The sequence below is a fragment of the Lytechinus variegatus genome, chromosome 12, assembly GCF_018143015.1.
Source record: "Lytechinus variegatus isolate NC3 chromosome 12, Lvar_3.0, whole genome shotgun sequence".
In the NCBI taxonomy this organism is placed as follows: domain Eukaryota; kingdom Metazoa; phylum Echinodermata; class Echinoidea; order Temnopleuroida; family Toxopneustidae; genus Lytechinus; species Lytechinus variegatus.
This window is the reverse complement of record NC_054751.1, coordinates 9,818,063-9,962,241: the sequence shown is the minus strand read 5'-3', so window position 1 is coordinate 9,962,241 and position 144,179 is coordinate 9,818,063. Positions and strand designations below refer to the sequence as shown.

At 36.6% G+C, this 144,179-nt stretch overlaps 2 protein-coding genes across 4 annotated transcripts; one reads left to right on the top strand and one right to left on the bottom strand.

Annotated features, from left to right (window-relative positions):
* The first annotated feature begins 4,848 nt into the window (after positions 1-4,848).
* On the top strand, positions 4,849-22,615 carry LOC121425416 (fibroblast growth factor receptor-like 1). The gene is made up of 5 exons (XM_041621462.1): positions 4,849-5,144; positions 15,004-15,087; positions 18,600-18,884; positions 20,529-20,879; positions 21,412-22,615. The coding sequence occupies exons 1-5, from the start codon at positions 4,976-4,978 to the stop codon at positions 21,933-21,935; spliced, it is 1,413 nt and encodes a 470-aa protein (XP_041477396.1). The 5' UTR covers positions 4,849-4,975; the 3' UTR covers positions 21,936-22,615.
* A 5,747-nt stretch (positions 22,616-28,362) lies between these two features.
* LOC121425598 (fibroblast growth factor receptor-like) lies at positions 28,363-90,756 on the bottom strand. 3 transcript variants are annotated; one of them, XM_041621711.1, is made up of 20 exons: positions 90,698-90,756; positions 86,286-86,789; positions 72,191-72,322; positions 70,697-70,858; positions 51,254-51,535; positions 49,209-49,474; positions 48,459-48,582; positions 47,742-47,929; positions 45,512-45,613; positions 43,170-43,311; positions 42,411-42,637; positions 41,596-41,726; positions 40,436-40,551; positions 39,624-39,734; positions 35,883-36,070; positions 35,309-35,431; positions 34,914-35,122; positions 34,028-34,133; positions 33,561-33,620; positions 28,363-33,045 (listed from the first exon to the last, which is right to left on the bottom strand). In XM_041621711.1, the coding sequence occupies exons 2-20, from the start codon at positions 86,449-86,451 to the stop codon at positions 32,953-32,955; spliced, it is 2,928 nt and encodes a 975-aa protein (XP_041477645.1). In that variant the 5' UTR covers positions 86,452-86,789; positions 90,698-90,756; the 3' UTR covers positions 28,363-32,952. The 3 variants fall into 3 exon arrangements, with proteins under 3 accessions (XP_041477645.1, XP_041477643.1, XP_041477646.1); XM_041621709.1 differs by lacking the exon at positions 90,698-90,756 and adding an exon at positions 87,426-87,807; XM_041621712.1 differs by lacking the exons at positions 45,512-45,613; positions 90,698-90,756 and adding an exon at positions 87,426-87,808.
* Positions 90,757-144,179: the final 53,423 nt, after the last annotated feature.

Here is a 144,179-nt window from a genome sequence, read left to right as displayed (position 1 = left end):
ATAGATAAAAAAAAAATCGGTTTTGAATTTTAGTCAAGGTCAGAGGTCATTTGATGACAAACAAACCTATTATATTACAATCAAGTGTTTTTTCCCTCTCTGAAAAATTATTAATCTAAATTGTTTTCAAAATTAGCTTTGCTGATATATTGCATAACACAGATATGACTGACAGAAGTGTTCCACTTGGTTAGTTATTAATTATTAACAATTCATTACGACTCGGAATGTTTCTGTCCAAGGCTCATCTTGACATAGTTGTCTTCTTTAGTACTGACGTAATGATAGGGCCATGATGTTCGGCATGGTTCACATCTCACTTTCTCATTGGACAGGTGAAGCTGCTTATTGTTAGCCGGGCGAAGGCAGCCTGCTCTGCCATCGATTTTCACGCACCTAACCCAATTGACAGGAAATAATTGCTGCGCAACACATCATCCAATTAGACCCCCTGCGGCTCAATTTACAGACATCCCATTTCCCCCTCCCTGTCTAAATTCATTTACCCACAATGCTGGTACATGCGTGCCCCTTGGAAAAACACACCCTCTGCAGGAGCACGACACGAAGTCGTCGTTGTAGGCAAGCTCGATGTTGCTTTGCACGGCAGCGGCAGGGCACGCTCGCGACCCCAGAGAAACATGCTCCGGCGATCGATACCTGCTATGTGCTCAGGGGGTCTAGAGACTCTCCAAATATGTAAGTCCCTGATAACTTCCATGAGTTTATCTTCCAGAGTCCTGAATAATATTTTATTGATTCGGCTTTTGGATGTTAGGAGCTTGGGGTTCTGATAATGAGGAGAGAACCGCACACCGAAAATAAGGGAAGTGCTTTAAAGACACTACAATTTTCAGCTAGCGTGTGGGCTTTACATGCTTAATTTGTTCCATTTAGCCCGTGGGTGTAATAAGCGAGAGAGGAAAATGTGTGAGGAAAATGCACATGGTTAACAATCTCATGCACCCGTATCGATTATGAAGCGCTTCTCAACTCTAGGCCATGCATAGAAGATGTGTACATCCACGAATACTAATGAAAAGGTTTTGCACAACACCAAGCACAGGGTATCTTACGTTCCCGCTTTGCGATCCTTCGAGATTTGAAATGCTTTTGCTATTATGTTTTCCTTTAGATATGAAGACTCTATTGTTGTTGGTTGCAAAGTGAGAGAATTTCATTACTACTGCTGTTTCTTTATAGTACAAGTAATATTACAACCATGAAAACTTCATAGTTCTGCTAATGTTGCTGTTGCACTGGGTTACTATAGCGGCCTACTAGTTTTACTTTCATGAGTTCACTATACCGTTATTGGGACTAGTATTACCAGCAAGTACTGGTACAACTAATGTAGCCTTCTGCTTCTACCACAACCAACACCACCCTTGCTACCACCATTACCACTACTACACTTATGATGACTACCACTTAATAGACTATCTCCCGTTATAATTTGGATGTAGTACATGGCATCTGCTGATATGTATCATGCATTTTGAAGTGTTTATGTTTTACAGTTTGATTTCTTTAAAAAAATGTCTGATAATCATTTGAATGATTGTTTGGTGGCTTCACCGCAACCTATAGGCCTATGTTACGACAGAGAATATCATCCGTTGTGTCACAGGCATCTTGCCCCTTGCATATCTGGTGTGTTTTGAGGATTAACCTACCAGAGAGATGAGCCGGGATAGCTTGGCTACTTCCAAGACCAAGTTCACGCTGTCACGGAGAGACAGAGCTGGATCTATCATTGGAATACAGCATAATCCAGCTGACAAATCTCTCAAGATTCGCTGGGATTTAGAATGGGAGCTTCTTTCGCTATTCTTGTCCTATTTCGTTCCTATTTCGTTCCTATTCATTTCATTTCATATTCTTTCTTTCAGATTGGGGTAAAGGCTGGTAGAGTGGGGAGTAAGTTTTGTCTAGATGTTCCTACATCTGTCACTGCACTTTGTTCATCTTGTGTAGTGATTAATAATACTTTTACAAGTTTTTGATTATTAACAAAATTACACAAAGTCTTGAGGCAAGCCTAACCCCTCCAGCTCTTTGTTGAATCAAAAGTACAAGACTAGTGTTTCAACATATGCAAAAATCTCTATCCTGAGTGAGAGTCAGAAGGATTTATGCCTCTAGAAGTAAAACCCAAAACATCTCGCCTTCATTTGGTGACTCAAGATCTGAGTAAACTCGCCGGCTTGTTTACATCCCGAGCACATTTTCCGAGCTGTTGTTTTCGGGTATGTCGGAGGATTCCGCCATCTTGCGGCGTGAATAGGAGCCCTTGTTCTCTGAAGTAATCTAGCCCAGGAATACTGTCAATCCAAGGCCCAACAGTCCTTGGTCCTGTTTCAAGTACTCTCCAATGTCACCCCGATGTCTGGAGTACTTGGTTTGTAAGCCCTTGTAAACCCATGTAAACCATGTAGGTTATTCCGCTGGTTCGTTCGTATGGATGAGGGAATCTGGTGGAAGACATGATATGACTCATCTTGACAGAGCTAAGTCTGCTACCAGGATGGTTGTGACAGTCAGGAATGTCGACCAGCTACACCCCAACACTTGTACTTTCCCCCCTCAGTTGTCGTACTACATGAGCAAACCTTATACCAGTCATTAGTATCTGTAGCTCTTCAATTGAGTTCTTTGTATCATTCATTTTTCAAACCTTGCAAGAGAATTAATGTTTATCTCACCTTGTATTTCAGAAAAGCTCTACAGAAGTCCCCCATTAATCCGATAGGGTTTTTTATGTTGAGGTACATTTTTTAAAAGGGTTATTTTACCCCCAAACCCTGCCCATTCTGTTTGCTGTTTACCTATATATACATGTAGGCCTATATCAAATCGGTATTTTCATACATATATTGATTTACATATGTAGGCTTAATTTTAGTTTACATTGAAGTGTTCATTTTCTTACAAGCTCCTAAGACTCTAAAGGTACATGGTTTTATCGGGTTAAGCCACTCTTCAGACTACAGCACTAATTCCAAAACTAAGCTATATTCTATGAAATCCATATATTCATTCTTTTTCTCTCACCTTCCTTGGATCAGAGCCCTGAAGGTCATGTTCACCCTAAAGTACCTTTATCAAATGTTTGTTGGAAAGTTTTGTGGAAGGTCTTCTTACCAAACATGGTGGCATATTTGGAGGGAGAGTCAAACTTGGCTTGACTGGCGTCAGATATTACTTCTCAAATGGGGATTGACAAGTTTAAAACCCTGCAGTTGACGTAGCACCTCTAGTGTCCCTTTTCATTTGTCATCTTGTCGTCTGAGGCTCTCAAATCACAAACTTTTCTTGGGAGCTGTGCCTGGGCGGCTGTATGCAATGGAAGGAAACTGTGGAGAAAATATGTTAGATGTATTATCAGATTTTTTTTATTGTCAAAATAAGCATAAAAATGAAAGTTGAAAATGAAGATCATAGTTGTCATTTGTGAAGTTAACAATGAAAATCTATTCTACACATCATTTTGGTATTAATTATGACTATGTGGCAACTAATTCTGCCTGAAAATATGGATCTTTTTCCAAGCAACAATGATACGCTTGCCCATGTGTGCTTACCTGCATTGGTGATTTTCAGTCTCAGATTCATTAATGTCATGATAAGGAAATAATTCATCTTGATTTTCAAGACTTTCATTTGAAATTATTGCTCATCAAATCTATTCTATTTTAGCTATATAAACAACTCTCTCTATGGATAGACAAATGTTTATCCTATATTTTTTTAATCATCGCTTCTGTTTTTCATCCTAATAAATGAATATTATTTGGGCATGTTTTTTTATGGGGTGGGGTGGGGGGGGGGGTTAGTAGGCATTCTTCTTCGTTATAATGAACATTCACTCGGTAGATTGACAGGCTGATTTTTACTTCACAGGTATGTTGAACGGTCACATTCAGCCCACTCAAAATTCAGGTGGGCTCTTCGCCTGCCATTCATCATTTCACGGTTGAACACAATTCAGATGAAAAAAAACCTGTTGCCGTCAGTCCTCCCCGTCAATTTTCCGGCAGATTTCCTTGTATTTGCATACATGTATGCTCAAGCCTGAGAAGATCCGTTCTTCCTAATTCATTGGCATGGTGAAAGCTTCCCCTCTGCTGCAAAGAACAAATATAGTCTTTCTTTTTCTCTCTCTTTGGATGTTTTTCTATCACTTGTTCATGTCCAGAGGTGGGAAGAACCCCAAGTTGAATTGACAAGAGGCAAACAATAATTGCAGGAAGGTAACATGTACTTCTGGCACCCAGGGGCGATACCGTTGATACTAAACTTTTGTCTAAAATCGCCATTATTGAAGGGAATATGGCCATGAATTCTTTTAGTAGTGACCATTAGGTAATTCCTTGTAATGCCTAGAAGGTTATAGGTGATGGACGCATGACCATTAGTCTGACAGTGCCCAGGGCACGCCACGTTAGCCACGTTTGAAGATTAGGTCGAAGAATGTCCCCTCTGTCTAGTTCAATGTTCTTTCCCCTTCAAATTAATCGGTGTAAAGCTTGACACAAATGATGTGAGTCAAGAAGTCCCTCAATGCAAAATTACAAATCGTTATTGCCCTGTTTCAAAGAACATTTTGCATATGGCAAGTTGCAAGCACTTCTTTATTGATACCAAGTTTATTGAAACTTGATACCAAGTTTAATGAAACATTCAAGGCCCAATCATGATCATAGAGGGCTCCCCTCCCCATAATATATGGAAAATATGTGGCAAGGTACCAAACTCTTGGGTCAATCAATCTACGTGTTAGACCATCTTGGAAAGCAGATCAACCTTTTGTTTCCATCTCACCAAATATCCCTTTTTATGAGTCCAATCATTTTTGGTTGTCATTGCAGGTCCACCCAAGATCTCGGAGCAGGTGAACGGTTTCCGGAAGGCAGTTCAGGGTCGATCCATCAAGCTTCCATGTCCCGTCACGGGGAACCCCCCACCCCTCATCATGTGGACCAAGGATGGCGTCACCATTCACAGCGGCTGGGAGCGCTTCCGGGTCAGATCGGAGGGTCTCAAAGTCAATGACGTGGTGATCGAAGACAGTGGATCCTACATCTGCAGGGCCACAAATGGTTTCGGAAGCGTCAGCGTAAACTTTACATTAACAATTACAGGTACGTTAAGGTCCACCCATAGGTGGTTTTTGTATGCATGCAAAAAATCATGAAGAAAGTGAAAAAACAAACAAGTTTAATCCCAAATCTCACTTTTTCTGCTCTTACATTTTTTCTTTTTTATTTTGTGTTGTGGAAAATCTAAATAAGATATGAAATTGATTCTTCTTTCTGGAACGATATAATGGCAAAGTTGTAGAAACATTTGGGGATGGTTGTTCTTCAATCATCTATTTTTTCACTGATTTCAACTTAAGTTACAAAGAAGATTTTTTTCTGAATATCGGTTTGCAGAGCACAAGGGATTAAAGAGAGCTTAAGTGATACATTCATATGATAGGATGTGAAAAAAAATGCTGTCGAGTTTTGGTGTAAAAGTGAAATAATTCAACTGACATGTTAATTTAATTTCTATTTTCTGTTTGGGGAGAAAACCAACATGATAACGTAATATCCTGGTAGACATATATCCTTTACATAGTTGAACTTCCAGTTTTAATCTCGGAATATCATTCTTTGAATATATCTTGCATCTTGATTATTGACAAGGTGGTTGACCTCAGCCCTGGCCCATTCGGTCACAGCAGCATGTGGTTTGAAATATCCCTGATGATATAAGAAAGATTGTTGTTGGATATGACGATTCTGATTGCGAAAACATGTGTCGGGTGTGCGCCTGCGATGTTGATCACGCATATGCAACGTCACTTGAGATTTGATGATTGGTTAAAACCTGTTGATGAACTGCTGGTGATGTCATTTCCAAGTCCGCAGCCGATGATGATTGGAAAAACGTCTTTTCGCCAATTGTTTGTTCCAAGCTATTATTTTCCATGAATTCAGATATTTTTTTAGTATCTTTTGGCTAGGACATCTGTCGTTTCAAGTATCCAGTGCAGACAATCGGGATTAGATTGATGTGTTAAAAGAAATGCGGAATATACCACAATGATAACCAGTGGGTAGGATTGTATTGTAAATCAATTTTGAAATTTTATCAAATCGACAAGGGGACCAATAATACATTTGTGGCAAATGAGAGTATCATGCTCTAAAAAAGTTGCATTTTTTTTGTGAATTGAAAAAATAAAGAAATTGGTAAAAATCATCAAGGAATATTTTTCTTTGTTTACATGTAGTAAACATGATCAACAATGAATAATTTATTTTCCGAAACGTGTTCTGGACTGGTGAGAGATTGATTGGTTTAGTTTTAACATACATTCTGTGAACATTATATGGATATTACTAATATTGTCTGTTTGTGTTCAATTACAAAACACTCACAAAAAAATGAAATAGCAATGAGATTTATTCTTACCTTATTTCAAGAAACACTTCAAATCATGTTTGCATTCCAATAAAAACTATCGTAATTCTGCCCAAATTAAAGTTTTACTGCTCAAATATTTGTCTGTGTATCTTGCTTGGTTAGACCAGTGTGCATTCTATTCCTGACCTAAATTCCATATCTCTGAATGATTTAGGATTTATTATCACTTCAAATGATAGGTTTATGACTTTGTCCCTATTCACCAACCACTTGTCTCCTCAGCCTACAAAAGAAAGAAAAATCTTGTCCTCTGACAAATAAAAGTTCAGCCATCATGTGGCCATGTTCACATATTGGGGTAAATATGTCATCAAAATTTTAAAATATATTAAAGTAATTCCATCCTTTTCTAATGGACATTGACTTTACTTATTATGCTATGAATTGTTAAAATCCTATTCTAGGAAATCATTCAGGGTTTTGACATTTAGAGAGATGTCTGTACGAAAAAAAATCATTTTCCTCAATAATTAAATACATCCACCTGATTTAAGGTAAGTTCAATAAAATTAATATTTTTTTTTCTTTTCAATATTTATTTTTCTTAAAGCTTTTGTATAGTAAAGATCTGTACAATAGGAAAATAATCACCTCTTTCTCACTTTCAGTGTCGTATAAAACTTAAACTAAGTTTTAAACTTCTTCTTGAAGCTTCCTTGAAATTATGCAGAGCTCTCACAGACTGATGGATTTATCTTTCTGATGTAGATTTGGGGAATCATTTTCTCTGAAAATATCAAAAAAGGTCTTATTTTTCTGGATGATTAGAGATGTGGGGAGTACGCCTAGCGGGGCAACAATTTATAACCCTCTTGAAAATTGTGAAGAGTCCTATAACCTGCTATGAAATGCTGGAACATAAATCACAAACTCTCCCAACAACACTCTCTTTGAACTTTCCTCAAACTTGAAGTAAAATGGCCCTGTGTTCAGACCTTCAAAGATTTACACAGGTTATATAAAGTAACCATATTTTCTTGAAATTAAGGATAAAGATCTACACATAGACTTCTTATTTTTCTTTCAATTCCAATCAGTGACATCACATAATTCTATGTGATGATTGTTAGTATTTGTTGCCTTTAATTGCATCACTTATTTGCTCTTTGATCTCCAAAGTAATATCATAATGATTATTATTGATTATTATTATCATCATCATCATCTTCATTACATGAAATATCGAATCTTCTCCTAGAAAAATATATTATTTTGGTTTGGAATCACATCCCCCAAGATATTTTGGTTATCAGTATTAAATGAAAGATTGCCTTTAAAGGGGAATCCAACCCAAATAAGGAGTGGTTTTCAGAGGTTAAAGAAAAATCAAATAAGTTGATATGTAACTTTCTTATTGCTTGTCCGATTCCTTTCAAACTTTCACTATTCTGTTTTTCTTCCAACACAACATTTTATGTCCAAGGGATGATTCCCCTTTAAATGGGTATCTTCTTTGTACCACTCAGTGAGGATGAGCTGACGATCCAAGCACTGCATCAAGCTCTCCCCTCTTGTAATATTTGATATCATCTTGTAATCCCCTGCACAAACTATTGGGTTACATGATCAAAGGGGCCCACTTTCTCTTCTTTGGACACTGCAGGGACCTTCATACCTCTCTCTGACCAGATAATATTTTGTATTTTTAAATCTGATATCCTACTGCCTTGATGACATATTAAAAAATAGGTGTTTCTGTCAATTTGCAATTTAAGTAAATTACTCTGCCACCATGACAAAAAAAAACTAATGATTTGAATTGAAAGTTTCTGAACAGTTATTTGAATTTGCTGGCATTTGTGCAGTGTGAATGCAAGTGAGGAGGACTTTGATCAAGTAAGCGAATGAAGAATGCACAGTATTCTCTGAAGAAAGATGAATGCCATGTGAGATGTTCGTAATCTAGAAGAACATTCCTGTACAGATCTGATAATGAAAGTATGAATGCATGATATCACTCGGTCTGAAGTAAGTGACAAGTATTCTCATGGATTGGCGGTGTGAAAGTGCTTTTTGCAAGATAATAGAGCTTGGCAATGAGAAAAATTAACCCACCTCATTCCCCCTCTTCAAGAATTATGATTCAATAAAATAATATCCAACAAAAATAATTTGAAAAGCAGAACCAGTGTTATGTAGCTTGTAAAAATCCAATGTTCTTGATATATATTTAGATACTTTGAATTTAAGATACTTGTTCCTCAAGAAGCTATGTACACTTGTACAGTATAAAATAATATCACAAAATACAAATTTTTGTGTTGAAAATGGCACTTTAAGATGAATATATTCTGAGGAGAGCAGAAAACTTATTGAGGAACACCATCCTACAAGTCTGCCCTGATGTCAAGCAAATTCAGAAAATATAGAAAAGTGCATTTATTAAATTGAAAAGAAAGTGTATCAAAGAATATAAACAGAGTTGTAGATTTTTCAAATTACTTTAGACAAATTTGTTATAAATGTCAAATTGTTGACCCATATTTTATTGGATGTAAATTTTATTATTTTAATGTTTTTTTACCTGACTTAACATTTCCCCCATAATTCATAAAAATGTATGAAGTAATTAGGCCGATCTCTTATGATTATGAATGGATGCACAGGTCAAGTCATTGTCAAATTTTTGAGAGTATGACTAGAAAGTAAAACACCAAAATCCTGTGACAATCTTTTTTTTAATATATATATTTTTAACCTTGATATCATGAAGATTCTTTTGGGGAGACTAATCTTAAAATCATGTCAAAGTTCTTTTTCTGATGAAAGAACGACACACTCTAAATGCTATATATTATTATTATTATCAATGAGGCAAATACAAATATGAATATCTGTCATCTTTTAGCCTCTCCCTCTTAAAGAGAAATTCCAGTAGTTGCAGTAAACACTGATTTCATGAGAAAGTTTGTAAAACCAGGCTTAATTGTCAGTATATAATCGAGGATGGAGATCTGGTACAGTTACATAAACTGAACTTTGTGAAATCTTGAAATCTACGCTGAAAAACGTTCACACTGAAGATCACCAACACAGATAGGCACACGTGGGACAGTGTATTATTATTGCTGGAATAAAGACGCGACGGAAGTGACCGAATCCGCGCTTATTTTGCTTATTTCTCAGCAATTACACAGTTTCTCCCAGAATCCTTTGGCACATATTTTTTATTCATACAAACAGACACTTGGGTGGTCATTATATTAGATTCTGTAAAAAGTCATTTTGAGATCGTTACCAAAACTGGAATTTATCTTTAATTTAAGCTTATCTCTTTTATTCCAATATCCTTTAAGTTTCCTTTTTATCTGTTTTGATCATCATCTGACCCCTATCTGTACCATTTTTTTAATCCCCCTTTCCCCCTCCCCCCCCTCTACGAATTTCTCTGTACCCCATACCTCTCTACTTGCCACTTCACTCCCCTCGCCCCAGGGCCATCGGTTCTTTGATGATGCCGACACCCCCTCTCGGCATCTAGTAGATTGCAAACATTTCCCACACAATGTCTTGGGTTTTTTGCTCTATTTCATGAAGATGAAGTGTAAATGATGGCAAAATCGACCAATTCTGCCCTTGTTTAAAGGCGGATTTATCACCTGAGCCAATCACATCGCTTGGGGTTACTTACAGGGATGGGGAGGGGGGGGGGTCAAGAGGCTAAATTTGAAATTTGAGAGATAATCTCTTGTTTGATATTTGAGTCATCATATGAGTTGTAAAAGTATAAATGTTGCAAGGTCCTAACCCACACACGTTTTTCTCATTTCTTCTGCATTTGCCCGGAGCGCGCGCAAATCTTTAACGATCAGCAAACATCAGTGAGAGAATATTTTGAAAGATGGCCCATGCAGATAGTCCACGAATATGTGTGATGCTGCATTCATACTTGCTTTTAAGGTGACACAACTTTTGCTCCGGTCTCGATATCTCTGAGGGTTTCGGGTTTGAGTTATGACTGTAATAGAGTGTAGAGTGTAACATCTTGATGGTTTTATGCAAAAAAGATATACCTCAAGGCTATAAATTTCAGGTTATGTGGTGAATCATTGACCTCACTGTCATCATCACCATCATCATCTTCACCACCACCACTACCACCATAATTATCACCACCATAACCATGACACCATCATTGATGTCGCGTCACTACCACTATCATCATCTCTATAAGAGTCGATATATGTTAGGGAATTATTGACAATTCATGTGTTCAATTATTTTCAAAAAGATGATTTTAATGACAACCGCATTCAAAGATCCAGTCAAAACGGAACGAGCTGAATGTTTGTAATTACCAGTAGCTAGGGAAAACTTCACACACTTGTCTAAAGTTATTTCTGTATTAAGATTTTTGTGAATGATTAAGATATTTTTTCTGTAAATAGTATAAATATGTTCATTAAAAATGACTGCAATTTTCTATATCAGTAATAAGTAGAATGAATACTGAATTATGTTGTGATGTAGTTAAAATTATTGTTTTAACCATGATAATGACATTATTTGGGGATAATCTTGATTTGCAACTTGTCATTATGTTAGCTTCAATTACCAATTGTCTTTGTTCATATTGTACTTGACCATGAGATATGGTAATAAATTTAATTCATTTTACTTCCATTCAAAATAGTAACAAACCCTAACTTGCAAATTACATATTCAATTTTATGCAGAGATATTCAAACCTTGATACTTTTCTCTTTCATCTGTAGCTTTGCAAAGTTAGGAAGTACTTCTCCAGGACTTCACTCTTGCATTTCTTTGATAATTTGAGACATATCATTGAATGTATTGTGACGTGTGAATACAAATTAGGTAGATTTACTGGTCACATACCCCTATTCTAATGCTAAACCCAAAAGTAAATATTCCATCAAAGGGAGTTCTTTCTGCTGAAAGTGCGGTCAGTTTGATTCTCATTGATGTTCGTACTGGAGTAGGGAGAAATCGGCCGGTCTTGCTGTTTTCACACTATCCCTTGCTGAGCGAAAAAGGCAAGGTGCACATGCGTATACTACTCACCACCAGTGTACCTACAGGGGCGGGGCAGTTAACGGTGCAGCCTGCCCCCCCCCCTTCAGTGAGTGTATAATGACTCAGAAGAGGAGAAAAGGTTGCTCCCCCACCCCCCCATGATCCTCTAATGCCTTCTCTCTGGTAGTTGGTGCTACTCTTCTCTCAGTGAAGTTTTTACCATATGAGCAAGTCGTACTGGAAGTTTTTCAGTAGTGTAGATCACGATTCCCCCCCCCCCAAAAAAAAAAGAGAGATCATTCAAAGGTTATATTTTGTATTTTTGCTGTGTAAATGGGCCCTATAGTAAGTGATTGGCCCCAGTGGGGCAGCCTGTCACCAGCCTGAAAGCACCCCTATCGCCTGGGGCGTAACCTCTCAAGTAGCCCCCTCAGAGCTGGCCTGTCAACCCAACCAATTATCCATTCACAATAATGGAGGCTTGCTTTATTACCAATAACACATGGCTCCTTGGAGAGAAAACGGGAGAAAGAAGCGGGTAGGAATTGGGGCTCAGGACCAGTCCTCGGCTCGAACCAGTGTTTGTTCTGCGTGTTAAAGTCCTGCCAAGAATCAAGTGTTCGGTCTATGGGGATAACTCAATGAATGTGCTTGTAGGATAGTCAAAGACTTAAGACTCACCTGAAATATTTTTAAAAAGTAAATGCAAAGTTCATATCTCACTTTTGTCTGTGTATTTTATATATAGAGGAACATGAAAGGGTAAGGGGGGAGGGAGGGAGGAGAGGAGAGGGGGAGGAGGAGAGTGGAAGAGAAGTGACAATGCATGCATACCTTCTGCATAGACCCATAGGTCCGTATTCTGAAGTCGGGTTTAACTTAAACTCAGGTTTAAACTTTTGGTTTAAGTATGGATTGCCAATAGTTACATAAATCACTAACTATAGAGAGATCATATTTCAGCTCATTTGGCTCTCAAAACATTCATAATTGTCTAGGAAGTATAAATAGATGATTGTCTTCACCATCAATGAATCGGGAACGAGCGCAGTAAACATAAGAAACATACAGCTTAATACAAATTTTGACACTTTTGGCTTCCCATAATTTTAGCACAGAGTTAGTCCACGGTCTAAGTTAAACCTGACTTCAGAATACGGGCCTTTTGGTCTATTTATGCCTGCCTTCAAAGGGGGAGTTTGGAGGAAAACAGTGTTTGATGGGGGGGGGGAGAAGACGAGAGGGGAATTACGCATAGAGCAAGATATATTTTAATATTTTATGTAGGCCAATTATTTTTCATAGAATGCATGAGCCTATACTAGATAGGACAACCCCAACCCCGACCTCACCCTCAATCTCATCCCCCAGCAACTCAGTGAACCCACCCTTTGCCATCATTGAGGTGTTAGTTCAGGGACCTGCACATATATCCTCTAGGCATGACCTTTCATGACCCCTTTCTGACTAGATTGACCCCCACCCTCCCTCCCTCACAAGGCATATTGCTCCATGTCTGAAGTTCATGCATATTTATCACCATTGTTTTTCATGAATCCGAAAATATTCTGATTTGTATGTGGTTTACCATGATTTTGAATAATCAATTTTCAAAAGAATGTGCAGGTAATTTTTTTTTATTGTTACAAAATCTTCATAAAATAATTTTTTGTTTGTTTTTCTGTCTGTATGATATTTTTTCAAAGTTTTACGAGGCTAGTTTTCAGGAATCTTGATTTCTATAAGGTTACTTTTGTATACCGTAGTTAAATTGCTAAGGTTGGATTCACCTTCAAGTCCAAATATGAATGACGATTGAAATTACACAAGAAAATGGCAATGCAAGGTAGATAGTGATATCTCTTTTCCTTTACCTTTTTCATATTTCTTTACCAATGAAACATAGTTTTTGTGCTTTTTTAGATTTAAGATGCAGTCTGAATGCAAAAAAAGTATGTGTTTGACTTGCCATGTTAGAGGTTTGTGTCCTAGAGAGTGTATTGTTGTGAAATCTGCAGATGAGTCTACACCTATGTGTTACTTTATTTCTAGTTTTCTAATTGCTTTTTATGTGTGCATGTGAGGTGTCAAGATGTAATTACTAAATTTGATTGGTATGTATGCTCTGAACGCATCATTTAAAGTTTTGGAACTTGCCCACATCTTAGATTGTCTTGACGTGGATGTGTTTCATCATAGTGCAATTTAAATAGGCCTACCTTATTTTGCGCAATGATTGTTAAATCAGTGGAAACTTTGCAATTGTGGACTTACAAAAGTACCTCAACATGAAAATCTAAGGAAGCAGCCATTAGAATCAGAATGATTAAGGCACAAAAATACACCGTGTTTCTCATTTAGACATTGATAAAATGTAGCAAATCTGGAGTTGTGCTTTTATCTTTATATTCATGTGGACATTCAAACACACTTCAAACTCCATACACTGTCTCCAGAATTCAGACAAAAATCAAATAGATCAATGTAGTAGAAGCATAGCAAGCATACGAAGTTGGGAAAAGAAAGGGAGAACTGTGCCCAAATCACTCAAGACTGGTATGCTGGAAAGTTTGTGTAGTGTAAACACTCGCAAGAAAAAACACACACTGATCTTCCAGTGCAAAAAAAAGAAGGGAGAAATTCAAACAAGTTTGATTCAGCCTTTTTTTCAGGCGCCAGTGTAGTGCTAATGCAAGAACCGCAGGACAAAGAAAAGAGGACCCATTTACATGTGAATCAATGGCAAATCTTTGCTTTCATTCGCTCCATGTTAGCTGTGTAATAGCCCTGAATTGTTGATGAAGTGAAATAGAATAGAGTGATAAATAAAAAGAAGTGGTTGGGAGAATCTTCCATTGTAGTGTTTTCTTTCTTTCTTTCTCTTTCCCTATATCTCTTTTTCTTTCTCTTTCTCTCTATCTATCTCCCTTTCTTCCTCACCCCCCCTCCTTTGACTTGTGATTAATTTGTTTACTTGTGGACATTGTGTGAAGAGGGGTGGGATGAATGGGTGCTGGTTAACAATAGGAATTAATGATTTGAGAGGTTTACTTCAAACTGTGAAAAGGAGCCAAAGAAAAGTTAAGAAAAGGCCTGCAATTAGAGCACACATGATGGGAAGATGCTCTTTACAAGTATGGTGGTCTCAACAGGTATAGGGCACCAGCTTATTTTGGAAAGAGAGAAAAGGGAGGGGTTGGTCCGGGATGCACTTGAGTCCTATGTTCGAAAAATTGATTTTCGTCACCCATTTTGAAGTACTTGCTAGTGTAGACTGTTGAGTCTTGTCTAAAATGAAAGAAGAAGTAGCAATTGTGATAACAGGAAAAGCCTGTTTCATGAAAATTGTTGTAATATTTGAATAACAGTCTAGAGCTACAGAAATCATTTTATTTGATTGGTTGATGTTAAACTTCCTAGAGAAGATGTGCATTTGTTATTATTTCACAAAGTTTTTATGAAACGGTCCAGGTGAGGTCATTTACCAATTGACTATGCATGATGCTAATTGTTTTTTCTTTCATCCCCCCCCCCCTTTTTTTACCATAGATGGGTCAAGTAGTCCTGAACGAGATCCTAGCAAGGTAGACACACCTACAGTGGATGAAAGGCCCGATAGACCGACGTCTGGAAGTGAGTATTAATCCCATGCCAGTCGGAAAGTCACCCAGAAATGAAGTTTGTTTTCATAAAAATATTTGGAGCAATGTCTTAGTGAAATTTTTAGTAAATTTCATTCAAAAATAAGAAAGTTTGGAAGGTACGATCATGCAGGAATTTGCATTCTGTAACTCCTTGTGATATATCTTTTAAACACCCGTATTTTTAATCTGTCCATGTAAAATGGAAAAAAAAAGACATATTACATAGATCCATTATGATGAATGTATGACTTTTACCTATGTTTTGTATCTCACTTTGGACTCTTTCTTGAAAATTCATTTCCTGTTATTAGCTTCTGTTACATAACTGGAAAATGAGACTTACCCAGTAGATAATTGTTAGGATATTGAGTGAATTGGATGGTGGAATTTGCAAGGTATACCACAGAATAGCTAATCATTTGTTTTTATGATAAGTTAATTCATAACTTCTAGAAAAAAAACACAGAATTAGTTTGAAACTTCACAGACCTGCTCCTCTTATTTATCTCCAAAATAATGAAATCAAACTTAATTGATGGCTGATTTTTCTTTAATATGGAAGTATATTATCAGTGTTAATCTTGGACTTTCCACATGTGCATAGTAGAAGGGCTTCCTTCAAACTATCCAGTGATCACACAGTTATGTAGCCCAATCTCTCATGAAAACGGCCCCTTTATCTACATGAGCATGATCTCACCGATGGGATGATGCCCCATACCCCCCCCCCCCCGATCTTAGGCAGATAATGTGGGATTTTTTTAAATGAAAATTCAGGTTACATGGTGACAGCCTGATATGATTACTGCGATGGTTTGATGTAAGCCACGTAGAAGATGCCATCTTTACTCTTTCATGGTGAATGGTTTTGCTGTGTCTGTACTTTGTAGAATTAAATGTTTTTAAAAAATCAATGTCTTGAATTGAATCCGCATCAATCCATCTATCTAAGATCAGTGGAAGATCTTCACATCTAGTCACTAATGTTCACCGACAGATTTAGCCCTTAGCCAATGAGATGCAAGGTTTATGTATCTTCAGTTGTCAATAAAAAAAAAAACACTGACAAATCACTTTGTAAAACTTCCCCATGTTTTTGTTCTCTGAATTGTCTCAGTCTGCAATGATTTCATTAGAGAATACTCTCAAGAAACACAAAGTACATTTTTAATTCACTTAACCTAACTTTCATTTTACTTGATACATTAATGTTGATATAATGTTCAGTCCAGGTCATTCATAACTTGTTTTTCATTATCATGGTAGAATTCATTTCACATCACCATTTGGTTAATACTATTTAACTGCAGCATACATATATCAACAAAGTTTGATTGCTTTTTAAAGTGTATCATACGAGGTATCCGTATTTCTGTACTCCTCATGGACAGAAAATAAGAATCAACGCTCATTTAGGTTAACAAAGTCTATTCCAAGAAATTCAAATTGCCAGTGTACATGTAGCTTCCTATTCTTCTTCTCTTGCAACTTGTACCAGCTAGCCTGCCTTGATTCTCTGGAACACTTCAAAATCTTGAACAGTATAGATTTAGACTGTTAAAAATACATATAAATATAGTTTCAGTGAACTAGCGCTATTACTGTGAATATTTTGTTCTGGGCCGTAACATGAAAGCTTAGCGATTGATTATGAGGTTGATTCCTATGATTGATTCAATTGATATTAAGTGATACATCAAGTAAGAATCAGCCCCTATTCAATCGCCATGCTCTATGTTTCAGGGAAGTGGTGGGTCAAAGAATCCTTTCTGCTACTGTACACATCTTTTTAGACTTAAAGGGGAAGTTCACCCTGACAAAAACTTTGTTGTAAAAAAAGCAGAAAAAATAATAAAAAATATTGCCGAAGGTTTGAGAAAAATTCATTAAATAATTAAAAAGTTATTAGAATTTCAATTATTTGATTTGTGACGTCATATGCGAGCAGCACTCCTACATAGCGAATGGTAAAAAATCAATGAAATGTTGTTTTCTCAGAGAATTGAAAATGGTTTTCACTCTACCTTTTATATATCAATAGACAAATCATTTCACACCCGATCATGAATAGAAAACAAAATTAAGTCATCAGGAACCATGCAAAATTTGAAATTAATGCATTTTATATTACATAACACATGGGGAAGCTGCTCGTTTATGACGTCACAAATCCAAAACTTTGAACTCTAATAACTTTCTTACTCTTTAACGGATTTTCCTCAAACCTTCACCAATATTGTTTATTATTTTTTCTGCTATTTTTGCAACAAAGTTTTCTTCAGGGTGAACTTCCCCTTTAAGTGTCCATGCGTCTGGGTAGTCTTACAAATAGTTTTAAAAGTTGTGTATGCTTTTACTGAAAGAAAATGCATTTGGTTTATAGTAGTTTTGTAAATCATAGTAATCTGTTGGATTTTTGTGAGCAGTGTACATTGTTCACCAGTAGAGGGCGACATTTGTTATTCTGTCAAAGCTAGATTTGCTTCCTCAAAAACTATGTAGTTAAAGAAAACATAGGCACAGACTTGTAGAAAGTAAAGCAGTAGCAACTTATGACTTATGAGGAGTCAATTATTCTATTTATTTAGCAATATATCTCTTTAAATTTAACTTGCTTCATGGAAGCTTGAAAAGAGTGTGGTCAAATTTCCTCTTATCTGCACTTTGGTAAATAAATGACACCCTCTCAGCAGAGCTGCCAAGTAGTACTGATTTTCCGTATTTAGTACTGAAAAATTAGAAGAATACTGATGGTTTCAGGCAAATACTGATTTCCTCACCAAAATACTGATTATCAGCTTTTATAATACTGAAATGATCATATTCAGGTTGGCAGCTCTGCCTTTGCCGTTGAACTTCACCCTCTTAATGAGGGATATTCATATGTAGGGGAGGGGTCAAAAGAGACTACATTTACAATGAAATAAATTCAGTGTTACAGTCAGAAAATTAATGCTTGTCCTGGTATGAATAAATGGCACTTGCTCCTTAGACATGATTCAGTGGGGAAAAAATACTTCAACTGGTTCAGATACATAAGTTTGAATGCGTGATATACTGAAATAAATAGGCACTCAGAGGCCTGAACAAGTTCTTACATGGTTATTTTCTCCATGGGGATAGGTGTAAACATGGCTATTGTGTGGAGAATAAGTTTATGTTGATTGTTTGCCTCTCGAGGTTTGACCATTCGTTTGTCTTCTCGTTAGTGGCCATATATAGGCAGTCCAGAGTGTCGTGTTTCCAATTTCGTTTGTGTTCTCTGAATGTTTTATACAGATCCAATCCAAATTCATGAATGACCCCCTCCCCCACCCCCTTCATCCAGACCCCCTCCCCGTTAGTTAACAAAACCAATACCACTTTCATCAAATCATTCAATTCTGTTTTCATCGGATCCTGGGAGTTGTTCCATCTTTTCATTTCTCCCTTTTTTCTGTTTTTCTCTTTTTGTGTGTCTCTCGTGCATGTCTTTATGTTGTTTATTCGTTTTTTATATAGCCATGCCTCAATTTTCCGAGCTGAACAAAATGATGAAGACCCAAAAGATAATGAAGCCCCTGAACAGCTCTGTGAGGTTAAAGTGCAAGGCTTCCGGCCACCCTCGCCCAGAGATAGTTTGGGAAAAGGACGGCACACGAATGGTCATAGCTGCGGAGGGCAAGCAATCTAGGCAGTTTACACTCAAGTTGAGCCACTTAAAATCGGAAGATAGCGGCACCTACACGTGCATTGTGTTTAACAAGCACGGGCGTATTAACGCCACCTATGAAGTAGATGTAGTAGGTGAGTGCGTGGCCTACGTGAACTCAACCTATTTGGGACAAAGTGATTAGATTTTATACTTTGGACAGAAAAAAATGCAGTCTCTGAAATCATACCAAATTCATGGATATCATATGAAATATTTTTAAAAATAGATTAAAAGTACTGTTTTCATTGAAAATCATATTTCGTTTCATTAAAAAAAAGTTTGAATGAAAATGAATCATGATAATCCTAAAATTAGCTATGTGATAGGATTATCAACAAATGATTTTCCCATGCATATTGGCACATTTCTAACTTCTGAAATAATATTTATCTCTTTTGTTTCGGTGAATAATCAGAAAACTTAAATGCAGAAATATAGAAAAAAATCCTTATATTGCCAATTTGAAGCATAAAAGCCAGATCAAGTAAGGATTCAAGTAATTGATTGTCCCAAATCGGTTGAAATAAGACCTAATTCCCCTGCTTTGTATTTGTAACCTACATTTACAAACTCAGAAAAATTACTCATGAAAGGGATCGGGAACAAAGGTAGATCCACATTTCTCTTGAAATCGAAACAAAAAAGGTGCTTTTCTGTAATAAATCAAAATATTCACATTTCCTTGCACTTTTCTGTCTGCTATAAAAGTTTAAGTATCTTTAGCCTAAACAGCTTATTGAAATGAGTATTGCATGTGATGATTTTGCATGCTTGTTTTTTGTCATTTGCCAAAGGTGTTCTATATTGACTAGAAAAAAGAAGGATTTTCCCCCGTTATGCTCAATATAACATCTTTTTAATGAAAGATACATCTTGGGTAATACTTTGTTTTATGTGGCATGCTTGCTTTATGTTCATTGCATGGTATTGTATGATATATGATTCATGGTGGTGGTGTTGACTCACTTTTCCTTTTAATTTATACTATGCACTAAATAACACAAATATAATTCAATTCATTTTTGTATATGTACTCCAAATTATTTGTAATTGTTATCTACAGAAACACAGTTATGAATATAGAAACAAAGCATCTACCTTGCTAAAATGTTTCTGAGTGTATGACCCATATTTATAGATTTTAAGAACAAAGTAAGATGCAGCTATTTAATTACCATTCTGTTCGCCATTAGAATTATGATGCACTTTAGGGTTCTCTTGTAAGGTCAATATCTCGGAATTAAAATAAGCAATCGTTTTTCATATTCATTTTTCTCTACATGTATTAAAGTCATTTGATATTTTGTCACAGTTGACTGTACCTATAGGCAAAAGAGAAAACAATAGTTTTTTCTCGGAATAGATTATTTGTTTTCTTGATCTTAAACAAAGTAGCTTTCATTGAAGTCATCCATTGATCAAGGAAATGTATCTTTTCATAGCAAAACATCAACATATATATGTGATTCTATGAAATTCAAATTTATTCTGGGCAAACTTTAGAAAGTACAAAGGCCACTGATGTCCAAACCCTCTTTATTTATATATCATATCACAAATCTGAGAAATTAAAAAAAGGGGGACCATGAAACCTCCAAGCCAAATGACAGGGACTTAGGTTTTAAAGGACATTCTATCATGGCCTTGGATTTAGCTGCGTTAGAGCCAGGTACATGTATATGCTTATGCCACAAAAGTAACCTTTTTTTTAATTCCATGCCATATCTCCTTTTCAGATCAAGTAAAGAAGAAGCCTGAGCTGTTGGGAGAACACCCCGTCAACACGACGGTGGAGTTTGGAGGTACCACATCATTCCAATGCCGAGTGCGTAGCGACATCAAGCCCCACATCCAATGGCTGAAAAGGGTCGAAACGCACAGCGTCCCATCCAACGCCACCATAGAGATGGACGGACAGTACTTTGTGGTTCTTCCTGCGGGGGATGTGCTCCCGAGACCCGACGGGTCATACCTCAATAAACTCATCATTTCCTATGCCACGGCGGAGGATGCAGGGATGTACATCTGTTTAGGGGCGAACACCATGGGGTACAGCTTCAAAAGTGCATTCCTTGAAGTTTTTCCAGGTAAGATCCCCCCCTCCCGAGGGGTGCTCACTCAGTTAATATTGATTGAATAAGATATGTAGGTATGTTTTTCATAGGTCGCTTAGAAAGTGTAAACAAAATATTGATAAAAATAATGCAGTTTCAATAAATGATCATACTTTAAATTGTTGACCTTAATTTCTTTCTTTTAAAGCAGAACAGTTTGCTTAAATATATTGTTGACCTTAGTTTCTTGCAGAAACATCTAACACTAGAAGAGGTGATGTTATCCAAATAATGCAGAGAAGGTTTATGTATTATGATATTGATTTTGGCAAATCAAAAAGTGGTGTAAAACATCAAGGTTTCTCCTAAAAAAGATCTCAGATTCATTGATGAATAAGAAAAAGAGAGTAGTCCTGCATATTTTTCAAATAAATGATATTGATGTAACTTAATTTGATTGGAGGAAACAATCATGTAGAAAATGAAATATAATAGTAATGATATGTCCATTTATACAATATAGTGCTTATAACCTAGTTCTTTTTTCTCCCTCCATTTTTTTCAGATCCAAACCTGAATGTGATCGACCCTGCCCTTCAGCAGACTCCTAGAGTAAATCCAGTCGTTCCAGAAGCATGGAGCCCAGTTCAACAAGGATTGCTCATCGGTGTCCCCGTCGGCTTCGCTTTCTTATTTATCGCCGTCATCGTCATCTGCACCATCAGTCGCAACAAGGCAAGGTCGCAACGTCGCCATCGGACGACCCCGCCCGCACCCCAACTCCCGAACTCTTCGATCAAAAAGGATTACAACCACAGTGATTACTTAAATCGAACCAATCTGGCGAACCCCCATATGATGGACATGGAGCAGTGTGCGCCCCTCACTGCCGCGCAGTGCGCCCCCCTCACCTCACAACAGACTCTTCACATATACCCGGTACCGAGCCGGGAAAACGTCCTCAACCGTTACGACGTGCATTCACCGAGCAGTTTCACAGACACTTTAAACAGTAACGGGAGCTTAACGAGCAGCAATAGACCAAACATGCACCATCACTTACATCAGCATACGATTCTCCACTGCTAGCATTCGCTCAACAATTCCAAAGTCTAAAGGTGTCACTTTCCTTTTTTTTATATGAAAAAAAAAGCAGAAACCAAAAAAAATTTGCCTTTATGTTGACGTCTCTAGCTAGATAAAGATAACCCTTCTAGATTATGTTCACATGGCATCTGCAGTGTGCCCATAGATATATGTATAGAGAGAGATTTATTAGAACACTGTATTTGTCCTGTTTATATATTTCATATCTGTACATAAGTATATATATCTATATATATGTACGCCCAACTCTGTATTATGTGTTCTGTTTGTACAGAAAGTGTGTGTCTTAGTGCCTATGGCCTGCGATGTGTATAAAGTATAAATAAGTACAGATATTTATATATCATTATTGAAAGAGATTGAGATGTTATAGTCTTAGCTCTTCTTGAAATAGAACTGATGACTGTAGTGTTTTTTTTTAATATTATTTTGAATTTGGTGATGAGCTGCAAATGTTGATTTAAAAAAGTAAGGGGTTATGACTAATGTGAATTCGTATGATGGCTGAAAGAAAATTGATAGTTCAGCGACCTCTATTCACAGAATGCATGAAACAAAGGTTGAAAATTCATTTTTTTTAAATTTCTGCTTTAATCTAACTCACTTCTCTGATGATGAATTGTATGATGTGAATGGACCATAATTATGTTATTTGGCAAACTTTATGAACCTAAAATATGAGTCACATAATGCATTATATTATTTACCTGATAAAATGATGTTATAGTCCAGATCTGGGCCCCGTTTCATAAAGAGGTACAACTGTTGTAACTTTGCCATTATAGCAAATACCATGGCAACAGGGCTCAGCAGCCAATCAAAATCGAGGTTACCATGGTAGTTGTAACTCTTCATGACACAGGCCCCCGTAATGAATCCTCATAGATGATATTTTTGTGATTTATCCCGAAAATATGGAAAGCCATCCGTGTCACAATTCTTGAGGTAGACGCTGTATGAAAAGTACCGTTGTCTACAAAAATGCGCATGCTTATTTTCCTCAGCATGATACATGCTTGAGTATCCATCACAGAGAAAACATTTTGAATGGGCATGCATTGAAGACAATCATGTCTCTGACTTTCCATAAATGAGATTAATTGGATCAGTCACAATGCTTGGTGTGATTGGGTCCCATTAGAACTTCAGAAGCACCTTGTCCAAAAGCTATTTTTAATATTTCAAAGGTAATGTATTAACAGAAATACTAGTTATTAATAATAAGATGAGGGGCCCGTAACACAAAGCTTAGCAATGATCGTAGAACATTTCTCTACAATTGATTGCATCGACTTAAATGTACAATCAATCGTAAAAATCAAGCGTACGATTAATTGCTAACCTTTGTGTTTGGGATCCAGATGTCAACTCTAAATGAAATATATTCCAATGGCTCCTTCTCACATAAATCAAAGTCATGATTTAGGAGATCAATTCCAATTTTAATTCTATTTTAATCAACCACAACTCTTGTATAAAGCCATAGCCACTGGTCCTGTACCATAATGACTTGTCATAATATCCAAATAACAATTTCTATGACAAGTTTACTATCAGCCTTTCAAATTGAATAATTTCAAAAGCTTTAAAATTTTATTGCAAACTTGTTATTTTTAACACGAAATGGGTGCCAGGGAAATGGGAAACTCATACCTTGGTGTACTAACAATGAAATATTGGTATGTGGATTCACTTTTTGTTTTATCTACAGTGTTTATGGTGATGAGGGTCAAGTTCATTGAATATACAAACCAGAGAGAAAAAATATTTTTTTTCTTAACATGGTCTTCACCTATTCCTCTACTTTAAATTACTTTCTGCACTATGCTGAATCCAATAAACCATTTTGTAATAAGCTAGAGAGCAACTCTTCTCAAATGACATTTCCTTTTTTTTTTTAATTGGATAGATACTCAATTTTAATTTTTAAGTGAAGATGTTAAGTAAGGTTGCCTGGGGATGTTTCACAAAGATTTAAGTATGACTTTGAGTCGGACTTAGTAAACGCCTAGTTGCGTGCAGTATAAAAGGCATGACAGCATTGGTAAGATCATGCTAAGAGGATGCGCACTACTGCGTATTAATCAATAAGATTGCACATTACATATTATTTTATCTGTTGACATTTAAGTGCGACTCTAAGTCATACTTAAACCTTTGTGAAACACCCCGCTGGGGCCCGTTGCATAAAACTTTTTACCTGAGTAAACTCAGGTTGTGTTTACTGGAGTTTTTACCCTGTGTTAAAGTCAATGGCAGAAATCAGACTAACACCTTTGTTTTCAGTTTTTACCAGAGTTTTCTCAGGTAAAAAGTTTTATGCAACAGGCCCCAGGTATCCTAATCTGCAATCGGGGGGGGGGGGTCATAAAACTGTTTGTGAGTTAAAAGTGACTTAAAGAAAAGAACAACTGCTGATTCTTTCTTGTGGTAAATGATATTCACCATCATTAAATTTTCATTGGTGCTTATTTAGAGCCTGAGACAAGTTCACCAGTCATTCTTAAAGTCGCTCTTCACTCACAAACAGCTGTATGTAACACCCACCAGGTGACACAAATTAATTAATTAATAAATTTTCAAGAGGGAAAGCTTGTATTACATTGTCTGCTCTTAACTAATTGGTTATCATTCTAACCGTTTCTGTAATCCTTTAAGTGTGATAAGCACTATTCAGGTTTACTGCCCATGACTTTCATCTGTTCATGCGTTAATTATGAAATGGTTGTTTACAGGGTCTATTTTGACATTCTTGGGATAAATTACCCTTTTTTGCTGGATTGAATTTGTATCAGGTTGTTAAGACCACTATTTAGAATTTTTAGCATGTTTATACCCTAAATCTTGTATTTCTGTTCAAGATATGTATTAAAAAAGAAGCAGGTTTTCTGGTTTGTTATTGATGGAAGAACAGAAAATGCTTAAATTTATGCATTCTTTTTTGACATTCATTATTTACCTCCATTTTAAGGATAAACTGTAGGCTTGAAAAAAACTTGCAATAGGCCAAAATTTCAGAAGCTTTTAAAGGAGAAATATATTGATTATGAATGTGGTCTTATTATATATCAATGGAAAGGTAATGGTGTGGGGATCATCAGTGGGTCATTCAAAAATACCGAAAATAATACAAGGTGAAAATCGCCGACTGAAAAACGCTAAAATGCCCCTCCGAAATATGCCTCGCATCGGTCTCTGAATTGACTGGAATTTGATGACGTCACTGTCTGTACGAGAGGCGTGATTGGCTCTCCCACGTGAAGCTCCACTTGCATGCAAAACCTGTTGCGTGGGTACGTTTTCTTTACACTGTCACTGAATACCTCTATCACGAAATGAAAGAAAACCCAGAATTTTATCTAAATTTGGATTTTCAAATTTTGATGATTTTAAAGATGAAGAGAATGATGATGAAGTGAACAACACAGTGACGTAGTTGGAGGTAAATTGGGGGAACTATGCCGATGATGATGATGATGAAAATTTAACTTGCCTGACGATCACAACTCATGTAAGCGTTGAGGTAAACTATACGGCATGTGTTGTGATGGTTTGTTTACGATCACATAATGCTACGCATGATGGTGATGATCTTTTACATCTAATTTTAATTTACCTCAACGTTTTCCTTCAAAACAGGTTTTATCGTAATTCAAAAAATGATAAGAGATGTTACTATATTTTTATATAGATAAATAATTCCCCGAGTTTCGTAATTTTGTCAAATTAATGAGATAAAAGTTACATCTAACAGAACGAGTGACAATCTATCCCAGCCACATGAAGTTTATCGTCAGTGCATATGCCATATCGTCTGCTACTATTCGTTGAGTTGATTTGCCTTCAGGTTCGGATTATTCACTTGTTTGTAAGTACAGTTATATCATTTTTTTCCTTCTTATGATAGACTCTGTCTGGATGTGCATTTTCATGGATTTAATTTGGCCCACGCGGTGTAGCTAGCACTTGTAGCAGCAGCTGCATGAGTTGGTAGCGAATCGGCATGTACATGACTTGTGATCGTCAGGCAAGTTGTCATCATCATCATCATCGGCATAGTTCCCCCAATTTACCTCCAAATACGTCACTGTGTTGTTCACTTCATCATCATTCTCTTCATCTCAAAATCATCAATTTGAAAATCCAAATCTAGATAAAATTCTGGGTTTTCTTTCATTTCGGGATCGAAGTATTCAGTGACAATGTGGAGAAAATGTACCCTTGCAACAGGTTTTGCATGCAAGTGGAGCTTCACGTGGGAGAGCCAATCACGCCTCTCGTACAGACAGTGACGTCATAAAAAAATCCCCAATTTCGCGGACGTAATTCTGCGTGTTTGAAGCATTCAGAGAGAGAACCTTAAACTATCAATTAACTGAGTTTCATCGGTCTACATGATAAATGATGTACACCATCGTGTTCTCCTTATTTTCTCCTTTATTGTGATATATGATTCTCCATTTTTACGATTTTCAATATATTTCTACTTTAAGAATTATTTTTTTTGTTATGACTTGTTTTCTGAACTGGGACCAAAGTCTTAACATATTTTTTTACAGAGCACATGGAAAGGAGGGCACTGTTGAAATGTACGTCTTTTGTAACATTTTGTCTTATGCAAAATTTTTTACTACTGCCTGAATGTGGATTTTCATGATTTTAAGCCTTTTATATGCATTAATCTGCATACATTATTTGGTGTGATGCATGGTTGGTTTCTATGAAATCGTGTATCCTTCCCAGTTTTTCATCATGTTTTTCATCATCATGTTGAATTGAAACATTCGTCAAACATGATTTCATATGATTATGAGAGGGATCCTGTTTTCTGGAAAAAGGGGCATGTTGATTCATGTCTTTGTCCTCAATCTTTTTTTTTTCTTGTATTTGTTAGATTCCCTGATCTTAAATTCATTGGTAATGAGTGCAAATGTGTTAATTTGTTAATGAGAAAAATCAATCATTTATGAAGAAAAAGTCTTCCATTATTAATTTGTCCATCTTGATCATTAAATTGGTTCCATGACATTTGCTCCGGCGACAACTGCTCCGCTCTAAATTCCACACACTAATCGAATGACCAATTTCAACCCTGGGTTAACACAGTACCCTACCTTAAACATAAAACCATTTTGCAACACCTGCTCTACATGCATCTTAGATGAAATTAAGCCTGGAGCATTTGTCGCAAGAGCAAATGTTGTGTCACCCATTAAATTACCAAGGCCCTACACCACGAATGTGTTGCAATCAATTTCAATATTAAGTGATCACTCATTGCAAGCTTTGCAACTGATTTCTAGTTTTGCGTTACTGTTATAGTTGGGAAAATGCAATTTTTTTTCGTTCGAGTTTATGACTTGTTGCAAATGATAAGTTCTAGTGTGAAATTCCAAGAGTTACAGGATAATGTTGCAAGTGAATTCCAAAAATTGCCCTAACATTGTTTGAAATGACATACAGATTAATCTTCCTTTTTTGGACCACAGAATAGATTTTACATAGATGATGTGTATAACCCATGTTTCAGATAATCTAGTCTAAAAAAAATAATTTGACTTACGCAGTTACCTAGGTGTATGTAACTTAGGCTATTTGATGCGGGGACGGTTTGATAAGTGATATTAGTTTTTCAACAAAATTTCTCCCTCTTTTTTTTGAAGGGGGGGGGGTGGGATAGGTTATAATTATATTAGATGACTTATTTCATGGAATACCAGAAATACTCCGCTCGTTAGGGCCAATATTCCACTCATCTTTGATTCGTGGAATATTTGCCCATACTCTGAATATTTCTGGTAATCCATTCTGAGCCGTCCAAAATAATATACATATCTTATGGTAAATGATTAGATTTTCCAATGTTTAAATTTGCAATTACAAGATGACAAAGAGGAGAGCATCATTATTCACTCGCCCATACAAATATGATCAAGCATGTATTTTTCGTTTGATACTGGTACATGTAAATTCACGATTCTGAGGCTATGGTTTTCAGATGAAGATGGTTTATCGAATGACAAGGATCCACATTATAAAAAAATTTTTTTTTGAGGAGCAAGTGCTAAAGATGTTGCTAAGTGCAGGTTCCAAAGGTGCTTCATGCATTTAATTCTTCTTTCTTTTTTTTATTTCCATGCGTGAAGGTGCAACTGCATTTCTGATGTAATATTAATGCTGCAGTTCCAGTGAACAATATAAAATGCAAGAATGAAGCAAAATGTCAGGAATGTCTTAGCAAATTGTGTAATGTATGTAATAATTGTCATACTGATGATAGGGAAGGTATTCACAAATGGAAATGTTCACATTAATTTTACACTTGAGTTTTACAATAATTCTACAGGCTTCTTTTAATGGAATTTCTTAAAAGTTACTGTACGTGTTCTACTTTGTAATTTTAGTTGTATTTTACTAGTATTTACCTTTAAAGGAAAAAAAGTCATCAGTATAACAATAATTGCATAAGGTCAATCATAATTGTCTGCTGGTGTCGTTTCAGAAAGACTTGGTTCAAACCTTTCATAACCAGAGTATAATCTCAAAAAAATTGTGGAATCCTTGATTTTAATTAGTTCCCAGGTATATTTACATTGTGCAAGACCCAGATGTCGAGAATATTCATCCATTTTGAAATAGGATTCTGTGATTTTAAAATCATGATTTCACACCCTTTTTTTTGTTGCATTTTTTAGGATTTGTACAGATTTACTGATCACAGAACAAGTATGGTTGAAAGTGATGTTATGGAAGTTTGTAAGAAAATAATAAAAAAAAAAGCTAGAGGAAAATGGTTTCCAGTCAGCTTTCAAAATAAACATGTTGGTGTCTATTAGACTATTTTTTTCTGAGCATTTGATGTTGAGAGCACTTCCATAAGATTTAATCAAACACATCAACTCATAATCTTGCCATAAAGAAATGGTTCTGTCAATTTTCAATTATTAGAGCTTTCTATTATAAATCCAGCAATGAATACAACAAAAACAGATATAAATGATTCATGTTCCAAACATTCATTTATTAATATACAAGAGGAACATAACACATGACAACAATTTTTATTAAATCTCATAACATATATGTAAACTTCCCCAAATCAGCATATTCAAGATAATTAGAGGATACCTTTCAAAACAAATGATTTCACCATGATGAACTCTTTTTTTTGGGGGGGGGGGCAACAATATAAATCCAGAGCTTGATGGCATGAATGATTAAATGGAGAGGGAGGTGGGAGTTCTTAATTCAATTTGGTAGAAGTTGGATAGACCAAAAGTTCTGTAGCTACACTTGCCTATTCTAATTAAACCACAATGGATTTGACTGGCAAGTGTGGATCCCCCCCCCAAAAAAAACCCAACTAACTCGCACCTCCTTCAGGCCCATTCGCCCTTTTAGGCGATAGCATTTTTGCATCAAAAAAGGAGTAGTTGGACCGATATTCTAAGCAAACTTTGAGGTTGCAGTCATTCTGAAAGTTCCATAACTTTCTTGACATTAATATTAAATCTCACAGAGATATGTCCTTGTTGATGCAGAAGGTTGACATGGTTCAAAAGGGTATTTGGTCTAATAACGCTCCAAAAGAAATGGAGTGTGTGGGTATACCTTCTTTTAATTATGGGCTCAGAATGAAATACAAAGCGATAAAATTGTCTGCCGGTACATCTTCAAAAATTAACAAATAGATTATAAAGATGGAATTTTAGTGCTAATGAACAGATATTGTTGCTTTTGAATTCCCTTTCAAATAAGCACCTTGCACATAATTGAGACATTTTTTTTTTCAAATACAATGATATTCACAAGAATAATGATGCACTTATTCTTCAAAATGCATCTGCAAAAAAAATAACATCTTGAATACAAAACGCTTCATGGTGATAAATGCTCACATTTTAAGTACTTTCTTATACAGATCGTTTTACAATGAGAACAGCAGGGGAAAAAAATGATACTGTCTAGAGACAACTAAACAGATATAGCCTACTACTTAATGATGTTTGCTGGTATACCAATATAAAGCAGGTAGGAAAAAGAAAAATCTTTTCTACAAACCCTTAAGTACATGCAACACATTTCTAGACAGCTGTGTTCTTTGTTTACAATCAGATTTCATCAACATGAATACTTTTGAATTAGCTTTTATCAGAGAGGGGAGCTGGGGCTGAAGATATCTAGTAAAGACAGGACAGTCATGCCCCTGTTAATGGCCTGATTTGAACATCTTTTGGGGGGAGGGAGGGCATCAGAGTTTTAATATTAAGTCAATCCTGGCTCTCCACGATCTTGAAAAAATAAAGTGTCTTTCCGTGGATATAGTGTTATAGTAACAACCTGAATCTAAACAATAATAGTGGCAGTTTTTTTTTTGGGGGGGGGGGTGAAGAAGCCCACTTTTAATAGAATACTTCAAAAGGGTGTTCAAACATTGAACATCATGTCAACTCCAAAATAACACAAGTTTGAAACTACAATTCTTAAAATGTCAATTTCAACTTCATAATTCATTTGAACTGTAATACGAAAATATAAATGTATGAATTAAAATTTGGATCATTCTTGATTCTTTTTTTTTTTCAGCAAAGCACTGGTTGTAACTATGATCAATCTCTGAAAGAATTTCTTTTTGCAACAAACTACAACAAACTGGTTAATGTAATTTCTACTTTGTTTTCTGGCTTTCAAAAATGTAATACTTCTATGGACACTGGACAATACAAAGATGAAAAACAAAGATATTTAAAAAGCAAAAGTGAATACAACATGCTGGATAACAAACCCTGCAAGTCTATACATGGAGTAGGAGTAAAACATTATTAAGAAGTACAGGAGTAGAAACAAAAATGAACAGAATAAAACAAAATGTCATTCCCACTAGAACATATGAAAAAAAGTGGGAATGATTTGGTGGTGGTACTAGCAACTGCTATGGTTTCCAATTGCCATGCTCTCCAAATTAAATACGAAAAAAGACAAGTATTATCAAAGCTAAAAAAGCAGTGTAAAAGCGTTCTATGAAAATAAAATGCAGCTTTTGATTTTTTTGTTTTCATTTTTTTTTTTAGTAAAACTAGTAGTAAAATGATAACAGTCCGGATTCAGCATTTGCTTGCAGCAACCCACTTTGAATTTGAAACCCATTGACATGTATGAAGGCATGTGTGATACATGATGTAATGCTGCGAGATTACAGGTATGTAGGATTCAAGGTAACACATTCAAATCAAATCTGAAATTGAAATCGTAGATCGTATCAATTCATTACAATAGAAATATTTTATAAGACCGCATGACTTTTGTAACAAAAAGATTTCAAACAAAATTATTGTCTCTCTTCATAAATAATTTCAATTGAATACTCCATAATACTGAGAACTAAAATGAATCGCTTTCTCGGGCAACAAGAAATTAATCAAAAAGGTATCGAGCATATAAATTCCAGCCATTTCCAAAAAAGTAATCTTACCAAGTGAAAGACCAAACTTTTCTTCTGAAAAAAAATGTAAATCAGTTGGCAATATATTTCTTAATTACATAATGTACAAAAATAAATCACAATGTCAAATTTTCATCAAAACACATTTGTCTGGCGTGAACTTTGCATAGAGCAGAAACTTCAACAAATCTAGGTCCTGTTATTTTTTATCATTAAGAACAGTTTTCAAGTGGTAAAAAAGTGAAAGATAAAACTTGAAAGCTGAGAAAATTTTGTATTTAAGAGCATACATGCAGGAATTTGAAAGGCATAATTTTTCTCTCAAGTCTCTACTGATAATAATACTTAGTTTCATTGAGTGCAGAAGATCAAAAAAATCACATAAAAGTTCATAAATCCCTTTCTGGGGATCAATTTCTTTTTTGGTCAAAAATTCATCATGAAATGGCAATAGTAAGAATTCATTACAATTACAATCAAATTTGTACTAAAATTGCTCTTTAACAATAAAGAGATAAAACTTGGTTTTCAAGCAAATACTGTGCATCTACAGCATAAGAAAAAGAATAAATTCACATCATGCCAGTCCTGGTTTGGAGTAATTCATCAGGAGCGAAAGAGAATATTCAAAGACTTTTATTTGACCCACAAGGAAAGTATTAAATACGTCTACTTTAAGTACTTTATTATCTTTTTACAGGAGTATACTAGTCTAACTAATGTGGCTATATCAGAATGGAAAAAAGGGACTAAATATCACTCTGTTTAGGAGCTGGCAGTGAACACATGGCAAGTTTTAATAGTACAGGCCCTCCTTATCTTACACCAAATGAACATATATATATTCACCAAATACACAATATAGCTTATATATTCTATAGATATGTTCCAACTATTTTCTTTCATTCAAAGTAATGAGGTCACAGTTAAACATCAAGAAATAATTACTTTCCAAGCAGCATACATAATTATGCAGCTTGCGTTAATAGTCACTGAATCCCAGTGCTATGTTCTCTTTCTGTGCCGTTTGACGTCAGGTCCTTTCAATGTCCACCACACAGCCAAGATTTACTGTTTCCCAATTCTGTATCTTGGCATACACCAACGCCAAAAAGGGCAACACCTTTTGTTAACACAAAACTGTCCAATAAAGCACAAAGAAATCGAAGGCAATTGAATTAGAAGCTTCACGATGCAACAATGCATAATGGAATTCAGTTCGTTTGTAGCCGTTCGGTTACAATGCTTTCCATATAAGATATTCTCTTTGATTTAATCATCTTCTATGTACACGCATAAATGAGAGTCTATTGCGGTATATGATGGCGCTCTCTGAAGTGATGCAACGCTATACTATCCAAGGGCAGTTCTCAATCCTTCTTGTATTGGACTCCATGTAATAAAGAGTTCCGTTAATAAGACATCCATGTCTTAATCAGTAGCACCAAGAAAAATATTCCACATCGGAACGGAACAAACTGAAGTCTGAAGCGGCAAAATGAAATCACAATGTTAATTGCATACCAGATGCTAAGTCCTGCTTCCCTTCCGCCACTGTCAGTTTGCATACGGATAACAGTCCCGACTTTGTGGTACTTTGTAATAAACCTGCGGCGAGAGCGGCGCCCTGTATCCCATAAAAGCCATTCGCTAGAGAGAACACAAGATAGAGTTCACTTTAGTTAGGAGTCTTTAAGTCCGGCCGGGTCCGTATAATATAACATACATTTGGAGAGGCTATCTTCCATCAATATATCATCATTCTCTCACATTATACTGCATCGTTTGGTCCATCACAATATTAAAACATATTAATAATAATTATATCTCCTAGTATAATCAAAGTGGATATCATTTCCCTTTTTTTCTTCGTTTTTCTTACACCAAGGCTATCATGTTGTTATTTTACATGTAAGTCAATTCTAGGGATACATGTAGTCTTTATCCACAGTCTTCACAAGACACAGTCATAGTTTATAGTGAGGTAGGGAGGGGTAAGTGCGTAGTGCTATGGGGTTGGGTGGGGTGGGGGTAGAGGATGGCATCGGGGGTGGTGCTGGATATGATGAGGCGAGGGTGGGGTGGGATAGGGAGGGAAGGGGGTTCCTCTATACAGTTGATTCACTACTGTGTCTACTATGTTGGCTGGCGTAGCCGGAGTCTACCTCGCTCTCTTGGAAGGTTTTCACCGGTGCGTCGCCCACCGCTTCCAGATCAAGATAATCCTGGGATGAAAAGAACAAGAGAACAAAAAATATATAACCATCGGTTGGTAATAATCATACTTACTTAGATTTATGGTTGAAATCGTACATCATTGGGTATTCATGCTAAAATGAGTGTTATCCATCATGCAGAATGGAATCTGATTTCATGACCAACAAATGTTATGTAGCTATCTATGTTTAACCCATCGCCCCAAATGGTTAGGTAAGCCATTTTTTTTCATGCCATTACATGATTCTGAGTTCCCACAATACAAATTTACTGAAATCAATTGCAATTGTTGTTAGATTGCAGCCGCATTATTTCTAAAAATTATCTAAAATCAGTAGCAATTGTTGTTAATATGGGGACCTGTTATTTTTCACCAACAAAGTTAAATCAATTGTAATTGTAACAGATTGGATACCTGATTTGATGAGACGGAGATGATGCGATCGAGGTCTTCTACGAGCTCACTGAATGTTGGTCTCTGTCCCGGTGATGTCCTCCAACACTCACATAAGATATGATAGCTGAAATATAAAAGACAAAAGATATGTTACCTAGAACAGTGCTGCTGTCACATACCTGTGACAAAGAACCCATACTTGCCCAAGAAAGATACATGGTGTACCGTGAAACCTACTACACTAACCCATTATGTATCAACCATGCTTCTGGCTATCAACATTTGTAACTTCTGACTAAATTTGAGATTGTTGACTGGGGAGAGGCACCGACCTCTGACCATTAATTTGGCAACTGATATAATATCCATTCAATTGACAAAATATCATTTTAACCCTGTCTACATGTACCCTGAGATATTTTGTCCCAGTTATATAGGGATATGCTACCAAAGAATCTTACAAGGTAACATCTCTCGATTAATTTCCTGACATCATCATAACACAACACAAGACTACACAACATGCCTAACCTCTAACCTTTTCACTCTTAACTGGTCTTGTTATTATCTATTCATGCTGAACTTTTTCGCCAGCATCAATTGGTAATGCTCATGGGGCTGCGCTTTCGACTAAAAAACAAAATCTCTTTGAGAATCCCTCCCCTTTCCTAAAACCTTGACATAAATTGACAGATTTTTTTTTTCTCTCTTCTGAGGCAGTGTAAAACTGAAGTATCAATAATCATATTCGCGGATGTGGATATGTCTGCTATATGCACTTGCAAGAGCTTGCTGATATGTCCTTGTACATACACACACAAAAAAAATGTTCGGATTTATGCAAGACCTATCAGGATACTATATAAAGCACATATATCCACCAGCCTAGGCACTTTAAACTTACATTTCTAACGAGGTATTCTGAGGTTTCTCCAATCTCTTGCCTGAGCGTAGGTAGTCGAACATCTGTTCAACAGGAACGCTAGGGTAAGGTGTACCTCCCAACGTCATGATCTCCCAAAGAAGAATACCAAATGACCAAACGTCACTTTGGGTGGTGAACATACGATCGAACAGTGCTTCCGGTGCCATCCATTTTACTGGTAACCGACCCTGAAAAGCAAAATAAACATCGGTTTGGTTATGAGTATTCAGTCATACCAGTTTGTAACGACTTTGTTATCTATAACTATACAAGTCATAGGAATATATCATATACATATTCTTTTCAAAGATGATTGTGTAGAGATGAGAGGTCTGGAGGAACAGGAAAATGTGAAGTATATAAAAAAATCTTACATCTGTAGTCTTTCTGTAGAAGTCAATGTAGTGGATATCACGAGCGAGTCCAAAGTCACAAATCTTCATCTCAAAGTCTTCCGTCACTAGAACATTCCTGGCTGCCAAGTCTCGATGAATGCACTATTGATAAAAAATGAGTAATTAAATAAAGAGTTAAACTGCTTCCAGATTGGCTCTGGTACAATGAAGTTAGGAAAGGAGAACCAATGCACAATTATAGACAGTTTTTCAAATCGCTCTTCTTTGGATTACTGAATCTCATTTCCTCGGGTTGTAAGTTGAAAAAGAAGGGGGGGGGGGAGCTGGGATACTGGCAATTTGGATTAGAGGAATAGGTTAAATATCTAGGTTTTATAGCATTTCATGGTAGAAGTATTGTCTGCATGAATTAAAACCTCAATTTTAATAATATTGACAGGCAGTATATCATGGACTGAGTACTGCTGATTAATTGAAGATTTAAGATATTGTGATATTATTATCATTTCATGCAGCCCATTATTATACAATAATACAACAAATGGATTTATAGAGTGTTTTGGGGCGCTCGCGGCTAAGTAGGGATTCTCACCTTCTTCGAAGCCAGGAACTCCATGCCTCTGGCCACCTGGTAAGCCATGGACATCAAATCTTTATTGGTCAATGTTTGGGAGGTGGTCAGGAGGATGGACTTCTCGTACTCCTCAGGTGGACGTCTTGATCGGAGGAAGTCACGCAGGTTACCGTGGTGAGCAAACTCAACAATGACATAGGGTGGTCCTGTGATACAGGAAGGGGTGATAATCATGTCATGAAAATATTGGTCTATTCATTGAGACAACCTAATTCATATATTTAAAAAATAAATCAATCTGTTTGATAATAATCTTTAACAAAGTATTTTGTTATACTAATACCCTTTTTAGACAGGCTAAAATTTCCTTAACCCCGTACTATTGGTGGGGCTAAATGGCAATTTAGCCCCACCTATAGTACGGGGTTAAGCTTAGCCCACTTTCGTTTTACACAGAGTTTTTGCAAAGTGGGCTACCCCACCTATAGTACGGGATTATTTGGCCCTGCAAAAAAGCAGGGTTATCCCACCAATTGCGGTGCTAAGAGCAATAGTACGGGGTTAAGATCGCATGTGTAAAACGAAAGTGGGCTAAGCTTAACCCCGTACTATAGGTGGGGCTAAATGGCAATTTGGCCCTACCTATAGTACGGGGTTAAGGAAATTGTAGCGTGTGTAAAAAGTGTACAAGTGAAGCACTTGTACTACGAATGATCGACAAAAACCACTAGTCCGGGGTTAGCGAGTTTCGTGTGTAAAAAGCAAGCATTCCTTATCCAGGGTTAGCAATAACAATTTGGCATGTGTGAAAAGGAAAAAAAATAGTACGGGGTTAGGGATAGTACGGGGTTAGCGATAGTCCGGGGTTAAGAAAATCCTGTGTAAAAAGGGCAAAAATTTCAGGATTTTCTTTTTAGAATTTGCATTTGATTCTCCATAATATTCATTCGAAGACAACTGGGCCCCATCTTACAAAGAATTACAATTGATCCAATCAGCTACATCTATGGAAAGCCAGCAACGTCAACATCTAAAATGCATGCTTGTTCCACATATTTTCTAGATGTGATGTCCATTCATTAATTCATAGTTTTTTCTTGAAAATTCAGTGTACTTATCTTTGTTTACAAAGGACATTGTGCAAATTTCCTGAAGAAAAAATTACGACATTGATGGATTTCCATACAGTTAAAATGGATTGAATCAATCATAACTCTTTGTAAGACGGGGTCCAGATGTATACAAGGGTAGTATTTCATTAAGTGGTAGGTGATTTCAAAGAGTACTGTTAAAAGCTACTGAAATCCTTGAACCTGAATAAACCTGGGGTGGCACTCTGAAAACGTTCTTATCTTTGTTCTTATCTTTTATCTTATCTCACTGAGATAAGAAGACACTAAAATCATTGCAAATCGGTATTCTGAAAATCTTCTTAACGCGTTCTTATCTTTGTAAGGACTGCCCCCTTCTTATCTCCAACACGCCCATTTTTAAGATTTTACCAATCAAAATGCGCTTTATATTGGCAGTTTAACCAATAGAAGCGTTCCTTATGTGAAGAGAATATCATGGGCGCTGCGCGTTCACCGTTTCTGGCGCATTGCGCGAAATAGGCATTTTATACGCACTGACTGATTTTATTATTTCGAGACGTCCACGTGCAAAAAAAAGTAAAAAAAAGTAAATAAAGCAGGTACGAATAAAGAACAAAATATGAAGAAAGTAAGTAGGTATGAAAGAAAGAAGACAGAAAAGAGTCAGAATGAAGCAGAAAAAAAAGATGAAAGGGACAAAGCAGAAAATAAATGAAAAAATAAGGAGTAAACGAAAGAAAGAAAGAAAGAGAAAACGAAAGGGAAAATAAAAAGTTGGGAAAAAAAACCCGAAAAAAAAATCAATGGAAAGAATAAAGAAAAAGTTAATAGAAGAAAGACAGAGAGAAGAAAGAAAGTAAAGAAAAAGAGTAAATAAAGAACGAACGAAAAAAGAATGAGCAAAATAAAGAAAAAAAAGAAAGAAAGTAAAAAAAGACACAAAAGTGTCAGAAAGCAGAAATAAAAAAATAAGAAAATTTAAGAATTATTAAAGGGAAGGAAGAAAAAGGGGGAAAATGAAATGAATGATTAAAAAAGGAAAAGCATGTATAAAAACGAAAGAATGGAAGAAAAATAAAGATTACAAACAAGTGAAGGAAGAAAGAAAGAAAAAAGAAAAAGAAAGAAAAGGAAGAGAAACGGGGGGAAAGCAGAAAAAAGACTCAGTAAAGAAAAAAGGGATAAAACGAAAAGGGAAAATAAAAAGGAAGAAAGATGAAGTATAAATGAAACAAAGCAAAAGAAAAAAAAGAAATTAAAAGATTCAAACAGAACAAAAGTAAAGACATAAATGAAGAATGAAACAGATAGGAAGAAAGACAGACAGATAGAAAGGAAGAAAGAGACAGATAGAAAGGAAGAAAGACAGACAGATAGAAAGGAATAAAAAATGGAAAAGAAAGAAGGGATAGAAAAAAGAGACGGGCAAAATAAAGGGTGAATGAAACAAATGGTGGGAGGAATACTTGTGGGTACTTGTTACTACTAGAGGCCATCGATTTTGAGCAAGAAAAAACGCGGACATCGTGAGATGTGATAACCCTCTAGCTATCTTAAATATTATCTTAAATATCGTGAAAGATAAGAAAGAAAAAAGATAAGAACGTTTTCAGAATACCACTTATCTACATTCTGTTCTTATCTTTTAGCGCGCTTTGGTATTATATGCGCGAGTTGTAAATTTACGCGCTCAGCATTGGGGGTGGAGAGCAAGATAAGAACAAAGATAAGAACAAAAGATAAGAAAAAGATAAGAACGTTTTCAGAATACCAATTTAAGAAAGTGACGTAGATAAGAACAAAATTAAGATAAGAACGTTTTCAGAATACCGCCTGAATAAACCTGGCTCCTCTAGAATTTACAGGAGATGGGGACTATCACTTAAAGGGGAAGTTCACCCTGAAGAAAACTTTGTTGTAAAAATAGCAGAAAAAATAGAAAAAAATATTGGTGAAGGTTTGAGGAAAATCCGTTAAAGAGTAAGAAAGTTATTAGAGTTCAAAGTTTTGGATTTGTGACATCATAAACGAGCAGCTGCCCCATGTGTTATGTAATATAAAATGCAAGAATTTCCAATTTTGTATGGTTCCTGATGACTTAATTTTGTTTTCCATTCATGATCGGGTGTGAAATGATTGGTCTATTGATATAAAAAAGGTACAGTGAAAACAATTTAATATTTTGAGAAAATGACATTTAATTGATTTTTTACCATTCGCTATGTAGGAATGCTGCTCGCATATGACGTCACAAATCAAATAATTGAAATTCTAATAACTTTTTAATTATTTGATGAATTTTTCTCAAACCTTCAGCAATATTTTTTATTATTTTTTCTGCTATTTTCACAATAAACTTTTTGTCAGGGTGAACTTCCCCTTTAAATGATCTTAAAATTGTCAATGAGAAGGAAGTGACTTTCTATAGTGTGCTGAAGTTTATTACCCATCACATAATTCTATATTCATTACAACCAATACCACATGCCAAGCTTAAATTTTCAGCAATGTGAGTTGAAACGACTGAAGAATACCGTTTGGCTTTCCATATGCCAGCTGGTCAGGAGGTCAATGGTAACCTTCTGGACAGGTTATGAAAGCTCCTTGGGTCCTTTCAGACTTATTCATAATAACGCTTATTAACCATATATTGTACAAAACTTACCATCTTGAGTACAGCATCCGAGAAGATTGATAATGTTGGGATGTTTTCCGATCATCTTCATCATTGACAGCTCAGAGATGAGATCCGAGAACTCTCGATCCATAGCATTGGCTGAAAGAAAATTGCATTATATTGTTGCTAAAATCTGCTTGAACAGTCTCTCATTCTACTTCAAAACTTTTTTTTCAAATTGATTAATTCCTTTTTGATATTTTTTTCGAAATTATTTAAAAATCTTTTCCATTTTTTTTATGGGGGGAGTTCATTTACTAATTAAAATCAATTGACTGTGAAAAAGTTTTCAAAGACATTGCTTACTTGGTTAACATACTAATAATGCTATCATTTATAATTGATTTTTTTTTATTGCATAAAAAAGGAAATAAGGATATGTGCACTCATTTTATAGGACTTGTAGTTCTGCACAATTCTTAAAATAATATTTTTGACCAAAATCGATTAACACGACAGTTTGGATGAATGCTCACAATATTTTTACCTCTTCAGATTAGTTATTACTTTTATAAAAGATTTTAGAACAAGTCTACCAAAGAAGAGTTTTACAAAGATCTCATCTTGAATTTGTCACCCTAATACCGTATTGTGGAAGTATTAGTAAAACAATACGAAGAAATAGAAATGGTATAGTACAAAGTACTGGTATAACATGTGACAAAAATGGGGGGGGAATATAAACCATATCCATACAAATCAACTATTACGATCCTATCCACCATGGATTCCACCCACTGGTGTGGAACTTGGAAATTTGAAATTATCTAGAAGAATGTTAAAAACTTTCAAACTCTCACCTTTCAGCATCTTGACGGCTACCGTGCTCGTCTTCTCCTGGCATACTATGCCAACAGCTTCTCCTATCACGACCTTGCCAAATGCACCTTCTCCAATCGTCTTGCCCAAGGTGAGTCTACCATAGCAACAAAAATTCAATTTATGCATTACTGCTAGCGTATTGTATAACTTTCATTATTTAGAATAAAAGTAGAACTTTTAAAATATCCAATAATAATTTCTACATCTAGAAATTGATATTTTATCACCTATATCTCATGGAAACGGTCGGGAGGAATATACAAATCATAATGTAATACCACTAATTTCACTGAAGCACTGTTGTTGAATAACATTCAAATGCCAACATGGCTCTGTAGTACCAGAAATGCCGGAATATCATTTCACAAAAATAGCGATTTGAAGATCGAAATCATTTTCCCCTAACATTATGTCACACCCACTTCAAGGTAAATGCCAGTTTTGATAATGATATATCAAAATGAGTTCGTACAGAATCCAATGAAATGACCACCAAAGTGTCTGTTTGTATAAATAAAGAATATGTGCCAAAGGATTCTGGAAGAAATTGTGTAATTGCTGAGAAATTAGCAAATAAGCACAGGATTCGGGTCAAGCGTCAGGCACGACATTCAAAGCAACAATAATACACTGTCCCACGTGCACTTATCTGTGTTGGTGATCTTCAGTGTGAATAGTTTTCAGCGTAGATTTCAAGATTTCACCAAGTTCAGTTTATGTAACTGTACCAGATCTAGATCCTTGTTGATATACTGACAATTAAGCCTGGTTTTACATACTTTCTCACGAAATCAGTGTTTACTGCAACTACTGGCATTTCTCTTTAAACATCATCAGAACTCATACCTTCCGAACTTCTACAAAATGTGACTGTCCCAGGAAAATAAGACACAATGTCAGTAATAATATAGAAAACCTTTTTCCTTATTCAGGGACTGTCCCCTTAAAACTCTTGACAGTTTCGGGCATGTGGTTCATGAAATTCCACAATGTACAATGAATAATGCAAACGTCAAACTTTCCAAGAGAAACTCAAATCGATACACAAGATTTGGAGTGAAACATTATTCAAGAATAAGGAGAAGAGCACTTGATGGTTGCATGACCTGCATGACTGGATTAAGACTGGAGTACATACCTGTCCCTTGGGAACTCCCACTCAGGATCAAGAGGGATGTCGTATTCTGAGATGACTGTTAATGATGACGTCAGTCGATTCCTTCCAAACTGACATAAGGGAGCATTGGATTTGGTGGAGTCGATTGACATCTGGAGAAGATATAGAACAGATTCGGTTCGATGTAATTTACATACTTATAGTGTCAAGTTCTTGCACTCTTCAAGTTCCTGTCATTTGCTACTAAGTTCAAGCATATGATGTAGGTCAAGTAACAGATGACTATAGAGTGATGCACAATGATGCACAATCGCATCCAAAAATAACCGCTGACATAAAATCAGTTATTTCGAAACATTACCAGTTATTTTATTATAACTTACTATCATACGATGATCTCTCACATGGATCTTTCAAGGCAATTAAAACAGTCAGAGACTATGAGTATCCCTTCCAAACTGACGCATGGGACTTTTAATTCAGTGTTCTAAACATTTTATTCCTTGTGTTTTAGGTGACATGTACAACACATACAAAAAAAGCAATTGTTAAAAAAGAAAATCGAAGTTTCCATGCAGATAAAGCTTGGAAAACACAAGCTAAACAGTGCAAACTAGTCTGATGTACAGACCCTTTTACTTGAACACAGCTTTGTTTTATTAGATTTTGCATCTATTTTCATCATTTCACTGTATATTCTTGTGATTCTCTTTCTTTTGTTCTGAAAGTTGTGTTTCTATAAAAAATGTTCTTCATGAATTCCGTGAAATTTTTGTTTCCTGTAGAAAACTGGAAGCTCTAATCATAGAGTAGAGGATTTGCATTTGGTAGCTTACCTGTCTGTAGATGTGAGGGCGAGTACCGTTAATGCCCGCTTTGTCTGGTGGCCTCCGGTGCCTAGCCTGGGTCTGCTTGCATAAGATGGCTATGCATGTCACAAGGACGACAACGACAACAAAGCCTACCACAATGAAGACGATGAGATGAGTCTTGTTCGTTGTCTGGGTGTTTGGTGGAATATACACAGCAGGGGGCTGTGTTCTTTCTGGAGGTTGCGTCGGCGCTGTAAAATTATCATAAAAATACATGCTCATATTTCATCTTATGCTTAAAATTTTTATCCTCTCTGTACTGAGGTGGTGATGGTGGGTGGGGACTACTTTTTCATGTGATATATTTCTTCCGTTTGTTTGTGGTAACACCCGTAGGAACTCGGCAGGACAGCATTTTTTTGCCGGTAAACGCCAAGCTGGCATATAACCAATTACCTATGAAACGTTTTACGTCTAGGTTAATCAGTCATAGTGGCTGACGTTATAGACGACAGATATCACTCTCGGGCCTTTTTATCAAAGTGGAGACAATGGCAGAGTTGGGATTCGAACTCACAACCTTGCGATTATGAGTCCAATGCTCTAGCCACTGGACCACACGACACGATATATTTCTTGTTCATGTTTCCTGTATCTTTTGTCTTGTGACACAATTTATTTTTGTTATGTACTTTTTGCTCTTTTCTGGGAAATGCCACTTCTTTCATTCCCTCTCCCCTGATGCTGGGGATATCAAGCAAAGAGAAGTCAATGTTTACTCACGTTCTATGACGTCCAGATAAGCACCTTCCCAACTCATGCCATAGAAGTTTCCTGCAACACATAGGTACGGTCCTTCGTCTTCGTACTGGACATTGTAGAGTTTCAATTGATTGGCTTCTTCCATCCCACCTTGAGTTTCAAGCTAATCAACAAAAATAATTCAAACTAAATCAGTCAAAATACTCTTTCCTAATGTATATCAAACGTAGTCACTACTGTTTTATTCTTTCTTTTCAATTAGTCTGTTTTTTACTCTGAGATCATGTTATTTTATTCATTTCCTTTATTCTATTAATTTATTCTCCACTTCATATTTATTACACATGTAATCCTTTTGAGGGACAAAATAATGCCATTTTCTTTTAATTTTGTTCTTATATAGTTCAATACTCGAAGAAGGTGAGAATTTTGATGCATTTTGATTTTTTCAATCAAAAAGCTAATTGTCATATCTCCACCTTTTTAGTGTGAAACAATAAAGCAGATTGAAAAATTGAAATGAATAATTTCTTTTTCTTTTGTCTGATTCAGTACAAATGATACTTAATTTTCACTAAAAAAATGAAAAATAACTCATTTATCATTCCTTTATTAAAGCTGTACAAAGGATAGATACAAGTGCATGTGAAATTCGCTTCATATTGCACACAAACTGTCATTCTTATTCAGAAATCTAATACAATGCAGGTTTATGAAAACAAATCTAATCATTTTTTCCACAACAATAGGCTTTTTAATACATTTGTCAATGAAAAAGAAGTGATATTTGTGAAGAGAGATGAGAAGCAGATAAACATAGAATAATGTGAGCAAGAAGAGCAGTGAAAAGTTTGAACTTAGAAGAAAAAGAAGAGAAATTTGAACCGAGATAAGAAGCAGGAAGAGAAGTGCACATAATAAAATGAAGAATCAGCAGAGAAATATGTATATATCAACAGAAGGAGGTTTGCCAATAATGAAGAACAAGACAATTCCTAATACAATGTTTGAAAAAAAAAGAATCCCATAACTTAAGTTTTCTGAATTAAATTGGTTTTAGAAAGTAATTTCATGCAAAAATAGAATATTTCCACCCAGTGCTTTAGTATTGTGTTTTAGAAAGTCAAGATACATGCAGCATGCTAATTATAAGAAGTTAGTTTATTAATTGAGAAATATGTTTGTCATGCAAATCAGGAACATGCAAAGAAATAATCAAAAACTTGCTTTTCCTAGAGAGAAAAATATAAAGCTTAGTTGATTCACTTGATTCCTGGAAAGAATAGAAATCCACAGAACAACTTTTAGAATGAATGACAAGAAAATAAAAGACTAAAATATGACAAATATGGAGATAGAAAATACATAATACAGGAGCACGATACAGAAATAAAGATTATATCAAAGGGAAAAAGATAAAGTAAATGAGATACAGAAGCGGAGTAAAGACATTGAAAGGGAAATTTCACCACAGAAAAAAAAATGGTTAAGAAAATGAAAATAAGGATACCAAACTTGACCCCTTAATAATGCCACTCCTCTTTCAATTAAAAAAAAAAATTAAGATACACAAATAAATTTCTTTTTTTTTCTGTGTAATTTTTCAAGTCATGAAGACGAAGTTATCCCTTTGTTAAATGCCCTTCAGTATATGCAAAATTTTCTTTCCCATTTAAGCAAAAACTAGGGTATATAAGGGCAGCATCATATTAATATCTATGAAGTTATAAGAAATGACTAAGACCCCATGATGAAAGTGTTTCAGAAATGTAATCAGACATAAATATATCACAGAAAATAAATTCAAAGGTGAGCAAAAGAATATTACAAGAACATCAAGTAATAGAAAGAAAATATGATAGCTTGAAGCATATAAAATGAACACTGAAGTAACATCTCTTTAAAAGAGATCAAAAGGCAATATTGATCAGCTAATTACTGGTAGGGTGAAAATATCATGTACATTTTTTGTTCTATTTATATTTTCTAATAAAATTAGATCTTCTGATTGAAATGCTTCTTTTTTGATAAATTATTTGTAGAAGGGGCCCAATTTTACTGAAGCAAGAACTTGTAGTTCAAAAGTGAACGTCACTACTGGCATGTTAAAATAAGGCATCGCCACACAGATTGATATGGTAGAGTTGTATAAACTCTACTGAAAAATTGAAAAGTATAATAAGCCAGGTATTGTCACCCTACCAATGTTTCAACAAATAATACTTCAGGATAGAATTACTTCCACCACGAAAGCATCTAGTTTGTGAAGAGAAAAGAATACCAAATATCCAGCCTGGGCTTAGAACTGGAAACAGCTGTAAGAGGAAGAAGAAATGGTGGTGATGATGATGGTGACAAAATACCTGAATAAGATGGAGACATTCCAACATCCTCTTTGATTGATTCTGGTAGAAGACGTCCAAGAACTCATCGCAGGTGAGCATCGGCTCCTCGACCCATCGTTGCTGCTCGTCCAACATCATTACCAAACATTAACATGCCGGGAAGAAGCGTGATCGCCATAGCAACCAACAATAAGATGGTTGCCCATGACCGTGATCGCAGAATGAATGATTGGTGGTATAATGGTAGTGGGAGGGGGAGGTAGGCAGGCATGCACGAGGGACAATGGGAAAAAATGGAAAATCAAATTATGTTAGTGGTTAAATTCAGTTATAGTACTTCTCCATGCTACAACATCACTGAAAGTCTCGTTGACATAAAAATGGCAAAGTTGGCAAGTTTCAAAACATTTTTCTTCACATGAACATCATACCATAATCACGCATCCATCAGTTAACACAGTATAATTTCAATTCAGCATCACTAAAAATCAGTCTATCATTCCATTTTCATACTTATATTATGTTTTCAATACATAATACAGAGCTATTCATATAGCACCTCCCCGCAACCCCCACCGTCCCGACCAAAAAATGTCAAAAATATAGAATATCTTTTTTTTTTACATATCGGTATAATCAATTTCCATATAAACAACCTTCAGATGCTAGATTTTACAGGTAACATACATACATTTTGTGCATGCGGTCTACATGACTACATATCTCTTACCTTATAATACAGCTGATTTAGTTTGAACACATCCATAATGAGGTGGTTTGGAAGAATAATCAAAGTTTTTGTTTAATTTCTTGTTTACATTTGAAGCAATGGTAAACATTTCTACATGTATGTCAATACCATGCCTATACTGACAAGGAACATTAACGTCACATTAATAGTGGATAGGTATGTGCATTGGGAATATGACATTATATCAACAGTATGTCATAATTGCATGCATGCAAGAGTAAAGTATTTTACAGTGACAGTCACACTGTACTACTGATAATTTCTAACACCATTGTTTTCTGAAAAAATATGACAACTCCCCCCCCCCCTTTTGATTGTTTTCCAAAACAATATGACTCCCTCCCATTTCTCGTTTCATTAAAAGATTCCTCCGCTCACACGTCTATATATTTTTTGTAGGTCTGTATAGAATATACTTTAATTCAGGCATGAGACAACAAATTCAGATACAGACATGAAAGAATAGATGAAAAGAATTAAACATACAACCATCCCCTCCCCCCCACAAAAAAGGGAGGAAATAAAAAAATAACAACAAATGAGCAAAACTTGACACTATTACTGGCTACAAAAAATAATAAATGAAAGATAGTTCACAACCACATAATCACAACATCCAAGCATCAGCAACAATCACATACACTACATAATCATAATATATCAACATTGCCATAAAAACACACAGTGAAATGCTCATGTTGATACAATAATACAAAACAAAATTGAATTCATATGAATATAATACATCATCTGAAAAACATATGTGGGTATCATGCAACGGACTTCATGCACATGCAATATCATTTCATCAAAAGTCATATAAACAAAATATAACAGTACTTTCTCATTCTCATGCACAACTTATATCAATCTAACTTAATACTATACTTTTTTTTCTTAATACAAATTTATATTTCTGAATGATTATTCTCTTTCAGCATTTCAGAGTTTAGAAGCTCTTCACTACATATTCCAATAAGCATTAGTCTTGTTTGGATTAGAAAAATCAGTTAATCATATAATTAATGCAGATCAATCATTGCATGCTTTACAAGCATTTGATCATATTGTATCACATCACTAATAGTACACATTTATTATTTGTCAAATCAATCAAATGTGCTGAAAATGATTACAAACTAAAAAAAACATGAAAACCCTCCTCGACATCTGTAGCCAAAAATTCACAAAGTTGGATTAACTAAACCCATGGGTTATAACCAATGTTTACATTGAACACCTGGCTCCTAAAACAATCCTAGGTGGTATATTTACCCAACTTGATCAAAAATTATGTCAAATGACATGTTTTAAACCATGAGTTAAGACAGTAAACCAACTTGTATGAAAATTTGGGCACAAGAAGTAAGTTATATTTGGCATTCACTGTAATTAATTCATATTCTTTATATCTATTTGAAACTGGGAAGGCCGATCCACCCAATTCTCTGTTCCTCTTTTTCATTCTTTTTCAGTCACTTAGTTTCATTTTCTTACCTGAAGGATACTAATATGGTCATCAATGTCCGACAGACTCTGTCTGGTGCTATTGGTCCCATTGTAACGCATCCAGGCAAAGTGCGGCGTCAGGTCGCTGACGACCCGACACACGAACGACGTGTTGGAACCCACTACGGCGGTCACGTTCTTCATGGGCGACATGATGGGCTTCACAGGGAGTCGTTCTGCAACAGGACGAGAAACGATTCAAAATCCTTTTAAAAAGACCACTAACATACACCTAAAGGTACATCATGATTCTGCATGAAATAGTTTGGATTCTTTAACCCATACAACACAGGGGGAATATCTTGCAGCAGGCAAAAAAATATATATTTTTCTGCTTTCAAGGGCTACTTTTCACAAATTACAGGCTTAATCTGCAACATTGGACATAACATTCTGATGACTGGGGATTTGTAGAGCTCCTTTTTTAGTTTTCAGGGATCTTTTGACCCCCAGCCCCTGTGTAATTTTTTCTGTCTTGCAGGATTTGCTTTCTTTCCATTGTTTGTCTATCATGGATTAGTTAGGCCTTCCTACAAGTAAACTTATGAGACAAACTGAAAAAGGGACAGCAACTTTATAACTAGATGCAACAGAAATTAAATACAATTTCAATAGAGTTAGGGGCAAGTCTCATTTACGATATTTTGTGCCTCAATCACTGTCTGGTCTTAAAAGAGTTTTATGAGGGAGAGAAGAATAACAAACCTCTGATTTTGACATCATATGTGTGGTCAATGGTGCCATACTGGTTGCTCACGACGCAAGTATATTTCCCAGAGTCTGTAATGATCGCCCGACGGATGATCAGTAGGAAACCTTTCTCTTCAACCTGGCAGAAAATATAAGAGGGTAGAGTAGGTGTTAAGTTTACCAAATGATACATTTGAACATAGAAATGAATGAAATGACATTAAGTTGATCATAATACTGTTCCACGTTTGGTTGGCTGTGCAGACACCTTGCATGCTTCACCCGCCCTCTTGTTAAATCTTCTTACAGTGTATGAGGTTAGAAGTCAATGTGTTTTATCAAGCTTTTCTCTGAATCTGATACCAACCACAGTTACCAGTACTTGTATGACTCAAGGGATAATGGATACAACTTGGGAATTCTTGTACATCTGAAATGTCTTTTCTTGTAATGACACTCATAATGGCTTCTGCGTAGCTGCCAATAAGGCGCTTCAGTGTATCAAGGAACAGATTCCTTCCAGGAACCCATTTACCTCACTTGGGTCAGGTGTGGTATAGGTGCATCAATGTCTTCTCAAAGGACATTGTTGCAGCCCAAATTGATTCCTGCATCTGCCTGAGAAGATCCCATCGCTAGGGAGTGTTCCATGAAACAAATGGTCACTGCCAAATTGGCTCTGAACCAATCAGATGCAAGCATTTTGGTAGCTTACAACAGCAGTCTCACTGACCATCTGTTTCATGCAATGCTCCCTACACTCACCCTTGTAGGTCTAATGACATTCTGCTTCCAGTTGTTCTCTCCATCCTTGATCCATGTAATGTTAGGGGTAGGTGTTCCTCTGGCTGCGCACTCCAGCCTGACCTTTGTGTGGCTTGGTAGGGGCCTCTCCGGCTCCATGCGCTCCGGGTAGGTGAACCTCGGGAAGTGCATCTCTTCTTCCGTTTCATTGTACGGGCCGTCGTAGTCCAGCGAAGAGAAGGATTCCAGGACGCTGGATTCGTCGTACGCAGAATCTGCATGCGTGTCTGGGAGTTACAAAAATGCAGAATAATTTAATTTAAGCAATGTAGGTATCATCACCCTGGGATAAATTATGCAATAAGTTCATCTAGACTGACTATGAGACTACCATTTTTCTCAGATGTTGTTTGAAGGTTTGCATGGTGGCATGTACAATTGCTGATGTGGTTTACGGTACACCATGTGGAGTGTTGTAGAAACAGTGGACAGAAGAAGAGAAGTGGATAGGCGAGAAAGTGGAGATTTGAGAGTAGAGTATTCTTTCTTGAAAATAATCATGAAAAGGACTGTAAACCAGAAGGAATGTTGAGTGAGAACAGCTTGAGTAGTAGAGCTGATGAGGAGATGCTGGCTGGCTCCTGAAGACGGACAGTCAACCTGTCCGAAACGTTGAGTCTCTCTACTACTCATCATCTCTACTCGCCGACTCAAGCCAGCATCTCCTCATCAGCTCTACTACTCAAGCTGTTCTCACTCAACATTCTTTCTGGTTTACAGTCCTTTTCAGGACTATTTTCAAGAAAGAATACTCTACTCTCAAATCTCCACTTTCTCGCCTATCCACTTCTTCTCTTCTTCTATCCACTGTTTCTACAACACTCCACATGGTGTACCGTAAACCACATCAGCAATACCCTTTTTCTATTTTCATTGTCTTCCATTTTATATCTATCTTCAGAAATAATATCATAAAAGAACTGAAATGTGATTCCTAGGATTTTATATAATTTCTCAAGAAATAACATTGATAAGGGCTGATTGGTTGAGGTTTAGCAACACTACCAAAATTTGTGTCACATAAGTGCCTGAATACCAATCTGTTAAGTTAAATGGCAGGGTTTGTTTTAACCAAGTTGACTGTGAAAAGATAAAAAATTGTTTTATTTGGGTTTGCTTTATTAATATTATTCATATAATCTTTGGATTGAACAGGAAGGATTTCTATGAATATGCATTTAATTTCTCCACAATCTGGAAAGGGTTCAAAGTGTAGGTCTACACAATAAATTCAATGCCCATTCTACACCACAGTAAAATTTAGACAATGCTGCCCTCTACTGATATTTTGCGGCCAATGTCTGGGTTATCAAGGGCAATGAAGTTTGATCAGGAATGGCAGCCAGGTCACGAACATTTAATGACAGCGCTAAACTTGCAACCATGTCAGCGACCGAAATGTAAAATATGATACCGAGAAAGCATATTGTTGTTGAAATTAATGACGTCGGCCGAGGGAGGTGAAAAACACTGGCAATAAATCAAGAGGGTTTTACAAGGCAGTGACAGAGAAAGGCCATCATGTCATGAAACATTGCCTTATTTATTTGTTATTCTAGCTAAAAAGCAATCTCTAGTGATATGGTTTATACCGAACTGAACTGGTAAATTACATACGAAAATCATTCATATTGATCTCTCTGAGAATTTCCTATATTTGATGTAGTGTGCATTATCATTTACTTATTTTGTTCATACATCAAGACAATTTTGCTTAAAGTGACTTTATGCCTACATCCACCCACAATTGCTGAATGTTTGCTTCTTATTAAGTAAAAAGTTACTAAATCAATCAATCAATTCATTTTATGAAGGTATTAAAAAGGAGAAGCAGAAAATTAATCAATCATTACTGTGGGAGTATATCATAAGACTACACGACCAAAACTTTGAATTAAAGATACAGGAACTGTTTTGAGTAGTTCAGGTCTTGATCTGATGCTATATAAAATTAATGTACTGAATTTGCTTTGCAAAAAATACTGAAAAAAAAAACTTTCACTGACCAACTACTATCAAGGTAAAGTTGACATGGATGGGGTTGCCGAAGGAATTGGATGCCACGCAGGTATATAGGCCAGCGTCGGACAACTTCAAGGGCTTGAAGAGTATGGCCGTCTTGGTGAAGATCACATGATCATCGTGGCTGCTGGATCTTATATCGGTCCCGTTCTTCAGCCATCTGGTATAAGGTCTAGGGTCCGCTCTCACTGGACAGGGTATCTTGTGGTCAAACCCGAGACTCTTTTCCACCACCCCTTTGAAGTTCCGCCTCAATGTCGGTGGCTCTGTTCAAAGAAAGGAAAAATTGAAAATATTGTAAAGTTTAACACCAGTGTTATTGATATGCAGTTAAGTTCAATACAGGGCAGGGAAAAATTGACGCAGGGGCTAGGGGCAAATAAGCCCCCGAAGTGCCCTACGGAGCGATGGAAAACTAACAAAGAGCTCCTTAAAATCCAAAAGGATCTAACATAAACTGTAATATGTAGCAAAATTGGGCTGGTAAGCTAAAAAAAAAAAAAAGCCCTGCAAACGAAAATTCTGATTTATTACCTGGTGATGTTAGGACTACATAGGCCTATTTGATTATTTCATTGCTTTTTGGTGTTGTGTTCAAACTATATGGTGTAATACTAATTTCTAGGGACAAGAAATTGTCTGGTGTTAGTTTTGACACCTAAGATTTTGAGGTGTTTGTCTGTCAAAGAAGGCATTGACCCATATTTGAATGATTCAAAGCCTACTTGAAACTTGCTTCTGAATGCATTAGATGATGAATTTAGCACACAAACCAAACAGAACGACATCAAGGCACCAACACGTCTGCTTAATATTTGCCTCCGATAAAACAATTCCTCAAAACTTGGCACCACTTTTTCTGACTTAACTCAAACATTACAATCATACAACCACTACATGAGTGGAAAGAAAATTTGAACATAAAACCACCCATTAACCTTATCTTTAAAAAATACTACATTTATGATATTGAAAGTACAAACTGCACAAACTATTCTTCAATCTTTTACTGCCTATTCAGTTTTGGCGGGAAATCGAATGGGTCCAACGTCCACCCAATATACAATAGAAGATAACGAAGATTGTACTCTTTTGCCTCTTAAAGATGCCCTTGATAAAACAAAGTCAACATAGTACAGGGCATGTTTCTTACACCTTTACTGTAGCCTAAATACCTTTTGTAAAAACTGTGTTTTCAGATAAACACAAGAAACAAAAGCTGCTGTTTTCGCAAACTTCTAAACTAAATACCAGACTTAACACATCCAGAAAGCCCATGGGGAAGAACATGTAAACTGCATTCAATGTTTGTAATTCAATGGGAACGGAGATCAATATCAGATTCCCCTCTTACAAAGAGTTACGATTAATCTTATCAACAACTATGGAAAGCCAGAAACGTCATTATCTAGCATGCATTTTTTTGCTCAAAATATTTTCTTGATATGATTTATACATCCATCATTTTCTTGACAATTCAGTGTGCTTCTCTTTGTTTACAGTGACATTGATGGATTTCCATATAGTTGAGATTGATCAGATCAATGGTAACTAAGACGGGGCCAAGGTGATTCTAAGTAAGAATGCAACCAAAATGTTTATCAAAGAAACCAGAAGCCAACATCTGAAAAGCATGGACTATTTGCAAGATATTTCTTTCTGTACTTCCAAAATGATATGAAAATTGCGGAACAGAAAGAAAGAGCCTGTCTCAAAGCAACAACAAAAGTTGGAGAGAAAAAATACCATCCACATCCGCAAGTATCCTATGTAAATTTAAAGGTATTTGGATTTTGATTCTAGGTCTATGGTCAAACTGAAATACAATATTTCAACTTAGTTTACAGGAATCATTCAGATATGATTTTTAGTCATACTAGTCAAAGTTTGTCAAGTTAGTAATTCTATCAGTTGCTACTACTTAACAAGTTACTTGGCGTGTTGTAGGCCTATCATTTGTTTTTCATTCTGCTGAACTTCTTGTCACAGCTGATATCCTTCCCTGTGCACTGGGGGCAGCTGTCTTCGCCTTCATCACCTCCTCGTAAATTATCTCTCATCCAGGCCAGGGGCTTAAACAACAACGAACCAATCACGTCACAGAACATTCATGTTACCCTGACAAGATCATTGCAATATCATCTATTTGTTGTCGCACGCCTAGCTCGTTTTATTTGTCTTATCATCTCACCATGAATAGAGCGTTGACAGGTCTATGCCTGGAGCATCAATAGTACAATACTTTGTATATTGATCTCTAGCTCATAAAAGAGATATCAAGACTTTACACATCTCCATCGGTGGTGAACTTCGACTTGTGATAGAAAAAGAAAATGCTTGTATCAACAGTAAATGTTACGCCAGGTCCCTTGATTGAGACAAACGGGTGCAGGGATCAAGGATTGGTAGTAGCAGTAAGTCTCTGGATTTAATCTTTGATAGATATGATAGGTCACGTACATTGGCAAGACAATCTAGGCCCCATTACATTGTAAGCTTTGTGATTTATCATATGATTTATCAATTTCATTGATTATTGCGTGCAACCAAATATGAAAATCAACTATACCATCAGTCTCTTCAATAGCTTTGTGTACATGGTCCTGATATAACTTGTCTGGTCTGCTATGTCGGGCAGGGACAAGAGGGGGATGGTTTGGTGGCACGGATTTCTTACGAATACATTGTATGCAAGAAGGCCCTGAAACAAAACAAAATCCCTCAACATTTATAAAGAGGAATTGACAAAGAAGAAATTGGGAGGGAGCTCTCTTGCAAGTCGCCTCACAGAAGGCGGTTGATGAATATTTACAAGACCTCAAATTCACCAAGAAATCTGATATTAGGCATGCGCGAAAGCATGCATCTCTGTCTCAAGACAGTACATTGCTAAAGGCTGAAAAGGAGCTGAATCCTAGCATAAGCCCCCAAAAAAAGCTACACCTCTTTTATTGCACACTTTAAGAAAAAATACGTAAAATTCAAGAGACAGTGTTAATCTGTCAAAAGGCAATGCAGCATCCGAAACGGCTCTTTGCTGATCAGTTAATACATGCAGGCAGCTATCCGACGCCAAATACAGAAATTCTGAGACATACAGTAAGAAGTCCTGCAGTTGTTCATGTCAGATGCCTAATACCCAACCAATTACAAAAAAATACCTGATATTACCAGTATCTCTTACTCAGATTAAGAATCAGTATTATACAGAGTGTGAACACAAATTTTTCATGATATCCCCAACAAAAATGCAAAGTTTGTGAAGTACTATTTGACATAATGAAAACGTCCAATTCACAGAAAGATGAGTGAACATCCTCAGGCTCAGAATATTGAATACAAGTGTCCTGTTGCTGACTCATGAGTTGTAACTACAAGAACTTTGTCTGATTCGGGTGAGTGTGAATGCATCATATAAGAAATCAGCTATTTCAACAGGTATTTTGAGGCCTGAACAATTTCTCGTGACTTTAATGAAGGTATTTCTTGAATGGAGTGGGTATGAAAGTGCTGATTGCCTGGAAGAGGCGGAGATGAAATGCCCATCTGACGATCATATTTCATCTGTCATCATCTCCAATGTGACTAGTTGTTCATCTCATGAGAGAATAAAACATCAATGTATCTAAAGATTGCTTTGAAAAGACAGTCAAATGCAGAAAGCGTGGATGCAGACAGTATCATGTGCAATTGAAGACTTCTAAAAAAAAAAAAACTTCCCATAACTAAACATAGGTTCAGTTTCTTCAAAAATAAACAAATATAACATGTAAAATATCATTTACCAGAAAAAAATGAGTCATAGAAGTTTGGCTGTTACATAGACCTACATAGCCAAGCATAACATGTTAGAATGATAAACAAGAAGAAAATAACAGACCGAAAAGAATGTGGCAACAAAAGCTTTTGTGAAGAAACAAAATCCAACAAATGAAATGCAAAGAAAAGAAGAGAGAGTAGTATAAAAGAGTAACTGGAAAGAAGAGCTGTTTTAGAAAATGCATACAACACCTGTTTATTTTCATTTCATTCTTCTGGCAAGGAGCCACCATGAACCCAACAAAAAAATTGTCAAAACTAAATATTGGTTGTTCTGGAGATGGAATAATTGACATAGAAATAGTTTTTTAAAGCATTCAAAGGGGGGAAAAGAGAGAGAAAAAGGAGACACTGCTTCTCCTTTAGTTCAGGGTCATATACATTGCCCCGCTGAAGAATGTGTGAAATCTCATGGCAGGCTAAGCCGTCGCCATAGCTGGGCTAATATTTGTGTAATCAAGTTCAATTTTTTGTTCTTCACAATGAGAGTTTGGGGGGGGGGGCGATGTGGATTCCCTCGATAGCATATCTCCTCAGTGGCCCCTCACTCACTCACTCCCACATACTTCTACAGGCTACAATACACTTGAAGCTTTGTCAACCACCCACACGCTAACTAACAAGACTTTTTGTTAACAAAATATCCAACAAAATGTTTCATAACAAAGGAAGATTTGCCACTGATACATGCACATCCAATGTCAAAGCCTTGGAACATGTTACTCGATGTTTTGATTTCATTTTGTGACAGTTCGGCCTGGAATTTTATGATCTTATTTGACAGCTTTGTAACAAAAGGCCCAATGGAAGAAATAATTGGCATATTGATTTTATGACAAAAGGAAAGCTTGTTTTGTATTTAAGGATGAAATCTTAATAACAAGGATTACATTATCTACAACTTCTGTATATTTGTAATTCGTAAATTCGATTAATCAATTTAACAGGTGAGTGGCCAATAGCATTTAGTTTTTGAGAGGTCAAGTTTCAAGCAGCAATTGTAGAAAGGATGACATCAGCCAACTTTCATGTTTGGTAAATATCTACCTAAGTGTGCACAAAAAGCATGATTACAAAGAACTTGTCACATGAAAAGGCAAGTGAATATCCTATAGAACTTGTCAATAAGGGTGTTAATATTCAAAATGACAGTTAACAATAACTATAAAGGCGAAAAATTTCCCAGCAAACAAACATCATTAATCACTTCTTTTCCCCATCTAAATACTGGAATACAGTCCAAATTACAGATATTTTGCAATATCAGATATTTTGCAATCTGTCTGAATAAAGAGGAATCTTTTAAAATAATATCAGAAATAGAATTATCCTATAGTGCCCTACTGTAAAAATAAGTTGTACATATAATATTCAGAAAATATTTAATTATTCATACACCACATTACCATTACAAATTACTTGGATGATGTGAAACTAATGGGATACATGTAATCAACTAATCACAGGCAGAATTCGATCCACCCACCTACAGGAAGGGTTGCCATGACGATGGACATGCATCAATGATGATGAACATACATTGGTCCTGAAGGTATATCATGGCTGTCAAGCAGGCATGCATCTCATGGGTAAGTGATACCGGAGGAATTGAGGGAGAGGAGGTAGGAGATAGTGATGCAGAAACTATCCTCAGATGGAATATAAATGACTGCTTTCCCCTTCTCTCTCTCTTTCTCTGTTACCATCCCCTCACCCTGTGTATCTGTCTACATGTTACCTCTTTTCAATCTTTTACCTCTTGCTTTCCTTCCCCCCCCCCCCCCCCCCCTTTATCACTCTTAATGACATCTCTCTCTCTTTCGCATTTCTTTTACTGTTTGTTGTCCAAAGATGAGCAAAGATAAATACCAATTACCCAAATGGACTAGTAGACCCAGAGGTCGATTTTCAATGGTGTGTCTCAGACATTCTACAAGTGTTTAACTACTTTCTTGCTTCATGCCACAGCACAAACATTCATCAAAAACTTCAACTTGCATGGAATAAACGCATTTCCCTCCATGAACCTGTATAGTTCAAGGCCTTTGCATTAAAAACAGTTTTCAGCAAAAACAAGAACCCGCAAGTAAATTTAGAAAAGAGAGAGAGAGAAAAAAAAGGCATGGACTGTTCCAGTCCAAAGCCTTCCTAAAGCAAAATGACTTCCCATCCGAATCTGACAACTCTGTTGTTACGACAGACACTTTTGTATTCAATAAAGGAATTTAGATTTTCGCCATTGTTTTGATCGCCCAATGGAATATCTGCAAACTTCTATTCATGTACTCAATGTTTGAAATAAAACAAAAAAGAGCTTCCCCCCATAAAGATTGCAGACTAACCAGAGACTTGAACTTAGCTCTTCGCAATTCTTCTCATTTTAATGTTAGTGCAATACAAAAAAAAATCCCAGTTATTTACGCCGAATTGTAGAAGTCATCAATTTGACTGATGCTTCTTCTCTTCCAATAATGCTTTGAAAAGCATTTCTTATTAATATAAGATGTAGGCCTATTCCTCTATTCCTTTAGTTCTGAATAACTTAAAACTTGTTCCAAGTCAAGAAACAAAGTTATAAAAATGTTTATTGCTTGTACTTGCTTGTGCATGCCATAAACTTCATAAAGGCTCACAGCAAAGTCTTGTCAACCAAAATCAGGAAAGATGTATTCGAAAAAAAGTTTGTTGGGTTAACTCCAATCTATTTATTTCTAAATAGACCAAAGTAATTGAAAAGAGGCAGTATGACATCAACCCTACATGTATCAGTCACACGTTAGTGCGAAATTCCAGAGAAAAAACTACATGGGTCACAAGTGTTCTTGGACCCCCTAGCAGCAAGCCCAGTTTCTGTTGACAAACCAGCCATTTTGAGAAAAAAAACCTTGATGCAAACAGTAAACAACAAACACAAAAAGAAAAGCCTATTATCTTGTGTTTTTATAACAATAAATCCTAGAGAAAGAGAAAGAAAAAAGCTTGTGGTATCTCACTATTTTCTTTGTTTCTGTGGAAAATAATCCATTGATATAATGAAAGATTTGGGCTCCTTGGTATTCATAGGATTCTTTTGATTCCTTGTGGGCTTAGAGATAGGCAAATGGGTGGAGTGATGGGAGGTTATCTCTTGTGCAACCGGACTTCTCACAATCAAAAGGCAACTTTAGGAGGCGAGGGGGCCGTGCAATCAGTGATGGGCAAACTGAGTGGGGGACAAAGGTTATTTGAATTGAGGATAAAAACAGAGTGTTTGTGTGTTGACTTAGGACTGTTTGGGTCGAATGTGTGCTCAGAGATTTAACAGATTAATTCCCTTTCCAATGAAAGATATGGAGGCAAGAACCAAATGAAACTCAGAACTGCACTGAAGAGATTGAAAAATTAAATATTGGTGTTATAAAGGGGGGGGGGAGGGAGGGGGCAAAGGAACAAACACTGAAGTGGGGGAGGGGGAGAAAAGAAGAGAGAGAAATTGATTGAAAGGAAGGGGTTGGCATGAGCTGGAAGATTACTGTAAGACAGTATTTTTACCTACGATGTTTTCTCACTGGCATGGAAAAAAGAGATTCTGAAATAAAGGCCATTGTTTGTATTACTTGCACAGGTGCAATGTTTTCCTGGAGACACCATTGCCTGAATGGTATTCAGCATCAGGTGAACACACTGAATTCGAAATTTTATTTTCGGTTTTAAAGTAACTGTCGGATAATGATGGAGTTTTACAAGACTCATTAGTGATAATACAGATATCAACTTCTCTAGACCACGTACCTACTGAAACTACCCCTCAATAAATCATGTAGAAATAAAGAATTCAGAAGTCGACTGGGTTTTAAAGTATGGACCTAATACTACAAGCAGTAGATCTTATATTCTTACAAATTAGAAAAATTCTACATGTGGCTCATTTTTATAAAAGTCATTTAAATGGGAAGGAGACATGTGTGCCTACCTCAATAAACAGTGAATAATGAAAAAAAGGAAAGAATTGGGGAGAGGGGTAGGGGTAGGAGGGGAGGGGTAAAATTTCAATCAACTTCTCTTTCTCTGATTGATCAGAATGCAAACCCGACCATCAATCAAAGTTTCCCCAAAAGCAACCATACTCGAAGACTAACATGTACATTGAACCAATTAATACTTGCAGCTCTTTCCGATTTACCCTCCAGAAAGTCTGCCCACTCCAAGCTAGTTCTCAAGTGAGAAAAGCGGATGTGACCCTCTTGGGTTTTAAAAAAATTGTTCAATCACATATGAGTGTTGTGACACAAGACTTCTTTTCTTATAATTACCAAAGACATTTCAAACACTTCAGCAGAACAGACATCATCTATCATTTACCACCTCCCCTTTGGACAACTACTGAACTTTGGGCAGACAGTGACTGCGAACAAGTTTTATGTAAAGTGCATTGGGCCTTCTTGAAGAGATTCCAGGCAATCCTATAATTTTTCAGTTTAATTTCACGTTATCTGAAGCAGTTCACTTCCATGAGTATCTCGGTCACTTCTAACCTAAAACTTTCCTGCCCTTCATTGCTTTTACGGCTGGACCAGCTTCACGCAGCCTGGAAATAGCCCCAATATCAAATTGGCGTCTCTCAACACACCCCCATGCGATGACCATTTGTGGGAAGGCAAATAAAACGGACGAGCCTACGCAAAATTCTTCTCCTGATTTTCGTACCAGCTCCCCCCCCCCTTCCTGGATGCAGTCCTACAAAACTGCCTTTTTGCCACACTGATAGAGTGACCATCCCTCATTCAAGAAAGACCAACAAACCCTTCCATTCATATGCCATCCCATCATGGCAAAAAATGGCTGAAAATTGCTATCGCACCTGGACAACGCTTCGGGGAATCGTGGAGCGCGTGGCGTACAATTCCAGAAGTACAATTTACCCAGTATGGGTGCTATGCTGGAATGCTAATCTCTATCAAATGACTGGGCCAAATTACCCCAACCCCCCTGCTTCACTTTGTAATGAAGCATCTGTATTGGGAGGGGAGAAATTGTTTGGTATTGTGACGTGTGTAGCGTGACAAGCAGGGTGCAGTGCTTGCTGTGATAGAGAGGATTTGATGATGGATTAGCTGTATGGATGATGAATTCCGAAGCTGCAGAATTATAATCTTCCCCGCTAAACACCTGGTTGGAGTTTCATACACCTGGACTACGGTATGAAATCCAACATATCTGGCAGATATTAAACCTCGAAACAGAAGTGCAATCAAAGGCAAATGACTCTATAATTGAAGTTAAAATGTAGGCCTTAAAGGTCCGACCCTCTAATTTCATTGCCAGTCATAATCAGCAAGTTTTCATCTTACTTTGAAATTATTCTATATTCTAATATATTAAAGCAATTCACAGAAATATAAGGCCTAGTTGTTATTTTTTTGGGGGGGGGGTTATTGATTTGTGAATCAGAAGGTTCCTGGGTCGTATTTGCGAATACCGGTATATCAATCATTTCTATTCAGAAGTATACTTTCAAGAAAGTACTGCTATGGTCAGAGTCTAAACTGGCAAGACTAACCCAGCTGAGGACCTATTAAAGAAAAATAGCATCGAAATATTCATCGCCCCAGTAATATGTTGAAAGATCTAGTCATTCCCCTTACTCTTCAACAAAACATTCACCCATACAAACAAACAAACAATAACAATTCGGCCTTTTTCATTCATCCGTTCGTGTAACAATGAATCTGGTATTGTGGCTTAGGAGGACAAACAATTATTTCAATGAGCTATCTGACCCTGACAGAAGATAATTCAGGGTGTTTTGCTTGAAGATCTCTCATCCACAGAGGGTGCTTTCACATGTGACATGAGAGCTACATGTAAGTATGACTTCAGAATGTGTTCCTGAGGATACATGTATCTCTTTGCTTCTCCTTCTGTATCTTGTATCAAGGTATCATCAATTCCATATGACATCTTGCTATATTGGAAAGTGTTCGCTGTACAGTAGGTAGGACTACTTCATGAAGTGGGTTGAGAAAAATCGCAAATTATGAAGCGCTTTTCAATCACAAGGAAAGGAGCTTAACAAAACAATAGATTGGATCAAACTCCAGAGGGTGGATGACTTTGTGACCATCTTCTCAAAGTGTAGCCCTTTCAGAAATAAATCCCTCGGTACCAATGTTGAAAGGAAACTATAGAAATATAATGGTTCATGCAAATTACATAATCAAATTGATGGTCCTGATGTAGTTTTCCACAGAAATGTCACCTTGAAAATCTTTATTTGAATGACTTGACCTCTACACTATGATGGAGGGGGGGGGGTAAAACCACCAATACATCACACTACCATCAGTGTCAACAGCTTTGAGAAGTTTGATTGGCAAGGTCAATTCTTGGTCATATTTCATAAAACTATTCTAAAATGAGTAGTTGCAAATTTAGCAGAATTTCATCAGAGTGCTCGTAACTACTGCCAGCACAAATCCATTCTACTTCTAAGTGAAAACACGAGAACTGAAGCTCTGAGTATCACTGTTATCAATCATATGGCATATCAATCCTACTCCCATGTGAAACCACTCGAAACCAGACAAACTGAAATGACAAAAGGAATGCAGTATGCGCTCTGTTGAGAACTGAAAATAACAAACAAAATGATGTGGAGTGGACAGAAAGGACAAAGTTTTACTCAGCCACACATGAGCTTTATTATAAAGGATTGTGATGTGCGAGATATGTACCGCCCATTCAGACACAAAACGTTCATACTAAAATCAATTAAAAAGGCATTAAAATTTGGTTGGACTGACTGCACAGAATTCAGACAAAAGATAAGAAAAACAGTTCCTTTGCACATTGCCATTGGTATTGGACTAGCTGGCCCTCATCATTACAACAGAAGTCAATTAAATATTCCCGTATAAGTTCATAGATGCTTCCACAATGATGACACAGTTCGAGATTTGAAGGATTTTTTTAACCATAGTACTAATAAAACATTCATAGATACACCTGAATTCAATTATTCTAGTTTGGTGCATTTGAACTACAGTGTTATCTGATTTTTTTTTGTTGGTCTGAACAGGGGGATATAAACACATCATGTAGAGATTACCCCCATCAAAGAGGGAATAAGTATTGACTGACTGGTTTAAATATTTGGATATAGGAGACCCCCAGCTCCATACCCCTTGCTCGTTTATTGATTTCAGCTTGTCAGTTACAAAATAAAATGTGTTTGTATTTTAGTTTTTCCCCAGCGATTGACAGTCAACCAACGTAGCTTTTTTTATCATTTACACTTGGCATAAACAACATTACTAGAATAGTCATTGTTTTCTCTAATAAAGTCAGAATTATTTCAATTATCCATTGTAAAATACTTAGCATCCATAATCACAGACTCACACATGATCATAAATCTGATTTTACTAACTTGAAAATACAGCTGCTAAAAAAAAGCAACTCAAATATTTTTTTCTAGAATTGGGTTCAATACATGTATGTAAGCTCACTAATCTGTGCATCCATTTTTTTTTCTCAAACTTTTATGATTTTCATCCTTAAACAAAGTTGATGACAACGGCATATGAAGCAATGCATCACACTGATTTGGCTTGACAGTTGGGCCAAGTTTTTTTTCCAAAAGAAAAAGAGCAGAAATGGGCAAAATCATAATTTGATTCTAAATTTGGGCAATTCCACTGGTTTTCTGCTGGTCTACTACGACACCAAACAGCAGGACTTTCTGTTTGTCTGTTTCTCTGACTGGCATAGAGGTCACGGCCCGACCCATGCTGTCCATTACGGAGAGTGCAAGGGCACGGCCAGGGGTGCAATGGCTCTGTTCACATCATCCAGATTGTTTTACTGGATAGAAATGCTGCAGGGATCCTACTGGGTTCACATTGGTACTTTTTGAACAGAAATAGGCAAGGAATGACTTGAAACCTTGTCCTTGTTTATTATCTTTTCCCCATGTGTAAAATTTTTAGCAATCACAAATTGTTTTATCAATCTGACCATTGTTTTAAACAGGTATATCACCAAACTGCATTTATATTATCTTTAATATAGGCCCACATAAGTCCACATTTTCAAAATCACCCCACCCCTCGCCCTTTTATAACAAGGCTAACATAAGCTTTCATTACTCAATTAAATAATAAAGTGTTTACAGGTAAGGCCATTCTTATCTTTTCTCAATTTGCCAATGAGGAGTCGGTCAGTGATGCCAAACTCTGATTTCCGAAACAGTATAAACGTGCCCCAGTAGCTTACAGGAAAGCGAAAGGTATCAGAGAGATTGCATTCATCAAGACCTATTGGGAGGAATCCATTCTGACATGGACAGTGGCGACAGGAAGTTGACTGTATTGTGCAAGAAAGTAGTAGAGATTAATAGGGGATATGTATATAGAGAGAAAAACCACAAGATTTCTGCCAATCTCAGAGATTTGGTCCATGTACTCAGTAAAGCAGGTCTTTTGGTTCCATGGGCATTTCTTTTTGTTTTCTTTCAAGTTAAAGCAACCATTAAAGACACAGATTTAAGCAATACTATGCTTGGGTACACCTTGATGTGCAAATTGGTCTTATAATGAAGGGCTAGTTTTCCCTTGGGGTGTGCCCTGAAATTTATTTACCAGACTGAAGGTTTCCATGATGGATTTATTTACACAACAATAACTTGTGTTCATCTTGTTGGATACAACAAATGCAAGAAATATCAAGTGCATTTGAAATCAAGATCGGGTACACATTTAGGTCTACACCTTTCACTCACTGTAGAAATTAGATTTTTTTTTAAAGAGGGAAATGATTTGGTATCAAGCAATCAAACAAACTTGGAAATTCCATTAATCCTATTCTACAAATTGACTTCTGTCACATCCTATCATGAGAAAAGTCAAGGAAGGACGGTAATAACTAGATTTCTTTCCCAACACCTGAGTTCATTCTTGTCCAGGTGTACTTGCCATTCTCAAGCAGGTTTTCTTCTGTTTTTACTCCCACAAGGCAAAGTTTATTTCTTTGCATCCAGCTGTTCTCTTGACACTTCTAGCTGGGTAAAACGACCCGTTCAGAATGCTGGCCAATGGGCAAGCTCGGTGGGAGGGCCGCGACAACTTGTCGTCACCTGACAGCCAGCGAGGGCTTGCCATTGGCCGGAGGTGGTACACAGATAGAGATGTGTATTGAGCTCAGGAGGCAGAGATGAGAAGATGTTTCCTGTCAGTTCAAATTTGTTTACACCAAGTTTTTGGATCTTCAAAATTTCAGATGGACTTGGGGGAAGAAATGCATTTGACCGAACATGGTGAATTCAAGCCATGGGGAGAGTAGCTAATGCTTGATAACATAATATCAAGGCCCTAAAAATAGATCAAAACACATACACCTCGCTAGTCCTATATTCAAACTCTGACGATGAGATAGATCTTCAACAAAGGCAATAGTGCAATTCCACTACATTTTTGCAGGTTTATTAGCTGCAGTAATAGAGACCAGAGTTTAATCTGTGTGTTAAAAAAAAATTATCAAAGTTGGTTCTACCTATTACAGGTATCTAGTTTCATGATGCATCATTAAAAAAAGTATTGTGCAATTTGACATTGGAAGCAGAGGAAAATAGGTTAACTTGAAATGTACACAATGTATGGCCTATTAAACCAAGGTGGTCTTGCCCATTAAAACTGAACACAGGCCATGACATGTACGATGACATCTCAAAAATTTGAGATCTATGTTGGATTCACTCAACATTCAGCAGCCATGGTTCTTCAGGATCGCATTTTTTCATTTTCACGGCCGGTGAAAAATGTTCACACCAACACAACCTTGGGCCCCGAGTCACAACGGCAAGCAAAGCAAAACTCCAAACCGACCAAAGCTATTTCATGACTCGTAATGACATTTCATCGGACGGTTTGGAGTCAGTTTCATTGGTGTGACTGTAACATGAAGATACCTTAGCGGCTGTGCTCCTAAAACTAGTTTACTGGAAACTAGTTTAGTCGAAACTAGTTTAACGTGTAGTGAGAACGGTCGAAGCGGTCTTGGAAGCGATCTTCTAAACCAGTTTGGAAAACCACCTCGCAATGTAGTTTTCAAGATCGCTTTGCCTCGTTAAACTGGTTTTAGCGTGAAGACAAAATGGTTCTTCGGGAAGCGATCTTCGCACATTTTGAGCGTGCTACTCCACACGACAGGTGTAGAATGCCCATGCTGTGGTTTTGAATTTTCGCGGGAAACGTGTCACCCCACTGAGAGCGTTTCTATAGCAACAAGAGCGCTTTACTTGAAGTGAATTTGAAAACCACTTTCGTGTGATCAAGTGGGAACGCTAGCAAAGCGATCTTCCAAACTGGTTTCCTGAATCGGCTTCCAGTAAACGAGTTTTAGAAAGCGTAATGAGAACGGCCTCAAAGTCAAGAAGGCTCTTGAGGAATCTGTTTTCTTTTCTCTCCTGAGAACACTGCTTTCACCAGAAGAGAATGTGGAACAAATGAATATTCACCACATAACTCATATGACAACCGATCTCCTAATTGTCCTGATGGGTCTTGTGCAAAATGCTTTTACAACGATATCAGTCTACTCACTTTTATGCCAACTCCACGATGGCAAACAGGAAGCAAGCAGCGCAAGTGAGCTTTTCTGTGAAGAGAAAGGTGTATCTCTCATTTACACCGACATCGATGCAAAACCATAGACATGGTAATTTGCCCGACATGTCTCCAAGCAGGATGAGTATTGCAAATGCAATACAATGCCTGCGTGACACGTTTCCTTTCAAGATGTGTGTCCATGTAAAAAATACTTTGAGATTGAAAGAGATTGAAAGAAGACACTGTCCATAGAAAAATGTGAAAACATCACTAAGTCAAATTGTGTTAATATAGATCTGTCACTTTCCTTTTCTGCAGTTTGAGAACTGAATGAAATAAAAATGTAGAAACAATTGAAGTAAGATGTGAGGGGAGGAGGATTGCAGGGGGGGGGAGGTCAGCAGAAGATGGGGAATATGGGGAAGGAGGATAAGAGGGAATGAAATATGTACAAAGAAAAGATGAGAAATAAAAAAAGAAAGTATGGGGGAAAATGAATGAAGAGTGGGGGCAGTATTTGGGATTTGACATCTGCACGATATGAGGCTCAAAATGGCAACCTGACAAGGAAGAATTCTGTTGTTATATATAGGTCAGCAACTAAAAGAAATGATAAAAAAAAGCTGGGTCATGACACCATTTTCATAATTTGACATATCAGACATGTGTATGCTTACTCCACTTCCCCAGATGGCAACAACTGACCATAATTCATTTGAAATTGGTATCTCAACAACAAGCAGTCATCCTATATAGCATCCTAAATCGCTATAACCTCACCCCAGAGAGGACTTTCAACCATCATTCATCTGCATGATGATAGCGTGACCGATTATCTTTGGTCTAGAAAAACTTACTCAGTACGAAAAAACAAGTTCAACAAACAGCTAAAGTCACAAGAAACTCCAAAAGCTCTGAAGCATGGAATATATTGGGGGTTTTTTTCATTCCGTGCTTCTTTTAGGGATAACATCCCACCACCTTTAACCCAGTGACTTTTGAATTCTGCCGTTCTCCTACGTTTGTACAGGAAGCACCTACTTCAGAGAGCCAAAGGGTTAAATGAAGGCAATGTGTGAGGAGACTGATGAGGTGCATTCCTTCCCAGGAAGTGAGGATGGAGCTGATGCGGTTGATGAAGCTTCATTATTCATCATCGCAACAAACCCATCAAGGGCATCGTTCAACCAAGACCACTTAACAAAATTACCATACTGCCCACGTACTCCCATCCTAGGCTTTCTCCTCACGCACCATCGCGGGGTAGGCAGGCAGGCGAAGGTACTGCAGGCCGACCAGACACCCATTTCCCACCCCATCAGTTTGAAGTTCTGTCAACTCCTGAAGCGAAAATTGAGATGGATGAACTGCGATCTGCTTGTTCAACAAACACAAGAACAGATCAAGAGATGGCCCTCCCATTTCGGAACTTGACTGAACGGGTTGCGTGACAGCAAAGCTTTGTTTTTACATGCCCTACTAGGTCAAAGGATAAAAAGTAGGATGGAACTGGGAGAAAACACAGTTAACTGTCTTAATTAATTTGAGCTACGTTTGTCGCCAACTTTCATTACACGAGAGTAAAATGTGGGAGTGGATAGTGGGTAGAGTGGGTATTAATGGTGATAAAGGAAACATTTCCTACGCATTTTTTAAAGCAAAATTTCCCCAGCAAAATTAAGAAACTTAATATCTAGGTTTTAAGTTTGGGGGGATATTACTGATACAAAGAACTTTATTGGATATTGAAGAAATGCCACGATGCACAATTTGCCCTGTGTACCAGCACTATCCATAAAGTTTTAATGAATTTGAATGTATTGTGGGTCTCTCAAAATCCCAGTGACAACATAACTAAAATAATGACTGATGGGAATTGATAGAGTGCTCAATATTTTTCTGTTGGACCTGAAGAGGTTTTATGACTCGCATCGTGTCTCCACTCCAATTTTAGAGTGGATGAAAATGAGAATGTCAAGTAAATACCATCCTATTAAAGTCAAACTTGTTTTCAACTGTTTATTCTTTTCTCTAGAGTATAGGGGATGGGATGCTGTTCAGACTTCTGTGTTTTTTCAATCATATCTAACACTCTCAGGAGAGAGAAAATGATAGGCCTTCATTTCAAATGTTTTTTCACTAGTTTTTGTTACATTCAAGACATGGGTTAAGTAAATACACTATACTGTACATCCTAACAGAAAATCAGAGCTTTAAACTAACTTTTCTCCGACCAATGGTCTTGATTTTATTTCTGGGGTGTTTTTTTTATTTTCATTGAAAAAAAATGTGAAAGATCACTTTTATAAGATGTTTGGTTTGAACCATTTGAAAACTCAATTCATTTGTGTTTATTACTTGTAATGGGCTGCATGGCACTACATGTAGGCTACATGCTGTCAAGCATATAGGCCAAAATATGGTGTGAAAATAAAGAACTAAGAATTCCACTTTCAAAAAGCCCATGATGTGTTTAAAAATGTTAAAATTTAAGCACAGACTCAACAAATAATTTTCATCTAACGCAGTATTATACAATTATTACAATTATCTGAAAGTACACCTGATAATTTCATACTAAAGGGTGAAGAAATCCATAAATATCATTTCAAAGTTTTTTATAACGTTACTGTAAGCATTAAGTTTGAATGAATCACACAAAAAATGGATGGATCATCAGTTGTGCTAAATATGTATCTTTGAGTCATTGCTTTCTTTCAAAATAAAGTTTTGACATCTTCAAACACTTAACATCACTTTGCATTCACGAGCTTCAGTGAGAATCATTCAGGGCAAATGTTCTCTCTTGTTTGCGGTCAAAAATTGCCTATCAAAATTCTATCGCCCTCATCCTTGCCAAACGACTTATCCATCTTTTCACAGAAAAGTCTGACATCACCAGAGTATATTCTCCCCTTGTTAAGCAGGTCAGAACAGTTCATCTCAATATCCAATCATCAAGCAACTAGCATCACTCACTGACTAATTTCAGGGAAAAATTTGTTGGAAGTCAATAGCTTATATCCGAAGGCAGATAAATGGTAAATGAAAGGTATCGAAATGTAATATCTCCTAAAATTGATTGGGTAGACACATTTTAAAGCCACTGATCACATGACAAATCAATGGTTTATAAAAGTGAACTTATAAACACTATCGCTCAAATTCACAGTGCCCTTTTATGTCATTTGTTTTGCTGAAAATATCCATCTCCTTAATTTTTGTTTTCAAATTCATAACTCAAGTTTACTCTTAGCCATATTTGCAAGCACATTTGCACATTACACAGGATATATTATTGCCAAATCTTTCAAAGATCTACTCCAATCTTTGTTACAGAAAGAAATGACTGATCTCTTTTGAACGATCTCATCACCCTGTTTGATTTATGACCAGAGAGAGAAAACTTTCTTACATCAAGATTCTCTTTTATACGGTTAATAGGCATGAATGCTTTTGAAAGGAAAGCTTTAGCACATGACTAGTTTCTTCTAGCTTTTCAATGGTGACGTCAGTATGCATATAACCATCACTAATTCTCAGGACTGAGTGGGCACTAAGGAAATATATATACAATCATGCAGTAGAATAGATTATAGGAATTTTACATGATTGATTGCATACATGCATATACCTTTTAAAAAACAAGGATGGTCACATTAAATAACATCACTGGGGGTACTAAAATTTTAATTAGGGCTTTCACATCTGAACGTATGACCATTTGTGGCTCTTCGTTTAAAAAATATTTTCTAACAAGATAACGGTAAAAAAATAATCTACGACCAATTGTAAAAGCTGCTTTTTTGGAATATTCAGGAGAGTGAAATATGTATGGCTCCTGTATCAAATGGAAGGGGACTACTTTGGGGGAGGGGAAGAGAGGGGGGCTACGGGGAGGGGGGGAAGAAGGGGATGAGCTAGGATTTAGACAAGAAATCAAATTGTTTAGGACCATACAATAAAGGCATAGGCCTACTCATTAAAACAAAGTTGTGAATTCCCCCAAAATTTGACGTTGAGCGTCTAGCCACCTCATGAGCAATCAATGTCTTCGGCCAATAATTTGATAACGATCGGTCAATAATTTGATAACAAGTTGCATAGTATCCTCTTTCACACAAGAAAAATGTCAGGCTTAATAATCCCCAATCGTTACTGATTTCCATCTTTTTAAAATACAGATCACGGCATTGATTTCAGTGTCAGGTAAAAGCGGAGCACGAAAGAAGCCAATTCAAATACCAAACAGGAAATCCAACGCCGACATCTGCACTGACGAGCTCTCTATCGGGGAAGACCAGTGTTCATTGCCGATGCGTAAATGTAATTCTATCCTATCTCCTCAACAATAGAAATGACGTTTGAGTAAATGAAAGGTTTCTGAGCTGTGGTTACCAATCAAAGGTAATCTGGAGAATTGGTAATATTCTTTTGAGTGTGAAACACCAGAACTTCCAGAAGGCTGGAAAAGTCAGAGATTCTATGATAAAAATCAAGTTATCCTGCTATTTGGTTTCTATTCTCAGTAGGAATTTAAAAAGTATTGGAACAAAAGGGCAAGGGAGATTATTCCAGAGATAGCGTTGGTAAAAAACATTAAAATGCTTTAATACAGTTCAAGTTTATGTGAGGTACAAGGTCCATTGGAAATACTCAGGTCTACAGACCATTTTATTTTTTTCAAAATCTTAAAGCCCATCTTCAATTCTTCAATAATTTATACTACTTGTAAAGTATCATCAGCATCATCATTACTAACATCATAAACATGACCACCACCATTGATATTAACATCACTTCCATGTTCTTGTCCTCTTCCTCCAGGAAAATCATTTGTTATCGTGGTAATGAATGGTGTCATCATCATCAACATCAATATCATCATCACCATCATCATCAATATCATCATCATCATCATCACTACTATCATCAAAATCACCAAATCTACCGCCCATAAACAGCTTCCAGCTCCGCACTTCCTTCTAAACCAACATGACGTAAGAACACTCCGTTGATACTTACCTGGTTTTAATCCTGTCGCTTCAACGAAGGGGGTAAATGCTCCTTTTCTGTGGTCTGGATAAACTGATTGCACCTGGAATCGGTATGTGTGGTTTGCATACAAGTTTGTAACTTCGACTTCTGTCGTATTGGCATCAATTTCTTGCGTCTCGCAAGTACCTCCTGATAAATATAAAACAAAAGCAAAAATTAAATTAATACATGTAATTGAGTTTGACCTTACATTTTCAACCTATATACATTCTGTTACCATCTACATTAAATTCTTAACCCTAAAAATTCAGTAATTTTTGCATTCTTTGTTTCCAAACTCATGCAATATTTTAATAGAAACCGTGAATGTCATACTAGAGTTTATAAATGTAAATATCTATTAGATATATCTATAACAATCTTTTTATGACTCATTAATTTTCAAAGGTCAAGTCCACCCAAGAAAAATTGTGAATCAATACAGAAAAATCAAACAGGCATGACACTGAAAATTTAATCGAAATTGGATGTAAAATACTTTTCACAAAACAAGTTATATGCACAACTTAGTGATGTGTAAATGACAGAATTGATGACGTTCTTCACTCACCATTTTTTTTTTTTTTTGAATCATACAATATTTTAATTTTTACAAATTTGACAATAAGGACCACAAAATGTTAAAGCAGTGGTAATTCCAAATGGATATGCAGTTTTACTAGAAAATTATCCTCAGTTCTTTTGGTAATTTGGGTAAAATATTTTCATAAAAAATGTGGTTGTATGTAGACTATATTGGAAAATGTATATGTAATCAAAGTGAGTTTTGATTTTAGATTGAAATCTCATTTCCCCACGTACTAGATTGGGAGGGAAAAAAATTGGCAAGTGTGTGTCCAGATAATAGAAAGATCTGGATAAGGGGGGGGGGGGATAAGTGAGGTCAGACTGTATTCAGAAATTTCTATTATTACAATTGCCTCCTGCTTGCAGTGACTGTCAATGCAGAGGCATTCATTAGCAATAAAAAACATAGCCATAAATGTTGAACATGATGAATTGTTCTCCCAATAAAAATTGTGACAAGTTTTTCTGCATTATAATGGTGATAAAGTTCTCGTAATTTTGCCAAGTACCTACTATTTAGTGGGTATTTTCTTTCGGGGATATTACGCGTAATTTGCTTTCACATTGCCAATATTACCTGAAAAAATACCTGGAAATGACGAACTTCGAGGCGGTCTGAAACAACCTATGATGAATTCACACAACTGTCGAAGTAAGATGCCAGTGTTGGTTTCATTTTTACAATATGGATCAGGAAGATCAGTGGTGTTTGTGTTTATACATTTTTGGAGAAATGTTGATCATATGAGTTAGCGATCACTGTTGTTAATCAACATTTTTACACAAATTTGATTGGACAAAACAAAACTAAATACCTTTTAGATTACCAAATTTGGAAATGAAACAAATAGCATACATGCATAAAAAAGACAGAAAGATTTGAGTGTACATTACCTCCTCTTCTTACGAGACAATAATTAACAATGTATCCAGTGTATCCTTCTTTTAATGGTTTTTTGTACGTTAAAACTATGGCTTCGGCTTTGACTGGGACTGCTCTCAAATCCCGAGGAGCTTCTGGTGGAACTGTTGAAATAAAATTCAGAAAGAAAAAGAGAAAGGGGAGTTAATATCAATCCTGTAGAAAAACATATTTTCTTGGAAGTTTTATCCCAGCTAGGCCAGGGAATATATCAAGTCTTATTACTTTTATCATCATTGCCAAATGTAATACTACAAAGATGTGAGACATGAATTGACAACTTTAAAATAAGAACATTGACAGAATGTTTCAGTGCACATCCTCGTGATTCTGGACGAAAGTTGTTTTTACTTTCCAGACCTTGTTCACATTACTTTTTATCAAAGAATCACATTGTATAATTATGAAGAAATACTGATAGCGATGTTCTGAACTTAGACAAACACCTAGTACCTTCATACTGTATTCTTTTGTTCAAAGATGACAAATACCTTGTGATTAATGTGCAAGTTTCCAATCTTTGTAATGCCCACTTGCACCGTGATAAGTTTGGAGCTCAAGGGCGCACTATTTTCAATAGATTTCACTCTTGACTTCTTGTGAGTCATTTGAAGAGAAAAACAACAAAAGATCTGTTGATTCAAAGCATGCTCTGATCATACAATGGCGATACACATTACTGAAAACTGTAAAATCTACCTGTATATACTCTTCTTTGTTAGCCAGGGGGACAAAGTCATTAAAATCAGAGTTGAGAGATGAGCTTTTCTTCCCAAACTGACAATTCAAAAGCACAGATAGCGTGCCTTTATACATTGACCTAGCCGTGACGCCTAATCCTTATTTCTTTCTGTGGTTTTTTAAATCAAGTTCTGCTGATTACAAAATTCATCAACGTTTCAAATGTGAACTTTTGTGAATGTCATGAATCTTATTAGAAATTATTTGACTTCTCACTTTATGTGTATTTGGAGTATAACATATGATCACAAAGAGTAGGCCTACGCTGCCCATTCATGAATGATCTTTGACAAATAGTCATATTAAATGGCGGGAAGACTCAAAAAAATGAACCAAGTTGAAAATGATATCCACAATGTTATTCTACCATAGCAATATATGATTCAGTCTTTTCAGTTAGACAGGTTTCCATTTTACCCTAAATAAAACAACCAAATGGTCCTCCGTTAGTATTTCACTATAAAATCATCTACTTTGCCTATTCCAGAAAATGGGTACAATTCTATTCAGTTTTCGTCTTGGCTCATCAATAAGCTGGGCATGCCAGTCAGGATCTAACCCTTTGTATTGTGATAAACCACAACTTTTATATCAAGGCGGCCAATCCCATTCCCCGACCATAAGATGGGCCAACTCAGCGCTCTACCCCCATACTGTCGAATTATTTGATTCCGCACTGCACATCAATAGCAATCCATTCATGGGTATTATTGGAAACCAAGCTTCTTTAGTCTAGGTTTTCAGCCACAATGAAGATTTTGCCACAATTCCAAAATGTAAGCAGTTGCATCAAGATCCACCATACTAAGACCCCACAAAGCTTTAACATTTTTAAGCTAATGAAATTATGCATACATTAAGTATTAAGTTTATGAAATTTAGTAGAGAATCGCCATCAACGTTGGAAAAACTTGAAAACTCTAACCGCTTGAATAGAGCTTGTTTTTGCAGCCTAATTCTGTTCAGGTGCAAACACAATAGCCATTCTTCTTGAGCCTTAAGAACTGTATAATAAGGAATACCTGTGTGCATCCACGGTATAAAGCTGTTATTTGGAATAAAGCATTTAAATCCCGCTTGATGGATCGCGTATAAAATCCATTTCGATAGAAATAAATAGAAATGCTGTTGCAAGGAAATGCAAACCAATAGGATGATGAATGTGTTTTCTCCTTCAATCCATCAGATAAGATCTTATCCAAAGTACATTTCTTGCTGATTACAATCTTTCATATTTTCAAAAGAAAATATTGTCACTGGGATTGGATTAAATAAATTGGCAACTTTTTTAAAAGCCCCTCCCCCCACGCCCTTCTTATATGCAATATCTACTCCCTCTTTTTATTTTATAATATTCAACATATAATCCTTCCCTCTTTATCGGACATCCACATCACTTCATCTTTGTCAATGTTTTCCAGGACTCAAACTGAATATGCCTGAAAATGTCAGAATCCACTTAAGTAGGTGCAACATAAAATGTATTAAATCTTTTATCAAAAGGCAGAAAAGGGAGGGGAAATGGAACGAGATTCCTTTCCCTGAAAATCCTATACACCAAATCAACACAATTTTACAAAATTACTATGAGCACATATACATGCAGAACCTAGGCAAGGGGTCTGTTTCACAAATTATCACAATTTAAAAGTACATGAACATCCCAAGGAAGCCTCAATTGACTCTACATATCTACATGTACAGGGTTGGTCAAAGAAGTTCATGTATATATCCCACAGGGCTACGTTCCTTTGGAACACAACGAGTGTAACAAATGGTTCCAGATATGGGTTTGAGAAAAGGGTGCCCTAAAAAACCCAACAATATAAAGAATAATCTCTAGAGTTATTTTCTATAAAGCTATAAAAACCCCTCATATTTTGGGTGGAAATTTATAGTAATTCGGGTCTCCTATTCCAAGCCATCCTCAATTTTCTCCCTCTTTTGAGGATAAAATTGATTTGTCCTTCATCTCGGCAAAGGTAATCTGATCAACAGTCCTCCTTCCTCTCTTGCTTCATGTTGTTCTCTTTATCCCTAGTATGATGGTATTAGTGATCAAATCTTACAATATTTTAGCCTACAGACTGCACCATGCAATAGGCATTCAGGCTACAGATACACAACACAGTCAGCAGGACAACACATTAATACAGAACTTGGGTTCTTCAAAAATGTTTGAAATATTAGATTTTTATGCTCGTATCTTTTCTGCCAACTCCTGATCCATCATCTATCTCTTTCCAAATGGATGTAGATAATTTTGCGGTTCTGCAATCAACAAAACTTTTGCAAATTCATTCTATTCTGGGCCGGAGCAGTTGAACATCAAATAGGATTCAAAAGAAAATTGTGATTAACCGAATCCCTGACCTTTTTGGTCCAACGACCACACAGACTGATATTTTTCACTTCTTTTCCTTCTGCACCCTTTGTGCGCCTGCCATTTATTTATTTCACAATTTCAATGCAAAAGTACGAGCACCCAGTGAGTGATATCTGCAGTGTAGTGCTGGCTTTTCAACGAATTGAAAGAACTTCTGTAACAATATGCAGTAGGGGGAAAAGGCTCCATCTCTCTTTCTCTTTCCTACTCTCCCTGACACATACACACAATCAACTCCCCCCACCCAGAGTTATCAAGACTATGAAGGTTTTGTCACAACAGAACAACCAATGGGACAAGGTATTACTGAGGCAATGAAAAAAAAAGCTTGGACTGAGGCAAGTCCGGTCCAACACAATGAAATGTCGCAACAAAAATGGCTCAACCTCCTTTCTTATGGCTGATGGCTCTTATTATTATCACGAGAACAAGACTCAGGGGCGGTATAATTTAGGAAGGAAAACAACTTGTATTCTAGAGGGCTTTGTCAAGAGCAGTCATGCACTCCCAAAAAGAAACTAAAATTATCAAATAAAATGCATTTTTTAATGAATTCAACAACAAGAAAAGTAGGCCTACAGCTTGGGCAGAAGTCAGTGCAAGTCACAGTATTCGCAAGTCTGCATGTACTCCTTACTATTACACTGAAACAATTTCAAGTGTACCCAACACTCTTCTTTCCACCCTCAGTACCACCCCCCCCCCCCCACAATCATCCCCTCCAAACCTTCCTCCCCTGGATAAACTGTTCTCTCTTCAAGATACCCTTATGAAAATCACTTTTTAATGTTGGTCTTATCAAGCAAGCCATAGAAACAGAACTATTGTATTTTTAACAATTTTTTTAATGCCAGTTTCAAGATTCAAGATTGGAATTTCACTGACCATCTTTTAATATACAGGCCTTACTACTTTATAAACATGGTTTTTTAGTTACTAGATTCCAACTGATACTGGACATGTATAACATGCATACGAAACCAGAGGCACTAACACAGTTTAAAGACTTCACCGAGTTAACAGATTTGTGTTTTCCCCAAGAGGTCACATAAAAGTCTAGACATAGTATTATCATAATATTACTCTACAACGTTACAAATTCAAGCAATTCTCTCCTAAGTTTTAAAAGAAAAGAAAATGCATTAGAAGGGATATCTAAGTCAATCGCATTTATTAACAGTAGTCTGGTCAGTTGTACTTTGAAGATAACATTGTCTGCAGTTTAATTCATTCTAGTAACTAATATGTGTGATTCATAAAGCAAGCTCAGTGAGAGAATGTAAAGTCCGTAACTCAACTGCCTATAGATGTATCTATCATATTCATGTAAATAATACTACAAGTATTAGCAGAGGTTCCTGTGAATTTAAAGGTTTAATTATTTGTCTGTGGTGTCAAAGTGGAATTCCAAATAACTTTTATTTCACTCTTACATGTTCTCCTAGGTCTATCTCATTTTAAAAGATCATAACTAAAAAAGAAACTAATGCAGCATAACAATTTTGAATTTCCCTTGACTTTCACATTGTTCAAGATCCTTGAATTTCACGAGTTTTCATCCAAAAACAGGTCAATTTCATGAAGGCCTTTCCAGAGAAGAGAAAGTTAAGCCATACATGTACAAGTGAGCACAACTTTAAATCTTTGATCTTCATAATTTTCCCCAAGAATGTAATGGTTGACCACGTTTTATGGATACTTTACAAGTGACATATCCAACGTTTCATGTTTGGCCATTCAAATGGATACAATTCTTGAAGGGTGTGGTCCTTCAGATACATGTACATGTAATTTCACTTGATGAAAGTGCATCTCCAATAACTCAAAGCATAAGGAACAACCTCCAAAAAGCTCAACCACACATTCCATCTTGAGGCATTCCACTCTGCAAGGTTACCCACAACAATCACATCAGAGGGCAAAGTTCACATATTCCCCCAACCCAGCAAGGTCACTGTCCAACCCAGCACACCTTTTCTTCAGTCCCACCTTAGACATTTCGGTGTGAGTCACATTTCAGCACCAGACATGGCACAGATCCATCTCAACACTGGGAGATTTCACCATCAGTTTTGTCTGAAGGGGAAGTCATATTTCGGCACGGGCAGGCGTCTGTGACCTGGTTTACCTCTTCGCTCTTCCGAAGAGTAGCTATCCCCTAGCTTGGAATTTGATTTGGAGATGATTGCGGAGGTTCATTTCCCTTGTGCCACTGTGGCTTGAAATGAAAATGTGCCAGCCAGGATTGATCTTCCAATTTGGATGTCCTGTCAAACATCCCAAAGTTGGTGGATTTTAGCTTGATCATCTTCCATATTTATTTTTAGGCTGTCCGTCTCACATGCTTACACCAAGTCCGAGGTCAAAGAAGTCAGTAGGTCATCATGGTCATAGTGGCAATGACTGGTGTATATTTAAAGCCATGGAACTATTAAAACTATAAAAAGACAAGAAAAATAACTCTCAATGAAGAAGAATTGACATTTTTATTGTTCTGTGTGTGTTTATCCAAGCTTGATGTTTTATATTAAAATCAACCATCCCTCGTGTGTAACTTTCTGACTAAAATGACAAATTTCACCCCAGCCCCCATCCCAATATACAGCAGGGATGTAACTTGGAATTAATTTTAAAAGGCAAGAGAATCATTTAGAATGGACTCTTACAGACACAAACATAGGCATACACGTACATGTAGGCCTACTAGCCTGTACAGATGGCAATTGGCATACCTGATATTGACTACCAAAATTACTTTACCTGTTGCATAGGGTAGGGCAATTACTCTACATTGTTTCTGTCGTTAGACTGCCCCCCCCCCCTACCAAAAGAAGAGATAGAAAAAGAGAGAGAGATCTTCTGACAACTAAAAAAGAGCAGAGAAACATGGGTGGCCTGATTATCTTTCTGTTGATTAGGATTTCTGAGCATCAATTGAAAAGATTCATCATGACGTGGATGGTCCTGTCCCCGCCAAGGGAGGGAACACACAAAAAAATTGAGTTAGGACATCTGTGAAGCTGTCAAAATGTGATGAATCACGTATCATTTACACCCAGAAAAGTACATCCACGCTCCCAAGCCTTTTGTCTCCCTTGATATAAAATTGGTCTTTTCATGGCACATCCCCCTTGTTCAAACACTCATCCTTTCGTGATAACGATTTTATTTTAAGGCGCAACATTGATTTTGGTTGATCCTTAAATTGGCAACAAATATCAATTCTAATCAGCGCATAGTTGATATGTAGCCTAAATATATGATGCAGATAAGATTATGTTTCCAAAGAAGAGACTAACTAGTGCAAAGTACTTATATGCAAATTAGAGGACCTCTGATAGGAATATCTGTAAATAATGTATCCTGGAAGGAATGGGACTTTGTCAATTTCTGGAATATTATCAATTCATTTATACCTCATTGTTTTAATAGCATAAAGAAATGTCTCAAGGAAATTGACGTCAAATGCATTTGATAGATCAAGTAACATAAAACCTTGTTATACATGTATGAAGAACTTAGCCAGTTCAGACGCTGATATTAAAGTCCAAACAAACTTGATTGATACAATGAGAAAGTATAAAGAATTGTTATTCTCAGCTTAAATACCACTCCATACAATATTCAGGATAAGGTAGCCCATTCTGACATGACATCCTTCATCAAAAACTTGATAAAGACTGATTATTTTCGGTAAAGTGATCTTCCAACTTCATACTATGCACACTGTTTTGTTTCATCAGCATGATGTACAAGCTGAAAAAATAATTGTAGGGCTCCATGTATACAGTTTCAGAAAACAATTTCAGATGCGCCTGGACATGAGTAACAGATCTGGGTGTAATCTCAAGTTGGAGAGTATTTGTGTCAAGATTTCCATCTTGCTTATTGATGAGCATGTCAAGTTATCAACCCTCGAGATCTAATCCCAGTAAAAAAAGAAAAGTGCACCTCCACCCTAACTAATTGTGCACCAGAAGAAAGACCCTACTGTCAAGAGAGCTTAAAATTTGTCATTGGCACACGCACTTGAAATGAGTCTTTCTCTTGGAACTCAAAGTCATATATCTATCGCATAATCTTAATCATATTACCAAGATTCACCTGACCAAACAGAGCAACTGAAAGTAATTACCCAACTTGTACATGTTTAAACAGTAGCCCCAACACAATTTCATTTGAAGTAATTATAGACCTGATTATAGGCCCGCTTGGAATAGACTTTTATTACCTCCTTAATAGAAGAGAAAATGTTGCAATGAGAAGTGCATACTTGTCATTTTATTACACGCACACATCTTGTTAATTGGACTTGATAGCTCACTGATCATGGTGGTGGGTCTACAATACTTGCAAGATTTGCAAGTGCTGGTTTACGAGAATGAACGGAGAATCAACGGCATGACTGCAAACTTGTACCAGCAAATGAGCTTTTAATTCCAGATGTAGAAAACCACCAAATATGACTGTACTGATGGGATGATGTATATTCCTTTTAATACTTTAACTTCTATCAGAATAAAGTGAATGGCAGGGGACCTGTAAACTTGGACTCTCATCAAACCTGTCAGAGATCAGTTTCCAAGTCCCTTGCTACTCTCCAACTATCCTATGTCTTGAGATCTTCTTTTACAATCAACAGAAACTAAAAATGATGGACTTCCATCAATGTAGATCTATCACTGATACGGTGGGAAACTCGGGGAAATTTAACTAAAAAATATCACAGGTTTCTTCTATAGAAAAATAAAATGGTGGTCTTGATAGAAATGCTGCCACTGCTTTTTCTTCAGACGTGTTGATTCAAACATTTCAATGCAAGCTCTTTGACCGATTATCAAAGTTTCTGAAAGGAGGTCCACAAAATTTTGGTGAAAAATAAGTTCCTGTGCAAATATTGAGCACTTGCAAACAACAGTATCTAATTCTAAATTATCAATTGAAAACTGATAGCGCCCGAGTATCCATTCTCTCTTTCAATTTTCCCCTAGTGGCTTCATCATAAAAGATACCTTTTTACGTCTTCTTTCAGCAAAAGCAAGGGTATTTATTTCCGCAAATCCAACCTTTAGACTGTAACAACATCTTAATGGGGTTTATTTTCAACTGAGAACCCGCCAAATAATCTTTTCTTTCCCGTTTTCTGTTCCTTTCACGGGGAGTTCAATTTTCCTCGTTTCTCAAAAGCAAGGCCAGCTGAATCCCGGGTTGGCATGAAAGGAGGGAGTGCAAGAGAGGAGAAGTTCTGTGGATTGAGAGTTCTCGTACTTAACACCGGATGAAAGGGCTCTGTGAAACAAGTACAAAGGCCTGACCTTGCCTCAGCATTCACAGGACTCTAGCAGATCAAAGAAAACAGGCTAGGTGTGGGTTCAAGTTCCCTTTAGTTTTCCATTGTGAGCCAATCTTGGCCCAAGGCGAGAAGCAGGCTTTCCTTGGACCTATTTTCTTGGGGTAGGAAGATGGAGCGAGAGGGACGATGGAAGAGGTCTAGAGATGTTTGAGGATGCAACAGTAGAAAAGTGTCAAAAGGGAAGAGAATAAAGTGGTCCTCAGACAAATGCACATGTGCAACAATTAAACCAAGTAGGCCTACAATGCAGTCAGCCTAGATCTATAGATCTCATCGGGACCTTAACTTGCTTCCAATAACTTACATACATGTACAGAATATCCCCTCCAAGTTCTAAACCTTAACAATCATGCTACTCTAGCCATTTGGTATGACTGTAATCTGGAATGGTTGTCATTTCAAAATACTTGTTACCCCGAAAGACTTATCATTGTAGACCAATTGATTTGTCCATCCAAATTTACCGAAATCATGGCATTTCATAACTAAGTTGGTAGGAGAATTTTGCATTAGCAATTTTAAAAAAAAATTCATTCTTTTTCTTAGAAGACTACAACCAATGGATATCATTTATTAACATCAAACCATGGAGGCAGAAAGTTGACCAATATGTTGGCTGGCATTCACACCAGAATTGAAAAAAAATACTCTAAATCACATAATAAATTGGGAGTTCCCAGCTACCAATATACTTTTTAACACAAGTAGTAGAAAAAGCAGGGGGGTTAAATTATTCAAGGATGTAAATAGGGCTATTACTTCATTTCAATTTCAACAACTGGTTGATGCTACATACCATAGTAGCTTGGACGGTGTCCAGCGCAAAAGGAGAGAAAAAAAAACAGAATACAAAGCTAATTCAAAAGTCAAGCATATAAAAAGGGACATCAATAGGGCCTATTTTCTCGCTAGGACAGAGGCAGGGGGGAGGCATACACAATAGGGAGAGTGTGGGGCTTCGGAGAACGAGCACTGGAATGCTGATTAAGGGGTATCATTAGTCCTATCTCACAACTCTACCAGCGCCGCATTCTGGTCAATAGGTGGGTCCAACAAAATCAATTATTGGCCCCAATGACTTGCCTTCAAAGAAATAAACAGCTTGTTTTGTTGTGGAGAGAGAAAGAGAAGGTAGGTAATGGAGGAGGGAAAAAAAGACTGGCCCTACTGCTGGGTCATTGTTGCTGTTCCATGGTGGAGCTAGCGCCAAACAGGACAATCTCTGGAGACAGACAGGATAATAAGTCCAATTTGGTCTTTTTTTATTTGTTGCAGCGGCCTGATAACACTATTATTATTGATCAAATTATCAAGCGCTACCTTGAACAGATATACAGGTGTGTTTCTTCGTCCAATGGAATGTAAAGTAACTTGGTTACTAAAACACAAAAATAACTGCACCTCCATGTTTATTTTCTTTCAAATGTTCCAACTATTCTACTTTCTATATTCTTCATTAACTCAAACAGAAATTAACTGCATAACAATTTGGTCATTGCTTTCTTTGAATGCCTTTCCCCATTTCTGTTTTTTATTCTTATAACAATATTTTCAAAAATTGGTATAGCTCTTCTACTCTACATGTAACAATGAACATGCCTGGGGACACCCCATTTAACAATATCATCCCTGATAGGCTTCATCCTAAATTATTTTTTGAAATTGTTATTTACTATTACTTATTACAAACATAAAATTGTTTCTGGATCTGAACTATTGAATGATGTAAGGGACGTGGGTGCACATGCCACGCTAGCATGCATATTGACGGTGGAAAGGCAACTGCCAGTATCCTTGAAAAGTAGATGAATGAATGCTGCTTAGCTGAACAAAACTTAACATTAACTATTCATCACATCTTGCCTGTGTCTATAAAATGAACATATTTTCAAACCCCGCTCTTGAATGCCGGGAGTCTGCAGCTTAAAATCAATTGTTACTGTTATTGTAATGACACAGAAACATTAAACCTTCACCAGCATCTAATGAGAATATCGGGTTTGCATTGCAAGTTAACACAACTTTTCATACCCCCCTGGAAAAAAACGATAGTGACATCCACCCTCCCCCTTTAATTTTACATCTACATTGTACGTGTCTGCCATTATTAGCATCTTCTTTCACTCATGGACCTAGGCCCACACACATAACTCCAATGTTGGTTTGTTGCAGCACCATTGGCATACATGTAGTTTACTGCATCTATCAAAAGAGAAGTTTGGGGACTTTGGACAGCAGGTGCACTATGATTGCAGAAGAGAGCAAGTTTATTGAGTTTATCAGGGTTTTTATCTCTCTTGAGGGTAAGGTAAAGCATATTGACAAAGAGAACCAAGATTCTTTCATTATCGCTGTCGAAGATTGTATAAAGAAGTCTTGCCCAAGCCCCTATGTAAGACTACACATTATACATGAATTACATTTTGGAATGAAGGTTTAACTAAGAAGAAGAAATAAGAACTAAGAAACATGACCCTATTTCAGTTATATTTACTTTTAACTACCGGTATAAAACTCTAGAATATGATTATTAAAGGTATTGTTTAACTTTGTGAGCAGCCGATTTAAAAAATTCTCAAACCAAGATGAAACATGTGTACAAGTGCATGTATTAGAACTAATAAACCCTGAAAACAACCATTATTGAGAATGAAAAGCTAAAACTACAAGGTAAACCCTGATTTTGTAAATAGGTGTCGTATAGACGCCTAAATACTACACATAAGTGTATGGGATAAAATTAAGATGGTGTTTCCGGTCACTTTATACATGTATTTCAATTTTTGAAGTACTAAATGATTATTTTCGAACGCAATTTTTTCTGGGCTTCATTTTTGTAACATATCGCAGACACAGGTGACAAGTGTGACCTTCTAGCTCAGATTTGTTTTTAAGTCAAACCAATGTTAACCAATCACTTTAAGCCAATATCCATTGTACACACTTGCATAGTTGAAATTCTCTGAAATGGGACAACTTTGAAATATAGAACAATTAAACACAAAAATCATATCATAAGCTTTAGGACCTGCATGTGATGTACTGTACATACCAAAAATATTTAAGACTGGAATCTGAGACTGAGACCTTAAAATACTGTATATTTCAATGGACAATATTAATGAGTTTCACACATATCCAGCAGTAATACATAACAAGTAATTTATGGCCAAAAATAGCATGGTGTTTTCAATTGTACATTGTAAAATTTTATCTTCAACAAAATAAAATTTGATAGCTTGCTCTAATGGGATGCCATGAGTTTAAACTAGTAATATCGGAATAACATGATATGAAAATGGGTGTGTTCTGGAAACAAAGCAGCATGGTATTTATTGTTTGTATCCTAAACGTCTTAATCGTCTGCTGATGGGGAAAGAAGGAATTGTCTGGCATTGTTAGAACTCGACAGGGGAGTTGATTTGGATAAAATTGTAAGTTGGAATGAGTCATTCCAGCGTGAAAGAAAAGAAATACCTTTCTCAATGGGGAGGGGGTTTGGTTTACGCATACACAAAAATTGAATTTGTTAAAATTCTGTATGCTGCCATCAATTTCAATGTCAAAATATTATCGAGTCAAATTTTGGACTCTCTACAACAGGCTTTTAACCTCTGATTGACATGACGTCATAACGAAATACAAGAAGTTTGATCAAGTACATATTTTTTGTAAATAAACAACAAGGAACAACTCACTGATGTGAAAGGCATTATTCCATCAAACTGAAATACATACATCCATGCTTCATTTTCTAGATTCTAGTGCATTTTTTTTACTGTTACTGACTACCATGGCAAAAATTTGTCTTTTTCTTCAAGACCAACAAAAAATACTGACAGTTGCTTTGCGAGTGGAGAGGAAATTGGGAAACAAGGCACTTTAGTGACTACTTTTCATGGAAACGCAGCAAAACGATCATGACAGAACACCCAATAGACACTAACAACATCTTCAGTCATCCTTTCAGACTTGGCACTGAGTAGTTGATTCAAATGCAGAGAGATGAGCAAATATGAAGAAGGTGATGAGTGTGTTGGCAAGCCTGAACTCCAAGAAAGTCATTATCAGTCTACATCTCCACTGGGAGTCCATCAAGTGACAATATTACACCCCGAGCATGGATGGAACCATTCCCAAAAGCGAGCTGAGAAGGGGAAGCATCTCGTGCAACAAGGCATGAATTATGAAAGCAAGAGGCTGCAGAACACGGGACGGTTATTATTAGGTTCTGTAAATGAAGGCAGAAGTGCTGGCCAGGCAGGCAGGCTGGCCAGCTTCATACAACCCAGACTGATAGGGACAGCTGGCGTTCGGTTTCTGGTGTTTCCTCCAGGGCTTTTGGGAGGCAGAAAATTGTCAGAATTCAATTTGTGTCATCTAGCCATAAAAATTGGTTCCTGTCCCTGTTCAGTCCCAATTGCACTTCACACACATCTCTGACCATTTCCACACTATTTCCTCTGTTTGATTTTGAAATAAGTTCACTTGCACTATCGGCTAACTCATTGGAATTGACAAAGTCAACAAAACAAGTTTTCCAAAAATATAGGTCTAATAAAGTGAGTTAAAGTGAAAACAATTTGATTGAAATCTAATAAATTTTTATGTTAGATGTGCTGAAATTGGTCTTTAAGACTAACAGCTACATTCATGCACAGGATGTTAAAAATATATCAACATCATCGACACTAGGCCCAATGTACTTTCACTGCATTGAGGAAAAACTACCAAAACTTTTTAATCATTTATCCCACTTCTTTCTTATTCATGAAAGAGCGTTAATGAATAATGAAAGAAGTCTCATCACAACAAGAATTTTAAGGTTTGATTCTTATATTACTATGGGTTCAGAAATTTTGACATCATACAGGATTGCACATATTGTAGATTTACATGTATATTGTAGATTTACATTCAATTTTGAGAGGAATATAGGCCTATACGCCTATTGCTTACAAGTTAAAGTTTTGGCTTACATCATTATGAATATCTGCACATCTTAAGTCTAATCTAAGTGAGTGATGTTTCAAGAAAAAGAGCAACCAAACGCAAGCAAATGTCTGTTCAAAAACAAATCGTAAGGTAAGGTAATTAATGGCAAACTTTCTTGTTTATTACTATTTCTCGAAAAATAAGTACAAATTGTTTTGCTGTAGTTAAAGCAATCCATAAATTGCACATTTTTAAGCGATTGATAAAAAATTTGTTTCTTGAAACAGCTTAAATACCATAAATGATTTGAAAAAGCCTCATTAAAATCTTTAGGCCTGCATGATAAAATGAATGATTTTATAACTTTAAGAACAGTTATAAAATTTATATGTACATTTCCTACTCCTTTACCTTGGTTATATATTTTTTTTCTTTCACCAATCTATAATGCCTAGGAAGTTGGAAAAGGCCTTACATTAAGTATGTAACCCAATCTAGTGAAAACGGAAAAAAAAATATCTGTCCAAATTAAAAGGAAATAATAAAGATAAACCAAATTTCAACTCTGAAATTTAAGGTTGAACATTCAAGTGTCAAATAAAAATCATTTTTCACATCTAAAAGTAAACTGATAACACTACAAAATACAAACCTTCTGGATCCCGTAACGTTGTTGCTCCAACCACTGAAACTAATGTCCAACTGCATATTACACATAATAATAGCGCAATCCATAGCGTCCTTAGAGGATCTGAACAAGCAGAAGTTCTAGAAAACATGGCGGGACGAGCCCTCAAACAGCAGCAAGGCAGTCTCATGATGCCGCTGCTGCTCTGAGCATAGCTTTCAATGCAACACTTTGGAAGTCCTTCACGGACTCTTCTCGAAAAAGGAGCTTTCCTCCGTTGAAGTGTCGTTTCCAATCAATTGCAGAGAGTCCAGTCCATTCGTAAAATTATTCCGTATCGGATCTGTTGAATCTTTAGGATGTCGGTTCAGGATGAGGACCACTCTTGTAGCAAGCAGTAATATTAAAATCCCACCGTAGATTGTTAGGTTTGGAGAGTGAATCTTTCGACAAGTATTGACGACATCATGCTGGTAATGTTTTCATCATGTATCAACCAATGTTCTTTCCATGACCGTTAAAAAGAATCTGAAAAAGAATGAATTTATTCAAACATATTGAGAAGAATAAATCAAGTTTTAGTGTTAAAAAGGAATAACTATAAGAACATTCAGAACGACTAAATTTTTAATTCTTTCCACATTAATTTGTTACCATGCTCAAAATTCAAACATAACTGCACTTATTTTAAGTTTTGCTAATATCTAAGGCCACTTTCTACAAGAAAGAAACTTTAATAGCCATCAGTTGTATTCCATAGGCATTACATATTCCAGAAAACATAGCAATGCTGTATTTCTACGTTGGCCTACATGTACATCATAGTAATGCACAATTCTTAAGTTTAGTAAAACTGATAGGGAATACATCTACAACTTCAAATATAACACCAAACAATTGAAAGATCAAGTATCATCAAATAATGGACATAAAGCATAATCTTTTAAAGCACTGAATATGCATACAGAAACTACAACTCTACATGACTTGATGCATGAAAAGTGTGTACCCCTAAGAAGCACCCCAGTGCAGTAACACAATGTCCCTCTGTTCAATTTGACCCAATCCACAGAAGGGATAAACCAATGGAGGATTATACTTAGGTTTGCTGCCTCCATGATCAAAAAGTTTTACACAATCATCCAAACTCTCTCAAATATCTACCTTTTTCACCATGAACTACACCATCCAGATACAGTCAAAGGGTTGAAACTAATCCAAAAAGAACTTAATCGCTTCCACAGTTAATAAATATCCAAGAATCCAAAACAGAGTAAGGAATCAAATCCAGAAAGGTACCAACGCAATGCGTTCGCTCTTCTCCACTGACTGCCTGTGTGCCTGTTATGCACATAAGGAGCCAGCACTAGCCCAACGCTGAACTTTGTTCAATGGAATACTTTTTTGGGGGGAGCACACAATGAACCTGCTTATGCCAGCCCTCCCTGTGCCATGGTACTGAAAACTGGTAGAGCAATCAGCTTGCGCTCTTGCTCCAATGCACAGGCATTCATTCTATCCTCGTTTACATAAAAACCAAAGAAAACAGAGCACCACGCACACACACACTCCCGAGTCAGCAATGCAGTGACACAAACACACACACTGCATTTTACAGGCAGGCTGGCATTATCACAGTGTGGTGTGTTCCCTGAACAATAAACACAGGAGTTGGAAAAGTTTCGCTCTACTATATACCCCTCACAGACCACAAACACAGGCTAAGGTGAGATGGTTATAGTCTACAACATCCTGACCTTCTGATTTTTAATAAACCCTCGTCGTCGGTGGAGTGGATGAGAGATGGTGATGGTGTTTCATTTTATGATCAAATCAAAATGAAAACTTCTTCACCATAAGATCTTCCAAAATTGACCATTGTTTGCAAAACATGTTAACAAATATGACAAGTACTCCCAAGTTCATATTACAAAATAAATATGAAGCTACTGAACTTACGGCAGTTTATACATAATAGTCAGAAAAAATCTATGATAGTGATATTTAAGTTATACTTAATACCATTTTAAGATATCATTATAAAATTATAGAAAGTAGAAAATAACAATCTGATTGAAAAGCATGATTTAAAGATTTAAAAAACACATAACTATAGGGCCCACTGCATAAAAATTTATTTGAAAAAAAAACATATGGAAGGGCAGGTCCGGGATTTTGTAATGTGGAGGCAAAAAGGGTATGTTAATTTCCCCCCCCCCCCCATTTTCCTGAGAAAAAAAATGTTCTCACTTAAAGGTCAAGTCCACCTCAGAAAAATGTTGATTTGAATCAATAGAGAAAAATCAGACAAGCACAATGCTGAAAATTTCATCAAAATCGGATGTAAAATAAGAAAGTTATGACTTTTCAAAGTTTCGCTTATTTTCAACAAAATGGTTATATGAACGAGCCAATTACATCCAAATGAGAGAGTCGATGATGTCACTCACTCACTATTTCTTTTGTTTTTTATAGTTTGAATTATACAATATTTCAATTTTTACGAATTTGACAATTAGGACCTCCTTGCCTATAGCACAAAATGTCAAAATAATGGAATTCCACGTGTTAAGGGAGGAATGAAACTTCATTTTACATGACAATGACGAGAAAATCAAAATATTTCACATTTCATATAATAAAATACAAAAGAAATAGTGAGTGAGTGATGTCATCAACTCTCTCATTTTGATGTAGCTGGCTCGTTCACATAACTATTTTGTTGAAAATAAGTGAAACTTTAAAATGCCATAACTTTCTTATTTTACATCCGATTTAGGTGAAATTTTCAGTGTTGTGCTTGTTGAATTTTTCTCATTTTACTCAAATCAAGTTTTTGTTGGGGTGGACTTGTCCTTTAAACAGAGGCAGAGGCACACAACAGTGGATGATAAGGTAAGGGATGCACAATAATGGTTTTCAAGGAAAAGGGGCAGTCACACCCAACCTTACCCCCTTTCAATCCACACCTTGCATGTCGTAGTGGTGGTATGAGAAAATGGGTCTGTCTTTTATAAAACGAACAGGACAATACTGATAGAATCTTTTTGGATAGGAGCGTTTGGGATACGAAATCGAGCATACTACTTGAGTTGGTGCCAGAGTGCCCTGGTGGATGTCCCTACTGAATTTACTTGGAGTGTTAATGTGAATGCCATTGACTGGGAAGTTAAAGATATCTCCTAATGATAACCCCTAACCCCCCCCCCCCCCTCCAAAAAAAAAAAGAGTGAAGATAGATATGAAGAAAAGTACAAGCAAGATAGGAAACTCACATGATTGCTGTATTTACAGATGGCAGATAAGAAACCATCTAATAATTCATTCTCCATGAAGAGAGTAGAAATTTACCTCTAAATATATTTCATATTTTCATGTAGGCCTACATGTCTATTCAGAATACAGGATGCCTTTAGAAAAACAGTTTACACAACTGAACTGGTTTAGGTTCCAGTGTAAAATACACACAAAAATAATTCATACTAGAAAGACATATATGCAAGATTACTGCAGAAATATTTTAAATATTTTTCTGTTCTCTGTTGACTATCATTACAATATCCTATGTCGAGTGTCCTATTTTAAGTAATTTCAACCCTCTTTATAGATTTTCTTTTTAAAGGTAAATGCTAGTTTTGGTAACGATATCAAAATGAGTTCGTACAGAATCCAGTGAAATGACCACTAAAGTGTCTGTTTGTATAAATAAAACATATGTGCCAAAGGATTCTGGAAGAAATTGTGTAATTGCTGAGAAATCAGCAAATAAGCACGGGATTCGGGTAGGGCGTCGGGCCCGACGCCCTGAGCAATAATTATACATTGTCCCACGTGCGCTTATCTGTGTTGGGGATTTTCGGTGTGAACATTTTTCAGCGTAGATATCAAGATTTCACAAAGTCCAGTTAATGTAACTGTACCAGATCTAGATCCTCGATGATATACTTGCAATTAAGCCTTGTTTTACAGACTTTCTCATGAAATCAGTGTTAACTGCAACTACTGGAATTTCTCTTTAATTCATCATAATTGAAAAATAATTGAATTCGTTAATTTGGCAAACCTGTATTGTACATGTAATTGCTAATCTTATATTTTTCATGTAGGTCTGCAAAATTGAATGGGCTTTTAAAAATCAATTTGTGTTTATATATAAACTGTATTAAAGTTGCACTGCAAAATGTGAATTTTTAAGCCTTGGATTTCCTCCCGTTAAAATTCTTATACCATAATAGGCCTATATGTATGCAACAAGAATTAGTTTTGTTTGTCTTTCTTTTATTGCCAATTTATAAAAAGGAAAACAAACCAATTTTTAGAAAGTGAAAATCTCAAGATCATAGATCTACCTTTCAATCCAATAGTCCTTCAAAATGCTAATGCCTATCCATTTTTTTTATCATCGTTATTATGCTAAATCTAGAAAACCGGCATACCTTCATACATAGTAGGATCCATGCTTCCATGGTGTTTCTAAAGAAGTTTGGTGAAACTCCTGTTGGGAAGGAATATAAATGAGATTTAAAGATAACATGACACATATAAGGCGAATTCACACCAGCATGGTAAGAATAATTCCAGAGGCACGTTTCATAAAGAGTTTATGGTAACCTTGCCATTAAGTGAAGCTTTCATGGAATCCTTGATTTTGATTTGCTGTTGAGTTGTTACCATGGTAATTACCATTGGATGGTAAAGTTACCATAAGTATGTAGCTTTTATGCAAGGGGGCCAAGTGTAAGCTCTGAAATTCAATTACCTTTCTATCAGAATTCACGCTGTAAAAACATTTTTTGAATTGTTAAGCACATTGAACCTGTTACTTAAACAACTATGTGTATTGTTTAAACTTTATTTTTACATCTTGTTAAAAGTTTAAACAATTCGCTAAAAAAGTTCAAACAATTTTATTAAGTTATTTTTATTCCCTGGCATTTCCCTGACTTTCACCCGTATGAATGCACCAATATGATGCGGTGTTTGATGAGCCAGAATGAGATGCAGTGAAAGGTCAGAGGTCATAGATGATTTCTTTCTCTTCAATTGCGGAACTAACCTCACACGGTGGCATGAACTGTGCAACTTCGGACTCATTCACCCCCATTCACACTGTGAGATGCAACCACTCAAATATCTGTTCAAGGGTTGGTCATATTTTACAGGACTAATGAGAATGGGTGAACAGAAGAGTACCTTCAAGTTTTTCAGTTTGGGCTATAGATAGGCATGATAGGGGTATTGGGGGTGGAAGGAGCCAGGAACATATAAAAATTGATCATCCAATCAAATTTACTTCAATCATTTTAACCAGATAAAATTTATTAATGGGTAATAATGAATTACTACATGTACATCTTTACAACGTTTGATTGCACACTATTTTGAAGTTGGTTGAATGGTGATAATTTGACTTATTGTCAATCTCTTTTAGATTTCAGCCTATGATATAATTTCATATTTAGATAACTTGATAATTAAGAGTAAAAATAAGTATTATTGAACATGCTTGCTTTTTGGTATTGATAAAAACCCAGACAAATGCGGTCATAAAGTACAGTCCAAATTCATTTTGAATTTAGTGGCTTGCAATTGATCCAATCAATCTCAACTATGGAAGTCATCAATATCATAATTCATACAGCAAATGCAGACAATAACTTCCATTTTGAAACAAAGCAGAGCACACTACTTTGTCAAAATGATGCATGCTCGAATATCGGCCAACGTCACATTTTAAAGACACCATTAAAAATATGCATTACAGATGTTGCAGTGATAGGATTTCCGTACTTGAGATCAATTGGATTGATCGCAACTCTTCATACAACCGGGCCCCCGGCGTGTCTTAAATAGGGCCACAGTATGACCGGGCTCGGGTTGATCTATCCTCTACGATAAGCGACATTTCACCAGACGAACAACCAGCATGTAGCCCTACATTTTCCTGCGAAGAAGCTATTCATGTCAACGAAGGTCAGATTCTACCGACTTAAAAAAACGACTCTTTAACCCCGTCTTTTGTTGAAAAGGTGATTCATAGCCCGCACTTTGTCAATACAACATGGTGTAAACCAAACATGGGTATCTACACCAAGTCCTTTACAGAATAATTGATTTATGTAGGTGTTCATGTTTATTTTCTTTCCCTTTACTTGTAAAAAAAGAAAATGGCTCTACTCTAAATTCAATATAAATCACTTTTTGATTCTACTTTTACAATCGGTCAATTATTTGTGTACCTGACAGTCTGCTTGTTTGCTTCATGGCAATCACTTAAAATCTGAACTTCAAGCAATAAAACCTAGCTATATTTTAAGACACTCCTTGTCGGATTGGTCGTTACGAGTGGATTTCAAGAGAACATAGGCTCTGTATGCTGGAATTCCAAATAAAGATGTTCGGATTGTTAAATGGAGGAAATGAAGAGGAGAAAAACACAACTACTTGATTGAAATGCATGGTGATGTTGGTGAAATGAATAAATGAAAGCAGACCGATGAAAGCTGACAGGATTACAGCTGCATTCCCAATTGCAAACTCTTTCTATTCCCCTATTGATGACCTCATAACATTCATGTTTACCACACGACATGATCATTTTGCTTGATAGCAATCTGATCTCCTCCCCCCCCCCCCGCAATAGCATGTTGCATAACAGCAAGCATATAATAAAGATTCCCATGTGAAATGGAATAGACAAAGATAGGTATTTACTCCATAGCCTTGATACATTTTTAATCGGGATTATGCCTAAAGAATCAACAGAAAAGCTTTTTATCAATGTTTACATGTTTGTCAATAATGGTTTATTTTTCAAGATGAAAACAACAACCCCCCCCCCCCCCCCAGCGTTTCAATAAATCACTGATAAAATAGTTGTGTGTACACAAATTTTTCAGCATATCAAATTTATATCAACTTTATATTTTTTTTTGCTGGTAATACAATACAACTATCATAAATTTTGGATTGCAATTACAGATCTTTCACTTATCCAGGGGAGACTGGGAGTGTTTCTCAAATTAAATAGTAAGTGATTTTCTCTGGCTAAATCATTCCGAGCCAATCAGATACGAGAATTTCAGTAGCTTATAACAGCTGACAGCGAAAACTCACTTTTTGTTTCATGGAATGCTCCCCTGAACATGCCAAAGGAACAAAAGTTTGATTGATTACTGGTATCCCAAAATCACTAGGTTAGTTTTTCTTGGAGAAGCTTCTTTTACAATAATTTTGATGACATTACCAGGAAGTATTTGATGAGGGGGGGTCAAAGGTCATGCGACCACACTGCATCCCAGGCAAGTGCTAAATCCTGCCAATCACATCACCTACATATTACAATAAAATCATGGAGCTATTAAAAAGATAGCTCTATGATAAAATGTATAAAACTGGTAAACCCTGGCTTGTTTTATATATGCAGTAGAATTTCACATACAGTATCATTTCCTGATTACCTATCTTGAGTTTTTCTGCATCAATTCCTGGGGACCTAATATTGTAGATTTAACTGGGAAGTTTAGAGGGCTGGTGACCCCCCCCCCCCCAAAAAAAAAAAGTATTGTTTCAAACACATATATTTTTTCTGCCTAAAATGTTATTTTCCTTGAATATCTGGCAAACTCTATTACCAAATCCAGGAAACCGAAGAATGCCAATTTAAACAAAAAAAATACAAGATTCACATAGATGTTTAGAACTCCATTTCTGTTTATATTGGGTATGTGTTCAAAATTGTTGAACTGATGACCATCCCAACTTGGAAAGAAATTCAGAACACGTTTATACATGTAGTGTCTGGTAAAAACCCTCAAATATTCATGGACAGTCATCCCTACCAAAGTGAGTGTTTGCAATGCATGTCCATGATGTTTGGAACCTCATTACCCTTTTCAGACAGGCTAAAATTTCCTTAACCCCGTACTATTGGTGGGGCTAAATGGCAATTTAGCCCCACCTATAGTACGGGGTTAAGCTTAGCCCACTTTCGTTTTACACAGCGTTTTTGCAAAGTGGGCTAACCCCACCTATAGTACGGGATTATTTGGCCCTGCAAAAAAGCAGGGTTATCCCACCAATTGCGGTGCTAAGAGCAATAGTACGGGGTTAAGATCGCATGTGTAAAACGAAAGTGGGCTAAGCTTAACCCCGTACTATAGGTGGGGCTAAATAGCAATTTAGCCCCACCTATAGTACGGGGTTCAGGAAATCTAAGCGTGTGTAAAAAGTGTACGAGTGAAGTACTTGTACTACGAATGATCGACAAAAACCACTAGTCCGGGGTTAGCGAGTTTCGTGTGTAAAAAGCAAGCATTCCTTATCCGGGGTTAGCAATAACAATTTGGCATGTGTGAAAAGGAAGAAAAATAGTACGGGGTTAAGGATAGTACGGGGTTAGCGATAGTCCGGGGTTAAGAAAATCCTGTGTAAAAAGGGTATTTTATTATCAATAGGTAGTTTCAGACCGCCTCCACGTTCATCAGTTCTGATGGGGGTAAATTTCCCGATCAGAAAATACCAGGTAATATTGGCAATGGAAACGTGAAAGCAAATTATGCGTAATCTCCCCGAAAGAAAATACCCACTAACATTAGGTACTTGTCAAAATTACGAGAACTTTTGCAGGGATTTTTCCAAGGTCACAGGTATTTTGGCAAAGTGAAAGCAATTTACAGGAACTTTTAGCCCATTGGGTGGCTGCTGAGCTATAGTGATTTTGAATCTCGCGCCTCGCTTGCTTAGCAGACCATACTGCGCATGCTCGTAACTGCGGGATCTTATCTCGAAGGATATGTTTGGGAGGGTGTGAATGCAGGAATAAAAGTTCTCGCAATTTAACAGGGATTCTTATGATCCAGGCGGCTTGAAACCACCTAATGTGAAATATTCTGTTGATGGAGGAGCCATTTTTGAATTCCCATGCATACACAACATGTGTAATATATCAGTTTTTGGGGTCCATTTCAATTCATGCTAGAAATTACAGACCTTCATGTATCTGCATGGCCCAGATATGGTTATGATATTACCATTAATCTCTCTCGAAAGCTTGCACAAATCCACTCATGTCTACCCAAACAAAACACATTACAAAACAAGACGAAAAAAATTGTTCTGAACTTCTGAACTATCAAATCCTACTACAGAATGGGAAAAAAAAACAAGAAACTCTCATTCTTTTCTGTTGATATTCATTAAAGCATGATTTGAGCACACATGACTTAAATTGTTACATTTTGAGATTCTTATCTGACTGTATTATTGAACCATTTGACATTGCCCCTCCCCCTCCCCAAAATATGAATAAATACATATATGAATAGATTAGATTAGATTAGATAGATAGATAGATGGATAGATAGATGGATGGATAGATAGATAGATACATAGATGAATGAATGAATAAATGAATAAATAAATTAATATATATAGATTTATCAATAGATAATAATTAATACATAGATTTATCAATAAATAAATACTAAAAAAAAACCAAAATATGTATAAGATATATTGATAAAAGGAATAATTGGCATTTTGAAAGCCGAATAAAACAGAAAATTTCAGTCTTTTGCAAGGGAGCTTGGATGAATAAAGCACATACGTCCCTGCTATCAGTGTTCAAACTTCCAACAAAGATGGATAGAAACATTGATTAAAGAGAAATGCCAGTAGTTGCAGTAAACACTGATTTCATGAGAAAGTCTGTAAAACCAGGCTTATTGTCAGAATATCATGGAGGATCTAGATCTGGTACAGTTACATAAACTGAACTTTGTGAAATCTTGAAATCTACGCTGAAAAACGTTCAACTGAAGATCACCAACACAGATAGGCACACATGGGACAGTGTATAATTATTGCTGGAATAAAGACCTGACGGAAGTGACCGAATCCACGCTTATTTTGCTTATTTCTCAGCAATTACACAATTTCTTCCAGAATCCTTTGGCGCATATTTTTGTTTTCATACAAACAGACACTTGGGTGGTCATTATATTAGATTCTGTAAAAATTCATTTTGAGATCGTTACCAAAACTGGAATTTATCTTTAAGCTTAACCATGACTTCTCTTTAAAAGAAGCCTTTTGAAGAGTCATTTCTTAGTCCACTGGAGACTTTTTTCTGGACGTATATACATCCAAGCTTGAAACTACAGTGTACAGGTCATGCCATACGAAACCAATGCTATGATGGAAAAGCAAGGTGCTGCGGAACTTGACGATGACTCCTTCTCTGGATTCTGCTGGCTTCATCTGTTTGCCATATGGTAATGTTTTCCACACTTTTTGTCTCCTACCAGTCAAGGTGATAGGTGTAAAGGTGATGTGTGATTTTTAACCCCTCCTAAATGCTCTTCCTGATCGTCAACAACTTCATACTTCTTCCTTGTACCGTTTCGTTCAAGAAACAAGATGGCTTTTGGGGTCTCTACGAACAGAGTTCCAGCATAAATTTGAGTTCCACTGGCAAGTTAATACAAAATGTTCAAAAGAACACAAACACATACAAAATATTCAAAAGAACGAAAGAAAAATAGGCCTATTCAAAAGAACATTAACAATTACAAAATGTTCAAAAGAATGAAAACAAAAACAAATACAAACTAGAATTTAATTCGTCATGCGGACGAATTAGGTGGTCTGTCATGATTTTTCATTCAGAGTTGGCTAATGTATAAAATGAATCATTTAGATATGATTGATAATCTTGATTCTAGACATCCTAAGAATAAATTTTGACCATTGCTCAATGTGATTATTAATGTTTCCCATAGACTTTACACGTAAGCAATTTTGAGAATTACAATTCCAATATTGCAAGTGAAAAACGGGCATGATCCCGGCATCTGATCAAAAAGTGGAGGGCACATTACCGAAAGCCCAGAATCTCAGCTATAACATATTAAAAGCTCCGGCAAAACTGACTAGAAGAAATGGAGATATGGCTCACGAAATAGAGGAATGTCGAATCTAGTTTTGAGAAAAAGTCATGTCCCATAGAGATTACACACAAAATACATGTGATATGAAAAAAACAATCATAATCTGTTTTATCTTGCTAAATTTTAACTTTCATACCTTTTAATTATCATAAAGGATCATGTAAGAGGTGGCAAAAAGAAAAAAAAATGAAAAAAAAATTCATCTTTTCTACCCCAGGACTCGAACCTCCGCCCTCGGGAAAGCAAGTCAAATGCGTTATCCATTGAGCCACGATATTCCCCATAGAGATTACACGTAAGCAATTTTGAGAATTACAATTCCAATTTTGCAAGTGAAATACGGGCATGATCCCGGCATCTGATCAAAAAATGAAGGGCACACTTCCGATAGCCCAGAATATCAGCTACAACATGTTAAAAGCTCAGGGAAAGCTGACAAGAAAAAATGGAAATATGGCTCACGAAATAGAGGAATGTCGAATCTAGTTTTGGGAAAAAGTCATGTCCCATAGAGATTACACGCAAAATGAGGAAAAATGACATGCCTCTTTTCATTGCTCTTTTACGCAATGATGTGTTTCTCAAAACGAATAATCATGTTAACTGAGGAGAAAGAGTACATTCTAAACTACAACATATCGAAATCTGGGCGAAAAACAATCTATATTCGAGAAGTTACAACCAAATTTGCATAAATTTGATGACGTCATTTTTGAAAAAATGAAATTTTTAGTTTAGGCGCCATTTTGATGACGTCATGATATAATTTAGGGATATTGATGACATGAAATCAAATCTACAACTCATACTCTATCGATATATGAAAAAAAAATGGGGGTCAACGGACTATTTACAGAGCTACAGTGAATTTTCAATAGGCATGTTTTTGCCCATATATGGCCTATAGTGAGAGCTCGCGCGCACACGTGCTGCAAAGTTTAACGGGTGTTAATTTCATTATTAATGGTTGTAGAAGGTTGATCAAGGTATCAAATTGTTCAAAATTTTATTATCAATGCAATGATGTAAAAAAAACGGGGTTTCTGTGTTGCGTTCAGGCGTTACGCGCGGAAACAGGCGCGCGTACGTGCGCGCGCGCAAATGTTTGAAATGCTTAAAATGACCTGAAACGTACCCAAAAATTTTTATAGGTCATTTGGAGAATTTTTTTACCTTTGACGCACGCGTACGCGCGCGTCATGACCTCTACATGACCTTTGATGACATTGACAATTGATTCCTGACCTGAAGTTAATGTCATGTAAATATTGTTAATTTTTGATAATTGATAATGAAGATATGATCAAATGAAGAATTTTACAAAATGGCGCATAGATGACGTCATCATGACCATATGACCTTCAAAAGCTTAGTATGCCGTCTCTATGATAGATTCTGTATATGATAAAAAAAATCAGCAAAATTGATTCAGCCAATTCCGAGAAAAGATGGCGACAAACATAGGTGCTAAGAATAAATAAATAATAAAGAAAGAAAATTCTGACGAAATCAATAGGTGATCTGTCATAGACAGACCACCTAATAATTCAAAAGAACACTACACTTTTATCATTACTAGTGGAGTAACAGTTTAATGATTTCATACACTGGACTAATATAACTAACTGGTCATATAGACACACTTTATATGATATTTGTTGAGACCAAATGGTACTACAAGACAAAATGAAATTGGACCACCGGATGGGAACTGTAATAGGTCCATGCCCTATCAAAGCTCAGTTACTCAACTATGTAGTAAACCAAACAATCCCGTCTGATCCCCAAGACCGCCTGTCCTAATAAACAATGGAAGCATAATCTAAATACATTTAATAATACATTACATTCAGGCCCATTTACACTGTCAAAATCATGTTTGGCTTTTTAAAAAAGAATTCCTTTAATGTAAAAAGGGAACTTTTGCATAATTTGCCTCACCCCTTCCCCATACAAAAATACCAATGGCAAGTATGTTTGATAATTCAGAAATGCAAAAAGAAATCTCAAAGAATAAAGACTAAAGTATTGTGCCAATTATAACATGCATGGATAAGCATCCATCCCCCTTTGTTCCATTCAATGTAAAACTTCGAAAACAACTTGGGACTCAAAAGAATGTCATGTATGGTATTGTTAACACTGTTGTATAGAAACAAAAAGGGAAACAAAACAAAGGAAAAATGACATACATGTTTGATGATTTTTATCTCACTTCATGTTGAAAACATGTTGAATTCAATCGTACAAGAACGAGTGAATCCCGATACTAAACGAAAAGTAGACACTTCTACTGAATGTAGTTTCCTTTATTGTGGGCACTTCGTTTTGTTTCCTTTTGTTTGTATAATCATCCCTTTTCCATTGTTTCATATTTTCTACCTATTATCAAAGGAGGGGACCATTTAATAAAGATCAGATACAATAACACTTTGGTGGTTATTTCTACATAAAACATAACTGTACAGTGGTGCAGGCTGGGGGTGTTGCTTGGGGATGCCCATTTCAAGCTTCTTCTGTCATTCATCATATCAATTAATCTCTCAAGCGTTTAGTAGTTCAATTATGGCTTGGTTTGGGACACCCGGGGAACCTTGGCTTGGAATCATCAATATTAAGTTAATTGTTAGATTCTTAGTTATCAGAGAATTCAATTGTATATTCACCTTCAGGCTTCATCAGACTTTTACTTGTTGCACAACTTTCAGACATCAGTCACTCTAGATTTTCATGTTGCTGCGATCACCATTACTGCCCTAAATGTAATTGATGTGTCTACATCTGGAGTCATTGTCCAGGACTTCATTCTTGTAGACGTAAGGTTGTCATTCATTGATTTTATCTTTTATTTTATTGCATTGCATTCAGAAGAACCATCATTAAAAAAATTAAAGTTGAAACTATTCCAAGATACCACCATTGCCAGCATCACTACAGGTGCTACCAAACAATAATCATGTTGTGAGTAGCAATTATCGACAGGCCTCGTCACTGGAGAATGCATGTTGTACAAGCTCTTTCAAGAGCAAACCTAGGTCTCAATGGTAACGACTGGCCTGGACAGATGAAGTAATCCCTCAGGTAAGACAGTAATAATCAACATCAAGAATGTGATGTCCTTGTGTCAGTAACAAGCTGCCTTTCATTTTCCACCCATCAATCAAGCGCAATAGGAATGTCTATCAAGGATTTCAAGCCTGCTTGGAATGTACATTTACTACTGCTACCTTTCAGTCAGCTAGTCTTCCTGTCCAGACAGAGTCTTGGTAGAGGAAGTTTTTGAAAGTTTACAGGATGGTTTCTCATCGTTTCATCTGATCAATATTGAATATTCACATCCAACCTTTACATAATAAAGGTGGATGCAAGTCCTTTTCTTTATAAAGATTCTTGGGCCCTGTAACACTATTGGCTGAAATTTATGATCGATGACATTGATCATTATGTAAAATAATACCACAAATCCACTGTAACATCAACTGCTATTATATGCTGCAAATATTTAACTTCGTATTTCATCATTTTACCAATTTTCCTTTTTTTCAATTGAAGTTCCCTTTTTCAGAGAGTAGTTCAACAACTTCCTGAATTAATCATTCCTAACCCTAAAGGTTTTGGGCAAGGTTTGCTTATGTTAGGACTATCCTAAGAAGGACTGTTTACATTCATGGGTCAAACAAGTAATCAGGTTGAAGATGATGTCAATCTTTATTCCTAATAGGTCAAGTGCATTAGTGTTTGAGGCAACACAGGTGTCCCTTGGTACAGGACTTTCAAAATCACCCCTCTCAAAATAAAATATAGGCCTATATAAATTGATTGATTAAATAATAATAATGAATAAACAAATAGATGGATGAATAATTACATAAAATGAATGCATGAGAAGGAAGGAAAGAAAGAATGAATGGATGGATGTATCAATGAATGAATCAAGCAAACAAACCACCAATATTTGTATTTAAAAAAATGAATGATTACATGAAGGAGTAAATGAATGAATAAATAAATCTCTTTAAAAAATGTTCATGATTGCAAAGGAAGTTAAAGATATCCGACAGCCTACACTTTGCTTGGTTTGGACTTTGTGGAGATCATAAAGAAAGCGCTCTCCTTAAATTTGAATTTATTGTCTTGACAATACGCTTGAGACATACTTGAACTTCTTGTTACAAGTACAGTAACTCCATAGAGGCTACAGTGACCCAGTGACCTCAGAGTAGCTAAGGTGAGCTGACCTCTGAGAAAGTGCAATTATGATGACTGTTTTTACATCTAAACCCCTAACCATATTTTTCCCCAAACACTGAAAAGTTGTTACACATTGCCAAGACTTGTCTTGAATATCAGCACTACATAGGTATGACTCAGCGATACATGTATGATCGCTAATAATATTCATGCAAGAATCTACACCTATGGTCCGAGAAACATCTGCTTCTTGCTAAAAATATTGGTGAGGATATTTGCAACTAATGTTTTCACTTATGGACCATTTCTTGGGCAAGTCCATATCATAGCAGATCTATATGCATTTTCAATTTGATGCTAAACTGCAAGGATACTGACATTAATTAGATTGTGGTGATGAGGATCACTGATAACATGGTCATCTATTAGTACCACTCATTTTGAAAATAATTAATTTGCGCCAATCATTTTGGCTATTTCCCTTGACGATGGCAATTTCATTACATTCTAACCTTCGTGAAGATTGGAACAGTCTAGTCCTCCTGCCTGTCCTTGTTCTGAGGTAGCGTCTAAAGGGAATATCTTTGTGGAAAGTATGAACTGTTTTAGCGTCAAGGTCATCCTTCAGAGAGTGTATTTTAGAATAGATACAGAGGTTAAGTTCACACAACTACTTATACCAAAATTTTATTTTCAACCTTCAGAAAAGCATTGGTTATTGAACAAGGGAAGTGGGGGTTAACTATTAAAACTCCACAAATCCCATTTCTCTGTTCAACACTTATCTGGATTAACCAACAACTCCAAAGTAACCAATCTTTCAAGATTACTTGCAGAATGAATCTACCCAATGACCAGATCCACAAGGAGAGGTGCATGGTCAGGCAGAGGGTCACAACCCAGGTACATCTAAAAAGGCATTCACGTGTAGGGCCTAGATAAGAAAAGGATGTTGTTCTCATTGGCTGCGTTTATGCGACCTCGACCCAGAATCATGATTTGAATCACCATTTGAATCATGATTCAAAACAGCAGCATGAATCCCGATCCGACAGAATCAGCGTTTATACGACTATCTTTCTAACGCTGTTTCTCCCTGAATTCGGGCCGATCCAGTGCGCATCACAGTGCGCAGTTTGACCCAGGAAGTATAGGTCAACATTTTCGCACATGTTTCTAACTTCATGTCGGCTGCTAGATTTTTGCTGCCACCGGAGCTAACGCGCGATCGTTTGTGCAAGTGCAACGCTTACTCGGCTTCCGAAAAATAAATCTTTTACTTCAACAATTCCGTGTATTGTACCTCGTATTGTTTTTGATCGGGAACCAGAAGGGGTCATCATCCTCCCTCCCACCTCCCGATCGATTTTTCTTGTCTATGATGGTCCTGTACTGGGCACGAATTCTGTTAATTTTGTCTCGACAGGCGGTGCCACATCTCCGTTGAAATCCCTCCCTCGCAAGCGCCGCTGAAAGGGATAGTCTTATTTCTGTGAATCCCGGTAAGGGATGCTTGTGCTTCAGGCTGAGCCCAAAGCACAAGCAGAGCCGAGTTCATCGTCAGTCCCATTTGTGCCTTTGGAACTTGAAGAAATGATGGATGAAAACAATGAAATATACAAATGACGCTACAGTACAACCCCGGGGGTACAATACACAGAATGATAATTCCTAAATGCTGGCAATACTGCTACACGAAAATTAACCTGCACGAAACACAGCGCGCGCCTTTGAGTCGAACCCGGAAGAAGCACGACACAATGACGTCATAGAATCATGATTCAAATCACGATATCGTTCATACGACCTTTTTCGTTCGTGATTCTACAGAAACGTCTTTCCAAACGCCCCTTTTTTCGTGTTTCATGTTTGTGATTCTAATCATGATTATATTCAATTTCGACTAAACGCAATCGTGATTCTGCAGAATCGTGATTTGAATCATGATTCTAATCATGATTCTAGGGTAAAAAAGTGTCGAATAAACGCACCCATTATCACCCTAACACTGATTTAACGTGTAATGAGAACGGCCAAAGCGGTCTTGGAAGTGATCTTCCAAACCAGTTTGGAAAACTACCTCGCAATGTTGTTTTCAAGGTTGTTTAGCCTCATTAAACTGGTTTTAACAACGGTTCTTCGGGAAGCGATCTTCGCACATTTTGAGCGCGCTACTGCACACACTCCACACACTGTGTGAAGAATATGTACTCTGCGGTATTGAATTTCGTGCAAAACATGTCACCCCCACTGAGAGCGTTCCCACAGCAACAAGGCAACTTTACATGAAGTGGTTTTGAAAACCAATTTCGGCTGATCAAATGGGAATACTCGCAAAATGATCTTCCAAACTGGTTTCCTGAAGCGATTTCCAGTAAACTAGTTTTGGAAAGTATAATGAGCTTATATTTGGAAAGGTGAATTGAACTCCTTTATTACACACACAAAAAATAATAAAATGTTACCAATTATGACATTTCAATCAATACATCCCGATGGACAATTTTTTTTTCTATGAAGTAGAACTTAAAATGATCACTGAACAGAATCATGAACATGGAGTCATGAACTGAACTATTATCACAGCATTTGCTCCCTGTACATATTATCCCAATTTACATATAAATTGCTCATCAAAGATTAGTTCTGAATTTTAAAGAATAGTTGGTAGTTCAACCCCTCATAGTACACTTTTAGGCTACAGGAAAAAAAAAATTTTGTTAAAGAACTTTAATATGGGGCTACTTATTTTTTTTTCTTTTTTTAGCTCGCCAGCCCAATTACAGTTTAAAGATAAATACCAAGTATGGTAACCATCTCAAAATGAGTTCGGACAGAATCCAATGAAAAAGTGTTTGTATGTATAAACAAAAAATATGTGCATAACAGTTCTGGAAAAAATGCGTAATTGCTGAGAAATTAGCAAAATAAACACGGATTTCCTTCAAGTGTTGCGCTTTTTTCAAAGCAATATTAATACATCGTCCCAATTATGCTATTCTGTGTCAGTGATCACCAGAACTATCGATTTTGATCTAAGATTTCATGATTTTATAAAGATAAGTTTACATGAATGTACGTGATCTTGATGCTTGAAAATATATTGATAATTAACCTTGATTTATAAAAATTTCTGAAGAAATAATTGTTTGCTGCAACTACTGTCTTTTACCTTTAAAGGTCAAGTCCACCTCAGAAAAATGTTGATTTGAAAAAATAGAGCAAAATCAGACAAGCATAATGCTGAAAATTTCATCAAAATCGGATGTAAAATAAAAAAGTTATGACATTTCAAAGTTTCGCTTATTTTCAACAAAACAGTTATATGAACGAGCCAGTTACATCCAAATAGAAGAGTCAATGATGTCACTCACTATTTCTTTTGTTTTTTATTGGTTGAATTATACAATATTTCAATTTTTCAGAATTTGATGATTAGGACCTCCTTGCCTGAAGCACAAAATGTTAAAAAATGAAATTCCATGTGTTCAGGGAGGAATGAAACTTCATTTCACATGACAATGACAAGAAAATCAAAATATTTCATATAATAAAATACAAAAGAAATAGTGAGTGATGTCATCAGTTCCCTCATTTGTACACCGACTGAGATATGCATATAACTGTTTTGTGAAATGAAGTGAAACTTTAAAATGTCATAACTTTCTTATTTTACATCCGATTTTGATGAAATTTTCTGTGTTTATGCTTGTTGAATTTTTCTCTTTTCATTCAAATAAAATTTCTAGAGCTGTTGAGTTTTCAAGGGCCCTGTAGGGCATTTTGGAGGTGAAATTGCCACGAGTCCCAACACAATGTTTTCCCTGATACATGTACTTTGATAATGACGTTGATGAGGAGCCGTATGAACTGAACTATTGTCTGGTATAACAGGACCCACTTCCTGTATTATCCCAATTTCCCCTATCTGATTGCAATTGTTTCCTGAATCATCAAGACATGGCACTGCATGAGGTCACCATGTAATATCTGAATCTAATACCCCTTTCATAAACCCAATTACTATGAATTAGGCGGCTAATAGCAGCATAATTTGGTCGTAAAATTGGAGGAGGACAAGAGTTATCCGCATTACTCTGATGCTGCTATTATCCGCATATTAGCGGCATCGGGACAAGATTTTGAGTTTATGAACGCATTTCCAAATAATGCTGATAATTGCCATGGTGCGGTCAAAGGTCACCCTTTTCCAACACAACCGCATCGGAGGGGGCGTGTCCAGTTGTCATGGCGATTATCCGCCTTTTTCAGGACGGGCGCTCGTAAAAATAATGCGGCTTATTTTCGGAGTTTATGAACGCAATTTTTATTGAATTATCCGCATTACTCTGATGCGGCTAATTGGAGGATAGGTTTATGAAAAGGGTATATGTCAACAATATTCAAATATAAATGATTGATAAAATGAGTAAATATACATCTGGGCGGTACAATACAGTATGGTTTTGTTCATCCATGGAGTTCAGATGATTCAACCCTTTAAAAGGTTTTATTGTGAAGTCCACCCCAACAAAAGGTTGGTTTGAATAAAACATAAACACTGAAATATTCTATAACTTATAATGATTTTAACAATATCATTGTTTTAACATTTTGTGGTGCAAACAAGAGGGTCCTTATTGTCAAATCTGTAAAAATTGAAAAATTGTACAATTCAAACAACAAAAAAAAGAAATAGTTAGGGACATCATCGACTATCATTTGCATGTCAATGAGTTTTGCATATAGCTATTTCATAAAAAAAGAGGCAAATTCTAAAATGTCATAATTTTCTTATTTTACACAGGATTTTGATGAAATTTTCAGTGTTATGTTTCTTTGATTTTTCTCTTTATATTCAAATAAACTTTTATCTGGGGTGGACTTGAAAGTACAAAAAAATCATAAAAATATGCGGTTTTTATTTATTAAATTTGTTCCTGCTCTATGACAACGCATTATTGTTGGCAGAAAAACTGAAGTATCTGAAATTTGGAAATTACAAAATGAATGTTCAGTGTGCAGTCAGCAAGGCCTCGTCATTTGCATGCAATCCATTTTGTGCATGCAATAAGAAAATTTTAACTTATAAACCATAAATTAAATTTCCCTCTTATACATTTCAGTATTATGCTTTATATTGGGCTAGCCTTTTTTATATACTAAAGCAAACCAATTTTGGTAAACTAGAGTTAAAGACTTGGCTTATTCTAACCAAAGGATATGAGAAACCTACATGTATTTGTGATGAAGAAAATATAACTCATTTACATAGAATGCACTAATGAAAATAGTATTGAATAACAAATTTCTAAGGGCGTTAATCAGACAATTTTGCCAAAAATACCACTAATGACACAGATAATGGTGCATCTTCTCTTAATCGCACAGAAAAAAACGAAAGTGAGATTCGCTTAACGGAGTATAAGCCCATTTTGAGGAAGGGTAATTTGTCGGGCATGCATCATAAAACACAGGCAATCAATTTCTAACGAGCCAATGCTCACTGTATGAAGTGAGGAGAGAGATGTTCACATATGGAATTTTTAAAAATGGTTCTTTTATGTAATATGAAAATGAGAAAGACACATTCAGTCCCGTTTCCTAGTATGTCAGTATCCAGACTCGAAAAATATCAAAATAATGTTTTATTTTACTATATAATCAAAATAATCATTCATTGACTCAGACATTAGTTGTTGCTTTTTCACATTCCACTGTCAAGAATCTCAAATTGGCAAAAAAGCTGTCATTGGTGTGAGAAAGTAAATTGCATATTGGTATCCCCCCCCCCTGTATAGCAACTACCATGGTAACCTTGATTCTGATTGGCTGCTAAGCCCTGTTGCCATGGTAGTTGCCATTATGGCAAAGTTACAACAGTTGCAAGTCCTTTATGAAATGGGGGGGGGGGCAGGTGGTCACTGGTCAAGTCAAATTCAGCAGCCAATAGATTTAACACTTTCACAGATAGAATTGAATTTAAAGCTAAGAGTATGATGAACATGTGTGAACGGCACTACGGCTGATGAGAGGCTGGGGAGGACTTTGAGATGAGGAGTCACTGTCCTACTGAATTTTTCACATCACATCTTGACAAGGCCGGCTAAATAAGCTAAGGGGAGGAGGTGGATAAAACTGGGGGTGTTAGGTAAACCCAAGCTACTTATAACGATAAGACATTACAAAGCCTGACACAAGAGATAGGAAAAGAAAATGGAAGAGGAGATAACAGGCAAGCCCCCCTTTTCCCTGAACTGATAGAGAGCTGAAAAGAAGCTTTCACTGTGGAAGATATGCATGCATTAATAGCGCAACATTGTGTTACCATCAATCATTTTCACAAATTACCAGGAGGATCTAAAAGATAATGGCAGCACGTCTGGCATCATTGAGCCATGCATTAACTGAGCATTCATCATCAAAAAGCATTTCAGTAATATTAGGCATAAAATAATGTTTCTTGGATATTCTGAGTTTCTCTATAACTTTTAAATGCATCATAAAGACGACATATATTCTTCTTTAACAAAAGATTTGAGATCAATCTTCTCTTTTCTAGGAATTGGCAGTAAAGTTACCAAATCAATAGATCTAAAATTCTATAGGTATATGGCTTTGTATTCCCCATGGTGTATAGAGTTAATAGTCTAAATCTGTGGTTAACAAATACAAGAGTGAAAACCCTGTCTATGCTATTATATAAGACTTCTATCCTCATGTTTAAATGTCCAAGGAACTTTTTATCACTATTACTACTTCCAATCTCAGTTTTCTTCCAATAAGAAAAAAATATTGATTATAAATCCCTTATTAAAGTTGTGTCACATTATGCAATCAATTTAAAGGCAGGTCAATATCTGTATATATCAACTAAAGTTTGCTCTATCTAAACAATACAACTATATCAGCACCAATCAAAGAAAAGTCTGACATTTTGAAGAAAACACCCTTTCTATTGGCCTAAGCAAGGCGCCTCATACCTGAGCATGGCATGCTACATTGGGATACACAGCACATACTTTGGGGCATCATATTTCAAAAGCACGCAACGGTCTGCTAGTATCATGAATAATTCATAATGGGCTAAAACCAGAGCAATTCTCACTTGTGAATGAGAGGTTAAGGGGTTGTACACTCCAGGTTGAAAATAACATGATTTGAACAGGAAAAGTAAACTCAGACAATCATTCACTTCATATTTCATCGAAATCGGACAAGGAAAACAAGGTTATGATATTTTTCATTAATTCGGAGGAAACAGTTCTAAATTCATGTCTTTATATGCAATTAGACCAAATGGCAAAATGGTGATAAGACCAAATGGTTTTAGACAAATAGGTTGAAGATGAACTACATGTAGGATTAGACCAAACAGAAGGTAGATGATGGGAGCATAGACCAAGTGGCAATATTTCAGGGCAGTGAATACCCATCACTACAGTGAGCTACAGTGGAACTCAGTGGCAAGTTGAGTAATTCGATTCTGAACTTGCTCAGTCGGGGGCAAGTTCACTCAAGATGTTTCACACATCCAGAACAAAATATGATTGTTTTTGTGAGCATCCCAACGGAAACAACAGATAATCCAACTGAAAAAATATTGACATGGGGCCCCACATGAAGGTTGATAATTTGTTATTTCCAAAGACCAATTGTACTGTCGTTGAAGAGTGTGTGTGTGTGGGGGGGGTGTCGATATGGCACTAATACAGTAATCATTCATATCAAGACCTGAAAGCTATATAATGGCGAATACTCATTTTTGGACGGTGAAACATGTAATACTTGCATGTTGCTGTTTTCTTATTTATTACAAATATTTTCCTGGTCAGACAGCCATCACATAAGCCCAACGGCCCACATAGTTTCTTTATATCTTCACTTAAGTTTTGACAATCAATGAAAAATGATGAGGACTTCTTTCCTTTTGTCAAATTTTTATAAAGAATTTTTTAGAATAATATTTTAATGTGACATTTTGAATCATTAAAAATAGACAGAATTAAAGCTTACAACTACGAATATGCCCTGGGCCAGAATATGTTACCATTGCATAAGTGTCGATACTGTAGAGCAATTCCAGGGGGGGCACTGCCACTGATGAGTGGATACCATGCACGACCATGGGGTCTCGAAAAGCATCCTAAACAAGTATTTTCCATATTCTGAAAATCTTCTCCTTAACAAGTGTGAAACCCTACCCTTTAAAGGACAAGTCCACCCCAACAAAAACTTGATTTGAATAAAAAGAGAAAAATTCAACAAGCATAACACTGAAAATTTCATCGAAATCGGATGTAAAATAAGAAAGTAATGACATTTTTAAAGTTTCGCTTCATTTAACAAAACAGTTATGTATGCACATCTAGGTCGGTATGCAAATGAGAACTGATGACATCACTCACTTACTATTTCTTCGGTATTTTAGGCTGTGTTTATGCGACCTCAAGCCAGAATCATGATTTGAATCATGATTCAAAACACAAACATGAATCACAATATCACAGAATCAGCGTTTAGATGACCTTCATTCCAATGCTGTTTATCCTCAGATTCGGGCCAATCCAGTGCGCATCACTAGTGCGCAGTTTGACAAGAGGAAGTTTTTCGCACATGTATTGGCTCTCGGAAAATCTTTTGCTTCCAGAATTCAGTCTATACCTCATTTTGTTAATTCTATCATAGGGTCCATATGCTTCTATTCATCTTGTTGGTTTATCCAAAATGGTGTTTGGAAGTGGATTTCAGCGTAGATCCAATTTAATATTGATACTGTTTACTCAACAACAACTGAGATCATTGTCTGTCCCGTTAATTCATTTACTAGATCAATTCATTTACTAGAAGTTGAAGACATGACCAAAAAATGAAAAGTAGTAGACGATGCGATGACCAACACAGAACTTGTACATGACAAGAAATGCATGCATAGTACATAATCATGTACATACAATGAGCATATAGAGCACCTTGAGCTTGGAAAGAGTCGAACCAAAAGTAGCCCGACACAGTGAGGTCATAGAATCATGATTCAAATCACGATTGCGTTTATACGACCTTTTTCGTTCATAATTCTACAAAAACGTCTTTCCAAACACCACTTTTTCTGTGTTTCATGTTTGCGATTTGGAAGACGTTTACTTTCACTTTTGACTAAATGCAATCGTGATATTCTGCAGAATCATGATTCTAGGGCAAAAAAGTGGCGCAACGCACCCTTATTATATGAAATATCAAACATTTTAAATTTTCTCGTCATTGTCAGGTAAAATGAAGTTTCATTCCTCCCTGGAACACGTGGGATTCCATTATTTTAACATTTTGTGCTTCAGGCAAGGAGGTTCTTATCATCAAATTCGTAAAAATTGAAATATTGTATGATTCAAACAATAAAAAACAAAAGAAAAAGTGAGTGAGTGACATCATCGACTCTCTCATTTGGATGTAACTGGCTTGTTCATATAACTATTTTGTTGAAAACAAGCAAAACTTTGAAATGTCATAAGTTTCTTATTTTACATCCAATTTTGATGAAATTTTCAGCATTGTGCTTGTCTGATTTTTCTCTATTGATTCAAATCAACATTTTTCAGAGGTGGACTTGACCTTAAAGTATTATTTATAAAACAAAACTATACCCTTTGCAAGTATTCCCCCTATTATAGTACAGCGATATATTAATTGTTATGTCATGGGTCCGTCAGTCGTCGGTTTTACCTTTATATATCATTGGGTTTAGTACGGCCCCAACTTCTACACCTTGCGCGAATCGGACTCTAAACACGTAGTGTTGGGGCCCAAACAACATCCTTTATAAAACATGTGTTTTTGACACCCTTAGTACGTTACGTACATAACATGCCCTATCCTGAAAAAGACATCCTTTTTACATGTTTTTTAATCGCGCATGGTATCCACTCGTCATTGTAAGTGGCCGGGGGGGGGGGGGGCAATTCCATAAAATATGAACGTCCGACCCCCTATATGTGAGACCTTCATGAAATTTTCTGTCTCTGATTTCATGTTCTCTTGACAGTCTGTATTGTTCTCAAAGGACCATGACTTGAGGAAAATGGGGGTCAGACGTACAAAAAGGTTGATCATTTTATGGAATTGCCCATAAGGGACAATAATGGCAGTCCAAGTTATGAACACATAATGGTGAAATAGGTCAAGTTTGGCGAACATGTTTAATATATTCAAAAGGTTTAAACCCACTAGTCACCCAGGGCAGACTCCTGACCGTATGACTTCCAGAAAGGCAATTGTCCAGTGGTGCCATAATGAACGATTTCCTTCATAGTCCCTTTGGTGTGGGGATGTCATTGCCCAACAGACAGCTTTGGGATGATCTTTGACAGTTATAGGATGATTAATTAGTAGTGTCTTATGGCTAGTTTACCCTAACCTCTGTTCACATTACATGGTTTCAGACCGCTTCGAAGTTTGTCAGTTCCAGGTATTCTCTGATCTGGAAATTTACCCCGATCAGAAAATACCAGGTATTTTGGTAATGTGAAAGCAAACTAAGCCTAATTTCCCCAAAAGAAAATACACGCTACTTGGCGAAATTACGAGAACTTTCGCGGGGATTTTTCCAAGGTCGCAGGTATTTTGGCAATGTGAAAGCAATTTACGGGAACTTTTAGCCCAGCGTGTCGTTGGGCGCGGGAGCTGTGGGTGGCTGCTGGGCTAGTGATTTTGAATCTTGCGCCTTGCCTGCTTATCAGACCATACTGCGCATGCTCATAACTTCAGGAACTTATCCCGAAGAGTATGCTTCGGGGCGGAGTGAATGCAGGAATAATAAGTATTTTTTAGCCTAAAAAAGTTCTCGTAATTTAACGGGGATTCTTGTGATTGAGGCGGTTTGAAACCACCTATTGTCCTCCGAAATGGGGGGAAAGGAAAGATTCCATTCAGCTTGGAGATAGTAACATCCAATCTTGAAATCTGAACAGTCGCAAAAAACTCTAAAGTCTAATCTTGATCGAAGAGTTCGGGGAAAATTTGAGGAGAGGGCATTCTTTGGTGAAGAATTGTTGGGACACAGTTGTTTTTAATGAATGTATGCATACAAAAAGGTGCAGAGATGGTGATATCCATTGTCATTTTTGCGTGATACCAATACACTGAATATGCTTTTCTCTATGTTATACAAAGTCTGCAGCTGAAACATAGAAAGAATTTTCAGCCATTGGAGAATACAATCATGAACCATCTCCTCCCCTTTGATAATATGAATCCAGTGAATGGCACGCTTAACTTTCAAAAAAGAGGAGAGAGATACCAAAGTGCAAACTGAATGAAATAATGTTGGTGTTCTAACTTGTTGCATTCCATTGCAGAAGGTATTTCATACAAATCTAAAACCTCAATTTACATGTACATGAAGTCTTGTACCAAAATATGCGCAAGGGCCCTGTTTTGTTTGTTTGTTTTTTTAAATACCAAAATAATGATAATGATAAATACTGACAATTTTATTGCCTGGCAATATTTCAACTCCTATCCTGACTGAGAATGGCATCCCAAAATGCTTTGAATCTCACAGAAAAGGCAATTCAGAAATATCAACTAAAACTGAGAATAGAGGATTAAGTAAAAGAGTAGGATTTCTGACCCCCACAAGTTTGACCTCTTATTGCTTCTAGAGTTGCTTTTCATTTCAGTTTCATGCGTAGTTGAAGGAAGGGGGCGCTGAGGGATGATAAGTTTGGTCATGGCCAATGGTCATATAGCCCAGTTCCCTACAGATTTGCTGATTTTAATAAGCTTCTTGCAACAGAAATGTTACAAAGAATGAATGGCAGCAGAGAGTTCACTGAAATCGAATAGTCTACAAATTCAGGAGATTTTCAATTCATTTAATTCTGAAAGATATTCTGTTGTCTTGTTTACTTGTGAAGTTTCTTGAATATTCAAAGTGGATATGTCTGGGACCCAGTGTTACACATCTGGAACGAGAATTTTGGGAGCTATGCGGATGCGTGAAATAATCTGCAACGAGCCCTCTCATTCTGCACTGCCCAAACCTTTGACTTGTATTTCAGGGTTTGATGTTCTGTCTCACTGTGCTCGTATGAGCATTAGTTCGAACTTATGACATCATCCAAGCTTAGAAAAAAACTTACTTCATCAGTGAACGAACCCAAGCAGAGAATGCGTTCACTTGCACTTCCAACAAGGTCCACGTATATGACCCCTGTTACATCTGAAAGTTTCCTACCCGAGACCCGACCGAGTCCACTTGCAACCTTGACTGGATTATTGGTGGATTAGCTTCACGAACGGACTGAGTCCGAAATGTGGTCTGTTTACATCACAGCGTTCATTCCCTCCCCAATCGGTACGGTTTCGAGTGCTATCCAATTGCTGACACCTATAAAGGGCGCTCTCAATCTAGGCTCTGAATTTTTTGCGGTCGCTAATTGAAGTTCACATTTCGTTATTCTGGAAGAATGCTGATGATCCCAGCAGTCGTTGAAGATTTGATCGACTTGAAAAGGATACTTTCAAAATGCTTCCTTCTTTCCACTCAAATCAAATACTTTATAAATCACAATTGACATGTCGCATGCTGCAAAACATTCGAAGAACGACGGGGCTGGGGAGGGGATAGCGCGCGCTATGACGTAATTTAACAGGTGGCGAACGGACCGAGATAGGTTCGAAAGCTTGTGTGCGTTTACATCTACGAATCGGTGGACCGGGGCCGGCCAGATACCTACCCGAGACTACCTCTGAATGTGGTCTCAGGTAGGTTCGCTAAAAGGTGGCCCGAGTTGTTACATCTGATTTCTTTCCGACCCGAGGTAGGCCCCGGGTCGGCCCGATGTAGGGAATCTCTCAGATGTAACAGGGGTCTATGTCTCAGCAACACGAAAGCTCACTATAATTACCCTGGCTTTAGCTCAAGCTGCCGCTTCAGCAACCAGTTCATTCAAGGAATTCATCCTGCCATGTACCCATTCACCTCTCCTGGGTCGAGTGTAGCACAATGTGGGTAAATTTCTTGCTGAATGAATTCAAAGCAAAGGCCCTCTGATTGAAAGACGCGAGTCAGAACCACTAGACCATGCTGCGCCAGAATTTCACAACTGTACGTCCTCTCTTTAATAACACCTGAAAAGACAGACTATCCTGAAGTTCAAGCACAACCTCTTTTGCCGTAGGTCATGTGCAGGTCACCTGAACTTCAAAGGGGGGTGAAGGACCAAGCAAAAATGACGGTCAAACATGGGAGAGCTTCCTTGAGATACAGCAGGGGAAAATCATGGGCAAAAGAAAGTGAGTTCATACCCATTTGAGCAAAAAAAAATTATATTCCACTTTTAAATATCACAATAATACATCACAACAATGTCTCTATTTTGGTAATTTCAGTCATTGGATCCTGCTTATCAGCACGTTATGTATCCACTCACTGAAAGCATTCTAATGGAGTTAACAAACTCAATTCCTGGGCTTACTACATAGGCTTTTCATAGCATAATTGTTTTGACGGTGTGAAAGCAAAATAGCTATAACATCCTCAAACAGAAAATACAAGCAAATTGAAGGGGTGTTTTTTCTTCATAACAAGAACTATCATGAAGATTTCTCCAAAGAAGGAGGGATATTTTCAGTTTAAAAGGAAATTACAAGAACTGTTGATACAAGAAAAGACCTAGGGCCTATATCATCATGTAAATTGTGTCACATGCACATAATGACCAGAACTGTCTTGTTCAGACTTTAGTGAATATGTGAAAAAATAAAGGGGCTTACTTGGTATTTTGGAGCTTTCTAATTATGGGTATTTTTGTTTGATGAGACAGGTATGAAACATCCATTGGATGCTTAAGTGGTATTTTTTGTAGTAGCAACTCTTGGAAGATGCTCTCGGAAGCAGCATGGAAATGGGTATGACTTCTTATTGATCAAGGCTCATAACTGCACTTTCCTTCTTGAAAAACTTGGCAGAGGCTAGTTTGCGCTCCATTAACAACGAAACTTTCATGACTAGCACTATTCATGACAAGTGCTCATGTTTGAACACCATCTACTCCCCTCCCTCCAGCAGTTTCCCTTTCTCTTTTGCATCTTCACCGTCTCATCGACATTTAAAATGTATCTAGATTAGATAATGGTGCATATCCATGACAGCCAGACAGTTTGGTGTTTGTTTGATTCTTGGACAGATAAAGATTAAGAAGTAAACACTGCTAATGGATCAAATGCATGACGAATGACAAATGCACAAACAAATTGTTTCAAGATCAAGATGCACTTTAATATAGACAGTGAGGATGAGAACATCTTGACATCATGCTCAATCACATCTTTTTCTAGGGGAAGTGCATTTTGATCATGACACAAACATCCATTTTGGTATTTTCCTTTGGTACAAATGGGAAGCGGTTGCATTCGCCAGATTTGGAATTCAATACTGCATTTTGAAAATCAATAAAAGCATTGTCAAATAACTGTCTAAATTACATACTTGCAGTTGCAGAATTATAAAAGCAGTATAAAATGCAGAGTGTTAAGTGCAGTTTGATACGTCAATATCATCTTTGAACATTTCAAGGCTTTGGAAGAATATACTCAACATCATAAAAGATAAAATAAAAATAGTTTAAATAGCATATGAAGAGATAATTAACAGTGACAGGAGTTTGGAGAGCACGGTTGAGGTGTTATCTCGTTAAGCCACCTAATAGCCTCATTTTGCTTGAAGCGGGATAACTCCCAGTGTCAAGGGGATAAATCCTATGATTTATTCATGTATCATATCTACAGAGGCATCGTTCCCACCAAGACAGCCAAGGCTTCTAATAGTATCAGGGTCCAATTATTACGCATTCACATCGTAATCAACATCGATGTCATTTGATATCTTAACCCTCTCTGAAAAGGCAAGCGCTATGGACTTTTCATGAAATTATGGTTAGATTTAGGTGTACGTAGAACCAGGGAGGTGAAAGGAGAGGTACACGATTATCTTGCACTTCTGTTTAGTTTGCGCCCATGACCATCTTACTTTTGGCTAGTCCACTGTATATTCACCAGCTTGTGACATGTAGCCATTAAAGCCCTAATATCATGGTGTCACCTTGTCCTTTCCCCACTCCCATCTTCTTGTGGGTGTTTCATAAAGCTGTTCGTAGGTTAAAGTGATTGGTTAACATTGTTGACTTTTAAAAAATCTGAGCTAGAAGGTCACACTTGTCACCTGTGTCTGTGATATGTTCCAAAAATGAAGCCCAGAAAAAATTGCATTCGAAAATGATTATTTAGTGCTTCAAAAATTGAAATATAAAGTGACTGGAAACACCATCTTAATTTCATCCCATACACTTATGTGTACTATTTAGGTGTCTATAAGACGCCGATTTACAAAATCGGGGTTTGCCTTGTAGTTTTAGCTTTTCATTCTCAATAATGGTTGTTTTCAGGGTTTATTAGTTCTAATACATGCACTTGTACACATGTTTCATCTTGGTTTGAGAAGTTTTTAAATCGGCTGCTCACAAAGTTAAACAATACCTTTAAGAGCGACTTTAAGAACGACTGGTGATCCTTTATGCGCTCAAAAACCTCACCACTGAACGTTTTTGTGAATACCATTTTACAAGAAAGGTTCACCAGTCGTTCTTAAAGTCGCTCTTAACTTGCATACAGCTTTACGAAACGGCCCCCAGGTCAGACAGTGACTTCTCAATCAATCTTTGCAGTGTTCAGAATTCAAAGACTAAACAGGTGCGGATCCAAAGTCAGGCTTTGGGGTGCGAATATGGCTGAAAACTTTGACAATCAAAACAGATATTCTGCACATGTACATTTTCAATATATATAACATAACAAAGAAGCTGGAGTTATTTTCCTTTTTTTTCGATCTACTTGCCCCTCCCCCCCAAAAAAAAAAAATTCTATACAGTTAATCAAAGTATCAGCCAATGACTATTAAAAATAACACCTACGAGTATTCCAACTAAAAAGCAATCTCCTGTGTCTCGAAATTCACAAACATAATTACATTACTAATTCATGTTCTTCATTCCCATATGAATCAAATACATCTGAAACTTCAAGGTCTCTTGTGTCATTTCTCACTTTTTAATTTCCATAAATGTTTGATTTTTGGATTAAGGTAGCGAGGGATACCACTCCACAGCCCCCCCCCCCCCCCCCCGGAATCCAAACAAAAAAGGGACCTGGACAAATTATCAAAGAAACTCTCAAACCATAACAATTGTTTCTAGAAAGTGATATGTTCATGGATCAAATATTAAATAAAACTATAGTTATTGCTAGCAATTCCTAGATATTTTGCTTTCAATCTTCCTTATTTGAGGGAATTTTTCGACTTGGAGTAGTTCCCTCAAAGACAAGCAAAAACAATGAACTTCCAGATTATTTGTTTCTTATTTGAAATTGGACAGGGCATAGATTTTTTCCAGAAACAATTTTATCTTTATTGTTGTGGGAATAGTAATGATTCTTCTAAGTTCCCGGACATGTTTTTTTTTTCACCTCAAAGCCATAGAATAAATCCACTCATTTTTCCCCCGGTTGCAATTTTTTTATTACTTTTTTTTGGTTATTGTAGAAAACTAATATTCAAAATTCCAAGGCATACTTTGCTCTTAGGCCATGGAATAAATTCACTCATTTTTTATCAACAATTTCATTTTTCTGGGGGGATCTTCGGCTGGAATAGTGATGATAGTGATGACAGAAGTATGAGAGAAGAAATAAGGAAAAAAAGAAACATGAAGTTATTGTTTCCCTAGACGAAAAGTGCAATGCGGATGCTTGTCTGAGATAACTGGGGGCTGATAGTCATGTCGCAGGGAGATTTCATGTGATTTTCATCTTTTACTTTGAACTAAAATGAGATGACCTGTCACATGAAAATTCCCAGAGCTTATGCTCACAATCCTCAGATGCAGGTAGAATCACAAGTAAAGAGAAAGAAAAGAAGGGAGGGAGATGGTTTCATTCCATCCAATAATAACAAGACCAAAGATCTGAATGATAATAAAGAGGAAATAAGTTTTGAGGCAGTTTTGTAGGACTTTGATAGTGCACTCTTGTTTTATCTTGCAATCTGGTGAGACCGATCATGACAGTGTGCAAGACATTGAACATATTCATTTCAACCGAACGGGAAAAACGTTTCAGTTTCTGTATCTTATAGAACAAACTCGATATCAGCGTGGACTTCAATAACTTTTCCTAATGACAAAAGGCCATAATGTAGCTTCCAGAATACTGTGTAATATTCTTAAAGAGAAATTCCAGTAGTTGCAGTAAACACTGATTTCATGAGAAAGTCGTAAAACCAGGCTTAATTGTCAGTATATCATCGAGGATCTAGATCTGGTAAAGTTACATAAAGTGAACTTTGCGAAATCTTGAAATCTACGCTGAAAAATGTTCACACTGAAGATCACGACACCAACACAGATAGGCACATGTGGGACAGTGTATTATTATTACTGGAATAAAGACCCGACGGAAGTGACCGAATCCGCGCTTATTTTGCTTATTTCTCAGCAATTACACAATTTCTTCCAAAATCCTTTGGCACATATTTTTTATTCATACAAACAGACACGTGGGTGGTCATTATATTAGATTCTGTAAAAATTCATTTTGAGATCGTAACCAATACTGGAATTTATCTTTAAAATGACTAATTAGGCATAATTATATCAAAAACATGCAATGGAGTAATTCGATTTGAAAACTCCCTAAGCTAAACATTCTCTCTATGCACACACTGACTGTAGAACCACAACAAGCAATGTGTAACAATAACACTAAATATTGAATGTCCTTCAAATATCATCAACAAGTTTTTTTCAATTGCCACTTAAAATGATTGGCAAAGCTTCCAAGGCAAGGTGACTGCTATAATTGCTTTAAAGGCAGTGAATCAATTTAATCAGATCCCAAAGGCCATTGCACAAGAGTCTTTTTCAGTTCCTGTATCCTCTATCTTTTTAATCAAGTTAATAGGCCGGTACAATAGAAAGACCACTGTGCAGTTGTCTCAAGCGCACAGGCACCCCGACAGATGCCACTCTGCTCCTCATCACGCCAATTCACGCTACGCCTGTAACTAGTCTAAAATGCAGATTCTGATTTGCCATCTTTAAATGTGCACGTTGAAAACACAGACACTAATTTGTCAGACTGTTTCAAGCTTTCATACTGAAAATTTTCAAAATTCCCACTGCTCTCCGTTCTGCCATATATCCAAATGCTCCAAAGAAAATGTACTTTCTTCTGTGGGAGTCTAAAAATATATACTCTTGATGGTAAATTGCCAATTCTACCACTGCAAACACGTCCACTCGCCACATGGTCTACCCAATAGTCTCATGCCATTCCGTCCATCAACATTTCATCTAACAACCATTTTGTCCAATTATCACTTCATCTAATCACCATTTCGTCTATTACCATTTCGTCGAATAACCAGTTGGTCTAATACCCAGTTTCTTTTCAATCATTTTGCACAATTAACATTTTTTTTAATTAGACCAAATGGTACATGGACTAAATGGCTATTGGACCAACTGGTTATCAGACATTAGACTAAAGTAGACCATGTGGAGAGAAGACTGGTGATAGACAAAACGGTAGTAGAAATGTTGGCAATTGGACGAATTGGAAATAAACCCTCTTGATTGCCAGTTAAAACATTTTCATTAAAATCTAAGCGCGGATTTATTGTATGTGCAGTTTATACAGATGAATCTAGACTCTTAGCCTGCCATAGGCAAGCTGGTAATTCCATTTGGACAGAATTTACTGTTAAACATTCTCCTTATATTTTACATCTGATTTGGTGAAATTTCCAGTGTTACACATGTATATTTTGTTATTATTTTATTCAAATCAACTTGTGTTGGGTTGGATTTTGCTGTTCAACGGGTGGAAACCCCTTTACCAAGCAAGATACTCCAGGTACTTTCATCTCGTTATTGGCTGTTGTTTTTTCATTTCAGGCATTTTAAATGAACCATGCTAATATATCACATCTATAAAACCAGAAAAAATAGCTTTTGATATATTTTTTTTTCACTTGTGTACAACGATATACACATAGACATGTCTTTCAGCAATATTTTTCAAAGAAAATTATAATTGACAATATATGTCTGCAATTCATCAGTTTGGCTACTCCAATCTACAAGTATCAATTGTTCCATCTATCTATTCATCTATTTATCTCTATCAATATATCAATCCATCAGACTGAATCGAATAATGGCTGACAGCAAAGACACATAATAATAATAAGCGACAATTTGGGAGCAAGACTAATCAATTTCCAAATCAGTCAAGACACAAGTATGCCATTCATCAAGATGACTAGACTCGTCAAGTGCCGCAGACAGGTCAAAGACAAAGATTCTGATAGAGTAATATCAGGATTATGAAGGATTAGTCTAGCTGGTTTGAAGATGGTGAAATCTTATATCTCTGCCTGTTCATTCTCAACACTCTCCCAGTCTCCACATTGTGCTGAACTTGAAAGACATCAATGGATTAAAAGAGTAAAAGCAGACAATGAGACTGCAGTGATAGGTTCAATGTGTGAAGGGCAGTGCTGAGCAGGGGGGTGAGAGGGGACGGGGCACCGTCATTTGAGACCATTTTCTAGGGGGAAGGGGCATGTACTTGAGTACCCAAGCCATCTCTCCAACAGGGACAAGAACAGGCATAAGTTTAAAAGGAAAATAGAATATGAAAAATCTTGAAAGTTCAATCTTACAATCAACGATTTACCAATTTTAAAAGTTGGATGGGCAAAATTCTTGTCCCCAACATCAGATGTTAGAAAGGAAGCGATGACTTCTACCACTCGTCCCAGTCTCTGTTTTGCTTAGACTGGTCCACTGCTGAAAACTTGCATGTTTCCTATATTTAGTGTAAATAGCTCAATTGTAGCCATTTGGGAGGATTTGGCAGCCTACAAATGATTGAACTATTTTTATTATCTCAAACTTATCATTGTCAAGCAAGAATAGGGTCATTGTAAGATCGTCATACTTTGTTTCCAAGTCGGCCTGTGCTTTCCAACTTCTGCAAAACATACACTCGCCCTCCCATCGCTGTCAGTCTGCCCAGCTCAAGCTCATTGTCCAATAAACAGCAAAATTACATTACACCAAATGGCAGAAAGACAAAAGATGCAGGTTCCTGTCCCCAACCCTGTAACCTACAAAAATCAATATCAAGCTCAAGTAGGGCTACCTGTGATCTAGTATTATTGGTTCATGCTAATGTCTACCTTGTACAATGGACACATGACACATGTTCACACCTCTCTGCAGGGAATAATTTTGCTTTACAAATTTGAATAGCATTTTTGGTCATAAGTAATGTACAGTCCTATGTAAAAATATGCTATACAAAAGACTTTATGCATAGCAGTCTTTCAAAAAATACGGAGCAAATTGCGATACCAGGAAAATTATTCCCTGGTCTGATTTAGAAGGCAACATACCTGGATTAGGTATCGCTAGGACAAAAACTGCCAAAGGTCAGTGCTAAACTTGCAGCCCCTTCCAGTCTCTGATGCCTGGGTTAGCATTGAAATCACAGCTCTTCTTCAATTTTTTTATGCTGGTACAAGTATGGGGGTTCTTGTTCAAGCCTCACAATACTATCATTTATTTTTGCAAATTCAAACTTGTGCATGTATGACAAATTTCTTGCCTCAGTTCAGATGTTCACATACTTTGCTTTCATTTTGAAAATATGCATCCTGCTGCCTCACACAAGTCCTTGAACATGTCCTGATAGTACAATTGTACCTTCTTTATTTGCAGGTATCTTCTTTTGTGCATCTTTCATATAGGTAAAATAATTGAAATTTTCTGACATTGGTAAATTTCCTGATAAAGAACTTCCAGTTTGGTGGGTATGAAAGCACCTGCCAATAGTTTGTCCAGGTTAACATACATGTAGTCTCAAGAATAATGCCCTGGTTGGTCAATGCTAAGAACATCAATGATGTAGACACAATTGGGTAGGAATTGAATGGAAAGAACAATAGGAGGGGGGTCATTAGGGGTGGTGGAAGTTGCAGGTGGTTATTTATTCCCCTATGTGTGACTATTGAAAATACTTGGGAGGAAAACAGGCCTACATGTACTGGTCGAGTAAAGCATTGTTAACTTGTAGATTGGACAAGAGAGGAGTAAAGAATGAGTGGGGGATTAATACTGACAAGTTGGCACAATACTGGTATAAGAAGGGCTATAGATAATGCTAAATCTTGAATGGCAGTGGAAAACAGGAGCAAGTTCAAGCGATCAGTCTGGGACATCACAAAACAGAAATGTCAGTGTCAGTTTTTCTTGATGCTTGGTACAGGTACTTCAAAGATATGACCTATATTCATTGGAACGTCCCTGCTGAGTAATGTGCTTGTTTCTGGGAATTGCAAACGAGAAAGAATTTGCTACTGGGGACGGTTTTGGTAGACACTAGTCTGGGTCAAAGTCTCGATGTCAACATGCCCATCTCCATTACTCAAATTTCCAAATTATCCTGCTAATTTCTGATCTTGAGAAACTTTTCCCCAATCACTTCAATCTCAAAGATTGTTTGTGATGAATTTGCAGGTCATTCTTGGGTTTCATAGAGATTATGATCTAAAATACCACTCTATTTGACAAATTGTCCCACTCTTCACAATTGATGATTTTTTTAGTTATTTAGAAGATGTATACATGATACCATGGATGGCATCATGCACAAGTGTGTGCATACAGTAACCAAGAATTCCCCACTTGAGCTGATGGAGATCAAGATAAATCTTGATGATGGAACAGAACTTTAAGATTGGTTGATCCTGGGATTATAGAAAGAGCTCATGAAATATTTGACATGAAGAACAGATCACACTTCATTTCATATTCGATATTGTTTAAAACTCCCATCAGGGCAGATCAAATTATTGATTACAGGTATACAGTTTTTACCATTGAAAATGGCTTTTATCGTACCTTCAGTATATCAATACATATATTATTTCACATGCGCTACTAAAGAAAAATAAAAAATAAGTCTTCTCAAACCAATAAAAAAAGAAATTTATGCATTTTATGTTACTTAACATATGGGGCAGCTGCTTGTGTATGACATCACAAATCCAAAACTTGAAATCCTATAACTTTCTTTATATTTAATGGATTTTCCTTAAACTTTTACCATTGCTTTTCATAATTTTTCTGCTATTTTTACAACAAACAAAGTTTTCGTCAGGGAAATTCCCCTTTGAGGCATATATAGTTGATGGTTCATGCTATCACTAATGAAATATGATAACTGTCTAGAACAACACTAATGTTATGTTGATCCAGGAAACAAAGTAACATATTGAAATACTTCTGTTTGGTCACTAGACTACTTGTCAGAATGAAGACACACAACAGATCAAATATGAAATTAAACAGATGGGACTAAGGCACTTTATCTCCACTCAAACATCTACCATGATGGAATAAACGAGAAAGAAATCCAGGAACTAGAATAAAAGAGAACGAAAAAACGGTACACAAATTGAGGATTGAGAGCAAATAGAATCCCGATGTTATTATTAGATTTAGGATAATTGAGTCCAACACAAGAGGATGTCAGAGAGGATTTCAAGAGCTGGAAGAAGATGGATAGTTGGGTATGTTGCTTACTCATCAATGACTGTTCAAACAAGAAACATTATCAAAACATGCATCATCGATATTCCACAGTGAAATTGAGACAGTCCAGAGTGCATCTCCTCTTGTTATTTCATTTCCATCCCAGACTATCCATTTGAACCTATTCGATTGTGACTATACACACAGCTTGTTTACTCCACCAACTATAAATCTAATACCCCGTTCAGATCTACCTCTCTCTCGTGTCACACTGTTAACCAATCTCAAAAGTGTACTAAGCCATTCAGCCTAAATAAAGTTTTCTATAACCAATATATTGCCAATTCGTCTACTGCCAACTCACCAAATGATCTACTTTCATTTAGTCTAGTATGCCACTCCGTCCATCAACATTTTGTCTAACAACTATTTGGTCATTAACCATTTGGTCCAATCACCACTTCGTCTAATCACCATTTCGTCCCTTAACTACTTGGTCCAATATCCATTTCATTTTGCACAATTCAATGCTTACATATAGTCCAAATAGACCAAATGGTGTATGGACTAAATGGCTATTGGTCTAACTGGTTATTAGACGAAATGTTATTATACTGAATGAAAGTAGACCGTGTGGTGAGTGGAAAAACTGATGGTATACCAAATGGATGACTTGGCATTAGACAAATTGGAAATAAACCACACTGACCAGTTCAAATTTGGAGCAACATAGCTGCTGGACGCAATTTTCATTCTGTTGTGCAGACTATTTCAGTGTGGGCCTGGTGCTGACCAACAAATCATGAGTTACTGTAAGCAGTAATATACATGTAGGCCTTCACATACAAGCATACCTACAACTACATATCACACCAAATGAGCAAACCAACTACCCCGGGGGGGGGGGGGGCCACTTCCATTGAAGAGTGGATACCATGCGCGACCATGGGGTCTTGAAATCACCCTAAACACATATTTTCCATATTCTGAAAATGCACCCCTTAACAAGTATTGGCGTGTGAAACCCTATTCTTAACAAGTATTGGAAACAAATTACTATTGGCAAGTATTTCCAGAACTGAGCCCCTAAACAGGTACAGCGATGTATTTTCCATATTCTAATAATGCACCTATTGGAAACAAAACGATACTCTTAGCAAGTATTCCCTGAAATGAACCCCTAAACAAGTACAGAGATATTTTATTGTTATGTCACGTGTCTGTTGGTCATCAATTTTTACCTTTAGACACCATTATTTTGGTTAAGTACGGCCCCACCTTCCACACCTCGCGCAAATCGGACTCTAAACACGTAGTGTTGGGGCAAAAAGGACATCCTTCATAAAAAATTTGGATTTTGTTTCAACACATATATTTTTGCAAGCGAAATAGATACCCTTCTTTCAATATTGTTTTTGACACCCTTATCACGTTACGTATGAAACGTGCCCTATCATGAAAAAGATCCTTTTTACAAGTTTTTTTGGTCGCGCATGTTATCCACACGTCAATGTAAGTGACCCCTGTTGCACCCACAAATGTAATAACGCCCACAAATGTAATAACACTTTACCCACAAATGTAATAATTTTTGATCGCCCACAAATGTAATAATGACTTTACCCACAAATGTAATAAATTTGAAGGGATTTTTGGCGAATCCGTTCTAAACTAAAATCCTATAGTAATGCGTTCATATAGCACAAAAGTGCAGTCTTTTTTTTCAGACCGGGTTAATAAAACATCAAAGTACAAGTCCAAAGTCTTTCTTCCAGACCCGGTTGTTTCAAAACTTATAATATAAATCCAAAGTCTTTTTTTCCAGACCCGGTTGTTTAAAAAATTGTGATATAAGTCCAAAGTCTTTTTTCCAGACCCGGTTGTTTCAAGAATTTTAATAAGTCCAAAGTCTTTTTCCTGACCCAGTTATTTCAAAATTTATAATATAAGTCCAAACTAAGATACGATAATGATATTCCTGTGGAAAAAATGGGAATCGAGCTTAGTCTTTTCTCCAGACCCAGTTAATTAAAACTGGTGGAATTAATGTCTTTGTTGTTGTTTCAACTTATACGGTGTATATTGTGAATAAATGCACTAAGAGTAAATCGAGAATCAAGCGTAGTCTTTTCTCCAGACCCGGTTACCTGTTATTTAAACATTATGAATAACAGTTTAAAAACAGTATAAAGACCCCATAATCTTATTAATGCTGGATGAAGCGTAGTCTTTCAGCCCGATCATTTTTTTCTTCAAAAAAATAAAACTCTAATAGTAAGAAAAAAAAAATCAAAGTCTAAGACCAAACAAACCTTCAACCTAAGAACCTATTTTAAAAGAGGTTTAGAGTGTTGTCTTTATTCCAGACCTAAAACAGTTACAAAAAAAAATCTTCTAACATAAGACCTTATATTCTTATTCTCGTGGAATAACACGAGTTTTAAAAGGTCTTTCCTCCAGACCCGGCTATAAAAAAAAAGTAACTGAAAAACTTCGAATCTTAGACCAAATTTCCAAAGTTTCTTCCAGTAAAAATATGTCTTTTTTAAAATAATACTACTACCCCTACAAAACATTATAATAACGCGTGGGTAAAGCAGACATCCTTTCTCCAGACTTGGTTACTTTTTGAAAAATAAATAATTACTGTGGAACAACATGAAGACCGATTGTCGAAGATCGACTTTCCTCCAGACACAACTATTTCAGGAATAAAAAATCAATAAAACTCAACCCCCAACAACGAATCTAAGAACCAACAATCCTCCAAATTAAGACCATGCATGTAGAAAAGCACATGTTTAGAGCGTTGTCTTTATTCCAGACCCGGTGATTTAAAAATGATTTAAACAATCCTAAAAACAAAAGACTCATATTCTTATTCATGTGGAATAACACGAGTATTATGCTTAGTCTTTCGTCTGGACCCGGTTATTTAAAAGATAAAGAAATATTGAAAAAAATGACAGCTGAGACCAATCTTCAAAATTAAACCCACTTAAAATGCTTGGGCTTAGAGTGTTGTCTTTACCCCTCACCGACATATATTATAACTTTTGAAACGACCGGGTCTGAAAAAAAAAGACTTTGGACTTGCATTATAATTTTTGAATTAACCGGGTCTGGAAAAAGACTTTGGACGTATATTATAATTTTGAAACAACCGGGTCTGGTAAAAAAACTTTGGACGTATATTATAATTTTGAAAAACAGGGTCTGGAAAAAGACTTGGACTTGTACTGTAATATTTCATTAACCGGGTCTGGAAAAAAGACTGAACTTTTGTGCTATATGAACGCATTACTATAGGATATTAGTTCAGAACGAATTCGCCAAAAATCACTTCAAATTTATACATTTGTAGGTAAAGTCATTATTACATTTGTGGGTAAAGTGCATTATTACATTTGTGGGTAAAGTGTTATTACATTTGTGGACGATCAAATACATTTGTGGGCGTTATTACATTTGTGCGTAAAGTGTTATTACATTTGTGGGCGTTATTATATTTGTGGGCGATTATTACATTTGTGGGTGTAACAACCCCCCCCCCCCCGCCAACTACAGATATGAGACAATTATGAGCATATCTTATGACTCCAATAAAGAAAATACATGAGTACTGGAGGCTGTAAAACTTCATATCAGGAACTCCAAAACTTGCGGGTGTCTGGCAGTAGCTGAATGCCTTTGATTAATTCTGCAACAAACAAGGGCCAACTTTGTGGCCTTTCACGTAATCATATTATCTCATAATGAAGCCAAGATGTACAGACCAAGATTTATCTGTAACAGGTGACCAGAGCCCATCACTGTTCCTCTTCCTACCAGTCAATAGTTCCCTCTTTACTCCCTTCTCCACATTTCCCAATTGAAAGCTTTCACATGGTCCTTTAAACTCCATTTATTCAAATCACAGAAATCTGATGTATGAAACTGGAGCAGAAACCCTACAGTATATATTGATCAGCAGAAAAACATGATAATAAACATTGGTGAAGGTTCGAGGAAAATCCATCAAATATCAAAGGTCAAGTCCACCACAGAAAAATGTTGATTTGAATAAAGAGAGAAAAATCAAACTAGTATAATGCTGAAAATTTCATCAAAATCAGATGTACATGTAAGATAAGAAAGTTATTGTATTTTAAAGTTTTGATTATTTTTCACAAAACATTGATGTGCACAACTCAGCGACATGCAAATGAGCCAGTCGATGATGTCCATCACTCACTATTTCTTTAGTTTTTTATTGTTTGAATTATACAATTGCTCATTTTTTTTTACAGATTTGACAATAAGGACCAACTTCATTGAACCATATAGTATTAAACAATGCTATCTACACATGTTCAGGGAGGAATTATTGTTTCACCTTGACAACGATGAGAAAATTATAATATTTCATATTTCATATAATAAAATACAAAAGAAATAGTGAGTGGATGACGTCATCAGTCTCCTCATTTGCATACCGACCAGGATGTGAATAGGACTATTTTGTGAAATTAAGCGAAACTTTAAAATGTCATAGCTTTCTTATTTTACATCCGATTTTGATTAAATTTTCAGTATTATGCTTCTTGGATTTTTCTCTTTTTATTCCAAGTCAATATTTTGTTAGGGTGGACTTGTCCTTTAATAAATTTATTAGAATATGAAGTTTTTGATAAATTTTGCGACATGATATACAAGCAGCTGCCCCATGTGTTATGTAATACAAAATGTGTATATTTCAATCTTTAATGATTCATTACTAAAATTTTTCTTCTTTCAGGAGCAGGGTTTGAAATATTTAGACCGTTGACATACTACAGGTTCAACAAAAACCATTTTCAATTTTTTGAGAAAATGACATTTCATTGATTTTAAAAAAATTCAAGAAGCATGGGGAGTTGCTCGCATACGACATCAAAATTGAAAGTCTAATAATTTTTGTAATTTCCCCAAAACCTTCAACACTTGTATTTATTTTTTCTTCTATTTTTACAATAAACTTTTTTTCATGGTAATCTTACCGTTTTCAATTGCCATTTTCTTTTTTTCAAGTCCTTGAAACAGGATGAACCAACCAGTCTAAGGATGAGACCTAAGCATACAAGCCAATAGCTTGACAAGTGAGCTCCTGGCATATGTTACGTGCACCTGGACAGTGAGTCACTAATCATTTCGCTAATTAAAAATTTACTTTAATTTGGGGGCTGACTTTGCATTTAAATTTCCTAACTTTGACGTCTACATCATAAGCAAGACGGGTTAGTTGTCAATCAATGGCAAAAATAAATAAAATTCAAACAAATCTCCAAATTAGCAGCTGTGCAGATGCTTGTAACATATGCCAGAAGCTTGTCTGTGTGGCATGTACCAATAGAGGTGGATATGGTGCCATAGAGTCAAAAGCTGAAAGGGGGCGCATCCCAAACTTGCATCAGGCATTGATTTTCCGAGATACACTACTTCATTTATTTAACCAACAATAATGGTTTATGATCATATATATAGCAACAGTTGCTTTTAGAATCACGAAGAGGATTAACTCAGTATTGATCCTTGGACTATTCAATTCTGAATAAATAGTGTAAATAAATCTAGCCCATTGTTCAAAAATACACCGAAACATCACGTCTGAAAAGGGGCACTCTATTTGAGGGTACCCACAAGGGGGTCTCAGCTATATCCCCTTTAGAGTCTGTTCTTATTCAAAGAATGTTGGATGAACATAAAAGAAATATTTGAAAACAAATTACCTCTATCCAGAAGATGCCTGCATGCTTATCATTAGCCACTGTCGCCGAGTTTCATTCTATGAAAGAGACATAAAAAAGATTAAATTTTGTCATGAAAATTCTCTATAGACCTGTTTTACTATGATATTCATATTCAATGCATACTTTAATATAAAACAAAAAAGTTTTTCTCATTATTATTATTATCAAAGAAGTTTGCCAAAGGCTTGTCAGACATACATGTAGCAACCTGCGATGTACGCAAATTGGATTGCAAACATTGTAATTTTTCTTATTTTTAATTTCAAAAGAAGCCATTCTGCTGTTACTCGTGTATTATTTAGAGATTTGAGTGGCATCTTGTAGGCACATGTACCCATCTCATTTCTAAAAATATTTATGAAGTTCACCCGAAATATTGAAAGCAAAGGTTTATAAAAAAAAAAAGTTCTGTTTTTCGGACTTTTTCCCAATTGCATACAAAGTCTCGCAAATTAACCTACAAATGGTGATGCAATTGTTCCTTCGATCAATTCAAAGCAAATAAATTATCAATTCGTAAATAACACCCGTAGTATCAGTTACCCTTCAAATTAATGTCACAAACCCAATTAGAGAAGACGCAAATTGCCGCGTTGAGCGAGTGATGTAGGTGAAAAAAAGACAACATGCTAGTTAATTGACAATTCTCTCCCACTGCATGGTTTCATAACAGGAAAGCCGGGTTAGTTTGTTGTGATCCGAACAGTGAGTGATTAGTCCTAACACATTTGGAGACATTGTAGAATGTTGTGTAGTTCAAGCTGCTTAAATATTGATGAGATTGTCACAAACTTGACAAATAAAGTGCCTCAGGTACAATGAAGTTATGATACACAAGATGATTTCTTTAAAGGTAATTTTTGAAAGAAATATTGTAGGTAGAATCACTCTCTTAAAAAATAAATGTATTTTCCTTTCACCAGTTAAAGTCACCCTTAATCTAGTGAATTTTATTCACTCCTTATAATGAGTATATTATTCACTCAATTTTGAATGGTAATGTGTACTTGTACTTCTTGTAATTTGTTCAGCTTTCAGTCGACTTGATTGACTAAAACTTTACAGGGTAGCCCGACCTGATATGGATATGAATTGAAGCAATTCAGTGAAAGGGAAAGTTCACCCTGACAAAAAAAAATTTGTAAAAATAACAGAAAAAAATAATTAAATTGTACATCAACGATGCGGCGCTTATCCAGCATATTGCAATGAAATTTAACACAATTTTTAACTTCAGCCCAGTTGACACGAGATTGACATACATGTATATTGGTGATATATAATGAGGAAATAGAATTGACATTGATGAAGAAATGTCAATGAAACAATTTTTGTGATTTATGAATAAATTTCATATAAATTATCATAACTTATTTTCTAGTCAAAATTTCTAAATTCTGTGTAGAACCCTTGGTGAACCTCATGTAACTCTTAGTTGGAACAAAACAATCAAAATCGGTCAACAAATAGATCAGCATTTTTGTGAGTTTTGAAAATATGCATAAATTAGCATTTAATGAGTTTCAAAATTCTGTGTAGAGTGTTTGTATCCCCACCTAGAGCTACATGTATCATATAAAGCAAACAAAATTGAAATTGATCAAAAAAGAAGAGAAAGCATTTTGTGATTTATGAATAAATTTCACATGAATCAGTGTAAATCATTTTCTACTCAAAATTTCTAAATTCAGTGTAGAAGTTTGGTGAACCTCATCAAGCTCTACCAGAAAGAAGAAAATAATTCCCCTTTCATAAACCCAATTAAAATGAATTAGGCGGCTAATAGCAGCATAATTTGGTCGTAAAATTGGAGGACAAGAGTTATCCGCATTACTCTGATGCTGCTATTATCCGCATAATAGCGGCATTGGGATAAGATTTTGAGTTTATGAACGCATTTCCAAATAATGCGAATAATTGCCATGGTGCGGTCACAAGGTCACCCTTTTCCAACACAACCGCATCGGAGGGGGCGTGTCCAGTTGTCATGGCGATTATCCGCCTTTTTCAGGACGGGCGCTCGTAAAAATAATGCGGCTTATTTTCAGAGTTTATGAACGCAATTTTTATTGAATTATCCGCATTACTCTTAGGCGGCTAATTGGAGGATAGGTTTATGAAAAGGGTATAAAAATCAAAATTGGTCAAAAAAATATAGAAGCATTTTTATGTGAATTTTGAAAAATATGCATAAATTAGCACACAAATTTTTCTAATCGAAAATTCAAAATTCTGTGTGGAAATTTGGTAAATCTCATGAAGGTCTACCAGATCGGTCAACAAATAAAGAAGGAGAAGCCTTTTTTGTGAATTATGAAAATATAGATTAATTAGCATATTTAATGAGTTTCAAAATTCTGTGTGGAAGTATTGAATCCCCCACCTAGTGCTATCATATAAAGCAAACAAAATTGAAACTGGACTTGAAATGACGAAGAAGCATTTTGAAAATGTAGTCCAACGACGGATGCCATGCCACGGGATAAGCCTTCGGGCCGGGTGAGCTAAAAATATTGCCAAAGGTTTGAGGAAAATCCATCAAAGGATAAAAAAAAGTTATTAGAATGTTAATTATTTGATTTGTGAAGTCATATGTGAGCACCATTCCTACATAGCGCATGGTAAAAAAAACAATGAAATGTCATTTTCTCAGAAAATTTAAAATGGTTTTTACTGTAAACAAATCATTTTCACACCCATTCTTGAAAAGAAAAGTCATCGGGAACCATTAAAAAGTGGAATGCCTCTGGCCGTCTCACCTGCATCACGCGATTCAACATAGCAGCAGTGCTGACTTTGAAAACTACTATAACTCGCACAAGATGTTCAGTGATATTTGGTTACTCTTAAATTTCCTTGTTTCATGAACTAGACCAATACACTTACAGAGATAGGATGGTAATTCAACAAATACCCCCAATGTTGCCAAAATTCATTGACCTTGATCATGTGACCTGAAACTTGCACAGGATGTTCAGTGATACTTGATTACTATTATGTCCAAGTTTCATGAATCAGATCCAAAAACTTTTAAAGTTTTGATTGTAATTCAATAGATACCCCCAAATCGGCCAAAGTTCATTTACCCCAAATGACCTTTGACCTTGGTCAATTGATGTGAAACTCATGCAGGATGTTTGGTGATACTTGATTACTCTTATGTCCAAGTCTCAAAAGTCAGATCAATAAACTTGCAAAGTTATTATGGTAATTCAACAGATACCCCCATTATGGCCAAAGTTCATTGACCTTTGACCTTGGTCATGTGACCTAAAATGCGCACAGGATGTTCAGTGATACTTGATTACTATTATGTCCAAGTTTCATGAATCAGATCCAAAAACTTTTAAAGTTTTGATTGTAATTCAATAGATACCCCCAAATCGGCCAAAGTTCATTGATCCCAAATGACCTTTGACCTTGGTCATGTGATGTGAAACTCATGCAGGATGTTTGGTGATACTTGATTAACCTTATGTTCAAGTTTAATGACCTAGGTCCATATATTTCCTAAGTTATGATGACATTTTAAAAACTTAACCTCAGGTTAAGATTTTGATGTTGATTCCCCCAACATGGTCTAAGTTCATTGACCCTAAATGACCTTTGACCTTGGTCATGTGACATGAAACTCTAAAAGAATGTTCAGTAATACTTGATTAACCTTATGGCCAAGTTCCATGAACTAGGTCCATATACTTTCTAAGTTATGATGTCATTTCAAAAACTTAACCTCAGGTTAAGATTTGATGTTGACGCCGCCGCCGTCAGAAAAGCGGCGCCTATAGTCTCACTCTGCTATGCAGGTGAGACAAAAAATTGAAATTTATTAATTTTATTTAACATAACATATGGGGCAGCTGCTCCTTCATGACGTCACAACTCACAAATCTAAAACTTAAAATTGCGTTAACTTTTTTAATCCTTTGGATTTCCTCAGACCTTCACCAATATTTTTTAGAATTTTTTCTGCTTATTTTTACAACAAACATTTCCTTAAATAAAAATATTTAAAAAAACACTGTCAGGTAAAAACTATATATGAAGTGATGGAATTTCCAGTTTTGCATCATTTCTTTGGAACAGTTTCAGGCTTTTGTAATGAGAGGATTGATGCTGTCACATCCTATCTCTTTTTTGTATTTTATCTTGTGAAAAGATTATCATTACTTTTTTTAAATCAAACTAGGCCTAATCCTTCTGACAAGATAAGCAAAATTAATGATCTTATGTATTAAATTAGGAGTAAATCCTGCTTTGATATTCTTTGAGGAGAATATTTGATTATTGTAATCAAGAGATTTCTCAAGATTTGGAGCATGTGAGCTTAAAAGTGGAGATAATTTGATCACGGTCCGCTTTAATAATAAATGTATGAACCTCCATCAATCATTCATGGCAGGAACTATATTCATCCCCCACCTAATCATATCATCATCATCATCTAATATCTTTTCTTCCTCTCTGTTTTGCTTTCCATCTTCCCCGCCCCCTCGCTTCTTGGCGGAAATGAGAAAAAGGAAGAGGGGTGGGGGGAAAAGACCCCAAAATACTGCGCACTAGAAAACAACATCATTTGGTTGAAATTGGAGTATGGGAAACCTTGATGTCATTCCTAATAAGGTACCTCAGAGGGTAAAGGTCATGGGGTCAAAGCCCAGTTACAAGCATCAACCCATTGGCTATGGGGTACATGGTGCACCCATGGGGGAATCCTCTCTGATCAATAGGGTCATTCACACACTGGAAAAAAAAATATAAAGAAAATGCTACACTCTTTAAAATGAATTTGTTTTGATAAAAAAGTATGTAACTATAAAATGAGTCCAACAAATCATAAGAATGGTCAATTTCAACAACAAAAATCTGTAGACACTAATTACTGGTTATTCTGAACAATACTTTTCAAGAGTGTCTAGTCAAGGGTTTGACTTGTGAAAATAGTACCAGAGTGATTAATGTTCACTCTTCTAATGCAACGAAGAAAGAATGCATGCCTTAATATTTTGGAATTACATGTACCATGTGATCAGAAATTAATTCATCTATGCTCTGAGTGTCCAAGTCACACAAAGATGCATCTATGGGACTATCATATGTTTGGGTGAGAGGATACCACAACACTGCATCTATTCTAGATGCTTACAAAAGTGACATAACAAGTAGGGCCTACTAGTAGGCCTACACGTACTGGAAATGTGGAACCTAAATTGGCCCCGAGTAATAACGTCACTAGCATTTTGACAAGGCCTTGTGACTTGGCCATATTCCTAATCAAGCAGTGGCCGAGACGAGTATAACGATCCACGGAGGGAGTTGGCGAGACCCAGAGCGCGACGACGAGCGACTAAAGTCGCAACGCCTTTAATAGTAACCGGTTGAAGATGTGAATACATGAATTATTCATGAGCATGTCGATGTGCCAATCTGCACTGTCGGTGTTGATGACGTCATTTCTTTACATAAGAAATCCAAATCAGGTTCTTAAAGGCCCTGTGACTGGGCTCGCATCACTCGCCTCCATCCGCGAAAAGTCTGTTTTCAGTCAGTAGGCGTTTGGTATAAAAACATCGTAACGGGCACTTGGCCTTGTATAAAGGCTGTATTAACGTCACGAAACAGTGTTGATGTTTGGAGAGCTCTTCATGCTCAAAGGTGGGGAGCTTTTTAACTGTTTGGCATTAATTGAGAATGAGTGTTACTTTACATGTAGGTGTAGATTTCATAAAGTCCAGTTTTAAGATGTAAATGTATCAAATATAGATCCATGATGATGCAGTGGCAATCAAACCTTGGTTCTACCATGGACATACTTTCATATGTAATCAGTGTTTATGCAAAACTACTTTCATTCATTTTCGTTAACATTTCTGACTTTTTATCCTTTCTTTCAATAAACTCATTGCACTTTCCCTTTAAAGGACTGCTACATGGCTACATGCACCTTGCAGACTTGCCTTCATACCATATTTATGAAGAATCATAAAATGCAGGTTTATTGGGGTGGAGATGAGGAACACCCAGGGATTGAAACCCCAAACATGGAGGTTAGAAGGTTGGACCAATGCAAGCAATCTTCTACAAATAAATCACTGGTCGTTACAATCGCTTTGCTATTAGAATGTCAGCAAGAACAAAGCTATCCATGGTTTGATTTCCAGAAACATGGACCTGTATTACCAGGCCAGAGAGAATGTGTGCACCTTTTATGTTCTCTAGAAAGGGCATCAAGTCTGTATGTAGGCCTACACCACGACAGATCTAAACTGGATGCAAAGCACCGACACTTCTGCAGGTCTGGTGCCCATTCATAAAGGGACACAACTGTTTAGAACTTTGCCTTTACACTAGTATCTCCCATGGTAACATGACTCAGCACCCAATCACAATCGAGGTTACCATGTTAACAGCAGAGTTTATACATTAGTTGAATATTTATAAATCTGTCCCAGCAGGAAAATGACATCCCTGTAAATTTTGATCTTGTTCTCTGACTGTTAGTTACTATGGCAACTACCAGAGAATGAGAGCTTGTCAGAACTGAATTGCTCCAAGAAATGGTACTAAGGAAAGTGTGTCCTCAAAGTGTCCTCAAAGCTTGTTGTCTGACAACTTGTCATGATTGCAATAGGCTGACAAGCACCATCACAATGGTAAACTGTCAGTTAAAACATCAGAAACACTCCCCCAAAGTTGGTATCATCTTGTACCCTTTTTACACACGCTAAAATTTCCTTAACCCCGTACTATAGGTGGGGGCTAAATTGCCATTTAGCCCCACCTATAGTACGGGGTTAAGCTTAGCCCACTTTCTTTTTACACAGCATTTTTGCAAAGTGGGCTAACCACACCTTTAGTAAGGGATTATTTGGCCCTGCAAAAAAGCAGGGTTATCCCAGCAATTGCGGTGCTAAGAGCGATAGTACGGGGTTAAGATCACTAGTGTAAAACGAAAGTGGGCTAACCTTAACCCCGTACTATAGGTGGGGCTAAATGGCAATTTAGCCCCACCTACATGTATAGTACGGGGTTAGGTGGAGCTAAATGGCAATTTAGCCCCACCTATAGTACAGGGTTAAGGAAATTTTAGCGTACGTGTAAAAAGTGTACGAGTGAAGTACCTGTACTACGAATGATCGACAAATGTATTTAAAGCATGAGCTACCACTAGTCCGGGGTTAGCGAGTTTCGTGTGTGAAAAGCAAGCATTCCTTATCCGGGGTTAGCAATTACAATTTGGCATGAGTGAAAATGAAAAAAAAAAGTATGGGGTTAGCGATAGTCCGGGGCTAAGAAAATCCTGTGTAAAAAGGGTATTGGACCATTGATATTGACTTGGAAATAAGATGTAATTCTTCTTCCATTAATGTGCTTTTTCTTTGATACCAAATTTATAAATAAATATAGGATTTGTACAGCGCACGTATCCACCTTGTTAGGTGCAAGGCGCTCTTTTATTATTCCGCCGAAGCTAGTCTCCTGATTCTGGTGCTCATGGCTTTTTGAGGAAGTGCTTCCTGCTGGAACCCATTTACCTCACTTGGGTTGTAGTCTGCTGGGCAAACCCTTCACTCGAATTACGGGTCTGAATGTGCAGCCTACTCATGCCTTGTTTACTAAAGGTCCTCTTGAAACAGCAAGTTTTGTTATGTGCTAGTCTTTGCACGGAGACACACTTGTTAATCAAAGTTTCAATCAGGGTCTGTGCCTGCAGACTACATGGGTTTAGTGCAGCATATTGTAGGTAATTTACCAAAACTATTTCTAAAGATTTTATGTTTCATATCGACAAATGAACACCTGCGTGTAGGCCCCAAAGTGTAGACTTTTGTATGCAAAATCTTGACTCCAACTGAACATGCATATGCATCTTTCCTATATTAACCTTCCATGCCATGATTCTCAAAAGACGTTATCATAAAGGCATGAACCACACGCTGATTGTGGAAGGAAAACAATGATAATACAAGAAGAGCATGCATTAAAAATGTTCATGTTTTTCTAATTCTTGTACCTTCTGTCAGGGAATTGTCTCACAAGCAATTCCCTGCTTTGCAGAGTTACACCAAAATGTTTTAACCTGCATTCTTCTCTATGCTTGCTGTCAGGAATCTCTTGGGCCAAGAAATAAGAGTAGGAAAATATGTTTGTTTTCAAGAGTAGCAATCAAGCATGAAAGGGGAATAAAGTTCATCAAGCCAGTACTATGAACAATGTGGCCTCGTATAAGCATGGACTCTACCACAATTTAAAGGATAGGTCAATAGTAAGTATGTAATTGGATCTTTGACTTGACAATATATCAAAAAGTTACAAATAAAGATATTAAAGTCATAGATACTTCTAATCCGTGCAGGATCTTCAAATTCTTCCAACATTATGCGATGAGGTAGATCAAGAATTGCATGGAGAAATTACAGTATAAAACATGCTGAAATCCCCAATATACACTACAGGAAGCAATACAATACATGGCTATAAGGCACAATAGATTTGCTATTTTCACTGCACCTTTCATATGTTTGATTCCACCTTTATCTGTAGGCTGTTGTGTATGTAGCCTCCATACAAAACTTTTCTTCCAACAAGGTCTATCAAACGATTGAGTTCATCACGTACTGACCCAAGATAATTGTAGTTTTGAAATATGAATGAGAAGGAGGGGATGGGTCACTCCACAAGTTAATTTGAATAAAAAAGGGCAAGATCATCATCAACCATAATACGGACAAGAGTGACAATTCCTCCAGAGTTGACTGTATTAAAAATAACACCAATTCCGCTAGTTTTACAAAATGGTGAAATCTGTCTTTAATTGTACATGTAGATAATCACCTATAATTGTGTTTGTAATTTATTAGCAATGAGACTTTATACTGGACAATTTTTTTTTAAAGATAGCCCTTGCTTGGATACAGATGATTCTTACATACCAACACTACAAAAATCACCCACATTTTGCAAACATTTCTCCATATCATTGGTTAACTGCATACATGTTTGTTTACAAAGACTACATGTACCTTATGATGGTTGTTCTGTGTTGACAAAAAAAAATCCTTGAAAGAAAAAAGAATGAAGCAAGGCAATACCAATAATCCATGATATGTAAGAGGGGTTCAATGCTAAACAGTTATCTCTCTGCAACTGCTTTAATCCTCCGGTTCCTTTGTTAATCTAATAGGTTTGGGTAAAGCTTGCAGAGAATTAGGCTTGACTTTGAAGTTATGGCCTTTTCTTCCCTTCTTGAAGGAGACCCATATCACACAAACAAAGCCAAAAAACTAACTGCCCGAGAGAAGATTTGCCTCATAGATAGCAACAATTGGTCTACAGTTGTTCCTGGTATCATGAAAGGCGAAATCATCAAAGCCCTGTCGGCAAACATGAAAGGCTTGGAAAGCTATTCTCTCTGTCTTTCTTCCCTTTTTATTTTTGTTGGTGCAAGTACATTAACCTAAATTGGGACTTCCACATGGCAAATGCCTGCTATTGGCACTCGTAAATGGTCTTGAACTCGATATAACACGTCTTTTGTGATACATGAACAATGCACATCTATACAAATACATGTATTCCTTCAGAGGGAATTCACCTCTTCATTAACAATTTAGGTCAACTAATTTTCTGCAGAGTTGCAGAGCACATTGAAATTATTTTCTGCACTGTTATCACATTATTGTTCGCATGGTTTGCAAAATGCTCCAATTAATGCTGCAATTTCACTCACTGGAATTTCTAATTTGTTTAGCCTTAATAATAAATCTTAAATCTCACACGGATAATTAATACATGTCTAACCATTATCAATGCATTTGTGGTTATTCAGCTACAGGTATTTATTTTTAGTTTTCACGAGTATGCATAGAGCATCTCATATTATAAAAACAAATTATGAAAAAGTATTGTTTTCCCCACAAGCATGCTCTGAGCTTAAAAAGGAACCTGCAATCTGATCTCGCTGCGAGACACAATTAATTTACCCTTTTAAGCAACGGGTGATCTAGAAAACTTTTTTTTTAAATAATTGTCATATCGTGAACTGCTTTTCCAACCCCAGGAAGAACTGAGAATAACTACAAAGTCCCAATAGGCGGTGCTGCACCGTCCCGAGTTTGCTCCATCTCGAGATTTTAGCCCAATCGGCCCTCTTCGCAATTAATCTCAAGATTCAAGAAACCCTGTCTCCACCATCGCAAGAAGAGCGATTCCTGCTCGAGCGAGGCAACAAGCCCGATATTCCGAGCATGCGCACTTTCGGATCTTGAGTTTCAACGGCCCGCGCTTTTGAATAACTTCCCGCGATATGCAATCAAATACATACTCCTTTCACTAGCACTTTCGCCGAATTCGACCGGTGTTATGCAACAGTCCTCTCAGCTCTCCCGCGCTCAGCAAGTGAAGAAGTGATGTATTCTTCGTTAAATATGATGGCAGAGGAGGCAACAACAGAGAGAGAGAGAGGAGGAAAGAAATGCTATTTGCTCAAATTTTGCAAAGGAATAAGACGACACTGCTGTCAGTGTTGTTATTGACTATGACCATCGTTGATAATGAGCGCCTCCCCCATCGGTTTGGTCTCTCCCAAAATCCATTCACTGGTGGGACACCATCATTGCTGATTGGGGAATTGATGAACGCTATTCGCGATAATGTCTATTCGCGTTTATAAAGTTGACTTTCGCATGCGTTCGGTACGATCGCGATGTGTTTACATTTAGACCAAGACGGAAATGGAACGCAAATTGCATTATGGACTGACGTTATGAATAAATTACCCCGAGTCCAATCTCGAGTGCGTCTGCACCTACGAATTAGCGGGATAATTCATAAAATAGCGCGCTATTTTGCAAATAAACCAGAGTTGACTTGGGATTGCAATCTCGAGATTTATCCTACGAACTAATCCTACGAACTAGCGTGATAATTGCATCTCGATTGCAAACAATCTCAAGATTTTTCAGATTGGGATAATTTGCCGAATCAGAAATAGCGTGCTAATTTGAAAACTAGGGATTGTGCAGACGGCCTTATAGAATCTCTAAGCAGGCTATAGACTGCACAAAAAATTATTTTGTTTATTAAGCCTCATTTCTGCCAGAGGAGTAATTATCATCCCTTGATACTTAATTGTATCATGGCATCCGCCCTCTGAGATTCTTTGGTGCCTGGCAGCAAGCAAATTTAAGCATGATCACAAATTACATCTCCAATCTTGGTGGATGAATTTCATCAAAACAATACTCAATTACATGATTTCTTGACATCCACCCTTGTCTTGGTCTCAAAAGGTGCACTTATACCTGCCTGATCAGGAAGTATAGGTGGTTTCAGACCGCCTCAAAGTTTGTCAGTTCCAGGTACTTTCTGATCGGGAAATTTGCCCCAACCTACCCAAGTCAGAAAATGCCAGGTAATTTTGACAGTGTGAAAACAAATTACACGTAGTCTCCCCGAAAGAAAATACTCGCTAAATAGTAGGTACTTGACAAAGTTACAAGAACTTTCACAGGAATTTTTCCAAGATCATAGGTTGGGTGCAGGTGTCGTGGGAGGCTGCTGAGCTAGCGATTTTGAATCTCGCACCTTGCTTGCATATCAGACCATACTGCGCATGCTTGTAACTTCAGGAACTTATCTCAAAGGATACGTTTCGAGCTGGTGTGAATGTGAGAATAATTGACAGGTAGTTTTTAGCCTGAAAATGTTCTCATGATTTAATAGGGATTCTTGTGACTGAGGTGGTTTGTAACCACCTTGGCCCAAATTCACAAAGGTAGTTTTGAAAACCAACGTTTGAGGCCATGGTTTATGCAGATTTCCTCCATAAATTACGCTTAATTTAGCGCGTATCGGGCGCGTGTATAAAAAATATCCAATGCTGATGCGCGCTTTTGTCACAGTGCGCCAAATTGACGCCTGTTGCCGTGGTTATCCCTGCTATTTTATTCAGGAGTCCACTGTTTTTATTCATGAGTCCACTCTTCAAACAATGGACTCATGAATATCTAACCATGGTAACAGGCGTCAATTTGGCGCACTGTGACAAAAGCGCGCATCAGCATTGGATATTTTTTATACTCGCGCCCGATACACGCTAAAATAAGCGTAATTTATACAGGAAATCTGCATAAACCATGGACTCAACCGTGGGTTTCAAAACCACCTTTGTGAATTCGGGCCCTTATGTCTGAAAGTTAAACAGGTGTTTAAGCCTCAATGCACTTGATTATAGCACATTCACACCTGCTTTAACAAAACAAATTTCCTGAAGTTGTATGAACTGACAATTTCAGAAGTACTTCTCTCTTGCCTCACAACCAATGCTCTTGTACATTGCTTTCACTCATATATTGCCAAAACCTTTAAAAAATCCACCAGAAGGTTCTCATAATTTTGAAAAGTACCTACCTATTTGCGGGTAAAATTTCCTTTGGGGGATATTCCAAATACCAGGTATTTTTTTTCAGATCGACCAGGGTCCCGTACCACAAAGGTTAGCGATTGATTGTACGCTTGATTTTGATGGCTGACTGTACAGTGTAGTCAATGGCATCAATTGCAGAAAAAATATTCTACAATCATTGCTATTAAAGTTTTGTATTACGGGCCCTAGGTGTGAATACAGCTTGTTGTTTTCCACTCCAAAGGTACTCGATTGTGGAATATGTTTCATTATAATGTCCAGGCTAGGCGCATTAATCAGAGCTAATACTGTAAACAATACTTCAACACAATGCCCAAGTTCAAGTACAATTAAATCAGCAGCCTAAAATCTGTTTCAGTCTCTCATTTTCCCGTAGGAGGAATCTGAAGTTTTTAATACTGCCTGCATAGACTATTCTGCAGGCGCAAACCCTTATAGAAACTTTGATCAACAAGTGGGTCTTGAAATGAGACAAGCAAATATGTTATGGGGTCTAATGGGGTGTTGCAAGAAACTTGTGATCAATTGCAAGTCTATTTTTGGTCCCTTAATCAATCATATCTCTTGCAGTTAATTTCAAATTAGTGATTGATTGCTAATTTGCTCCTTCTGATCTGCTACAGCTACATTGATCTATCAGTTGTAAAATTGCAACAGAATATTTGCAATTGATCGCAAATATTTTCTTGCAACACCCCGTATGTGCATGTGTCTGATTGTTGCTATGATAATTGGCAGAAAATAGACTTTGTGAGGTATAATGTCTAACAAATTCTTTAAAGAAACATTCTCCAGGCTACATGTTTGTTGTTTTGAGCAAAATTTTGAAATGCTGTGATTTTATTTTACATCTGATTTTGATGAAATTTTCAAATTAATAGTTGTATGAAGGGGACTCTAGGAATGAAAAAAAAATCAGATTATAGGACCTCCTCCAAACAAAAAATTGTTTATATTATGCAGCACATGTATTAAAATGCTAGTAAACAGAATTCAAACAGAAAAATAAAGTGGTGATACTTTCACCAATATTCCACCAAAAGCAGTTGGACGAATCATTATGTAACGATTTCAGAAATTCCTTTTCTCAGCAAAGAGAGAGAAGAAGCTAGAACTCAAGAAAACAAGTTCTAACCCTCGTACAAAGACAACAAGTGGAATGCCTCTGGCCGTCTCACCTGCATCACGCGGTTCAATATAGCAGCAGTGCTGACTTTGAATACTACTCTAACTCGCACAAGATGTTCAGTGATACATGGTTACTCTTATGTCCACTTTTTATGAACGAGACCAATAAACTTACAGAGATATGATGGTTATTCAACAAAAAACCCCAACATGGCCAAAGTTCATTGACCATACATGACCTTTGACCTTGATCATGTGACCTGAAACTCGCACAGGATGTTCAGTGATACTTGATTACTCTTATGTACAAGTTTCATGAATCAAATCCATAAACTTTCATAGTTTTGATGGTAATTCAACAGATAAACCCAATTCGGCCAAAGTTCATTGACCTTTGACCTTGGTCATGTGACCTGAAACGCGCACAGGATGTTCAGTGATATTTGATTACTCATATGTCCAAGTTTAATGAACTAGACTAATAAACTTTCAAAGTTATGATGGTAATTCAACAGATACCCCCGATTCGGCCAAAGTTCATTGACCCTAAATGACCTTTGACCTTAATCATGAGACCTGAAACTTGCACAAAATATTCAGTGATGCTTGATTACTATTATGTCCAAGTTTCATGAATCATATCCATAAACTTTCAAAGTTATGATGGGAATTCAACAGATATCCCCAATTCGGCCAAAGTTCATTGACCCTAAATGACCTTTGACCTTGGTCATATGACGTGAAACTCATGCAGGATGTTCAGTGATACTTGATTAACCTTATGTCCAAGTTTCATGAACTAG

Excerpts from the sequence above, each read along its gene's own strand:
- LOC121425598 (XM_041621711.1), bottom strand. The coding sequence starts at position 86,451 with ATGAGACTGCCTTGCTGCTGTTTGAGGGCTCGTCCCGCCATGTTTTCT. Across the intron at positions 72,323-86,285 it reads AACGTTACGGGATCCAGAAG|TTCCACCAGAAGCTCCTCGG; the intron begins GTTTGTATTTTG and ends TTATTTCAACAG. Across the intron at positions 49,475-51,253 it reads CTTTACCTTGATAGTAGTTG|ACACGCATGCAGATTCTGCG; the intron begins GTCAGTGAAAGT and ends TGTAACTCCCAG.
- LOC121425416 (XM_041621462.1), top strand. The coding sequence starts at position 4,976 with ATGTGGACCAAGGATGGCGTCACCATTCACAGCGGCTGGGAGCGCTTC. Across the intron at positions 18,885-20,528 it reads CTATGAAGTAGATGTAGTAG|ATCAAGTAAAGAAGAAGCCT; the intron begins GTGAGTGCGTGG and ends TCTCCTTTTCAG. Across the intron at positions 20,880-21,411 it reads ATTCCTTGAAGTTTTTCCAG|ATCCAAACCTGAATGTGATC; the intron begins GTAAGATCCCCC and ends CATTTTTTTCAG.